The sequence below is a fragment of the Marmota monax genome, unplaced genomic scaffold (assembly GCF_021218885.2).
Source record: "Marmota monax isolate L192 unplaced genomic scaffold, Marmota_monax_Labrador192_F-V1.1 WCK01_AAM20220418_F8-fsc00031, whole genome shotgun sequence".
In the NCBI taxonomy this organism is placed as follows: Eukaryota; Metazoa; Chordata; class Mammalia; order Rodentia; family Sciuridae; genus Marmota; species Marmota monax.
In genome coordinates this window covers 3,456,326-3,600,504 of record NW_026695197.1, presented here as the reverse complement: position 1 = coordinate 3,600,504, position 144,179 = coordinate 3,456,326, and the positions used below count along the sequence as shown (strand labels likewise).

General features: G+C 35.4%; 2 protein-coding genes across 7 annotated transcripts; one reads left to right on the top strand and one right to left on the bottom strand.

Moving 5' to 3' along the window:
* Positions 1–15,997: 15,997 nt before the first annotated feature.
* On the bottom strand, positions 15,998–16,554 carry LOC124081894 (CGG triplet repeat-binding protein 1-like). The gene has a single exon (XM_046428267.2). It carries the CDS (start codon positions 16,552–16,554, stop codon positions 16,051–16,053), a length of 504 nt encoding a protein of 167 aa, XP_046284223.1. The 3' UTR covers positions 15,998–16,050.
* A 16,222-nt stretch (positions 16,555–32,776) lies between these two features.
* On the top strand, positions 32,777–127,335 carry Trappc8 (trafficking protein particle complex subunit 8). 6 transcript variants are annotated; one of them, XM_058573965.1, is made up of 31 exons: positions 32,777–33,298; positions 41,644–41,838; positions 46,487–46,570; positions 49,563–49,652; positions 51,770–51,944; positions 54,627–54,780; positions 57,223–57,316; positions 57,996–58,252; positions 58,686–58,801; positions 59,567–59,717; positions 60,900–61,000; positions 64,576–64,681; positions 71,207–71,227; positions 72,083–72,214; positions 84,219–84,443; positions 85,520–85,628; positions 88,351–88,545; positions 88,952–89,082; positions 92,166–92,240; positions 92,737–92,863; positions 95,341–95,495; positions 99,215–99,657; positions 100,901–101,048; positions 102,382–102,478; positions 103,633–103,701; positions 103,792–103,850; positions 106,395–106,568; positions 110,803–110,904; positions 119,477–119,622; positions 125,666–125,755; positions 126,203–127,335. In XM_058573965.1, exons 1-31 carry the CDS (start codon positions 33,142–33,144, stop codon positions 126,435–126,437), a joined length of 4,413 nt encoding a protein of 1,470 aa, XP_058429948.1. In that variant the 5' UTR covers positions 32,777–33,141; the 3' UTR covers positions 126,438–127,335. The 6 variants fall into 6 exon arrangements, with proteins under 6 accessions (XP_058429948.1, XP_058429947.1, XP_058429949.1 ...); XM_058573964.1 differs by having other exon boundaries at positions 57,993–58,252; XM_058573966.1 differs by lacking the exon at positions 46,487–46,570 and having other exon boundaries at positions 57,993–58,252.
* Positions 127,336–144,179: the final 16,844 nt, after the last annotated feature.

Here is a 144,179-nt window from a genome sequence, read left to right as displayed (position 1 = left end):
TAAATCTCAGCGACTCAGAATGCTGATACAGAGGATCACAAGTTCGAGGCCAGTCTCAGCAACTTATTGAGGCCCTAAGTAACTTATCAAGACCCTGTCTCAAAATAAAAAAATCCCCTTTTTGTTGGGGATCATCATATACAACCAGAAGAATGAGAAGTTATACTCCATTTAGATATTATGTGTCAAAATGCATTATACTGTCATGTATAACTAATTCAAACAAATAAAACAGTTATTTTTAAAAAGGGTCTGGGGATGTGGTTCAGTGGTTAAGTATCCCTGGGTTAAATCCCCAGTAACCCCCCCACCCCTAAAATCACTTCTAAGTTGATATATGGCTTTAAAATTGAGTTAAATAAAAATGATTATTGGTGCTAATCCAACTGATCCTCAAAATACACTGAGAAAGTGGATATTTTAAAAATTCAAGGTCTCATAAAAATTTACTTTCATATTCAAGTTTTTTTTTTAATTTAAAACAACAACAGCAAAACAAAGAAAACATGTTTGCTTTTCATTTAACAACGTTCAGAAATATTTTTGGACTTCCTGCTACATACTTGTCCTCACTGTGAAACTTAACATCTTTTTTTCCTATTTGTTAAATGGCATTATAAAAAGTGTACCACTCAGATGATGGAGATAACAGTTGCATTATATTCTTAATGGGCAGATCATATCTGGAATACCATGTTCAATTCTAAACATTGCATTTTTAGGAAAATATAGGCAGATGAAAATATTCTTAGGAAAATGAAGAGGAACTTAAAACCTAAAAAGAATTGCTAAAGATGGTACGTATTTTTACCCTCAAGAAGAGCAGATTATAAGGGCACACAATAGCTCATTAGCTCTCTTCAAATATGTCCAAAGAGTCAGCATTGTTATTCTATATTGTTTGGAAAGCAAAATTCAGGCAATGGGTAAAAGCCATGAGGAGGCTTGTTGCAGCTCAAACTGAGAACTAGATTAGGTCTTTGCTTTGGGACTTAGTTGACTTCTTGATCCTCAAAGGTAATCAAGCTTGCCAGGTGCAGTGACAGGCACCTACAGTTCTGGTAACTGGGAAGCTTGATCCCAGAGTAAGAGTCCAGCCTGGGCAACACAATAAGACTCCATTAATGGGCTGGGGATGTGGCTCAAGCGGTAGCGCGCTCGCCTGGCATGCGTGCGGCCTGGGTTTGATCCTCAGCACCACATACAAACAAAGATGTTGTGTCTGCCAAAAAGCTAAAAAATAAATATTAAAATATTCTTTCTCTCTCTCTCTCTCTCTCTCTCTCTCTTTAAAAAAAAAAAGACTCCATTAAAAAATAGTAGTGATAACAAAGCTTAAGCTAGACTTCTATTAGCTGGAATATTGTACTTTCAACTTTATTTATTTATTTATTGGCAGTGCTGAGAATTGAATCCAGGGTCCCCGTGCATGTTAGGTAAACATTCTACCACTGATTTATATGATCAACTCTTAATTCTGTTTTACATATTAGATTTTTCAGCCAGGTGTAGAGGTGCATGCTTGTAATCCCAGCTACTTGGGAAACTGAGGCAGAATGATTGCCAGTCTGAGGCTAGTGTCCGCAACTTAACAAGATCCTTAGCAACTGAAACTCTATCTCAAGATAAAAAGGGCTGGCATGTTGCTCAATGGTAGAGTGCACCTGGGTTCATTCCCCAGTACTGCAAACATAAAGAAATAATTAAATAAAGAAAACTTAGATTTTTATATCCCTTGTTGATCTTTGGTTAATGTAAAACCCGGAATCTGATATAAAATGAGGTCATGTCTTCTAATTCTATAATACGTTTGGAAAACTTTAGCTGATATAATTTGACATAGAACCTAGGTCCTTTTTTAAACCTTTTACGGCTTTAAAAATAACTGCAAAGTTGTACCCCACCTCATCCATATTTCTGACATACATTTTGAAGAACAAATAGTATAAAATATCTCATGACATCAAGGACATAGTTTGAAGACATGCATTACTTGCAGAACCAGAAATGTAGCATTTTAGTTTTTAGAAATGGAAACTTCAAGAGTATTTTCTTAAAATAGACTGAGTTCAACTTGTCCTGCAATTTTCTGGAAGAAAACCTGTTATCAATTTTCAGAGAATCCTCCTGGAAAGTGCTCTCTGACTTTCAGAAGTAGGATTAAAACCACTTTGCATTCACATCACATCCCATGGGTGGGCTAAGTGCCACCATGAAGTATTACTCGTGAATGCATCACACTGAGTGAGGGATGAGGGTGAGGGTAACAGGACAGAGCTGATACATGTGTGGGGAGTAGAAAGGGAGAATAGTAGTAGACAAAGCTCAACAGAAAGAAAGAGGGAGGACTGGCAGGTGCCACCGCAAGCAGCATTTAAGACCTTGAATAGAGCAGCTGATATTATACCTGAATGCATGCAAGGGAGGCTGTGGAAAGAGCAGAGGTCTTCTTTCCTTTGTAGAAAGGCACTTAGATGAAAAGAAAATTGCATACTCTCAGATTTTAATCCATTTGTGTCAAAAAATAGAAAAGCCTACAGATTTTGATGATGGTAATAATATACTTTATATTTCAATGCTATCTTCTATTTTTCAAAGTTCTTTCACATTTTATGGGACCAAATATAACATTGTAAAAAACTTAAAATTTTCTTGAAATCTTTGGAGCCCCTGCTTAATGACAACTGAATAAACAGTATCAAATATCTTTGTAAGGCCATTAAATGTAGTGGATGTCTTTGTACATTTTCTGATGCTATAATAACTTGTGATTGGGTAAGTTTATTAAAAAAAAAAATAAGAAGTTAGTTTAGCTCATGATTCTGCAGACTGAAGGGGCCACATTTAATGAAGACCTTGCTGTTTCTGTGGGCTTTGTAGAGTCCTAAAGCAGCACAGGGCATCACGTGGTAAGACAGATTTGTGTGCTAAAGGGACTCCCTGTTTTTATTTTGCTTCTTGAGGTGCTTGGGCTTGAGCCCAGGCCCTGGAGCATGCTAGGCAAAAGCTCTATCACTGAACTGCACCAGAGATCTCTTTTATAGCAAAGCCACTCCCTTCATAACCCTTTAATAGATCAATCCATGAACAGGTTAATCCATTCAGGCTGTCTCTGCCATTAAGACCTAATTGTCTCTCAAAGGCCTCACTTTCAAATACCAATAGTTTATAACTGTGGGGATTAAGTTCCCAGCATATGAATGCCAGGGGCACGCCCAAATGGTAACAGTTGGTACATGCAAGGCAAACACTCTACCAACTGATCTATATCCCCAGCCTCTGAGGCTGGATTTGGAAGCTCAGATCAAGGGAAAACCAATATCTGAGAAACAAGTGTTGGGCAGAAAGGCTTTTTTCAGTGGTCAAAGAATGGAGAAAAGAGAGCTCATGCTCACAAACCCATTTCTCAAATCCAAAGGTTTAGAGAGTTGCTGACATAGGATATGAATAATGAAAGAGAAGTAGGTTAATAAAGAGGAGGAATATTTATATCTTATTTTGGAAATAGGTGGAGATTTTCCGGGAACTTAGGTGCTACCTCTTTCCACCCCTTCTATGGTCTGATGTTTCTAGTCATAACAGCTGGTAGGTGTGCCTTGAAGGGGTAGGAGAAAGGCTAGGCAAGTCTAGGTCAAGTTCACCCTGTTATATACTTCCAGACAAAATATTTCTCAAATGTTCCACCTGTCTAAATGCAGAGCTGAGTAGAAATCTGACCTAAAGGTTAAGGCGGCAAAGGAGACAGACATAATATGAAGGTAGAGTTGCCAAGTGTTTTCATCTTATTCCAGTCACCCTTTGGGCATCCATGGGCCCAAGAGAAGTATCAATATTTTCAGCAAAAGCAGCCTCCAAGTTTCTGCAAAGTAACATGTGTGCTGAAGTTAATACCTGAACCCACAGGTTAGACAGGCTCCCTAAAGCTAGTGGGAGATTAATGATGCCCAGATATGACCTCCAAAATTAGTGGGGTTTTTTTGTTTGTTTTGTGGTGCTGAAGATTGAACCCAGGGCCTTAGTGCATGCAAGGCAAGCACTCTACCAACTGAGCTATAGCCCCAGCCCCAAATTAGTGGTTTTCAAGTCTACTAAGAGCAGGTGAAGCTCTTATTTAGGTTTTTCCTCAGTTAACAGAGTTCTGTGGTGCAGAATATTGTATAAAAAACGTTTGTCAAGACATTGACTAGAGAGGCTGGGGATATGGCTCAAGCGGTAGTGCACTCGCCTGGCATGCCTGCGGCCCGGGTTCGATCCTCAGCACCACATACAAACAAAGATGTTGTGTCCTTCGAAAACTAAAAAATAAATATTAAAATTCTCTCAAAAAAAAAATTTTAAAAAAAGACATTGACTCGAGTGCTTATAAGCATGAAAAGCAGGTTCAGGATGCATTATACAAATTTATTCTGGTACGTTCTAATAAAATGTATGTTCATATGTCTCCTTAGGGTTGTTGGTAAAGATGGCACCCGGAGTGCTTCTCTTCCAGGAGCTCAGGAGTGTTGGTAAAGATGGCGCCCAGAGCACTTCTCTTCTGGGAGCTCAGGTCCATGATGCACTGAATGGCACGAGAACCATCACCTCCAATCCCTGTGAATGGCAGGAACTTTGACTGGTGCACCTCCAATCCCTGAAGTGGCAGGAACTCTCAGCCAATGAAGAAGTAGCAGTCCACTCTCCTTGCTCCTCCTCATCCTGTGTTAAGCCCATAAATATCAACACCCTGTTCGGTTTGCTTTTTTACTCTCTCTCTCTCTTACTCTCTCTTGCTCTCCCTCTCTCAATTACTCTCCCCTCTCTCTCTCCCCCCCTTCTCTCTCTCCTCCCCTCCTGTCTTTCTCTTCCCCCTCTCCCCCTCTCTCTTATTCTCTCTCTCTCTCTCTCCCCCCCCCTTCTCTTCTTCGAGTAGCCGCTATGGTCCTGCTAATAAAATCTCGGACAGGTAAACGGTTGTTTTGGCTTGTTGAGTTTACGGAGCTTTTTCCACCGCCCTTTACAAGGGCTTGTGCTAATGATTCCTAAAATGAGAACAGAAATGCTGATATTAGTCAGGTGTGGTGGTGCATACCTGTAATCCCAGCAACTCAGGAGGCTGAGGCAGGAGGATCAAAAGTTCAAGGCCAGGCTCAGCAAGCTAGCAAGGTCCTAAACAACTTAGTGAGACCCTGACTCAAGATAAAAAAATAAAAAGAACTGGGGATGTGACACAGTGGTAAGTGCTCCTCGGTTCAATTCCCAGTACCAAGAACAACAAACCCCAGAAAATGCCAACTCTTATTTTTCAAATACAATTTTAAGGATTATATTCTATTCAGATGCATAGGCTCTGGGTTCAATCACCAGCAAAAAAAGAAAAAGAAAGAAAAATTCTATGCAGATTCATGTACCATTGTATCATGTATTTATCAAAGATAAGGATACAGTCAAAATATAAATTTTGGCTGGGTGGGGGTAGCTCAGTGGTAAAGCACTTGCCTCCCAGCTGTAAAGCACCAGATTCAATCCTCAACACTACAAAACAAACAAGCAAATCAAAAACACTAGGTTATGACATAATGAAGGATCATGGCCACAGCGGGGGTATAGCACATAATGGATAAGAGAGTGGAGTCAGACTATAAGATTTTTTAATTTGTTCTATAAGTTATACATGACAGCAGAATGCATTTTGACACATTGTATGCAAATTGAGCACAACTTCTCATTTCTCTGGTTGTACTTGATACAGAGCAGACTATGAGATTGCCATTAACTACATTGGATTTCTTTTCTTTCTTTTTTTTAATGATGTTTGTTTCTTTTTATTCTTCATTTCACTTTCACTCTTATAAAGCCAACATGACACATGAACTATATCCTCTTTTGAACACACACACACCACACACACACACACATTTTAGTTGTAGATAGACACAATACATTTATTTATTTATTTATCTATTTTTATGTGGTGCTGAGGATCAAACCCAGTAGCTCACCATCCTAGGCAAGTGCTCTACCAATAATTTACAACCTCAGCCCCACTACATGGTTTAAGGTCCTTGCTTAGCATCTAGATGACCATCTTAAGTGACAGCCGCCATTGTAAGGAAAAAGTTTTGCTTTCCTGCCCAAGGGCGTTTCTGATCCTTGGGCATTTCTGAGAAAGGCTCACCATTCCCTCATACCAATCCAACCTTTAACTGCCCCCATTAGGACCCTCCCAACTCTGATTCCTGAGCCTCCCCCATAAAAGTCCCAGAACTCAAGCCTGTTTTGCCTCTCTCTCCTATAGAGAGATGGCCTTTATTTGTCAGCTCTGACAAATAAACTCTTGTGTATATCTCTGCCTGGTCTCGATCTTTCATTTCTCGCTTACCCATCTCTCATTCCTCGCTTTCCATTCATATGGGATTTCTTTTTCTTTTTTAAAATATTTTTTTTAGTTGCTGATGGACATTTATTTTATTTATATTCAGTGTTGAGAATTGAACCCAGTGCCTCACACATGCTAAGCAAGTGCTCTACCACGGAGACAGAGGTTTATTTAGGAAATGTAACAGTGGTCTCCTTCATGTTTCATATAGAGCCCTTGCTGCTCTGCCACTGCTACTTTTTAAAATATGGACATATTTCTTTCCCCCTAATTTCTCCCTAATCCCTCCCTAATAGGGAAATAGGATTACCTTCCTTCCCCATTTTAGGCATGAGTTATCTGTCCCTGATAACCCACCATAAGAACAAAGAAATTCAGACTTTGGAGGTGGCACCAGAAGATCTCAGAAATGACCTTCTCCCAAATTATCAAGTGAATTACAACTGTGACAGAGAACACATGGGATGTAGCCTTTGAATCATCTCTTTAAAAGCCCCCCTGCTTCTCTTGATAGGCAAAATTACAGCCTTTGGGACAGGAGTTCCATGTGTCTCCCCTTTGCTAGCAAAGCAATAAGACTTCTTTTTCCTTTTTCTCAAAACTGTGTCCTTCTTTATTGGATTGGCATCTGGGACAAGGACAGAGCTTTTAGTAACACACATTCAAGGGAAAATGGAGGCAATTTCAAAAGGGAGATGCTTTTGAGGTAAAGCAAAGAATACACAATCAAGGGAGACCATGGACTATCATTCAAAGGAGATCATGGGCTAACTCCATGGGGAGAGACAGCTACACATTGGTGTGGGCGTTAATATTCATAAAGGGTTGCTGTTAGGGGGTTAAGGTGGAGACAGGGTGGAGCTGCACAATTTCACACCAGTTTGTTTGCACTTTGTGCATTTCCCTCATTTTACAAGGGCATGAGCCAAGGGCATTTCACTCAAGATTTTCAACTGCTTTCTGCATGTCAGAGGCTCATGGGCATTTTTTTAAGACTCAATTATCTTTCTCTTTATTATAAATCCCTATCTCATCCTCCTCCCCCAGACTTTGATCCCTTAATCTTAAGTGTTGGTGTGGGCTGAAGATCTACCTTTCATGGTGTTTCAGGCTGGCAAAAAAAGGGGCGATCCCTGGCTAGTCAGGGATTGAAAGTGTCAGTCTGACTGATCTAAAGGAGACAGACCCTGATCTCAGTTGTGGGATGGTTTAGAATTTTTGCTTTGTCATCCTCTTAACATGAAATTGTTATAATCAAAGTTGATGCCTTTGAAGATTCCCATGGGCCACCAAGAGATGTCATGGATAAAAGATGTCCCTGGAGAAGGATCCAAGGAGTTCCCAGAAAGGGTGGGTGGAGGGCTTGACTTATGACCAGTGGGGTTCTTGGCATATGTGACAGGAAAGAATTTCATCACAAGCCAGACAAAAGCATAGACAGAGGTTTTTCTAGGAAAGTAGATAGATACAAGGGACACTAGGTGCAGTCTCAAAAATGGGATGCCTTTGGGGTACAGCAAAGCATATCCATTCAAGGGAGAATGCAGGCTATAGCTGGAGGGAGAGACAGTTACTAAGTGGGACTTTCTGAATGTCAATTCTTTGTGTTTTGGTTTCCTCAGTTTTGAAATGGGGACAATATTAGGACCTAGCTATTAGAAGTGTTGTGAATTCCAAAGAATCAATACATGTAGAACACTTTGAACAGTGCTTGGATCTTGATAAATGCTCTATAAGCAGAAAGTGTCATTATTCAAGGATGTCTACTTGGAGTTCTAAGAATTAAGCAAAAGTATCCTTAATTTTACCACATATTTTGAGGAATGGGAGAAGACTTTTAGATCCATAGTCCTTATAGTCTTATTTTCATAATTTTAAATCAATGGTAAAGAGTAAGTATAATATTTACATATTTATCATCTTTTGAGATGGGTATTTTACCCAGGGCCTTCACATGCTATGCAAGTACTCTACTAATGAGCGACAGCCTCAACCATTTATTTTATTTTATGTTTTGGTGATGGAGATTGAACCCAGGGGCTGTTTACTACTGTGCTACATCTCCATCCAGTCCTTTTATTTTTTATTTTGAGAGTTTATTCAGAGGTTCTAGCAGGCGAACACAACTATACATATACCCTTGACCAAAGAACCGTCCTCCTCTGTCTGGAAAGGTTATTCTCTTTGACAGAGCGCACAGGTTCAGGAGGGAAGCACATGGAACTGTAAGGGATGAAGGGGACACCCATCTAGCCAGTTGGACCATCTATCAAGCCAGATGGGCCTAATCAACCTTGGCAATCGATGTGGTGACAGATGTTGTGGCCAGATTGCCCTCACATCCTATTTTTTTTTTTTTTTCTTTGAAACAAGGTCTCACCAAGTTGCTCTGGCTGACCTTGAATTTGCCATCCTTCGGCCTTAGCCTCCTGGTGGCAGCATGCGTTACTACACCCAAGGCTATCTTTTTGTTTGTTTTGTTTTAAATTAGTGAATTTAGAGCTAGAGATGAGGTTCACTGGCAGAGAGAGCCAGTTTAATAAGTGCCAGGTCCTCGGTTCAATCCCCAGTACTAAAAATCAAAGCAAAACAAAATACAAAACAGAGAATTTAAACATGTGTATTAAGACTCTTGTCCAAGGCATTAATGAGGAAGACTGAATCAGGGAGTGTCCTGCAATAATCTGATAATCTCTAGAACATTGCTTAAACATGTAAATCATACTCTGCAAACAAAAGTAAACAAATACCCAGAATCAACTTTGGACATAGATGTTATTAACACTTTTTAACCTTTGTTGTTTTTATAAACAAGATTTTAAATACAAGGTGAGTTAAAATCCAGCATAAGTTTATATGGGTGAGTTGTCATTTGACTTTTTTTTTTTTTTTGCCTTTTCATGACTGCAGTCCATGTCCATCCCATATCCTACTGCCCCTTTTGCTGGGGATTGAACCCAGAGGTTTAGTGTATGCAAAGCAAGTACTCTACCAACTAAGGGATATCACCAGCCCCTAATGACTGCAGGTTTAAAACAGGTTCTATATATAGGCAAGGTACAATGAAGAAACTGGGGAAAACTGTATTATTCAAGTTAAATGATCCGTTTTGGCTTAAACTATCAAAATAACTATGACTACATTGGTGTTTTGTTTTGTTTGTTTGCTTCATTTTGGAAACTGAAGAATCAGCAGGATAAGTGGATAAAGAAAGAACCAAATTGTCCAAGCAACTGTCTTAATCATCCGCCCAGGAACAGTCAGTATAGATCTTCAAAATAGAGAAGAGGAAGTGCTGTGAAGGTGTTTGGGTCCAAAATAAGAATCTTTATTTTGGGTCCAAAATACGATTCTTTAATTTCATGTTAAAGCATAACTTTTTTTCTTTTTTTGGTACTAGGGATTGAAGCCAAGGATGCTTTATGACTGAGCACATCTCCAGTTGTTATGTTTGGGTTTTGTTTGTTTGTTTTTGTGCTACTGAGCCATATCCTCAGCCCTTTTTATTTTTTATTTTTGAGACAGCATCTCTTTAAGTTGCTCATGGCCTTCCTAAGTTGCTGAAGCTGACTTTGAACTTTCCATCCTCCTACCTCAGCCTCCTGAGTCCCTGGGATTACATGCATGTACCACCACCCAGGATAAATTTTGTTTTTAAAAGTATTGCTATTGGGTGGGGTTGTGGCTCAGTGGTAGAGTGCTTGGCTAGCATGTGTGAGGCACTGGGTTTGATTCTCAGCACTGCATAAAATAAATGATTAAAATAAAGGCTTCTCAACAACAAACAAACAAACAAATAAATAAATAAAGTGTTGCTATTACACCACATCATGACACACACCTGTACTCCCAGAAACTCTGGAGGACAAGCAGGAGGATTTCATGTTTGAGGTCAGCTTTAGCAAAATAACAAGGTCCTAAGTGCAATTTTTCAGGACCCTGTCTCAAAATAAAAAAGAAAAAAGGACTGGGATATAGCTCAGTGGTAAAATGCCTCTGGATTCAATCTCCAGTACCAAAAATTCACAGTGTCAGTTGCTTATCAGCAGAAAGGAAGACTGAAAATCCAGGGATGGTAATGCACACCTGTAATCCCAGCAACTCAAGAGACTAAGGCAGGAGGACCAAGTGTTTGAGGCCAGCCTCAGTAACTTAATGAGACTCCCATGTGTCTCAGTGGTAAAGCACCCCTGGTATCAAATGCAGCACCAAAAAAAAAAAAAAAAAAAAAAGCAAGGGCTCAGACATAACATATGATAAAGGACCTGACTCTCCCATGTACAAGAAAATGTAGATATAAAAAGTTCTAAAATATAAACCCAAGAATTACTAATTAATAATTTGTAACAAATTGAGTTCTTACTTGTAGAAATGAAATAGCTAAAGCAAAATCAATTATTCCTTGCCTCTATCTAAAAATATCAAAACTCTTTTAAAACTATTTTTCACTATAGTTGATGTGAATCGAACTATCAATTAACTAAATTGATATTTACAAAACATCACAACTAACATTAGAATTGTTGTCTTTGCTAGTACCTTTTCAATTTTTCAAATTTCTTTTCATATTCATAAAGATATTGGCTCACTAAAAAAAGTAACTAAAATCATAACTATATAGAAAATGTTATCTGACTGCAACAGGATTGATTTAAAAATAAAAATAAGATATCTTGGAGTATTCATCTATTTGGGTTGCTATAACAAAATAACACTGGGGTGACTTAACACATTTATTTTCTTATAGTTCTAAAGGTTAGGAAGATCAAGATGTTGACGGGGGTTGGGGATATAGCTCTGTTGGTAGAGTGCTTGCCTCCCATGCACAAGACCCTGGGTTCAACCCCCAGCAAAAAAAAAAAAAAAAAAAAAAAAGATGTTGACAGGATTGGTTTCTGGTGAGAACCTTTCTTTTTTTCTTCTGGCTTGTAGTTGGCCAGCTTCTTGCTATGCCTTCCCATTGTCTTTCCTAGGAGTGTATACTCAGTAAGAGGGAGACCAAGAATGTCTCTGGTGTCTCCTCTTATAAGGACATTAATTCTATTGGATATGTGCCACAAACCTATGACCTATTTACTTTTCTGTTTTGTTTTGTTTCAGATAGTATCTCACCGTGTTGAATGCTGCCTCAGCCTCCCAAGTAGCTGGGATTATAGGTGTGTGCCACTACACCTGTTAGAATAGTAATTCTAACATTTGTCATCATAGCTTAATTTTTTCTGTCATTTATTTTGTATGCATGGAATGATATCACATGTCTTCAAACAAGCAGCTTTAGTTCATCATCATCATTATTTTTTAGGTTATTTTATTTTATTTAAACAGCATCTTGTTATGTTTCCCAGGCTAATCTCAAAGTCCTGAACACAGTGATCTTCCAGCCTCAACATCTCAAGTAGTTGAGACTATGGATGTGCATCACTATGCCTGACTAGTTTAGTGTTTTTTTGCATACTATAATAGTATATAAATATATGCTGTTATCATTCAAAATTTTCCCCAAAAAAGATATGTGTTGGAAACTTAATCTCTAATGTATCAATGTTAGGAAGTAGGGCCTATTGAGAGATATTTAAATTGTAAGGGTCCACTCTCATAAATGGATTAATGCCAACTATAAAAGGACTGAGGCTGGAAGTTTTATCTCATGGTTCACTCTTGCCCAGGTGATGCCTCTGCCATGGGATGATGTGGCCAGACGCAGGCCCCTCAAACTTAGACTTCGAAGCTTCCAGAACTGTAACAAATAAATCTGTTTTGTTTAATCTCCAGTGTTGTAAAAACAAACAAACAAAAATTACTCTGTTCTTTACAAATTACCCAATCCCAGGTATACTATTATAGCAGTACAAAATGGACTAATACATTCTACTGTCAATAGACATTTTGGATTCTTCCATTTTAGATCTAATAACTTCTATGAACTCCATTGTACATATCTTTGGGGGCACATATGCATGTGTGTTAAATATGTATTATTGGGCTTGGCACAGTAATCCCAGTGGCTGGGGAGGTTGAGGCAGGAGGATTGCAAGTTCAAAGCCATCCTCAGCAACTTATCAAGGCACCAGGTGACTTAGTGAGGCACTAAGCAACTTACTGAGACCCTGTCTCTAAATAAAATATAAAAAATGGCTGGGGATGTAGCTGCATGGTTAGGTTCAATTCCCAGTACCAAAAACAAACAAACAAACAAGCTGCTGAAGCCATTGGGACTGAATCAACAAAAACTTCTACTAGCATAATATGAGATTCCCATTGCTCCATATCCTTGTCAATATCAAGTATTAGCTACAGCATGTTAGCCATTATGGTGGTCTATATCTTAAATCTGAAATATGCATTCTTTGGTGACTAATGATGTGTAACACCCTTCACAGGCCCAAAATAACTGTACTTAGGTTCCCTTACCAAGGCTTCTGATGAGGCTATGTTTTTAGTATGTAGCTAAGGTCATGAACATCCTGATTCGGTGTACTCTAGGTCACTATGTAACCTATTGGCAATGTGACTTCTTTGTCCAGCCTGGATATAAAAAAGCCCTATTCGTCTTTGAAACTCCAGCTAGAGCAATTAGGTAAGACAAGGAAATTAAAGCATACTAGTAGGAAAAGAAGAGTTCAAACTATCTCTGTTTGCCAATGATATGTTTCTATATTTAAAAGACTCAAAAAAACTCCACCAGAAAACTTCTAGAACTCATAAACATATTCAGCAAAACAGCAGGATATAAAATCAACACCCATAAATCAACCATGCTTCTACACTCCGTTAGTTTTCTTATATACCAACAATGAACCTAAAAAAGAAATTAGGAAAATTATCCTATTCATTATGGCCTCAAAAAAACAAAAAAGAAAAAAAAAGTCAAACAAACAAACAAACAAAAACTCTAGGAATCAATCTAACAAAAAAGTGAAGGATCTCTATAATGAAAACTATAGAACACTAAAGAAAGAAATTGAAGAAGACCTTCGAAGATACTGTCAAAATGGCCATACTACCCAAAGCATTTCAGATTCAAAGCATTTTCCATGAAAATTCCAATGAGAAAAAGCAGTCATGATCTGGGAGCAGTGACACAATCCTGTAATCCCAATGGCTCTGGTGGCTGAAGCAGGAGGGTTGCAAGTTCAAAGCCAACAACAGCAACTTAGTGAGACCCTAAGCAACTCAGCAAGAGATCCTAAGTCTAATAAAATACAAAAAGGAGACTCAATGATTAAGCACCCTTGGGTTCAATCCCTCATACTCAAAAAAAAGAAAGAAAGAAAAAGCAGTCATAAAATTCATTTGGAAAAATAAGGGGCCCAGAATAACCAAATCAGTCCTTAGCCAGAAAAGCAAAGCAGGAGGCATCGCAGTACCAGACATTTAAATTACATCACAAAGCTACAGTAACAAAAATGGCACGGTATTGGCACCAAAACAGGTATGAAGACCAATGGAATAGAAGACACAGAGACACATCTACTTAAATACAATTATCTCATACTTGACAAAGGAGCTAGAAACCTACAATGGAGAAATGATGGCCTTAAATAGTGCTGCAAAAACTGGAAATACACATGTAGTAGAATAAAACTTAACCCCTGTCACCCACCCTGCACAAAACTCAACTCAAAGTGGATCAAAGACCTAGGAATTAGACCAGAATCTCTGAACCTGCTGGAAGAAAATGTAGACCTAACATTCCTACATATTGGCTTGATAGCTGATTTCCTTAACAAGACTCCTAGTTCAAGAAATAAAATAAAAAATTAGTAAATGGGATGACATCAAATCAAAAAGCTTCTTCACAGCAGAGGAAACAATCAAGAACATAAAGAGAGAACCTACAGAATGGGAGAAAATCTTTGACACTTGCACCTCAGGTAGGGCATTAATATCCAGGATAAATAAAGAACTCAAAAAACTTAACACCAAATAAAACAACACAGTAAAAACAAGACAAAAACCAAATAACCAAATCAATAAATGGGCAAAGTAACTAACAAATACTTCTCAAAGGAAGAAATATGAATAGTTAACAAATATATGAAAAAATGTTCAACATCTCTAGCAATTAGAGAAATTCAAATTAAAACTGCACTGAGATTCCATCTTATTCCAGTCAAAATGGGAATTATCAAGAATACAAGTAACAATAAATGTTGGTGAGGATGTGGGGAAAGGGTACACTCATACATTGTTGGTGGGACTGCAGTTTGGTGCAATTATTCTAGAAAGCAGATTCCTTAAAACACTAGGAATGGAAACATTTGACCCAGTTACCCCATTTCTGTCCAAATTTTTAACATATTTTCTTACATTCTATTAAAGAAGCTTGTTTTTTTTTTTCCTTTTACATGTAAGCCTTGAGCAACTGGCATGAATCTTTGGAATCTGATTTTGGACTTTTTATTCTATTCCATGTGCATATATATGAATCAATACCACAGTGTTTTTATACTTGTATTAAAAATAACTTTGCCATCTGCTAGAGTAAGTTTTCCAACTTTTGTCTTTCTAAAGACTTAATTTTTGCTTGGTGTGGTGGCTCATACCTGTACTCTCGGCAGTTCAGGAGGCTGAGGCAGGAGGATTGTGAGTTCTAAACCAGCCTCAGCAATTTTGCTAGGCCCTAAACAACTCAGTGAGGACCCTGTCTCTAAATAAAATACAAAAAAGGGTTGAGGATGTGGCTCAGTGGTTAAGTGTCCCCAAGTTAAAAACAAAAAACTTAATTTGCTATTTTTAGTCTTTAATTTTTTTATTATTTATTTATTTATTTTAGTTTTTTGGTACTGGAAATTAAAACTAGGGCCTCATACATACTTGGTAAGTACTCCACAAATGAGCCACATCCACAGTTGGTTTTATTTTTTATTTTGAGATAAGTGGTCCAGACTGGCATTGAACTTATGATCCTTCTGCTTTAACTTCCCAAGTAGATGGGATTACAGGTGTGTGCTACCATGCCTGGATGTTTTTATTTTATTAGTATTATTTTTGTGATGGGGTTTTGCTGTATTGTCCTGACTGCCCTCAAACTCCTGAGCTCAGGTAATGATCCTGTCTCAGCCTCTCAAGAAGCTGGGTCTACAGTTATGTGCCACTGCATCTGGTGGTCTTTGTGCCTAACCCAGATCTTAAATTCTGAGGGCAGTAATCCCAGGAATTTTAATTTTTTCTTTTTTTTTTTTTTTAATTTTTTCAAAAACAAACAAACAAACAAGGAACATGAGACGTTCTTTATCCAGAAGAAATATGTTAACTATATAACTTTAAAACAGAAATCCTCATCTATTATCCACCAAAATTTAAAGATTGCCAATAAAGACAATTAATAGCCGCAAGTAATTTAGTAAAACTCAACAGATGATGGCTGTTCAGGTACCACATTTCTAAATCTTCTGGAATTCATAAACCTTTGCATTGCTTGGTACGTAATTATTTTTCTCCACTCATCTTTGTGTGTGTGTGTGTGTGTGCGCGCGCGCGCGTGTGTGTCTAAATTGTCATATTTTTGTTTTTAGCTAAAACTATTTGAAAATAATCTTAAAATAAATTCCCTTTTTCTACCTGAATCTCTAAGTGGCTGTGCCTTTCTAATGATTTCTCTTCTTGTGTTTTCTCCATTTCTCTCTTTTTTTTAACACATAACTTTAATACTCCACATTATTATCTTGATCACAACAGTGGTAACCTTCTTGTCAACAATCTTGTGAGTTGAGGAGCTGATTCTCATTCTCATATCCATCAGGCAGATATGCTCTCCTCAGCTGGTCTGACTTAGGTATGGAGCCTCCATTCTTCACATGGCCAGAAAGGAAAGCATGGACTGTTGGGTGATCAGCCTTCTTCAGGGGGATGTTGGCTTCCAGGCACATTTTCACAAAGTCCTGGATAACACTGACTTTCTCTGTTTGCGGAGTACTTTTGCACTGAAGAGATGCAGTTAGGGGCCTCTGCTTCTTTCTCACATTCTGCTCTTCAAATTCTGCCTTCCTCTTGGTATGGGTCTTTGACTTGAGGTGGTCGCTAATAGCAGACTTGCAAACATGGTTTAGAACCACATTGCAAGAAATGCAGAAGAGTTTTTCTCCATCTTCATGAAGCTCACCTCCAAACTCAGTGACATGATCAAGGGGAGTCACATACAAAGCAGTCTTAGAACGGTTTTGGGAAGGTGGTACTGTTACTACAAATCGTTCCATTTTAATCCTGAATTAGGTTCGGATTAGTTTCTAGTTTTTTTTTCTTTTTTCTTTTTCTTTTTTTTTTTCTTGATACTTAGTAGTGAAGGGTCTCCAGCACAAAACCTCAGACACATCAAATCCTGGCACTTTCCGTTCACACCCGGAGACTCCTTCAAATCAGTTTTTCAACAAGTGGTGGTTGGGAAATAGTTTCTGGGCTTGCACCCTATTTTCCCTGAGGTGCCAGGAAGTCATGCCTTTACTTCTAGGTTTTCCGCCCTGCTCTTTCCATTTCTCTTTTATTGTCATCTTTTCCTTCCAACACTGGGGGAAGATTACACAGGAGATTTTTGTGAAGTAGGCTTGCATCTAAAGGGCAAGTATGGTTCAGAACCATGGAGAGCAGACCACACAGTTCAAGGGTCTATAACAAGATAATGGCAAATCTGAGTGGGCCTTGTTCTAAACCCTAGGATTTAGAGCAGTGCCTGACATATAAAAAGTATTCAATAAATGTTAAGTGCAAAGAATTCTTAGTGGAACCAACTCAAACGAACACTTTCAGAGTTCTTTTTTTTTAATATTTATTTTTTAGTTGTAGTTGGATACAATATCTTTATTTTATTTATTTATTTTTATGTGGTGCTGAGGATTGAACCCAGGGCCTCACACATGCTAGGTGAGTGCTCTGCCACTGAGCCACAACTCCAGCCCTTCAGAGTTCTTGATACATGCAACTAAACTATTTTTCAAAAGTGGAGTATTGGGTTTGATATGGGTGAGTGGTAAGAGTATATGCTCAGCATGTGTAGGTCCTGAGTTTGATTCCTAGCATCAAAATAACAACCACCAAAACAAACAAACAAAAAAGACCTATAAACAAAACAGGGTTGATGAGGCATTAGTATAAAGAACCACTAACTATAACTTCTATAATAAATTCTCTTCTTATCTTTCACTCATTTATTGTATGTGGGTGATGAAATAAGTGCCTACTCTGTACCTGGCCTCAAAAACCTCAAAATTCAGATGGGAGAACATACGACAAATGATCATATTATGATGAGACAGATTTTTTTTTTAATATTTATTTTTTAGTTTTCGGCGGACACAACATCTTTGTTTGTACTTGGTGGTAAGGATCCAACCAGGGCCGCACGCATGCCAGGCCAGCGCACTGCCACTTGAGCCACATCCCCAGCCCCTGATGAGACAGATTCTATTCTAGAGTACACCATGGGACACAGATGAACACATTACCTTCAGATATAACAGTCAGGAAGGGCTATCTCATGAGAAGGTGACACTTGAGTGTTGAAATAATAAGAATTTTAATCAGGTGAAGCTGGACACAGTGGTGCACGCCTCTAATCCCAGATACTCAAGAGTCTGAGGCAGGAGAATTGCAAGTTCAAACTCAGCCTCAGCAATTTAGCAAGGCCCTAAGCAACTTAGCCAGACTCAATATTATAATTAAATTAATATTATATTTAAAAATATTATAATTATAATTAATTATATATATATTATAATTAATAAATAGGGTGGAGGATGTAGCTTAGTGATTAAGCACTCTTAAGTTCAATTCCCAACAATAACGAAAAGAATCAGGTGAATAAAAAGAATGATGAAATTGGTGAGATTAAAGGGAAATTTTGTGTAGGACTCTTTGCCTTTCTCACCCATAATACTTTCAATAATATATGATGGTCATTGGCCATGCCCAATTGAAGCAAGGATGGACACCCCAAAGTAGCTAATCTTTTATCTACCTTTTTTTCGAATTGAAGAACATTGCCATTACATTTTTGGTAGGCTTTATTGAGATATAATCCAGAAACCATACAATTTGCTCATCCAAATTATACTTTTAGCACAGTTACATAGTTATGTATGCATTCATCATCATGATTGATTTTAGGGCATTTTCATAACCCCAGAAAGAAATCTGGTATTCCTAAGTAGAACCTCCCAACTTTCCCAAATCTGCCACCTCCTCCTTCTACCTACTATTCATAGGCCAACGATTTTCTATTTTCTGTCTCTGTAGATGTACTTATTCTGTATTTTTCATACAAATAGAATCATGTAATATGTGATATTTTGTACTCAATGTCTATCACTTAGCATAATGTTTTCTAGTTTCAGCCCTGTTATAGCTTGTGTTAGTACACATATATATTTGGGTACTAGGAATTGAACCCAGGGGCACTTAACCACTGAGCCACATCCCTGGCCCTTTTTATTTGGAGATAAGATTTCCCTAAGTTGCTAAGGGGCCCACTAAGTTGCTGAGACTGGTCTTGAACTTGTGATCCTCTTGCCTCAGCCTCCTAAACTACTGGGATTACAGGCATGTGCCACGATGCCTGCCTAATGGCTTATTTTTTTTTTTTATTATTGGCAAATAATATTCTATTGTGTGGATATAATACATTTTATTTATCCATTCATCAGTTGATGAACAATTGGGTTATTTCTACTTTTTGACTTTTATTAATAACATTGTTATGAGCATTTGTGCAAAAATTTTTGTGTGGACATATTTTCCTTCTGTGAGTGGACCTGCTGGATCATATAACCTAATGTTTAATAATTTGGAAAAAAGTTTTTTTTTTTTTTCAAAATAGCTGCAATATTTTACCTTCTTAACAGCAATATATAATAGCTCACATTTCTACATCTTCACCACACTTGTTATTTTCCCTTTGATTATAGTTATTTTAGTGGGTATTAAGTGATATCTTATTACGGTTCTATTTTCATTTCCCTGGTGGCTAATGATGTTGAATATCTTTTCATGTGCTTAAATTAATATTATATTTAAAAATATTATAATTATAATTAATATTTTTGTGTATCTTTCTTTGAGAACCATATCGTTATATCCTTTGGCTATTTTTAATTGAGTTGTCTTTTTTGTTGATGAATTTTATTTTTATTTATTTATTATGGTACTGGAGATTGAACCTAGTAGAACTATATCACTGAGGTATATCCCCAGTCCTTTTTATTTTTTTTCCATTTATATTTTATTTTGAGACAGGGTCTCATTAAAAGACTGAGGCTGGTTTCAAACTTTCAATCCTCCTGTCTCAGCGTCCTCTGTAGCTAGGATTATTGATGTGCACCACCATTCTTAGCTTATTAATTTTAATTGCTTGTTAAATGTTCTAGATCTTTTCCCTCTTGTATGCCCTTTTTTGAGTACTAAATCCCAGTCGTATTTATATTGATTATATTTTTATCAGATCATATCAGACACATGATTTACAATCCATTTTCTTCCATTCTGTGGGTTGTCTTCTCATTTCCTTAATAGTGTCCTTTGAAGCACACTTTTTAAAATTTGATAATGTCTAGTTTATTTTTTTCTCTTTTGTTGCTTTGGCTTGTAGTATGGTGTTGAAGCAAGATTTAAAGATAGGTAGTTAGTGTAGTTGGGTAAATCGGGTCTAATATCAAGTCTGATAAAGAAAATGGAGTCCATTAAGAAAAAGGAGCCGAATCTGAGCCTGGGAAACTAGAACTACACCTGGGAAATTCAAATGTTAATATCCACCCACCCCCCTCCTTAAGAACTGTTAATGAAGTAGCTCTGCAAAACAGGGAGATGCTAATCAAACCACTCTAGGCCATTCCTGCCCAGATCTCTCCTCCCCACCCCATTAGTCCACCTGCTTCCCACCTTTTGGCCTTCCCACCTGCATCCCCCAACAAGTGCAGGATAGAGGGAAATGAACACCGGCAATATGGAAGGACAAAAGAAGATCTTAGCTATAAAAGGGAGAAGACCTCCCCTTTCCAGGGATTCCACCTTTTCCGGTCCCCGGTCCCCTTTTTCCTGGAGGTGGGAGGGAGTCTTTTCTGCTATCCTGTAACAAAGCCTTCCACTTTCCACTCTGCACTTGCCTCAGTGTGCTTCTCTGGTGTTATACTTCAGCATTCCGGGAAGCAAGGGCTCTTCACAGTAAACAGAGGGTTAACAGTGTCACGTCTAAGAAACCACTGCCGAATCCCAGGTCATGAAGATTTCAACTTATGTTTTTTTCTAAAAGTGCTATGGTTTTATCTCTTATGTTTTTTTTTTTTTTTTTTTTTTTTTTTTTTGTTGTTGTTGTTGATGGACCATTATTTTATCCATTTATTTATATGTGGTGCTGAGAATCTAACTCAGTGCCTCACACATCTGAGGCAAGCGCTCTACCACTGAGTCACTGTAATGCCCGATTTGTGGGACCCCCAATAGACCTCCAGGAGCTGAATCCAATGCAATCACACAAGAGTCTTTATTGCAAGCTTGAGCCTGGACTCACAACTGTTCCCAATGCAGCGGTCCCAGGGAGTGAGTCCTGGTTCTTTGTTCAGTGAGATTTTATAGGTTTTGGGGGGATACTCTATGCCTCACAACAACACATAGCAAATCATTCCATACCGCGGGAAAATCAAACAGCAACTCTTAACATTGATTAGCACATTCACTGGTGGGAACATGTTGGGTAGGGGTGATTGGTTAGCACAAGAGGGGGATTCGTTTGAACTGATTGGTTTAAACCACGGAGGGGAGTACATGCTGCACTACATGGTTTCCCAACATGTTATCAACCACCATAAACTACTGGGGGGTCATCTGGCATCCCAGGTATTTTCCCTGCCTCATGCTGATTGGAGGTTGCTAGGAGGTTGCTATGGGTCCTCACCTAGCTTAACTGAGTCAGGGACACCTGGCGCTGCAGAAGTCTCCTGTTATTTACAAACAGTTCAGCAGGGTGGGTATGTGCCTAGGAGTGCTCAGTGGGTTTTTCCCAGGACAAGGGTCACGCCCCCTTCCTTAGGACAGGCCTTGAGGTAGAAGCTGCTGTTATTTATTTATTTTCTCACGACAACTCCAGCCTTATATTTAGGTTTTTGATTACTTTTGCATTAATTTCTGTTCATGGTTAGTTTTGTGACTGGTGTAAAATAAGGGTCCCACTTCATTCTTTTGCATGTGGATAATGAGGCCAGATTTAAAGATAGGTAGTTAGTGTAGTTAGGTAAATTGGGTCTAATATTGAGTCTAATAAAGAAAATGGAATGCAATCTGAGCCCAGGAAACCAGAAAAACACCTGGGAGATTGAAATGTTAAAGTTTCCAAGGCTCAGCCCATCCCAAAGAACTGTTAATGAAACAGCTTCCAGCAAGACAGGGAGATGCACCCTAGGCCCTTCCTGCCCAGATCACTCCTCCCTGGCCCCAATGGACCACCTGGAGGATAGAGGAAGATAAGCAAAATAAAGGACAGGAAGGTAGAAGAACAAAAGAAGATCTAAGGTATAAAAGGGAGAAGATCTCCCTTTCCCACAGATTCCACCTTTCAGATTCGACCTTTCAGGTCCCCTTCTTGGAGAAAGTCTTTTCTGTTATCCTTTAATAAAGCCTTTTGCTCTCTACTCCACACTGGTCTCACCGTGATTCTCTAGTGTTATTCTCTAGTGTTCAGCATTCGGGGAAGCAAGGACTCCTCACAGTAAAGAGCGGTATCAATAACATTTGCTGAAAAGATATTTTTTCTCATTTAGTTATTTTGGCACTATTCAAAAAACCAACTGCCCTGAAATTGGAGGATTTACTTTTTGGTTTCCAATTCCATTCCATTGTTCGATATATCTATCTTATGCCAGTGTCACACTTTGTTTCTTTAAAAGCTTCTTAAAACATACAATATCATATATAAAATAGAAAGAGTTGGGCCAGAGTAGGGGATGTTGCTCATTGGTTAGAGAGCTTGCCTAGCATTCATGAGGCCCTGGGTTTGATCCCCAGCACCACTAAAAACAAAGAAGGGAAAAAAACATGGGCTAATATGTAGATCATTTATACACACACACACACACACACACACCACAAGTTTTGGTGTGTGGAATTGAACCCAGAGTCTCATGTATACTAAACTGCTTTATCACAGAGCTATACCCCAAGTTTCTGAATTATATTTATCTTTTTGTGGAGCTAGGCATCAGATCCAGGGCCTTGCACATTCTAGACATATCCTCCATCACTGAGCTATATCCCCACCCCTTTTGAAATTTTTATCTTGAGAAAAAATATTGGTAAGTCCCCCAGGCTGCCAACCTCCTGAATCAGCCTCCTGAGTAGCTAGGATTATAGGCATGTGCTACCATACCCAGCTTAATAAACTTATTTATTTATTTTTGGTACAGGGGCACTTAGCCACTGAGCCACATCTTCAGTCCTTCTTATTTTTTATTTTGAGATGGTCTCATTAAGTTGTTTAGGGCCTCCCCAAATTGCTGAGGCTAGCTTGTGATCCTCCTGCCTCAGCCTCCAGAACTGCTGGGATGATAGGTATGAGCCATTCAGTAATAATTTTTTAATATAAAAATTTTTAAGTGTATTCCTTAACCTCCAATCCTCTCATATACAGTTAGATATTTTTCTATGAGACAACTATATACTAGGGAATTGTCACATAGAAAAATCAATCAAAACTTCTGTGTACTAGGAAATTAGAAGTTTTTGATTTTAAAGCCAATACTCAATAGCACCATCTGCTGTTGAAATAAGTAAAATTTAATAATAGTGGTAAGAAGGGTAGATTCAGATCATCACATTTAAACGAATACAAGAAATCTATTAGTCCCAACTTTCTAAGCTTAAAGATAAAGAATTCAAGAGCCAGGAAAGATACACGAAAAGTATATGAAAAAAAGCATATATGACAAGTATACGAAAATACAAGTCTGCTGGCATAATAATTCAAGTTTCTGGCATCTTGCTAAAATAGCATATACTATTACAAACTAAAATTTCTATAGGTGCTTTCAAAATAAGAAAACTTCCAAGGGAAAGTGATTTTTCATTATGATCACGGATCTAGGGTTAAACTGAGTTCTGCTTCTGGCTTCAGTGTGCTTAATAGTTTTGGACAAATTAATTAACTATTCCATGCTTCAGTTTCTATGACTGAAACTGGCAACATATATACTTCTTAGAGTTTGTGAGATAAGTAGTAGTAGACAAGCATTGTGCTTGATACATGGGGATCAATAATGGTGATGTTGGTTTTATTCACAACCAGTGAGTTGATTTTGAATTCAGCCTACCCTGAATTCAATGTTCAGTGCCCAAATCCTCCTGTCTTTTTTTTTTTTTTTTTTTGGTGCTAGGGATTAAATCCAGGGCCTTGAACATGCTAGGCAAGCAGTCTACCAGTGAGTTACATCTCCAGCCCAGGGTCCAAATTCGCCAGATTCCTTTTTTTTCCTTTTGGTACTGAGATTGAATCCAGAGGTGCTTTACTACTGAGCTAAATCCCCAGTGCTTTTTATTTTTTATTTTGAGGCAGGATCTCACTAAGTTGCTGAGGGTGTTGCTAAATTGTTGAGGCTGGTCTCAGACTTGTGATTCTCCTACTTTAGCCTTCCGAGTAGCTGAGATTACAGGCATGCACCACCATGTATGGATTCTTCTCCATATGCTTTAAACTTGACCACACCAGCTATGAGATGGAACTAACATTATTATATATACAAAATAAAACACTCTGTGAACATTTGATAACATGGTATATGAAAATACAAGTTGTATGAAAATAATATTTAATACAAATTGTATAGAATTCTTTGGGAGAGAAGGAAGCTAAATCTCATCTTCAGGACTGAGATGAGAGGTCCTTAGTTGTTAATGTTATTACTTTTATTTTTTGTATGGGGGATTATCTCAGGGGCACTTAACCACTAAAGCCACATCCCCAGACCTTTTTTGTATTTTATTTAGAGACAGGGTCTCACTGAGTTGCTTAGTGCCTCACTGAGTTGTTTAGCGCTTCACTAAATTGCTGAGGCTGGCTTTGAACTTTTTTTTTTTTTTAAAGAGAAAGTGAGAGAGGGAGAGAGAGAGAGAATTTTAATATTTATTTTTTAGTTATCGGCAGACACAACATCTTTGTTTTGTATGTGGTGCTGAGGACTGAACCTGGGCCGCACGCATGCCAGGGGAGTGTGCTACCGCTTGAGCCACATCCCCAGCCCCCTGACTTTGAACTTGTAATCTTCTGCTTCAGCTTCCCAAACTGCTGGGATTACAGGAGTAGGCCACCACACCTGGCTTCTAATGTTATAGCTACATCACATTCTGCCTATGAATATTTCAGTCAATGACAGACTATAAATATGATATAGTCCTACAAGATTATAACTGAGCTAAAATTTCCCACCATCTAGTTACATAGGAGCTGTCATGACATAGTGAAATTTATTTCTTACATTTTTTAGTGATGCTAATGTAAACAAATCTGCTGTGCTGTCATTCATCTAAAAGCGTAACACATACATTATATTTATTTTTAAACACATACACTTTAGAGTACAGAACAGTATATGTGATAACTATAATAAATGAAGATGTTACTGGCTTAAGTATTTACCACATATGTTTTTTGAGACAGAGTCTCTCTATATTGCCCAGGCTGGCCACAAACTCCTGGGCTCAAGCCATCCTCCTGCCTTAGTCTCCTGAAAAAATGAGCTGCAGGCAAGCATCACTGCATCCAGCTTATACTGTACTTTTTTAAAAAAAATATTTTCTTAGTTGTCAATGGACTTTATTTATTTTATTTATTTATATGCAGTGCTGAGAATCAAACCCAGTGCCTCACAAATGCTAGGTAAGTGCTCTGCCACTGAGCCACAAGCCCAGCCCCAGCTTATACTGTATTTTTTATCATTATTTTATTTATTTATTTATTTTTAAATTTTTAGTTGTAGATGGACATAATGCTTTTATTTTATTTATTTTTATGTGGTGCTGAGGATGGAACCCAGTGCCTCATACTGTAATGCCAGATTCGTGGGACCCCAATAGACCTCCAGGAGCCAAATCCAATGCAATCACACAAGAGTCTTTATTGCAAGCTCGAGCCTGGACTCAACCATTTCTGATGCAGCAGTCCCGAGGAGTGAGTCCTGGCCCTTAGTTCCGTGAGGATTTATAGGTTTTTTTTTGGTCACTTTATGCGTCACAACATCACACAGCAAATCATTTCACACCATGGGAAAATCAAACAATAACTCTTAACATTGATTAGCACATTTGTTGGCAGGAACAAGTCGGTCAGGGTGATTGGTTAGTTCAAGTGGTGGATACTTTGAACGGATTGGTTTAGGCTGAGAGGGGTTGCAAGAGTGTATATGCTAAACTGCAAGGTTGCCTAATCATGTTATCAATCACCGAAACTACTGGGAGGGTCACCTGGCATTTCAGGTATTTTCCCTGTCTCATGCTGATTGGTGATTGCTAGGGGGTGGCTATGGGTCCTCACCTAGCCAGGGACACCTGGTGTAGGCAGATCTCTCCTGTTATTTACAGACAAATAACTCAGCAGGGTGGCTATGTGCCTAGGAGTGCCCTGTGGGTTTTTCCAAGGACAAGGGTCATGTCCCCTCCCTTTGGACAGGCCTTGAAGTAGAAGCAGGTTTCTCAAAAATGGAGTCACATCAGTTTCTCAACACGTACTAAGCAAGAGGTCACCACTGAGCTATAGTCCCAGCCCTGATCATTATTTTAGAGTATACTCTTTCTACTTATAAAAAACAAAATTTAGGTGGGCCTGGTGGCACACACCTGTAATTCCAGCTACTTGGGAGTCTTAGGCAGGAGGATCACAAGTTTGAGGCCAGCTTGGCCAACTTAGTAAGATATTGTCTCAAAATAAAAATAAATAAATACATAAAATTTTAAAAGGGCTGGGGATTTGGCTTAACAGTAGAGCTACCACTGGTATCACATATATACTCACTGCCCCCCAGAGTTTTCTGCTAAACATAGTATGCTATATTATGCTTATAGCCACCTCACATATCTTGTGTTTACCCTGTCTTTCTCTGAGCCATATCCCCAGCCCTATTTTGTATTTTATTTAGAGACAGGGTCTCACTAGCCTCCTGAGCCACTGGGATTACAGGTGTGAGCCACTGCACCTGGCTACCCTGTCTCTTGATTGCATCATATTTTGGATGTGCTTCATTTGATCTTGTTATTTTGTTCATCATGTCCCTGGGAGCAGAAGGCTATTGCATGTGTCTGTGTGTGTATGTTTATTTCATGTATATGTATATAGATATATATACACACATATATATATTTCATATATCATATATCCTAGTAATCTAGCAGGCTGTAGCATTGAGGTTTGTTTAAGAACATTCCATCATGTTTACACATGATGAAGCTGCCCAATAATGCAGTTCTCAAAATGTGTCCCTATTAAGTATGACTATGTTTTGTCCATCAATCTTCCTCTCATTTAGTGACAGAACCTGTTCTCTTGACCTTGAATGCAGGCACGTGACCAAGCTTGGGCAATAGTAGCACCTCAATTTTGTGGACACAGTGAATTGTCCAGAAGATATGTGATGTAAGTAGGGTCAAAGTCCAGAGGAGACCTAGAAACAGAGAAGTAGCTGTGATAAGCTAGATCCCATGCAAATATGTCCTGCAGAGTCCTGCATTCCTAATAGAGTATGGTGGAGACCTTTAATTGTTATCTCATATTCATTCTCTTCTTTCATTTGTTCTCTTCATTTACCAATAGAATCCTAGACTTAAATTTTCTGGCCTCCTTTGGAGACATGGGTGACCATGAGACTTCCTGGGGCTATTGGGATGTGAAATTGTTGAATGGCAGTTTTATGATTTGACTTTAAAACATTGGAAATGTGCTTTTCCTAATTCCCCCACACTAGAAAGTGGATGTGGCAGTGACTTGGATTTAATACTGTAGATGAAGATGTGTGAAATGGCATATGTAATCCCAGCAATTTGGGAGGCATAGGCAGGAGGATCACAAGTTCTAGGCCAGATTAAGCAAATTAGTGAGACCCTGCCTTAAATTAAGAGGATCATGAATTCAGAGCCAGCCTCAGCAATGGCAAGGCGCTAAATAACTCAGTGAGACCCTGTCTCTAAATAAAATACAGAATAGGGCTGGAGATGTGGTCAAGTGCCCCTGAGTTCAATCCCCGGTACCAAAAAGAAAAAGGGTTGGAGGTGTAGCTCAGTGGTAATGCAACCCTGGGGTCACTCCCTAGTACAAAAAAGTGGTGGGGTGGTGAGAGAGAGAGAGAGAGAAACTATAAATGAGTTATCTCAGATGATAGTATACAATCTGGAAAGGACATGTGTGTCCCTTACTGGTTTTGTGCCCTAGAAAACCATCTGAGATAATCCCCAAATCTTAATTTTTAAAACTGAGAAGTGGGTACAGATTTCAAGGTATTATTTTTTCCCCTACTTTGCTCATTTCTCTCAGAAATGGCTGAGAGGGTATATATGGATGCTGAGAAGACAATATGTATTTTGTGGTGTATAATGGGTATTGTTTTTGTTTAGCAATAAATTTTCCCATCCCAATTTTTCTAGACATAGATCCTATCTCCCGACCTAAAAGAACAGAAATATGACCTATGCCCAGCTAGTGATACCCATCCCCCCTGAGAATTGCTAGGTTCAGGGAAAAGCATATGGTACAAGTGGAGCAGATCATAAACTTTTTCTGGGATTGATATATGGATGCTGGGAATTAAAAAAAAATCCATTTTTGCTTAATTTGTTAAGCTGAGAAGATATGATCTGGTAATGTAGGCAGACCCTTCCATGTGGAGAGATTCTTCCTGAAGAAGGAAACCAGAGAGAATTAGAGATGAGAGATAGTGTCCACAGATGCTGAGTCCTGGGTTTTGTTTCCTAAAGCCAGTATTCTTGCAGCTTTTCTCTTTTTCCTGAGAGCTTTAGTCCACTTTTACTCAAAGTTACATGAGTCATAACATTCCCCACTTTGCTTAAATTAGTATAAATTTAATTTGTTTTGATGTTGAAAGCATCTTGACAAAAGGTTTGCCACTGTGACCACTGTAAATATCTGTTTTCAGGGGTATTCACAGTTCAAACAGTACCTGCCAAAAGTTAAAAACTATAAAAGAGACCAGGATATACTAGGATTATAGATTTTAATAAATTCTTACAGTGAAGTTTTTAACCAGAAACCAAGCAAGTTGTTGTTGTTATGTCCCTTCCATCTCCCATCCCCTTCCCCTGTGCTGGGGATTGAACCCAGGGCCAGTGAAATTACTCACTGGAAACACACCAGGTGTATGGATGTGATGTTAGATTGCAAAGTCAGCCTGTTAGACAAAACTTATTTAGGCTCCACAATGAAAAGGGATGATTTCTGCTACATGAATGAACGTTGGAAACATTTTATGAAACCTAAGAAGTCAGACACAATAGGCTTCATATTGTATGCTTTCATTTATATGAAATGTCCAGAATAGGGAAATTATAGAGACAGAAAATAGATTGGTATTGCCAGAGATTGGAGGTATGGGAGGGTGGAATAACTGGTAGTGCCAGGATTCTTTTGGAAATGATGAAATGTTCTGGAATTAGTAGTACTGATTGTGCACTTCAAAGGGTAAATTTTATGGTTTGTGAAATGTATCTCAAAAATCCACATAGGCTAAATTATCATTGAAAGTCCTTTTCCTAGAGTTCAACACAACACGCACATGGGCTGCACAACATCAGCCCAGCACCCCTGCACCTGGTCCCATGTGGCCACACCTTGACCAGCGAGGACCTGCAAGACTAACACTTACACACCAGAGACTCTGGAATGGTTAACAGCCCTCCAGGCAGTTGTTGTTCCTTCCACCAAAGTGAGGGAAGGATCTACTGGAATTTTGTTGTTGGAAAAGAAATAAGAAACAAACGACTATCACTATTAAGATGACCAACTTTAGAAGCACCTCTGCCATTCTTTTTTTATTTTTTATTTTTAAAGAGAGAGTGAGAGAGGAGAGAGAGAGAGAGAGAGAGAGAGAGAGAGAGAGAGAGAGAGAGAGAGAGAGAATTTTAATATTTATTTTTTAGTTATCGGCGGAAACAACATCTTTGTTTTGTATGTGGTGCTGAGGATCGAACCCGGGCCGCACACGCATGCCAGGCGAGCGCGCTACCACTTGAGCCACATCCCCAGCCTCACCTCTGCCATTCTTTACAAAATAAAGCTATCCCCTGAATGAGAATGAAAAGCAGAAATCTCTTTTACTTCTAAAATGCATGAGAGATGATACTCTAGTTACCATTGCAATCCAAGAAGTGAGCTGTCACAAGCAGAATTCCTGAGGAGGCTAACTCTGGGCATACTGGTCTTGTGGACATTTCTGGGACACCTTCAGCTTCCTCCAGCTTGTCACTCCTGGTGGGCTCCCCCCCCCCCCCAATCATATAGACATTCCCTCCATCAACTCTTTCTCTTAGGGAAGGCTCTGGATGTCATCTTCAATGGGACAAAAGCTGGATCACAGTAACAGCCTTGTTTCATGCTGATTCTCCCCCCCCAACAAAAGCTGAAAGCCTTAAGCTAGGCGGGTGGGTGTTGGGTGTTGGCCGGGTGGGTATTGGCCAAAGGTCAGGCATTAGCCAGCAGGTAAAGGAGGAAAATATTTAGGTAGGAAAACACTCCCAGTGTCTCTGGAATTACAGAGACAGGTGTACATGTACCTGTGAGTGTGCACCTGTCCGTGAGCAATGCCCCAAGTAAGAGAACTCCTGTGGAATACAAGCCTTGTCCACCCCATAAATTTGCAGGTTTATGGCGGTGTTTAAGCCCCGTTAAACATCAGTAGTGCAAGGCCCAAAAGAATTATCTTCCTTGTTTTCTTTGAGGGAGCAAATTTTACTTAAACAATCACACAAGAAGCAAACTCTTCAACACAAAGATGCCTTTTGAAACCTTGTTTTGGAAATAACCCAATCAATAAATGGGCAAGGGAACTGAATTGTTCACGCTAGAAATACAATCGGTCAATAAATATATAAAAAAAAGTTCAAATAAAAATGTTCAACATCACAAGTAATTAGAAAAATGCAAATTAAAACTACATTGAGATATCATCTCATTCCAGTCAATATGGCAATTAACAAGAATACAAATAAATGTTGGTGAGGATGTGGGGAAGAAGGTACATTCATACATTGCTGGTGGGACTGCAAATTGGTGCAACCACTCTGGAAAGCAGTATGGAGATGCCTCAGAAAACTTGAAATGGTAACCACCACTTGACCCAGTTATCCCACTCCTCAGCATATACCCAAAGGACTTAAAATCAGTATACTACATTGATGCAGCCACATCAATGTTTATAGCAACTCAATTCACAATAGCTAAGCTATGGAACCAATCTAGGTGCCCTTCAACAAGAAAATGTGGTACATATACATAATGGAATGTTACTCAGCCATAAAGAAGAATGAAATTATAGCATTTGCCAGTGAATGGATGAAACTGGAAACTGTCATGCTAAGTGAAATAAGCCAATTCCAAAACACTAAAGGCCTAATGTTCTGATATGTGGATGTTGACTCACATTAGGTGTGGGGGGGTAGTGGAGGTTCACTGGTTTGGGGGAGAGAGGGTGTTGGGAATGGGAAAGACAACAGAATGAATCAGGCATAAGTTTCCTAGGTTCATATATGAATACACGGCCAGTGTAACTCCATATCATACACAAGAATGGGAAGTTATACTCCATGTATGTATTATAAGTCAAAATATATTCTACTGTCATGTATAACTAAAAAGAACAAATAAAAAATAAAAAGAGTCCAACACAGCTAGTTTTATCTTCTACATAAAGGGAAATTGTCTTTTTAATTAAAAAAAAACAGCTAATAAAACTGCTTTTCTTCTTTTAGTGCTATGGATGGAATCCTGAGCCTTGTGCATGCTAGGCAAGTGCTCTACCACTGAGTTATACCCTATCCTTTTAACTTTTCTTTCTTTCTTTCTTTTTATGTGGTGCTAAGGATCCCTTGCACATGCTAGGCAAGCGCTCTACTGCTGAGCCCCAACCCCAGCCCCCTTAACTTTTCTTTTTCATTGAGTATTACAGAAAGCAAGATATTTGCATGTAGGAGTTCTGTTACAAAACTGTATCATAACTTGTCTCTCTCAGTTGTAGAAGATTCTCACATTATAAAATGCAAGGGATTGAAATTAGATACATTCAAAAGGGATTATGTATATATAAGACTCTAAATTGTACAGGTACAGGTAATTATAAGGAAATGAATTTTTAGACCTTAACTTGCAAGTGGTTTTCTTACTCTAAATTGATCTCTGACCAAGTTGTCATTTAATTTTAATCTATTGTTCTTCCTTACTTCCCGATTCTCAATTTATAGAAAAAATCCTTCACCTATCATAAATTTTTGCCATAGTAAAAACCTGAGTGTCCAAAAGTAGGGCAATTTAAGATACTAATGTTCGGGAAGCCTCATTTAATGAAGGCTCCACAAACCCAGAACACAACTTTGCATTTTTCCTTGCCTTATGTTTTTGGCACGTAATTCAGAGGGATTTCAAAAAACTCAGAGAGAAAATGGTAAAATTCATTTCATTCACTTCAGTTTATAGGAACACTATAAAAATGAAAATTAAGAATGGAAACCAGTTCAGGATTCTACACAGTAAACACTGGTTTCCTGCACTTCTACCACTACGAAGTAAACACACTAATAGAGGCTAAAGGAAGAGGCAGAAGAAGAAAAACTCGGCCGCTTGCAGACACACCCTTTTCCAGAGATTCACAAAAATGCAGTAAGTAGTTCAAGAGTTTCCCCTTACACTTGTGTTAATTGCAAGCACATTTTCTGTTCAGTGGCTGGGGCCACATACATGGCAGTCCATTTCTATAAGTATGGTTGTGTTCAAAGGATACACAGTCTGTCCTAAGCAGCACCAGACAAACTCCTCAAGCACCCCGTGGGCAGCGCACCCTCTGGCAAAGTGAGAGGGCAGGATGCAGCGCGAAGGACACATCAGTTGCTCACTGCAGCAGCCCTTTGGGAAGTCAAAGAGGATAAGCCTGAGAAGGTGAGCCGGGGTCTTCATCACTGTGACTGCACCTAATTAGGAGAGAACTTGATAGCTTGCCCGCAATACCTGGCTGGGCTCTCTCAAATACTAGCGCTAGGAACACCTCCTAAAGCCGCGTACCTGCCCCGCCCGGCTCCGCCCTTTTCGCTCGTAGCCCCGCCCACTGAGACTCATTCGTCACACCACTTCCGGTTCAACTTCCCTACCGGCCTCCGTCGCTTCTCAGTTCCTTTACCTCAGCTCTTTTCCCCGCCCCTACCGCCTTCTTTGACAGTCACGTGAGGGGCGACCGCAGGGATTGCCGGGAGTAGTACTGCCGGCGGGTCAGGGTTCGGCCTCAACATGGCGGTTCCGGTCGGGCAGTGACCAAGGTTTTGCTGTCGGGAGGACTGAGTGGCGATTGTTGGAATCTCCACCTATCAGGGTGGAATGTGAGGACGCCGGGGAGAGCGCTGAGGGGCGGCGGTGACGGGGAGGGGCTCTGTGGTGTTTGCCCTGAGAGCAGAGGCGGCGTCGTCTGTTCCTTCTACTTGTCTCCAGGCTCTAGTGTGGGGCCCCGCCCGGCCGGGCAGGCCGGCGGGCGGCGGCGGTAGCTGCTGCAGCCAGAGGATCTGCTCTGAGGGTGGGCCGGAGGGCGGGCGCCACCGCTGCGTCTGCCGCGGCTATGGCCCAGTGCGTACAGTCAGTGCAGGAGCTAATCCCGGACTCCTTCGTTCCTTGTGTCGCCGCGCTGTGCAGCGACGAAGCAGAGCGGCTTACTCGTCTCAATCATCTCAGCTTCGCGGAGCTGCTTAAGCCTTTTTCTCGCCTCACTTCCGAGGGTATGTGGTGTCCTCCCTGTTTCTCTGGGAGAAGGAAGTTGGGGGCGGGTAGGGGAGAGAAGGGCGGTGTTTATGTCCCGGAGCCGGTAGAGTGGTGGCTGCGGCTGTGGTCCCGCGGTGCCCCGGGTGGCGGCCGGAGGAGGGGCCTTGCATGAGATTGTCAAGACAGAGCGCTCCTAACCTCCAGCTTTTCTAGGCATTTGCTTCCTCTAACAAGCCGCGTCGTTAAGTAATTAATATTAAACGAAAACCTGAGTTTCAAGAAGGGCACTGGGACTGTTCGCACGGGCTATAGGGAAGGAATCAGACACATTTGCAAGGCAGCAGTTTAGCAAGATGTTGCCTATTAAGTCGTCAAGGTGTAAAGAACAAGAAAGATTTGTCATCCTCCCCTGAGTGTTGAACTGGAGTTTTCAAAGTTATTTTGATTATTATCTAACGTTGAGGCTTATCTGTCTTAACTTCTGATTAGCTATTTTTTTTCTTTGAACATTTAAATATTAGGTATATAGTATAACCTCTCGAGAAAACACATGTGTTATATGAATAATAAAACTTGTAACAACTTTTTGCCTGAAAGATGACGAAGTTAAGGACAATCGTGATTCATTTAGATATTTGAAGTTATTTAGATTTGTAGCAATAGAAAAGTCCTAAGTTTTGGTTTTCCAATAGTCGTTTAATCATAGAAACATGTGTTTTCATTGAGGAGTTATCTATTTTCTCTAGCTTTAGATTCTTCATTAAGGTAAAAGATATTGGTTAAACCATTCATAGTTTTATTTGATCGGGTAATAAGTGTGGTTTAAACCAGTATCTTGCAAACAGACCATTGCAAAAAGTACAAGTTCTTTGTTAAGGTTTATATAGATGAAGGGTTCTATAATAAACCTTTTGTCAAGTGAATGACTGATGTTGATTTGGTTAGGGTGACTTCTCCACCCAAAACAGTGCTTCACCATAAATTTCATGTATTTACATGCTTCAGGTGTTCCTCAGAATGATAGCTCCAATTTTGCTCTGTATTTAAAGAGGGACCTGTCTCAAAAAAGAAAGAAAGAAACAATACAAAAGCCTCAAAGTTTGGAAACTCTTGGATTTTCTTCTGTTTCTACATTAGCCATTAGTCTCAGCTCCTCTGATGTTGAACTAGGTCAACAAGAACAACAAAATGCCCTACATTTTTACAAATTCTTAAAAAACACACGAGTGTCAGTTTGACTTTGATGTGTGTACTCTTTCCTATGTTGTTAATAAAAACAATAATGCTAATACCTGATACCTGGTTTTTGTGGCTTTTCTCTCTTAATATTCATTGAATCCTTCATTATTATTGCCATTTAAAATTTGAGGACATTGAGGCACAGTGGTCTTGTCCACAGTCTTACATTTGGGAAAAATTTAAAAAATATGCAGCATAACTCAAAACATTGTGTTTCCAATCATCACATCTCCTGTCAATGTCGAGAATTACTTATTTATATTGAAGTACAGTCCTGTCCAATAGAAATATAATCCCAGGAATTGGGGATGTAGCTCAGTGGTAGAGCACTTGCCTGGCATGCAGGAAGCACTGACTTTGATCCCTAGCACCAGCTCCCCTAAGATAATATGAGTCATGAATATAATTAAAATGTTTTAGTAACTACATTAAACAACTAAAAGAGAAATGGTGAGGGTTTTTTTTTTTTTTTTTTTGTGTGTGTGTGTGTGTGTATGTTTGTGTTGGTGATTGAATGCAAGGCTTCTTGAATACTGAACAACCTCTCTGCCACTTTAGCTACACCCCAGCCAGGTGAGATTAGTTTAAATAGTATATCTTATTTAAGCCTTACTTTACCATTTCAATAGACATTCAGTGTAAGATATTAATAGGATATTTTACATTCATTCTTATTGCTAGATCTTTGAACCTTGGCATGTTTTACACTTAAATTTCTATTTGGTGTAGAAATATTTCAAGGGCTCAGTAAGCCACAGGTGCCTTCTGTATTAACTGTGCAGTGATATTCGGTATCAGTACACTTCTGGTTTTACAGACTGAAAAGATTTAGGGAGCGAACATAATGAAGTATATGTTAATGATAGTTGGAGAGGTGGTGGATAGGAAAGGGCAATCATTCCCTATGGGGGAGAGGATTTTGGGGTCAGAATGGTAAGGGCAAAAGGTATAAATTATGATTGAGAGGTTGAGGAACAGTGGGGAAACTGTTTCTGTTGGGGATAGGATAGTAAGGCAGAATGCCAAGATAAGGAGGACCTTGGATTCTAGGAAGAGGATTTTTTTTTTTTTTAATTTTTTATTGTTGGCTGTTCAAAACATTACATAGTTCTTGATATATCATATTTCACAATTTGATTCAAGTGGGTTATGAGCTCCCATTTTTACCCCATATACAGATTGCAGAATCACATCAGTTACACATCCATTGATTTACATATTGCCATACTAGTGTCTGTTGTATTCTGCCTTTCCTATCCTCTACTATCCCCCCTCCCCTCCCCTCCCCTCCCCTCTTCTCTGTCTGTTCCCTCTACTGACATTCGTTTGTCCCCCTTATATTATTTTTCCCCTTCCCCTCACTTCCTCTTGTATGTACTTTTGTATAACTCTGAGGGTCTCCTTCCATTTCCATGCATTTTCCCTTCTCTCTCCCTTTCCCTCCCACCTCTCATCCCTGTTTAATGTTAATCTTCTTCTCATGCTCTTCGACCCTACTCTGTTCTTAGTTACTCTCCTTATATCAAAGAAGAGATTTGGCATTTGTTTTTTAGGGATTGGCTAGCTTCACTTAGCATAATCTGCTCTAATGCCATCCATTTCCCTGCAAATTCTATGATTTTGTCATTTTTTAATGCAGAGTAATACTCCATTGTGTATAAATGCCACATTTTTTTAATCCATTCATCCATTGAAGGGCATCTAGGTTGGTTCCACAGTCTAGCTATTGTGAATTGTGCTGCTCTGAACATCGATGTAGCAGTGTCCCTGTAGCATGCTCTTTTTAGGTCTTTAGGGAATAGACCGAGAAGGGGAATAGCTGGGTCAAATGGTGGCTCCATTCCCAGCTTTCCAAGAAATCTCCATACTGCTTTCCAAATTGGCTGCACCAATTTGCAGTCCCACCAGCAATGTGCAAGTGTACCCTTTTCCCCACATCCTCGCCAGCACTTGTTGTTTGACTTCATAATGGCTGCCAATCTAACAGGAGTGAGATGGTATCTTAGGGTGGTTTTGATTTGCATTTCTCTGACTGCTAGAGATGGTGAGCATTTTTTCATGTACTTGTTGATTGATTGTATGTCCTCCTCTGAGAAGTGTCTGTTCAGGTCCTTGGCCCATTTGTTGATTGGGTTGTTTGTTCTCTTATTGTCTAATTTTTTGAGTTCTTTGTATACTCTGGATATTAGGGCTCTATCTGAAGTGTGAGGAGTAAAGATTTGTTCCCAGGATGTAGGCTCTCTATTTACCTCTCTTATTGTATCTTTTGCTGAGAAAAAACTTTTTAGTTTGAGTAAGTCCCATTTGTTGATTCTAGTTATTAACTTTTGTACTATGGGTGTCCTATTGAGGAATTTGGAGCCCGACCCCACAGTATGTAGATCGTAGCCAACTTTTTCTTCTATCTGACGCAGAGTCTCTGATTTGATATCAACCTCCTTGATCCATTTTGAATTAACTTTTGTGCATGGTGAGAGAAAGGGATTCAGTTTCATTTTGTTGCATATGGATTTCCAGTTTTCCCAGCACCATTTGTTGAAGATGCTATCGGAAGAGGATTTTTAGATTTCATATCTAATGGTAAATGCGAGGCAAGGCAGTGAAATTTTGGGAGGTAAATGAGTGGTGTGGTTTACAAGGATGATAAGAGTTGATATAAATTTTAACATTTAACGTGATTAAGATATGGACTGTGGTGGTGGCATTAGAAATTTGGTGAAAAGGATTTAATTTTTCTGCGGTTTAGTTTTTTTTTTTCTGGTAAATATGTTTTGGGATTTTTTTTTGGCGGGGGTACTAGGGAGTGAACTCAGGGGTGCTCAACCACTGATCCACATCCCCAGCCCTATTTCATATTTTTTACTTAGAGACAGGGTTTCACTGAGTTGCTAGGCTGGCTTTGAACTTTTGATCCTCCAGTCTAAACCTCTGTGCCACTGGGATTACAGGCATGCACCACCACGCCCAGCATGTTTTGGGATTTTTAACAATTGGAACAGGCACCTTTTATGTTACCTGTGGTGATTCCTCAAAGATAGCTTTTGTTTAGGCAGCAAGGCATGAAAATATCACTTCAGCAATATTATTTAAGAATATATCTATAATAAGTTAATACTTTCTTACAAAGAGAAAGGAATGTTAAAAAAAAAAAAAAGATTCCGTTGCTGGCCTGCAGGTATGCTGTTACTTATGGTAAAAATTTGCTTTGAATGCCAACATCAGGTATTGTCAATCCAGTGCCAAGTATTTTTGTGAGACTTATTTTTAGGTTTCAGTGGGAAAATGTAGTTTAAAGTTATACTTGAGAGAGGGTTGTTAGAACAAATTTGAGTACCATTCATGTGTATGACCTTAATAATGTTTAGGCTTGAAGTCTTAGTCAATGGAGAGCCATTTTAGGTTTTTTATATACACTTTTAAAACCTGAAGTGTATTTCTTACATTATATTAAAAATGGTTCTTTGGGTTGGGGCTGTGGCTCAGCAGTAAAGTGCTCACCTAGCTCGTGTGAGGTGCTGGGTTCGATCCTCAACACCACGTAAAAATAAATAAAGGTATTGGTATTGTGTCTTGTGTCCAACTACAAATAAAAATATATTTAAAAAGTGGTTCTTTTTAAAAAGTTTTTTTGTTTTTGTTTTTTGGTACTGGGAATTGAACCCAGGGGCACTCAAGCACTGAGCCACATCACCAGCTCTTTTTTTGTATTTTATTTAGAGATAGGGTCTCAGAATTGTTTAGTGCCTTGCTAAGTTGCTGAGACTGGCTTTGAACTCATGATCCTCCTACTTCAGCCTACCGAGCCTCTGGGATTAGAGGTATGCACACTGTACCCAGCTATTTTTTTTATATTAAATGTTGGAGACTTACTGTTCAGTACAAATGTTGTGATCGTAATACCTTTTTTCCCCACCTGTGGTGTTAAGGATCAAGCTCAGGGCCTTGGGTATGCACTCCATCACTGAGCTGCATATCCCCTTAACATTTTTTGAAGAATCTCTACTGGCCATTTGTTTTGAAGAGTGGTAATGTTAGTATTAATTAGCCAAGCCTTGTTGTTTTTGCTTACCAATAGTTCTTTGATAATTCTAAGCAGTGGTTCAACATATCATTTAGAAAGTTTATAAGTTTTAAGAAACTTTCACTTAAACACTAGCTTTTGAAATATATGGCTTTCATTTTTTTTAATATTTATTTTTTAGTTTTAGGTGGACAAATATCTTTATTTTTATGTGGTGCTGAGGATTGAACCCAGCGCCTCATGCATGGTGGGTGAGCATGTACCACTGAGCCACAACCCCAGTCCCTGGCTTTCATTTTTGATAGGTGTTATTATTTCAAAATTGATTAGACTTATTTAAAGAATGAAAAAGATTGGAATGAATTTTTTTTCATAAATCTTGAGTAGTTTCTGTATGAACTAGGAAAACTGGCGATTAAAGTAGGAAATAATCTTTGCAAGATACTCTGTGCCTCTTGTTTTCTCAAATATTGTTAGGAACATTTCATCTTAACTATTAACTACCATGTTGTTGTAACTAGGTAATTAATCTCCAAGGTTTTCAAGTATCAAACTCGGTAAAATTCAAGTCAACTTCTTTGTGTGTGTGTGTGTGTGTTTTGATGGTATAGGGGATTGAATTTAAGAATACAACTAAATTGAACAATTCTGAACCAATGTTTATAAATCTCATAGACTGAAGCAAGGACTATAGCAGGGTGGAGGTACTGGAGTGAGAAAAGGGATTTGGGCACTGATTATTTTAAAGAAGACATTTTATTTTTTATACCAGTGGAGTGCTAGGCAAGCATTCCACTGTAGAGCTACATCCCTATCCCCCAAAGGAAGGTTTAATACATACATGGCTACTTAGGTTGTTTGATAATTATGGTCCAAATTTAAGGAAAGTACTTTTTCAGTATGTTTCTAAAGATATCAGAAGTGTATCACAGTACTCTTAGGGTTGGTTGGTTTGTTTCTGTTACATAATTAGACCAGCTGGGAAGTTTAATTAGGGAGAGAGGCATATATGTGTTTATTTAAACTAGGAAACGTAACAATTACAGAAGAATGTAGAGAATTCAAGAAGCATCCAGCTCTCCATTTAATAAATATTAACCCTCTGTCATATTTGCTTTTTATCTTTACTTTTCCTTTAAAAGGAAAGCAAATATCATTAGAGATGAGGGTGAAGTCCCCTTTCTGCATCACATTGGTCTCATTTCATCCTTCCATAACCATAGGTAACCACTCTGAATGGATTTGTGTGTATACGTGTGTGTACATATATTTACAGTATAGGTGCATATTCATGACTTATTTAGTATTTTAAAATTTTTAGTCTTGTTTTTGACTAAAAAGTTTTAGAAATCAGTGGAGAGATCACAGGATATTTATAAAGACTTGAAATACAGGTAAGTCTGACCTTTAAAAAGCTTGTTTGGTATAAAGCATTTTCTACTCAGGAAAAAGAAAATATTTTTGTGTGGGTAGGTACCCCAAACCAGTTATCCCAGTGTACTGCTGAGCTACATCTGCAACCCTTTCTACTTTTATTTTGAAGCAGGTCTTGCTAAATTGTCTCTTCGTATAGGATAATCCATGATGCAGTCAGAATAGATGATGATGGACCTCCTGCTGTTTATATGCTTTTGTCACTAGTCACTAGGCATGGTGCTCAGTGCTTTACACTTACTTTCTGAAATAAATCCTTAAAATAACCCCTTGAAGTAGATAGTAATCACTTGTAACAGATGAGGAAATTGAAACACAGAAAAGTTAAGGAAGTTTTCAGTATAATCCAGATAATAAGTGATGTGTTGGGATTTAAATTAAGGTGTGGCTCCACAAGCTAGTTCTTTAATCTTTATAATGGACTGCTCCTAATATTACTCTGGAAACTAACCATCTTGTTTGATTATGTGAAAAAGATATGCTTATATTTTTCAACTGTGTACTTTGAGTACTGTGTTGCTACAATCATTTCAGAATCTATTTCTTGTCCTGCAACTCTGAACCACTGTTTATAAATCTTAGAGACTGAAGCAAGAATGTAGCAGAGTGGAGGTATTGGAGTGAGAGAAGGAATTTCAGTGTTGATTATTTTAAAGAAGATACTTTATTTATTTTTTGCTGGGGATCGAACCAACAAAAAAAAATGTTATAAAATATGTACAAATGCATAATCTTTTATGAGTGCTTCTTAATCTGATTTAAATGGTAAACTTTTTCATAACAAGACTGATAAGTGAAATAATATATTGATTTGTATAATAAGTTAGCTGCATTTGTCATATAAGGTGAGCATTCTACCAACTGAGCTGTATCCTCAGCCACAGGAGATGTTTTATTTTTTCTACCAGTTTTAGGGTTACAGCACAATTGTGCAGAAAGTAGAGTTCCCACATATACCTGTTACTATACATGCCCAGTCTCCCTCACTATCAATCTTTTATGCCACAGTAAGAATTGATTTTTTTTGTTTTTATTTTGATACTGGAGATTGAATCCAGAGGCACTTTACCACTGAGCTACATTTGCAACCTTTTCTGTTTTTATTTTGAGGCAGGGTCTTGCTAAGTTGTCCAACTTCCCTCCCGAGTCACTGGAATTATAGGTATGAACTACCTCATCAGGCTGGGCACTGACTTTTATGATAGTAAATTAAAATGAAGACGGAAGACTAGGAAAAGAATAGCGAAGTTCATTTACAGCATTTAACTTCCTTTTATTGACTACCTGTACTGCAATTTGCAATGAGACATAGAGACCACCATAGACCTTACTCTGCCTGGACCATTCTTAGGGTGAGGTCAAATTAGAGATTTGAGTGGATGGTGGTTAGTTTCCAGCAACTCTAAATATAGAAGAAAGGAAAGTACCTACTGTAGGGAAATTATGAGCAGCAGCATAATGTGAGAGGAAGTAATCTTATGGTTAATAGACTGTCTATCTAGCTCTTTTGATATGGAATATTGTAAACCACTTGTATTTCTGAAAGTGTTCCACTTGGAATTCCTAGTTTCTGATTTGAGTAGGCTTTTTGTTTGAAAGCCATTAAACCAGTTTTGATTTATTGTGCATTATAGAATTAATTTCGCGTTTTTTTCCTCTCTTTTAAAGTTCATATGAGAGATCCTAATAATCAGCTTCACATAATTAAAAATTTGAAGATAGCAGTGAGCAACATTATTACCCAACCACCTCAGCCTGGAGCCATTCGGAAGCTTTTGAATGATGTTGTTTCTGGCAGTCAGCCTGCAGAAGGATTAGTAGCTAATGTGATTACAGCAGGAGATTATGACCTTAACATCAGCGGTATGTAATAAGGTTTATTATTATTTTTGAAATGAAAATCACTTTTGTTAGAAAAAGTAATTCTGTGAAATCATTGAAGATCATTCAATAAATATTTAAGTATATGAAGTGCTGGAGCCTGGTCCTATAGGACAATATTTAGAAACAATCCCAGGAATTTTGGCTCTTTATTTTATTCTGGTACCTAATACCCAGAACATGTATTTAATAAGTATTTAATCAATGAAAAACAGTAGATAACATTTTTTTGGTGACATAGTAATATTATAATTAAATAAAAATATTGTTATTTTAATCTTGTTTGGTGATAAGTGGAGGAAATGTTTATAAAATATGAACAAATGCATAATCTTTTGTGAATGCTTCTTATCTGATTTAAATGGTAAACTTTTTCATAACAAGACTGATAAGTGAAATAATATTGATTTGTATAATAAGTTAGCTGCATTTGATGTGACTCTTTTCCATTATTAAAGTCTTAAGTTTACTGAAAGAGGATGGGACAGGTTTTTAGAGGAAAAGGATCAGAAGTACATCACCTAGTTACAATCTTTCAACAACCTTATAAAATAATCTTTTTAGGCCAATATAATTTATCTAATACTTTAATGTCTCCTAATAACATATTAAAAATTTTTCTGCACCTGTAGAGAATTTACGTAGCATGTTTTAGGTCACAAAGTTAGTTGCGTTTGCATGGTTAGCAATATTTGTAAAATTATTTTGTTTAAATGTCCTGTAATTTCTTCTTTCTTTGCCATTAGTTTTAATTTCAGTAGCTTAGGTTAATTTGGTAATTTAATTTTCTTATATTTGGTGTGGGGGATAGACTCAGCGCCTTGTACATGGTAAGGCCACACTCTACTACTGAGAGAGATTCAGTTTGATTTAGAATATTATGATTATCTTTACTAGTCAAAAAAATCTGAATTTCAGGGTACATATTTGATAAGTGCCCAGCATTTATTTTATTTTATTTTTTGTGCTTTTGAGTATTGAACCCAGTGTTGCTCTACCACTGAGCTACACACTAGCTCTTTTTAATTTTTATTTTGAGACAGGATCTCACTAAATTGCCCAAGTGGCCTTAAATTTGTGATTCTCCTCTCCTCAGCCTCTGGAATAGCTGGGATTACAAGTGTGTAAGTGGGCCACTAGGCCCACCTGAATAATGTTTTAAACATGATGTGGAAACTTGAATATTTCCCAGAGAAAGTCGTGAAGTTTGAATTTTGTCTGCCATAGTTTGTAGTGTGAATGATAATGAATCAAATGCTAAAGTGTCTTTTAAGTTTTTATACTACAATATCCTTAGTTAGATGACTTGAATAAATCACTTAGTGTTTCTAGACTTTATTTCAATCTTTGAAAACAAAAGTTTCACTAATTGTTTCTTTAGACCTTTCTCAGACCTTTAATCTGGTGATTCCATTTTATGGGGTCTTAACATATTTGTTATTCATTCAGCAAATATTTATTGATTTCCTACTTTATGCTTTACATTGTGATATAGAGTTTTTTTTTTTTTTTTTTTTTACATTGAGAGATATGACATGTTTTATCAGTTCTTAATCTAGTAGGGAGACAATCAGTAATCATAATACATCTATTTGATAATACATTATAGTCACAATATGTTGTAAATACAGATATGGAATATCTGATATGCTAAAGTGCTAAGGGGACACAGTTATTACCTATCATATTAAAAATAAAAGTATCGATTTTATAATATAAATATTTCCCTGACCTCCAAAGCCCCTCTCCTCTTTTCTTTTAAAACGTGTTTGTCAAAATGATGTATACACATAGGTATAATGCTAAAAAGACCTATATGGAAAAAATAGCAATGCTCTGCTTTCTGCTGTCTGTCATACAATTTCCCTTAGTGTTTTCCTCTAGTATTATATGTTCTAAGTAATATTTTTATAGTGTTATCTATGTCTTAATTTTAAATTTTATTTATTAACTTCTAATTATGTTTAAGGAGTTCTTAGCTTTATCACTTCTCTTCCTTTTTTCTTCATGTTCCATATACAGTTTCCATGATTTCTGCTTAATATTCACTGTGGTCTCTCAAAATTCCTCAGGAGAATTTTAAAATTTGATTAATTTGTAAAATAATCTGTTTATTCTCCTTGCAGAAGTCTTCCTATTTCATGTGTTTTTAGTAAGGATGATATTATCTGCAAGTGAACTGAAACTTGCTTTTTGGAGGGGTCAGAAATTTTTGGATATTATAATAGTTTTGGTTCTCCAAAGGCTTATGTTCCATGTATTTTTAAAAAAATTTGGGGGCTGCGTTTGGTGGTACAACATGTAATGCCAGCTACTCAGGGGACTGAGGAAGGAGGAATGCAAGTTTGAGGCCAATCTGGGTAATTTATTGAGACCCTATCTGAAAACCTAAGAAAAAGCTCAGTGGTAGAGCGCTTGCCTGCCTGATAATTTGTAAGGCCCTAAGTCAATCTCAAGTAATGTTTTTTTTGTTTTGTTTTGTGTTTTTTTAAAAAAAAGTATATTGGCAGGTAGGGACTGGGATGTAGCTTAGTGGTAAAGCATGAGCTTAACATATTGAAGCCTGGTTTGGATCTTTAGCACTGCAAAAAAAAAAAGAAAGAAAAAAAGGAAAAAAATAGTTGGGGAGAGGGAGTGATTAGGAAAAACATTGAAAATCACTCATTGGGGAAAGATAATGAAAAAAAAGTTGATAAACACTGCTCTGCTCTCTTTGGGACTGTTTATTCTCCAAAGCTCACTCCATAGCTGTCATCCTGGGGATTTCTTTCCCTTTTTACGTCACTGTATTTCATTCATACCTTTGTGTGCATTTCATTGATTTGGTGAAGGGGATGTCTCCAATAACTGCCTGAGAAGAAAGGCAAATTTTTAAGACAGTTAAAAATTTTGAAGCCAGGCGTGGTGATGCACAATTGTAATCCCAGTGGTTTGGGAGGCTGAGACAGGAGGATTGTGAATTCAAAATTAGCCTTAGCAAAGTGAGGAACTAAGCTACTCAGTGAGACCATGTCTCTAAATAAAATACAAAATAGGGCTGGGGATGTGGCTCAGTAGTTAAGAGCCACTGAGTTCAATCCCCAGTGCTCTGCCCCCCCCTCCCCCCCCCAAAAAAATTGAGAATTGAATATCTGAGAAAATATTTTTATTTCATATAGTTTATTGATTGTTTGAATGTATACAGTATTAGTTAGCAATCTTTCCCTCAGAATTCATTCTCTTTTTTTCTAGCTTCTAGTTTTGCTCTTAAGAAGCTAGAACTATTATGGTACATATTCTCTCTATCCCTTCAACTTTTAGAAGATTTTAGAAATTTATTATCCCTGCCGTTTTGAAATTCCATGTTGGGCCTGTTATGACTCGTCCTTCACTTGTACTCCTTTTGGCAGTCTGGCTATTTACACTCTTTGGTCTAAAGAAATTGTGCTCTTAGAAATTCTTCATTGCTTGCTTCCTGGTTGTTTTGTGCTGTTCTTCCTGGAACCACTGTTAGTTGACTGTAGAACCTCTTTAAGGGTCTTATCTTTTTTTTTTTTTTTTTTAACATCTATTTTCTGAATTTTTCTTTTTTTGTGCCATCTTGTTCTTGGTATCTTAACCCTGAGGATGTTAATAAATTTTTATTATTTTTTTATTGTTAAGTTTTTTCCTATTTTTTTCCGTTCTCTTACTCTTGTTTTTCAAGTTTGTTTTCATCTCTTTCATTTTGGAGACTTTCCTCAAACATTTAGTAAAAGCCCTTAGTGTTATTTTCTATTTCAGATTGAAACATTAAAACCCTGACTGGGCATAAGAAAAGCTTTATCAGTTAGTGGACTTCCTTATTGGGTGATGAGGCTGGGAATAAGCTTGAGCCTTGCCCAGTTTTTATTATTTATAGCTCTTTTCCTTGGGGCCATTTAGTTTCTCCAGGGAAGGATTCTCAGATCTCTCGTCTGGCTATCTGTGTACAAGGGGCCTTGTTTCTTTTAGTAGTTTATAAAGTGGGTTAGTAGTTGATAGGAAGAATGTAGTCATTATTTGATTGTGAGAAATTATTTTATCTAATTATGTTATCTGCATTCTCAGGGTCCTGCCAACATCTCTACACAAAGGATGATTGAGTATTATTTGCCTTTAAAAGCAGGTGGAGGCACTATTATAGCTGAACTCTTTAAGAAGATTTTTAAAAGAATTCCAAGTGTTGAGGATAAATAGCAAAAGAAAACTATTCTTTTTGCTTTTTCCCTGATACTTTATGGCACCTTCTTTCAGCTTTATTTATGTATTTATTTTCATACTGGGGATTGAACCTAGCATCCTGAGCATGCTAAGCACATGCCCTCTACTACTGAGCCACAAATCCAGCCCACAGATTTATTTTTGTGGCTTTGAAAACGGGGAATGAAATATGATACGGTATTTAATTCATTTGAATAAAATTCCATTATACAGAATAATGCTCTTTGGAGATTATTAAAAGGAATTTAATCTATTTTAATAAGGTGTTAATTATATGTCCAGAAGTATGCTTCTGATTTTTACTTAATGTAAGTCAGCATTCTCTTCATCCATTCTGTTTAAGAAATAAATAGATGTTAGATATTTACCTCACAAGCCTAGCTTAACAGTGCCATATTTTCTTCATCAGATCGGTCAATTAAAGCTAGTGTTCCTTGGTACAGTAATTGGAAAGACACATTGATGGAATTGAAAGAATCCTCGTTATATACAGGTATTTCTTGTGGTGGTCTCAGTTTTCCAGATTGTTTTCTCTTTGCTCCTTGTCTATTGTCTCTTTTCCCACTCAGCTACTACTTCTCATGTTCATCCCACTTAAGGTCTAATTTTTCTAAAGTGAAGGAGGTCTGATGGTATCTGTTCATCTTTTGTTAAATATCCTATTACTTATTGTGTTTACTCTTGATTTACAACATATTTACTAAATCCAGGTTTTGTCCTTGAATAGTGATTTTGGACTGTGTCTTATTTTTGAAAAGGAAAAATATACTACCCTTCTTTACCAAGACAAAGTACTTTCTGCACAGAGAAACTTTAGTAGGATAACAGGGTTGCTCTTTCAGTTTCTAATAAAGAACATACAGAGATGGAAAGGGTATGCAAAATAGTGATTTTTATCTCCATATAAATACTACAGAATTTTTTTTTTTTTAAGGAGAAGAAATTGGCACTAAGTATTACAGTCTCCTGTTAACATGAACAGTTTTTAAGGTATCACCCCCTCCCCCCCCCACTTTCTGCAAAACAAACAAACAAAAAAATAAATAAAACGTCATTTGAACAATTATAAAAACAGAATGATGCCCTTGATTTATTAGCATTTAGCAAAATTAAAGGAGGACAAAAGAACCACAGTGTATACATCTTCACAGCCCTTTAGGGGAACATATGGCTGAAAGAAAAATTTGCCTTATTAACCTGACTGTGGCCTATCTTAAGGATGAAAGCTCATTTCTGCCGTATATAATTTTAAATTATTCCTTTGCTTCTCACATCCTTAGTTGAGTACCCAGTATCTTTTTGCATCAGTATATAGAAAATTATTGATTCAAGAACTTGTATCTGTGCTTGGTTTTTCTTTTTGATTTAACTTTAAATTCTATATACATTTCCATGGTTTCAAACTCAAAGCTATAAAACAGTGTATAGGAGGTCTAGTCTATGTTCTTTTCCCTTTCTCATCTTCTCCTTTCTTTTTCTTCTTCCTGTCCTGTACAGATAATTAATTGTATTAGTTTTTTTTGTTTGTTTGTTTTGTTTTGTTGGCTTTGGTGGTACTGAGGGTTGAACTCAGGGCTTCATGAATGCTAGGCAAGCACTCTACCACTGAGTTACAACCTTAGCACATATGTATTAGATTTATTCTTCTGTTATTTTTTTAATGTAAATAAATACATGTATTGCTCTTTGTTTTCTTCCTTTTCTTACACAAAAGTGCATACTTTTCTCTTATTTTTTTAATTTAAAACTTAATATATTTAAGTGAGCACTTAGTTGCAGCACAGAGAGACCTTCCACTTTTCCCACAGCTGCTTAAGTGTGCTTTTTAATGGTTGTACCATAGTTTATATAACCTCTCTCCTCCTGATGACATGAGGGTTTTCTAGTATTTTTGTTATTACAGGTAATGTTATGATGAATAGCTGTTTTGAAAGATCTATTTTGTTTATTTAGAACTCTCAATCCCCACTATAAAATGTATTCCTTCTCATGACAATGTGTCTATAATTTAAGTTTAAGCAACAATGATGCAAGAAGGTAAAGAGAATGATAATTAAAATATATACAAATCTGTAGTCACTTAACCATATTTGTGGAGAAACCTTCTTATTTAACCAGTTTTATTGTCTCTTTTTCTTGCTATTGGTACTAAATGAAAATATAATGTTAATTTTGAGGCAGAAACTATTTTTGACTTATTGACAGGATATGTTATTAGTGAGAACATTGGTTTTCTATTGTGAATAGATACTAGTCTGTCACTCATTCTCCAATTTTTTGTCATTTTTTGGGTATAGATATACTATTTGTAGGGATATTTTTCCTCTTTTATAGTAGAGAACATGAAATTGTTATAATAATATGCCTCCTAATCAGACTACAATATATGTGTTGTTCTCACATTGTATTTGTTGGAATTAAATTTTTGTATATTTGGCACCAGGTACACTGTTTGGTCAAAATGTATGGCTTTTTTCTTCAACCCTCCAGTCATTTAACTTTTTTCTTTAACCCTCCAGTCATTGGTATTATAAGCTGAAAACATATTTGCTCTGTTTCAAAAGTTAAGATGAAAACAAAGAGAATGCGAGGTTTGTTATTCAGCACATGTAGTAAAAATAGAATTTCTTTTTAGTGAAACTGTGATTTAAGTAATCTGCTTTAGCCTCATAAAGCCAAATAAGTTCAAATGAAAAAAGACTAGATGTAATATAAAGTGATTAGAATGGAACAAGAAAGAGTTGGCACTCCAAGAATCATGTTATATACAATTATACAAAAAATGAAAATACTCAGCTTTGTATTTGATAAGGTAAGTATCCTTTGAAATTCCCTTTGAAGAAGCTTTATTGTAATCTTACTCAAGAATCAAATTCTAGAGTTTATCTACCACACCAATATTGACATTTTGAGCCAGATAATTCTTTGTCGGGGGATAACCTTGTCCTGTGCATTGTAAAATGTTTTCATTTTCCTTACCTCTTTCTGTAGAGGCCAGTAGGCACCCCCCCCCCCCCCCTCCAGTTGTAACAACCAGAAATACCTGCAGACTCTGCCAGATGTTTTCTCAGGGGTTAAAATCAATTGAGAAACAGTGCTCTAAAGTATTGTTTATGAGTAGGATCTGCTTATGACAGTGTGATTAGTAACACTGAACTTTGGTTCTGAAATATTTTTATTCACATAAGTTATATTAGAGCATTAATAGGTAAGTGGGTAGTGAGAACATTGTGGAGGTTTGAGAATAACTCGATTTTATTTTTGCAAATACATATACTCTAATGTATGAATATATTAGGGTGAATGACTCAATATGTGTGTGTGTGTATATATACGTGATATGTATTTTAAGGGACAGATGAAAATGCTTGCTTAATGATAAAATTATCATTTTTAAATATCTTTTAAGAATATGGAATTGAAATTTCATTTGTTGTGAACTGATTTTACTGAGGAATTCTAACTTTATATATTGTTAATTTTAGCTACTACTCCATGGTTTGAGTCTTATAGAGAGACCTTTCTTCAGTCGATGCCAGCATCAGATCATGAATTTCTGAACCACTATTTAGCATGTATCCTTTACTTCAATTCTCTTAAAATCAAATATTATGGAAGTTATTACTCTCAGAAATAATTGAATGAAGGCAAAATTATTGAAAGGTTATATGGAGTACAGAAATTATTATTATTTTTGGCAGTACTGGGTACTGAACTCAGGGCCTGGAGCATGCTAGGCAGGCATTCTACTACTGCGGTGTATTCCCAGGCTGATAAATAGTAATTAGTATTAACATTTATAAAAATAATAATTATTATTTTTGGTACTGGGCCTCAAACCCAGGGATATTTACCACTGAGCTACATCTCTAGTTCTTTAAAATTTTTTTGTAACAGAGTCTCCTAAGTTGCTGAGGGTCTTACTAAGTTGTTCAGACTGGCCTTGAACTTGCAGTCCTTCTGCCTCAATCTTCCAAGTCGATAGGATTATAGGTGTGTATCACTGTGTCCAGTGATAAATTATTTTTTATTGATGATATATCAAGTTTTTGTTATTGTTATTTTGTTAAATGGCATACTTGATGTATAATTGCTATAATAAATTAGTTTTTGATTTATTTTGATTATAAGACTTATATTGCTTATTATTTTTCTAACTTGTGTATATTGTGCTTAATTAAATTTTTTTAAAATTTTAATTTGTTATATAAGACAATAACATGCATTACAATTCATATTACACATATAGAGCACATTTTTTGTATCTCCGGTTTTACACAAAGTAGAGTCACATCCTTCGTGTCTTCATACACGTACTTAGGGTAATAATGACCATCGCATTCCACCATCTTTCCTACCCCTATGGCTCCTCCCTTCCCCTCCCGCCCATTTTCCCCTTTGCCCTATCTAGAGTTCATTTAATCCTCCCATCCCCCTCTATCTCCCCAGTGTATTATGAATCAGCATCCTTAAATCTGTGAAATCATTCAGGACTTGTTTTTTGGGGATTGGCTAATTTCACTTAGCATTATATTCTCCAGATCCATCCATTTACCTGCAAATGCCATGATTTCATTCTTTTATTGCTCAGTAACATTCCATTGTGTATATATACTACAATTTCTTTATCTTCATATACTGAAGGGCATCTAGGTTGGTTCCACAGTTTAGCTATTGTGAATTGTGCTGCTAAAAACATTGATGTGGCTGTGTCCCTGTAGTTTGCTGTTTTTAAGTCCTTTGGATATAGACCTAGGAGTGGGATAGCTGGGTCAAATGGTGGTTCCATTCCAAGTTTTCCAAGGATTCTCCATACTGCTTTCCATATTGGCTGCACCATCAATGTATGAGTGTGCCTTTTCCCCCACATCCTCGCCAACACTTATTGTTGTTTATATTCCTAATAGCTGCCATTTTGACTGGAGTGAGATGATTGGAGTATTTTTGATTTGCATTTCTCTAATTGCTAGAGATGTTGAACATGTTTTCATATATTTATTTATTGATTGTATATCATATTCTGAGAAGTGTCTGTTCAGTTCCATGGCCCATTTATTGATTGCGTTATTTGGTTTTTTCGTGTTAAGATTTTTGATTCTTTATGTATTCTAGAGATTAGTGCTCTGATGTGCATGTGGTAAGAATTTGTTCCCAATTAGTAGGCTCTCTGTTCACCTCACTGTTTCTTTTGCTGAGAAGAAGCTTTTTAGTTTGAATCCATCTCATTTATTGATTCTTGATATTAATTCTTGTGCTATAGGATTCTTATTAAGGAAGTTGGGGCCTAATCCGACATGATGGAGATTTAGGCCTACTTTTTCTACTAATAGACGCAGTATCTCTGGTTTAATTCCTAGGTCCTTGATCCACTTTGAGTGGATGAAATTGCACTGAGGCAGAATGGAGACAAGCATGATGTACAAGAATCTGTCATTATGTTGATAGTTATATAATTTTGATATTGTCTATTTTAGGAATTTCCTATTGAACATGTAAATAACCTAAAAACTCTGAACAAAAAATCTTTAAGATTTAGAACTTTGAAGACGTGGAGAAATTATTTTGTGCTTGCAGTGAAAATCTATGAAATCATATTTTTTTCTGGTTGGGAAATATCTCCTTAAAGTTTATCTTAATAAGATGATCATATTGTGCAATAAGTGATAATTACCTTAATAATATGGTTTACAAGGTATGTTGGTAGCATCATCTAATGAAGTTGAACCTATGGAACAGTTTTCAAAATTGTCACAAGAGCAGCATCGGATTCAGCACAACAATGATTATTCCTACCCTAAGTGGTTTATACCAAATACACTCAAATATTATGTACTTTTACATGATGTAAGCGCAGGAGATGAACAGAGGTAAGTTTTATTTTTAATTTTTTTCTTATTTAATGATTTAACATTAATTTGGACATGGCTTGTTTAAGTTTTGGATTTATTTTTTACATAAAAAGTAAAAATTTGTTGTATAAATTTATTAATAATAGAATTAGTTTTATCTTTTTTCTGGAGTTACATCCAACAACTGAATCATTTAATGTAGCTTTCATATATTTACCCAAACTCTCTTCAATAGCTATCTCTTACATAGTCTTTGTATATAAAATACTTGAGGTTCTATACCAGTAGACCGTAATTGTTATTTCTTACATTATGTAAAATTATTTCTCATTTCTTTTCCCTGTCCCAGTTTTGCCTTTAACTTTTCACTGCCTGCTATTATAGGCACCTCGGTTTTCACTGTTTCCTCTCTTGTCCAGCCTTGGTTTTCTTCACATTCTCAAAAACATCCAAACAGCCAGGTTTGGTGGCGCACGCCTGTAATCTCAGTGACTTGGGAGGGTGAGATAGGAGGATCACAAGTTCGAGGCCAGCCTCAGCAATTTAGTGAGACCCTCAACATCTTGTGGAGACTGTGTCTCAAAATAAAACATTAAAAGGACTGGGAATGTAGCTCATTGATAAAGTGCCTCTGGGTTCAGTCCTCAATACCAAAAAACAAAACAACAACAAAAATTCAAGCATTTTTTTTTTAAGTTTCCTTTAATATTCATTATTAGCGATTTGCAGTAGTACTTCTACCTCTGGGATTCATGAATCAGTTGTATTAAAAAAAATAAATTCTTGAAAAATAAATATTAAAAGCAGTTTATTATTTTATTTGTAGTTTATTTTGGTCTTTTTTTCAAGGTGTGGATCAAATTAATCTGTTGTTTTATTATTCCAATGTAAGTGTTGTACCACTAAGCCATGTCCCCAGCCCCTGTTATTTTGATACTTGGGTACCATTTAGGATATCTAATTTTATAATAATTTCTTACCTATGTTCTGAGCACAAACCATTATTCATTGAGTGTTGGGTATTGAACCTAGGATCTTGGGTATGCTAAGCACATGTTTTACACTGGGCTACATCCTTTGCCTCATTTTTAAAATAAAATAAATTAAACTCAATAGAACCACAGAATTACTTTGAGGATTGTCTTTAGAATTTTTGGAAATGTCTGTAGCCTTATTGGATAAAGAATATTATTTACATAGTAATAATTTGAACTATCTATTAAAATTAGTTTCTATGAGTTCTGTAGGGTTTATATCTTATATATTAAATGGTGGTTATAAGAATATTTAAGTAGTCATTGAAGTAATTAGATCAGTGGTTTTATTTTTAGTGGTATCATTGGTACTGTGAGCTGGAGTTTGATTTATTGAACTTGAGTATGTATATACATATATTTATATAAATTTTAATTAATTTTATTAATTTAGACTTTATAGAGTATGATATGATTTAGTTGTTTGCTCGGCTTGTTTTGTGTAATATCAGCATTTGCAGTTGAATAATTCAGGTTTTTTTTTTTTTTGGTTCCACTCCCAGGATAGCTAGGAAAAATGCTATTTTAACTGGTTTAGCCTTGTGGACCCAAAAGTTCATTTCCCATAGTTTGTACTATTTGCTGCTGCTTTTTTTTTTTAGAGAGAGAGAGAGAGGGAGGAGAGAGAGAATTTTAATATTTATTTTTCAGTTTTTGGTAGACACAACATCGTTGTTTGTATGTGGTGCTGAGGATCGAACCCGGGCCGCACGCGTGCCAGGCGAGCGCGCTACCGCTTGAGCCACATCCCCAGCCCTACTATTTGCTTCTTAGGCCATTTTATAATTTGAATTGAATTATCTTACCTGCGAGAGCAACCTAGTACACTAGTATATTTAGTTTTTTTAAGGTATGTAATCAGAATTTATTTTGTCGCATCTGAGAAACAGCTCATGGATTCATCAACTATAAATTTTGTAAGAAAAATAGGTGGATTTTATGTAATAAATGCCGTGTTTTCTTCTACTTCTTCTGAACTGTGTCCTGTTTTGTAAGATTTTGGAGGTCGATCCCCCCCCCCATCGCTACTGCCCCTGCTGGATTGAACCCGGGCAGTTCACCTCTGAACTCCATCCCCAATCCTTTTAATTCTTTATTTTGAGGTAGGATCTTGCTAAATTGCTGAGGTTGGCTTCAAATTTGCGATCTTCCTGATGTAGCCTCCCTGAAGTAGTGGAGATTATAGGCATGTGCCACTGTGCCCAGCTAATTTTCTATGTTAGCACTTTGGTTTGTTGAAAAATGTTCTCAGAGAATTCCTTCAGGTTCTATTCCCTGAAGACTAGTCCCCTCATTGAGAGGAAGCACTGCTGGTTTATGAGTTTAAGCTGGGTTGGTAAATGATAGCGTGTATTGTCTCATAGAAAGCTCAGAGGTGGATTCTTGTAAGGAAATTCTTTTTTTTTTTTTTATAGTTTCCCCAAACTAGTTTGATCACCTAGATTTTCTTTTGAGTAACAGGAATATATTTCTTTTGAATAACAGACTTTTTACTCCATGGAACCTACTTTGGTAACTCCACTTTACTATTTAATCCTAATTTTGTTTTGCCTTTTTTTGAGTATTATTTTTATATTAAGATCTTTTATCTAAAGTCTGCTCCCCAGTTACTATGATGCTTTTTCTTTTTTCTTAAATTTTTTCTTTTTTTTTTTTTTAATTTCAGAGCTGAATCAATTTATGAAGAAATGAAACAGAAATATGGAACTCAGGGTTGCTATTTGCTTAAAATTAATTCTCGAACGTCAAATCGAGCATCAGATGAACAGATACCAGATCCTTGGAGTCAGTATCTCCAGAAAAGTAGTATTCAAAACCAGGTATATGTAAAACAACAACAACAACAATAATAATAATGAAGCAAACCACAAAAGTTGTATTTCAGTTTTATGACATAATAGTATAAATGTAGGATTTTTTATGTTTTTTTTTTAAACTGGTACAGTTACTAATATTTATTTCGTGGAATCTGGCTATCCGCTGTGAGCTTTTAAATCAGATTCAAAAGCTGTTTTTAACCAACTGCAACTCTTCTCAGGTGTATAATAGTGTTAATTGCTCTTTTTTCTTAAAAGATTAAAAATGAATTATACAATGAAAACTGAATTAGATTGGCTAGACATGAATATAATAGAATTTTTTACTTGTCCATTAAATTTATTGTAAATGCTCACAGTTATTATCCACATGCTCTGGGGTTGCTGTCTACATTTTCAACATGATGTTCTTTTGGATTTCGGAGCTCATGCCTTTTAGTTGGGTGGGCTTTTCCTTCTAAGCTTTCCTTTGGTTTCATTTTCTTCTGAATTTTTAGGAAGTGTTATTTTTCTTCCCTCACTCCTTTCTTAATCTATAGTCCTGGACTTAATTAATTGTCTTTTGACCAAAGTGGATAGGAGTAAGGTTTTAAGTGTTTTCAAACATCTAAGTTTACAGTTGTATGCCCTTGGTAATAGGGAAATGCAAGTTCCTTTGCTTAGGTAGATAATCAAAATTTTTTTTTTGTTGTTTAGAAGGAAAATAAGCTGTATTGTGTGCTCTTTATGTGACATTATTTTAAAGACATCAATTATAAAATGAAGTATTGATCTTCTAATTGAGTATTGATCTTCTAATTGAATATTGTTTAAAGATTTATTTAAGTTGTTTATATAATATGAAATTTTTAGTCTAGACATTGTGCTATTCCAATATTTTACTCATTTAAATATTGAAATGATTGCTAACCTTCTTTGAGATATGTTGGGGAAAATTCTTTAGGCAAAAAAGAACCAGTTGTATGTTAACAAGTTTTGAGTTTTAAAAATAGCCTTTCAGGGCCATCCTCAGAATAGAAACAATACTGAAAGTTTTGATTTAGAGTTTAGCCATGTAAAGGGAAATGTAAATCAAGTTGTCCTGTTTGAGAACTTTTAATGGAAGACAGAGGTATCAATCTCCGATCCATGTTATAATTTCCTTTAAATCTATGAAGTACTGATAGCACTTCCTATCTCCTTAAGTAACCAGTTGTATTTCAGAACAGCTTGAAGTTGAGGGTCAACATAACATTTTCACTGTTTGTTCACATTGGTCCTTTTGTGGGGGGCATATCAGTTTTTCATTGTAAGCTTTCAAAATGTAGAAGGATAGCTCTCTGTCCCCTTTTATATTTTTCTAGACTAACTATACCCAGTTTTTTGGTCTTTCTCAAGAGGTTGTTTCAGATAGTTTCCTTAAGAAATTATAGTTTACATATTTTCCTCAAAGTGTGGCACTCAGAATAATTTCATATTTACTGTTCTCATGGAGTAGCTTGTGTATTTTAATTTTTCTTTGTTGACTGAGAAAGCAGTGCCTTTGTACCAGTGTACTTTGCATTTGATATTTTTTCAAAACACTTGAATATATTCATAATCCACTCAAACATGCTAGCATTGTGAACATGACTTAGGAGATTTTATACTCCTTTGTCTTTTTGCCCCCTGACTCTAGTAGTCCATTCCTTGCCATCATTCCTTTAGATTCATAGACATTCGTATATACCTATATAATATCTGTGTATATTCAAATGGGTATATATGTATATATCACATGTAAATAAATTGAGATAGAGGTCATTTAAATTCAGAAGAATTAGACTAGTAAATTGAGTGGTGAAGAATTTAAAACTTTATCAGAAATGCCTTTATGGCTATCACATCCCAACTACCTTTCTTTCAAATTCTACTCATCACATATTCCAAGAAACCTCTCACCACTTCTGGGCTTGTTCATAATCTCCTTATAGGGGGTTAATTCTAATAGTACTGTGCATTCAAAATACTTTTTATCTCCACCATCCACCCCCACCCCATCCTGGACTGTTACTTAATTCTTAATTAAGGAGTTAAGTGGATTAGAGTGTTAGAATAAAATACATAAGGCTGGGTATGGTGGTGCATGCCTGTAATCACAGCTACTTGAGGGGATCACAAGTTCAAGGCCAGCCTGGGCAACTATTTCAAAATAAAATAAAAATAGAGTTGAGGAATGTAGCTCAGTCGTAGGATAGTTGTCCAGCTTGATTGAGGTCCTGGGATCAGTTCCCAGTCCTGCAAAAACAAACAAACAATAACAACAAAAGAACATGGAAGAAGGTAGAAATTTAGAGGACTAGAAGAAAAGACAAATAGTTCATATGAAGCCAGTGGTTAGCAGAGTAATCATACTTGTTGATGGATTTGGTGGTATCTTAAACATGATAAAATGATTGTTAATGCTGTTTTATTTTATTTTGCTAGGAATCATATGAAGATGGCCCTTGTACTATAACTTCAAATAAGAATTCTGATAGTAACTTGCTTTCATTGGATGGATTAGATAACGAAGTCAAAGGTCTTGATATACTTCTTGATATACTCTTTTGATAGAAAACATATTGTTGTCAAAGCATGCTAACCTTTATAGATAAAAGATGGGGAAATTTTTGTAAAACAAAAAGATAATGATCAGGTTAGCTTTTCTTCTGAAGTGTTTATTGAATCCTTTGAGTTTGATTTTTGACCTTTAAAGTTTGTTTTATAAGAATAATATATCAGTTTTTTAAAAAACAATATTCGTGGAAAGCAAGGGAAGATGTGATGTACGACATTAATTATTTCCCCACTTTAAATGATTTTGAGAGTTGTATTTCTGTATTTTTAATTACAGTTTTGGTAATAATAGCTCTAAATATTTTTTGTGGTAATTTTTCTTATGGCTTAGTTGTGATATTTTAAAATAATTCTTTATATTAATTTAAAACTATTTTTCTTTATTTCCCAATTTACCTGAATTCTTAAATTTCTATTACATGTAGCAAGTATAAGCTCAAACCCTTTAAATGTAGGGGTGAAAATGTTAACGATTAACAATTAAATGTTAATCTTAGACGTCTAAGGTGTATGGAGAGATTGTAGGGTTCCATTTTTCTGTTTTTTTTTTTTCTTTTTTAAATTTAGCAGAGTGGGGTAGTAGTTTTCCCATTTTCTCTTGCATTCTGAGAGTAAAAGAAAGATTTTTTTTTTTTCAGTAGATGGCTTACCAAATAACTTTAGAGCTCACCCACTTCAATTGGACCAATCCAGTGACCCTTCTAACAGCATTGATGGCCCAGATCATGTAAAATCTGCTTCATCATTACATGAAACAAAGAAAGCAAATACTGGAATAATTCATGGTGCATGTTTAACACTTACCGATCATGATAGAATTCGACAATTTATACAAGAGTTTACATTTCGGGGCCTTTTGCCACATATAGAGAAAACAATTCGGCAATTAAATGATCAGGTAACACTTAACTTTTTGGATTTTATTTTTCAAATTTAAGTAAATACTAAAGAATGTAATATAAATTATTTAAAGAATTTTAAGATTTTTGTTTTGCAGTAGGCCATTGTTAGTACTTACTGAAATTCCTATCAGTGATGAAACTCTATTCAGTCCTAGAAGAAACTTATTCATTTTCAGTTTTTTACCATCATATTAGTTTGTGTGTGTGGTCCTGAGAACTGGACCCAGGGCCTCATTTGTGCTAGGCAAATGCTCTACCACTGAGCTACATTCCTAGCTCTTTAGGTAGTTTAAAGAAAAAAATCAGTGTTATTATAATCATTATTTACCCACTACTAAAGCTTTTTAAAGGTTATTTAAAAGTTTTTTGTATGTAAACAAAAAAAATATTAAATCCTTATTTGTCAACATATTTAATCTTTTTTCTTAGCTAATATCAAGAAAAGGTTTGAGTCGATCTCTATTTTCTGCAACTAAAAAATGGTTTAGTGGCAGTAAAGTTCCAGAAAAGAGCATTAATGAGCTGAAAAATACATCTGGGTTGCTGTGAGTAAAATATTGCTGTTTTAGTCTTTCCTGTTTTTTGTTTTAACTTTGTCTAGTGTTTGATTATGTGTTGTCATGCAAACAATAACTACCTTCATAGTTTCTTAGTTTCACAGTGTCAAACATTCAGGTAGATAAGAGCAGTGACTGTAAGTTAGTTATTTAATTTTAAAAAATATGTAATTTGGACATCTAAAAATAAACTCTAAAGATAACTGGGAAAGTCACTTTGTTTTGAGACTGTTTCCTTCCCTATTTGCATGAAGATGGAATTAGATTACATATTCATTAATAACCCTTTTGTATCTTAAAGGTTGTAGTCTATGATTCTAACACATGGCACATATTTAGCAAATTTTGTTTTATAAAAAATCTTGTTTTAAGGGAGAATAAAATTAATCCATTTGGATTAAAATTATTTTTCCTGATGTAATTCCTGGAATTAACCATTTTATTCACTACATAACTTTATCATGGAGAAAATACTTGCCTGCTGTTAAGAAGTTCCCACAGTTATAAATTAAATAAAGTAACTTTTTGTTTCCAAGTAGTTCTGAAACTTGACACTCTTCTTTGGTAAAGAATTCTTGTTAAAGAGAATCAGTTTTCTTCATATTCTGGATAGTCGAATAGCTTGTTATACATTTTATATTTAATGGAGTTGAGCGTAATAAATTATACGTATATATTTAAATGATATATATATATATATATATATATATATATATATATTTTTTTTTTTTTTTTTACTTATTGTATATGCAGGTATCCACCTGAAGCACCAGAACTTCAAATCAGAAAAATGGCTGACTTATGTTTTTTGGTGCAACATTATGATTTGGCTTACAGTTGCTATCATACTGCAAAGAAGGATTTTCTTAATGATCAAGCAATGCTTTATGCAGCTGGTGCCTTGGTTGGTATTTATTTTTTTATTTTTGCTTTGTGGGGAATTTAACCCAGGGCCTCATACATTTTAGACAAGCGCTTTACCACTGAGCTACGTCCCCAGCCCTTGTTTGCATTTTAAGAAAATAAAAACTAAGTGCCTATATTTTGATGTATACAGACTTCCTCTCCAGAGAAGTACACCTCTAGCCTTGCATAGCATTGGGCTCAGTGCAGACTACACTTTTTCCCATGTTCACCCTACATAGTAGTTTTGCCTGTTAGGAGGTCCTTTTCTTTGTCTCCATCTCTGCCAGGATTTACATGTTGGTATTTTTTATATTCCCCAAGATAACCTCCAGTCATGCTAAGCTGCCTTTCTAGATTATGTAGGTCACCCTCCAACATGCCATTAAACAATTTTGCTAGTGCTTTGATTACACAGATGAATAGGCCTCAGAAGGACTGTCCTAACCATATTTTTCTGAGGTTTATTACTCTTAGGGCAGCTTGTACAACCCCAGTTATTTTCAGGTATGCATATATCATGTTATAGTAGACATGCCTTTATTTTTTACTGCTAATCTATTTCTTTCATATAGCTGCTATCTCTATTTAAATAGCTTAGAGGTAATATTTATCAGATAATAGATAAAATTGGAAAAAAGATACAGTCATACGTTGCACAACAAGGTTTAAGTGTACTATGTTGGTGTCATATAAGCATATTGCTTTAAAAAATTATACCACCTAGTAGTATTGTAAACCCATTATGCTGCCCATAGTATAAGGAAACACGTGAGTGCAATTTCTCAAAACGTATCCTTGCCATTAAATGATGCATGACTATATTGTCTTTGTATAATTCCATCATTGGTCTGTTCTGTGCTCTTGGAAAAACTGGGAGGAGGTGTACCTGAAATCTTAAGCTAAGTTCACTTGTTGTTTTATTTACACCAAAAACCAAAGTTAACTAGGTCTTCTTGGAAATCTCATTTAAATATTTAATTAAAGACTTGAATTTGACTGGAGAATTTTAAGATGAAAGCATATAAATATATTTTTTGAGTCTGCTTTAAGCTATGCAATTTATTTATATGTACAATAAGAAATTCTAATAAATTTCATTCTAATTTTTGAGCTTCCTGAATGCTAAATTATAAGACTTTTTCTCCTTTTGAAATGGTATACATTTTGTCTTCTCCCTTAGGAAATGGCAGCAGTGTCAGCTTTTCTTCAACCAGGAGCGCCCAGGCCATACCCTGCTCATTACATGGATACAGCAATTCAAACATATAGGGATATCTGCAGGTAGGTGACTATAATATTTATATTTTGCCCATTTAGAGGTAAATGTAATAGTTTTTAAAAAAATTTATATTTTGACATTTATATTTTTAATTATAAATAGTTCTTTTTGTTTTTCATGCTTTAGACTCTCAAGTTAATGTAGTGAGACAAATTGAGGTGAAAAAAATTAATATTTTATTACTACGTCTTTCCTATTTGGTTTTGATTAGGAATGTTTAGCTTATGTTATATTGAGGGTGCATTATATTGTAGGGACATTTCTGAACATACCTACTATTAAGCCAGGAATTAGCTATTTTGAATTTTCCTTATTAATTAAGAGTTAAGTAACAGTCCAGGGTAGGGTAGAGGTGGGTGGTGGAGATGAAAAGTATTTTGAACGCACAGTACTATTTAAAGTATTTTGAATACACAGTATTATTAGAAGGAGATTATGAACAAGCCCAAAAGTGGTGAGAGGAGGTTTCTTGGGATATTTGATGAGTAGAATTTGAAAGAAAGGTAGTTGGGATGTGATAGCCATAAAGGCATGTCTGGAATTGTGATTTTTAGAAATAATGTTGTGGTTGCATCATTATTAGTGAAAGGATATAGAGCTCTGTCTAGGTCAAAGCAATTATATATTTGGAAAGTGTTGACTGATAAATTTGGAAAAAGGGTTTAATATAAATTAGTGTGAGGAGGGTTTATCATTTATTATGATTATTCTTAAGCTGTAATTAAGATGTATATAGTAGTAAATGGGAGATTATTGAGTAGAGCCTTGACATTATAAAAGTTATTTTTCAGAATGATCAATCTGACATTTCTTTTCCTTGTAGTGCTGGGGATCAAACCCAGGGCCTTGCTTGCTCATTTTAGGCAAACATTCTACAACTGAGCTACACCCTAGCTCCTTTATTTTTCTATTGTAGAATGGATGCATTGGGGAAGAGAGAGATATGAAAGCCATTTTGAGTCCTATAATGTTTATCAAGTAGAAGTAGTAATTGTAATAGCAATATGTGTACAATATAGCAACATTCCTATTTTTTAAAAGTTAATGTTTAATTGAGTGTTTGGTACCTCAACTCACTATGTCCAAGTAATTTACACTTCATTTAATCATTAAAACAAACCTATGGTGTTATTTCTGCTTTATAAACAAGGAAATGGAAACTTCAAAAATTTAATTTACCCAAGGGTATAGTGGTAGAACCACTATCAAATCCTACCTTTTATACATTATAATCTATTCAATAACATATTTATAGATTTTAGCAGAAGATATTGTAGCCCTGTGAAAAAGGAACTACTAAAAGGGATTGAGAGGAGAGATTCTAAAGGCAGAACTAGTACAGTGAACTACCAGAGAAACCAGAATAGTGAAAGTTTCAAGAAGTTTGAATATTTGTTCTCTGAAAAGATCTTCCTTGTCTTTATGAAGTATAGAACTTGTGGAGATACGCATGTAGAATGCCACAAAAGAAAAGACTGTGTAGTGACCTAGATAAATGTTGGCAATCCTTTCCACAACAGTCTATATGTGTTTCTGAATCCCTATTTACTGTTATGCATTATTTACCTTATAATCCTCATTCTAAATTGTCATAATTGATAAGATTTGTCAGCAGTTTAGTAGTTGGGATAAATTAGAAACATTGTATCAATTACATGTAGCAATTTTAAGAAGCTCCCTTATCTTGGAAATATTAAAATGTAAATAAATTTTCTTCAAATACAGTCAGCACAATATTTAGCATTGCAATGTCCTCTTAGAATTCTGTGTTCCACTTTTGAATTGATGAGATTCTATTTCTCTTATAAGACTTTTCTTGAATTTTTTCTTTTGGCTACTGGGGATTAAACCCAGGGTAAAAGCATGTGCTGGTGCACACCTATAATCCCAGTGTTTCGGTATGTTGAGGCAGTAGGATTGCTAGTTCAAAGCCAGCCTCAGCAACAGCAAGGTGCTAAGCAACTAAAACCCTGTCTCTATAAATAAAATACAAAATAGGGCTGGGGACATGGGCTCAGTGGTCGAGTTCCCCTAGTTCAATCCTCAGTACCTTCCTCCCCCCAAAAAAGGCATGTGCTGTATTACTGAGGTATACCCCCTACCCTTAATTTTTTTCTTTCATGAAGCCATCCTTCTCTCTCCTCAAAACACAATAAAAATCAGTTATTGTCTGTTTATTCTCTTTTGTATCAGTTTCTACTTTTAATATAGAATTGTGTCCTAGAAATATTTGAATTCTCAGCACTTCACTCTGCTGATAAAATGTTTTGTTTTGCTTTTTTTTGTGTGTGTGCAAATTAAAAAAAATTGCTTGAATTGACAGATTATTTTAATAAAGTCCTGGACTTGTAGCCATTGGCAAAATGGGTAAGAAATAAAAAATAAATAAAAATAATAGTGTTAAGACCTGAGAGATTTTATAAAATTTATTTAAGAAAACTAAGTATTATATATGAGCAATACTGGTAAATAGAAATTAAGTCTTTTTTTTTTTTTTTTTTTTTTTAAAGAAAGAGGTGAGAGAGAGAGAATTTTTAATATTTATTTTTTAGTTTTTGGCGGACACAACATCTTTGTTTGTACATGGTGCTGAGGATCGAACCCGGGCCGCACGCATGCCAGGCGAGCGCGCTACCGCTTGAGCCACATCCCCAGCCCTAAGTCTTTTTTACTTATTAATAATCTTAGGTATTTATAAATTCTAACCCTATATATAAAAAATTATATTTTGTAGAAAGTTTGACAGATCACCACAAATAATTTGAGACTAGTAAATTTTATTCTAAAAATATTGTTCACAGTGGCATTCCATAGTGGGTTTGAGTTAATAATCTTTGGTTGTTATTTTAAAGTCAAGTAAAATTCTGATATAAGGAATAGAAGTTAAAAGAAAAATCTTTTGCTGTTATTTTCCAAAGAAGGACTCAGCCTTGTCATTTCACAGAAAAAATGTTTTCATTTAGTTTATTGTTTTTGAAAATGAATAATCTAATTCTAGATTTCTGATATAGAAGTCCACAAAGAAAAACCAACTGATGAGGTATTTTTACAAAAAAAAAAAAAAAAAGTTTGACTCGGATCACTCAGGCAACTTTGGTCCTTCGCTGTCTCCAGTTTAAACACATTATGGTGGTACTACCATAAGGAAAATGTCTAAATAGTCCTATAAGTAGCCAGAAAATGAAACAAAAGTAACTAGAGTTTGCAGTGAGAACCAAAAAAACCAAAAACAACAACAACAACAAAAAATATTGTTGACATGCTTATATTCTTTTGTGTTCAAATCAGTTTTTGTTAACTGGCTATTCATTCATAGTTACCAAGTAAATTCTAGCTTTTTTACCCACAGGAATGGTAATTTTGCATTGTATTCTTACTACAAAAATTTGTGATTAATAAAAGTTAGATGAGTTATGGGAATTTTCTATATTTTTTTAACACTTTTTTGATATGTGGGTAATAAGGATGTAGACTGTTTTTACTCAAAGTTTATAATTGTAATATTTTGCTGAATATGTTAACTTTGATGTGCTAAGGTATTGTTATTGCTGATTATATTTTTCTCATTTTTCTTTAGGAATATGGTATTGGCTGAAAGATGTGTATTGCTTAGTGCCGAAATTCTAAAAAGCCAAAGCAAATATTCAGAAGCTGCAGCTCTCCTAATACGGTTGACTAGTGAGGTACTGAAACTGTGTAACATTTGATTTAATATACATTATTTTGTAAGCATGTATCTTTTTTCATGAGAAGGTGTACAAAACATAAAATTAGGAGCAGCATCCTTTTGGGATTTATAACATAGCTTTTTAAGTTATTTGTTGAATTAATTTTAAGTATAATTTTTATAAATTGAATTTATTTTATTTAGACATTTTAACTCCACATTATATTATTATTAACCACAAATATGTATTGGGCATCTCCTATGACTTAGGTTCTATCTTATATGTAATGGTTTTTAAAACAACATGTATGTGCATCATTCCTCAACTTTAAAACAATAGCCACTGAAGAATTTTCAATCTTGTTTACAATTAGTATGAATTTTTTTTTGGTTCTGGGGATTGAACCCAGGGGCGTTTCACTACGGAACCACATTCCCAGGCCTTTTTATTTTTTATTTTGAAACAGGGTCTCACTGAGTTGCTTAGGGCCTCACTAAGTTGCCGAGGCTGGCTTGGAACTTGTGATTCTCCTACCTCAGCCTCTTGAATCGCTGGGATTATAGGCATGTGCCACCGCACCCGGCTAGTATGAACTTTTAAAGAAAATCATCTTAATCGTTTATAAAATTTTATTATGAATATTTCAAAACTGAGAAATGTAACCCATTTATAGTTGCTATTGAAGGTTATACAATAGAATTATTGAATTGCTTTCACCATAGATGTGTAAAGAACTGTAGTATTCTTTTGTAGGTATGGTTAAAGACATTTTGTAGAATACTCAAGAACAAAGGAACATAATCAAATATGTATTTTACCCCTTAAATTATTACTGTTCTGTTTTCACTCTATACAGTTTTAGGACAATCTTATTCACAGTTGTGATTTTCACGCTCAACCTATTCCAAATCCTGACTTCTTGAATTTTAGATTATTTTGGCCACTTTAAAAATGACATATCTACTTAAATGTTTTCAAGACATCTTAAGTTAAAATATCAAGAAATTCAAAAATTTTTTTTGTGTGTTTGTGTGTGTGTTTGTGTGTGTGTGTTTTGATGCAGAACTGGGAACAGAACCCAGGGCCTCTTGTAGGCTTGCAGTCTAGGTCAATACTTTACCAGTGAACTGTCATCTCAGCCCTAAATTTGAAATTTCATATCTGATGTTATCACCAGCAAACTCTGTTTGTTCTAGCAGAAACTGCTTGAAGTACTCCTGTATTCATGCTTCCTGTTAGTAACACAGTGGTGTGTGTGGGTGGGTGGGGGGTTGTTTCATTTTCTTAAATATATTTTTGATTTTATCTCAAAATGGTTTACTAATCTCCTACTCCTCCAAGTCCTAGTTCTCATCCTTAATATCTTTTATCTGGACTAGGACTTTTTTCCTTTTTGCTTTACTAAATTTACTTGTTCTTCATTAGTCCTTTATTAGTCATGTCTTTCAGATAGTCTTTCCCACTACCATAGGTCTCCTTTCTGCTCTCTCACATAGTGCTATAAAACTTGACTTGTTCTGTTGTATTATATTGGAAGTTATATCTAAGCTGTTAGCTGCTTGACGGCAGGGAATTGGGCTGCCCTCTATATTTTTATCCCTGGTAACTAACACTTGTCTTGGCACATGGTACTCTACAAATGTTTGTTCACCTGAATTAGTAAGTCCTTTCTAAGAAGAGGGGTTTGAATGTGTTGCTGTGTTTTTCACACTAGGGATATCAGTGAATATAAAAATTAATGGTCCAGGAGCTTGAATAGAATTTTTTTTTCTTGCTTAAATGTTTTTAATTGCCTTTCTACCTGCATATGTAAATAAAATTTCTTTTTTTGGTACTGGGGGTTGAACTCAGTCAGGGGTACTTGACCACTGAGCCATGCCCCCAGTCCTTTTTTGTATTTTATTTAGAGACAAGTGTCTTACTGAGTTGCTTATTAGTGCCTCTCCATTGCTGAAGCTGGCTTTGAACTCACGATTCTCCTGTCTCAGCCTCTTGAGCCTCTGGGATTATAGGCGTGCTCCACTGTGCCCTGCTAAATAAAATTTCTTTAGAGTAAATTCTTCTGCCTGCATTTTAGCCTTGTTATTTTCTGTTGTTCTCTTCAACTCTTGTTTTCAATTTTTTTTCTCAAGTCCATTTGATTTATTTTGTCATGAAAGTCTAGAAAATGTATCACTGTCATTTACTGCTGTAGGGTAGTGGGTGGGAGCAGGTACTTTGATGCATTTTGCCAGAAGTTGTGATTTACAGTGGCTTGTTCTGCTATAGTTCTCATTTTTTTTGTGTGTGACAAAAATAAAGATTACTAGGCATAATGTGTATAAAATTAATATTAAATCTTAACTAGTAATTTATGTAATGGCACACTTTGCTATCTGTGTGTATTTTATTAACTAGAAAGGCTATATTATATCTTGAAAAACATACTTGTCTCAAGAATAGAGAATATAATCATATACTGTTGATATAATTGAATTGTGTTCCCTAAATTTTTGCCAGTACCAAATGACAGCTATAAGACTGGGTGAAAAAGTTATGCTTTGAGTTGATTTTTTTAGAACTGCAAATTTATGGACAGATTATTGTTTTATGCTTTGAGATTCTCAGAATGGCAGTGCACAGCCTAGTCTAATGGGGAAAAAAAAAATCACGTTTACCACCATGTAGCATAATATATCCAAATTTGGTATTTTGAGACATCCCTACTATTTGTCACTACATTTAAATATCTTACTTTTTTGTGTGTGTGTGGCACTGGGGATTGAACCCAAGGCTTCACACGTGCCAGGGAAGTGCTTACTACTGAACTATATATTCCGAACTACACTTAAATATGATAAACCAGTTTTAGACATAGTAATGAAAGTTTTTTGGGAGGGTGCCGAGGATTGAACTCGGGGGTGCTTGGCCACTGAGTCACATTCCCAGCCCTATTTTGTATTTTATTTTCAGACTGGGTCTCACTGAGTTGCTTAGCACCTCACCATTGCTGAGGCTGGCTTTGAACTAGTGATTCTCATGTCTCAGCGTCAGGAGACATGGGATTACAGGCATGTGCCACCATGCCTGGCAGAAGTTTTTTTTAAATAAGTTTTTTTCATCTTGGAAGCAACTGTTCCTGTTGGAAATTGATCAGCTGATAGTACCTTCCCTAGTAACTTCACAATTATGTGAAGAAAAAAAAACTTAAAATATTAGATCCATTATGTGTTTGAAATTTGATTCTATGCAGTAGCTGCAACAGATGCCTTTATCAACTTTTTTTAAATATATTTTTTAGTTGTAGTTGGACACAATACCTTTATTTTTTGTTTTTATTTTTATGTGGTGCTGAGGATTAAACCCCAGTGCCCTCGCATGTGCTAGGTGAGCGCTCTACTACTGAGCCACAGCTTTAGCCCTCAACTGGTTTTATGGAAATATTTATTGAGGTCTTTTTTTTAGTCTCTTTTAAAGTTGCTATAATAATACCATAGACTAGGTAATTTATAAACAGTATGAGTTTATTTGGCTTATGGTTCTGGAAAAAGGGAAGTTTGTGGCACTGGTACCTGGTGAGGGTCTTCCTGCTGCCTCATCCCAAGGTGAAAAGCAGAAAGGCAAGGGAGTATGGGAGCAAGAGGAAAAGAGAGGGCTGAATTCACTTTTATGACGAATCTAATTTCCCAGTCACCCATACCTGTGATAATGACATTAATTCATTTATAGGGCCTCTTGTGACTGAATGACCATTTTTATTAGGTTCCACATCATATCACTGTTGTAGCAAGTATTAAATTTTCAACATGTGAACTTAAGGAGATGGGGGATACGTTCCAACTATAATAAAGTCTATGCTTCAGATTTTTTTTTTCAATACATATCCTCATATTTTAAGTTACCGTTGCCTTTTCAGATTTTGTTAAAATTATCTCTTGACTGTGGCAAAATTTTCCTACGCTGAAATTCTTGCCAAAATGATATCACAGGTTTCTTTTTCTTAGTTCCTCATATTGCACATATGCTAGTCTTACAGATATGAACTATTTTAAAACTTTATTTTTCAATTCATTCAAAGCCTCCACTTTCTAGATAAAATCATCCTTTGTAAAAATCCTTTGATTTCTCATCCATCAATATCAACGACAGACTTTTTTTTAGGCCCATTTTATCTTTTCAGAACAATGTTTTTACTATTTTGGGTGTCACTATAAGAGAAGCTAATGAAGACTAGAGCTAAAGTGAGATATGAAAGTAGGGTATTCAGCATTGCAAACTGATTCTTTCTCAGTCAATAGTCTGTTGAATGTAAGAGTCAAAATTTTGTTTCAGCTAAATTAATATCTGATGTGGACTTGCAGGTCTGTCTTGAATTGGTTAGTTTTTGAGTGTTAAATTTGAGAATTCTTGGGTTTATTATTGCTAGTTCTCAACTGGATTATATATTAGAATCATCTAAAAACCATCACGGACACCTAGGGCATATTCCTTATTTATTTATAATGAACAGGATTCTTATCTGTCCTACTTTTGCAAATGAGGCTTTATAGGAAATTAAAAATAGGTATATATATTTATGCTTTCTGTGCACATATTCATATGTTAAGAATAAACATATAGAACTTAAAGAAAAACTGTGAAACTGTTGAAACCTAAACAAAGTTCTGAAATAAAAATGTTAATTAGAGGGAATTACATCTTCTAGATATTAGAATGTATTAATGAGGCTACAGAAGTTAAAACTGTTTACATTTGATAGGAATAGACACATTATGGTATAGGATTGGAATTTCGTACCGCATATGATTTAAGATATCATTTAAAAATCAGTGGAGAAAGCTAGGTTATTTATAAATGGTGTTGTGACATCAGACAAGCTATTTTGGTTGGATTCCTATTTGTTTTTTATATGATAACATATAAAAAAGAAACCAGTATAATACAAAAGATACACAACACACACACACGTTATTTATCTTGAAGAAAATACTAAGAGAACATTTTTAAAAATCTGGTAGTGATAATATCCTTTCTTAGTTTGATGCAATATCTTGAAACTATAAAAAGCAGAAATAGTGCACTTTACTACAAAAGAGTAAACTCTTTCTTGTTAAAACTAGGAAATAATATTTGTAAAATGTATGATAAAAGACTAAAATTGATAAGTATCCAAAGGGCTGTGACAAATATGAAAATCCATTTACAAAAAGATATTAACAGGCAATGCACAGGAAAAATACCAAGGCTCCCTAAATGTATAAAATGATTAATAGCCTTACTATTATAGGAATATATGTTAAGGAGCAGAGGTGTCATTTTTCTTTTATTAGACAAAAATTTTTAGAAAGAGTTTTTGACTTAGTGAAGTGAAAATGTGAACTCTTGTTGATGAGAGTATATAATGGTACACTTTTTTTGGTAGCAGTTTGGCTGCATTGGTCCAAATTTGAAATATATGCATGGCTTTCATAAACTTAGTGGTTCTACTTCCAGAAATTGATCTAGTAAAAATGTTTGAATAATTAATCAAAATGTTTTTATAAAGATACTTATTAATTATTTTTTAGTAACAAAATGAAATAATAATTGGGGCTATATTAAGTTATGGCACATTTATATAATAGAATACAGTGTAGATTTAAAAGACATGAGAGATGTAGATGTTTTGGAAAGATGTCCATGATATTAAGTGAATGAACCCAAATATGTATTAAAAATGTGTAGTTTTAAAAATATATATATTAGGCATATACATATACATATACATATATGGAGAAAGATACACACTAAAGCTATGAATAGTTGTTATCTCTGGCAAATGAGATAAAGCATGGGATGGGAAAGAAAGACGTTCACTGTTTTCTTTAAACATTCTTTAGCCGGGCATGGTGGTGCACGCCTATAATCCCAGCTACTTGGGAGGCTGAGGCAGGAGGATCACAAGTTCCAGGCCAGCCTCAGCAACTTAGTGAGGCCTTAAGCAACTTAGCGAGGCCTTAAGCAACTTAGTGAGACCCTGTCTCAAAATAAAAATAAATAGATAGATAAATAAATAAATAAAAGGACTGGGCATATGGCTCAGTGGTTAAGTGCCACTGGGTTAAATCCCCAGTAGCACCCTCACCCCCCCCAAAAAAAAAAATCTTTGAAAAAATATATTTTAGTAATTCTTTTAAAGTAATGATTTTCCTTAAAATAAAATTTATTCCCAAGATACCCCAAGTCATTCTGATGCAAATTTTTTGTTAAGAATCATTCCTGATTAAGAATCAATTTCTGATTTTTCTACTTAATAGATTGGATATTAATTTCTTAGAGAAAACATCTGATTGTTTAGTTTTTTTGATGAGGGGTTTGAAGTAATAATAGCTGCCAGTTATTGAATACAATCTAGGTGGATTCCTTAAATGTGTTTAAACTCTAATATTTTAGGATTGCTACAGAGCTAGTTTATAATAATGGTCTGTGAACACTTTTTGATGTAACTATAATTTGTTTAAATTATTGCATTTAAAGTCAATGTTTTCTGTTTTCAACTTTCCCTGGGGAAAATAATGGCAGCAGAACACATGGAAGGGCATGGTAAGTTCAGCTTGAGACTAGCTGAAAACCTAGAGAAAGTTTCGGTGAAAACGTTGTTGATACTGAATCAGCAACCTTCAGCACTTTCTCAGTTCTTTATAAAGTGATGACTTATTTAAAAGGTTGTTTTTATATAGTGATTATATAGTGTGAAGTTTTTGTAGTCATTGTGTTTGTAAGGGTCAGTTGAAGCAGAAACTGATTTGAGTTGTACTATTTGCTAATGTATGATTGGTAGGTGAAGAGAGACTATTTGAAGATCTTCATGACTTTTTAATGAAAAGCAGTCATTTAACCCTCTCAAATTATAGCAAAAATTGAGGATTCCTTTAAATACAAGAAAACTACAGAGAATAAAATAGTAGATAAGATTATTTTGTAATCTGTGTACATTCATTTGTATCTTTTTTTATCTTGGATAGATAGAAATATGTCATGTCACAGACTAATTTCAGAGTGGTCTAAGTCCATTTTTTCTATGCTTTTGTTATTTTACTTTATATTTAACCAGTATAGCTGTATAAGATTCCCAGTTTCTGCCCCTTTTTGGGGGGCATTTGGGAAGAGATTACAGTTCTTCAGAGATTTGTTACATGGTACATATTATTATCAGGCATCTGCTTACACAAAGCGAAATAATTCATGGTGAAAGTTTTGGGTTTTGGCTTTTTAAGTGAAATTTGTGCTTTTTGGAAGAAAACAAACAAAATTGATTTGCCCCTTTATCTCAGTCCTCATATATTCTTAAGTTAAACTTTGGATATGCTATTTGCTAAGAGCGTAAATGTTTGTTTTTTAACCAGTTATCTTTTAATTTTGTGAAACTAACCATTGTTTCTTCTAAACATTCAATAGGATTCTGATCTTCGAAGTGCACTTCTTTTGGAACAGGCAGCACATTGCTTTATAAACATGAAGAGTCCCATGGTTAGAAAATATGCATTTCATATGATATTGGCAGGCCATCGGTTTAGTAAAGCAGGACAGGTGAGTGTATTTTCTTTAAAACGAAAAGGTTCTATTTATTTATTTTAAAACATGTCATTTGTCAATTTTTTATGATTTAAAATTAATCATAAAAGCTGAAATAAAACTTTGTTCTGAATTATTCTGTTGGTAAAAGTATAGCATTTGGGGCTGGAGCTACAGTTCAGTGGTAGAACACTTGCCTCGAAGGTGTGAGGCCTGGGTTCGATCCTCAGCACCACATAAAAATAAACAAATAAATAAATAAAGATATCATGTCCATCTACAACTTAAAAAAAAAAAGTATGGGTTTGGATTTAGACAAATATGGGCTTAGATCTTATTCTGTTCACAGTTTGACTTTGGCCAAGTTGCTTATCTTCTCTGAACCTGTTATTTTATTTATAAAAGTTTGCAATTTTACCCAAATTTTTAATGAGGCTAAATGAAATTGTATATGTTAAGGGCCAGATACACTGTGCATTCAAGAAGGGCTGAATGTTCCCTACTTGAACCTCTGGTCTTCTTTTGTATTTGAGAATGCTTTATAATGGTTATTGACTAAATTTCTAATGTGTAGAGTTCTGTTTCTTGTCTCTCAAAGCATTTGAGTTGGAGGGATCTTTATTTATACTGAGAGATTTCTATATCCCTAGTTGGAGAGAGCTTTGCTGGAGGGTGAGTAGCATTGAGATAATGGTTTACTGTAAGTATAAATAGAGATGCGTATTGAATAATAATCTCTATATTACAGGAACCAGTAATTGAACATATACCCATAAAATCAACATGGTGTTGCCTTTTAAGGAGTTTTCTATCTAGTAGAGGGGAATAGGATTTTTAAAAATTTAGTTAATACTGTAAATTTTTGGTGGTACTGGGGATTGCATTCAGGGACTCACATGTGTTAGGTAAATGCTCTACCACTGAGTTACATTCTCAGTCTTAATATGTTTTAATGAACATACTTAACATTTTTACAAGTCTTTGTTAACAAAACTTGCCAGTGCTGTAAATGTTATTTCAAAGGTACAAAGAGGGCTGGGATTGTGGCTCAGTGGTAGAATACTTGCCTAGCATATATGAGGCCCTGAGTTCAATCCTCAGCATCACATAAAAATAAGCAAATAAAATAAAGGTATTTTGTCAATGTACAATTAAAAAATATATATATATATATATTTAAAAAAGGTGCGAAGAAAGATATTTAAAAATTCCTCTCAATTTTATGTGAAAGTTTTCTCTCTCTTTTTTTTTTTTTACTTTGTACTAGGGATTGAACCAGGTCACTTCACCACTGACCTATATACTCAGTCCTTTTTATTTTAAGATGGTCTTACTAAGTTGCTGAGACTCTCACTATGTTGTGGAGGCTGGTCTTGAAATTGGAATCATCCCTCCTCAGCCTCCCAAGTTGCTAGAACTACAGGTGTACACAAAAAACTTGGCAAATTTTTCTAATTTTTAGTAAGCAACAGTTTTTTTTTTTTTTTTTTTTGGTACCAGGGATTGAACCAGAGATACTTAACCATTGAATCACATCCTCATCCCTGCTTTTTAAAAAATATTTATTTTTTACTTGTAATTGGATACAATACCTTTATTTTATTTATTTATTTTTATGTGGTACTGAGGATCAAACCCAGGTCCTTGCACCTGCTATGCGAGTGCTCTACCATTGAGCCATCATCCTAGCACATCAGCCCTTTTTTATATTTATTTAGAGACGGATCTCACTGAGTTGCTTAGGCCCTCGCTGAATTGCTGAGGTTGGCTTTGAACTTGCATTGCTCCTGCCTCAGCTTCCTGAGGTGCTGGGATTACAGGCATGTGCTACCACGCCCAGCAATAAACAACATTTTTATATTGGGTTCCTCCTCTATTTTTGGAGCCTGTGAAAAAGTAGGAAATATGTGGACTTATTGTATTTAAATAAAAAACCTTTAAAATGTTTGCATAAAATTAATTTTATAATAATTGATATACTTCATCAATTAGAATTTCTCAGACTCTAAAGTGGGGAAAAAACATTAAAAACAAACTTATTTTTCATGATCCTACTTCTATAGTAAGTGAAAATGCCTCTGAAATACATAGTAAGTGAAAATGCTTCTGAAACACATTCTACTGTTTGTCTTTGAAAGTTTTGTATTTTAAAAATGATGAATTAATAATATTAAGCATGTAATCTTTGTTTAGGAAAAAATATGTCTTTTTCTATGTATGTGTCCACTTTTGTGAATATTTTTATTTGTGAGAATGGTAGTATCATTGGAACAGTTGCTTGTTTTTATCTTCTCAAATTATGGGGTTTGTTGCTTGTAGGAAATGCCTAGCAAGTTAAAATGCTAGATTTGTGTAGGTTGAGATATTTTGCTATGTGACTTTATAATATCTAACTGTAGTTACCTTATCCTGTGGAGTTAATGATTCCAAGTTGTCTGGGTTTGTTGTTTTATGCCACACTGTATACTCCAAACCCAGAAAAACTCTTTCAAACACAGTCTGTGGAACCTGAGAGTATGACTAGGAATAAGGATCTGCTGGATTAGCCAATGTGTGCCCTATTGAAGTTAGTCAAGAACATTATTTTCCTTAGAAGACAGAGCACATGGATTACATAATTTTGACTAAGACCATCTTATTTCTGAGAAACACTAACTTTTCATATTTCCGCTGAAAACCCAGGGTGTGTAGGTAGGCATAAGTGAGGAGGAGAGAAGAGATTACCTAGTAATGCCATTTCTCTTAGTCCTGTCTCTGCTTGAATGTTCTTCCTGAATTCTTTGTATTGCTCAAGGACTGTTTATTCTGAGTATTAGCAAGTCCGGGTGTTTAAAAAAAAGAACTGGCATTATGAAAGTTTAGTCAGTGAAAAATGTTTAGGAAAGTGCTGAGGAAGGTGGATATGATTTTTAAGTATAACCTGGACTATTTTACTTTCTGTTTTTACTTTAAAAGATAGATTTTAAGACCGGTGCTGTGGTGCACACCTGTAATCCAGTGGCTTGCAAGGCTGAGGCAGGAGGATCCTGAGTTCAAAGCCAGCCTCAGCAAAAGTGAGGTGCTAATGAACTCAGTGAAACCCTGTCTCTAAATAAAATGCAAAATAGGGCTGGGGATATGGCTCAGTGGTTGAGTTCCCCTGAGTTCAATCCCCAGTAAACTCCCTGCCTCCTACCAAAAAATAAAGACAGATTTTAAATCTTTTTTTTTTTTTTAATATTTATTCTTAAGTTTTAGGTGGACACAGTTTCTTTATTTTACATTTATATGGTGCTAAGGATTGAGCCCAGTGCCTCCTGCATGCTAGGCGGGCACTCTACTACAGCCCCAGCTCCAGATTTTAAATCTTTATTTAAAAATTTTAAATGTTTTTAGATACTTTTCCAAGAAATTTTAAAAAATGCACTTGAACTGGACACTTACGCATTTTCAGTTGTTTTCTATATCAGTGTTTACAATTGTGTTGCTTTACCAAATGCTCATGGAGATTAGCTTGTTTTTTCTTCCAAGAAATATTATTTAAAAATTAGTTTGAGGGCTGGGGATGTGGCTCAAGCGGTAGCGCGCTCGCCTGGTATGCGTGCGGCCCGGGTTCGATCCTCAGCACCACATACAAACAAAGATGTTGTGTCCGCCAAAAACTAAAAAATAAATATTAAAAAAAAAAAAATTAGTTTGAAACAATTTCAAACTTAGAAAAAAATTGCAAGTTCAGTTCAGAAATTGTTTATCTGCACCAAATCAAGAAATTGGCAATGATACGGTGCTCCTATCTAATCCTCAGACCCCATTTATGGTTTTTTTAAAATATGTTTTTTAGTTGTAGATGAACACAATACCTTTATTTTATTTATTTTTATGTGGTGCTGAGGATCAAACCCAGTGCCCCACTCATGCTAGGCAAACACTCTACCACTGAGCTACAGCCCTGGCCCCCCCATTCATGTTTTGATCATTGTACCCCAAGTATCCTTTACTAAAAGACACAGGATCTTTTGTCCTTTTTTACTCAAAGAATTCCTTAACTTCATGAACTTGTCACTTTTGAAGATCATAGGCCAATTTTGTAGCATGTCCATCAAATTAGGTTTTCCTGGTATTTTTTTTTTTCATTAGATTCATTTCAAGTGGGTATCTTTATGGAAATGTCACAAAAGAGATACTATTTTGAATGCTATCAGGTGGCAGGTGATTTGGCTTTGATTTCATTAACAATCCAGTCAGTATTTCTTAAAAAGCCCACAAAGACATCTCTGACTATAATTAGTACAAAGTTTATAATTCCAGTTTTGAAAAGCAGTAAATACAAGAGTGTGCTGTGAGCCAGATACAGTGGCACACACCTATAATCTCAACTTGGGAGGCTGAGGCAGGAGGATGGCAAGTTTGAGGCTAACCTTGGTGATGTAGACCCTGTCTCAAAATTTTAAAAGATGAAAAGGACTGGGGATGTAGCTCAGTGGTACAGTATCACTGGGGTTCAATCCTCAGTACCACCTCCCTCCCTCTTAAAAAAAAAAAAAAAAACATACACATACACACACTCTGAAACAAAGATTTAGTGGACAGAAGCCTCTTCTTGTTACCAAATCTCATTTGATATGAAGTCTTGTTGTGTTGCCTAGGCTGGCCTCAAACTCATGATCCTTCTGTCTCAGCCTTCCAAGTAGGTGGGATCATATAGGTATGCACCACTGTGCCAGACTTCCATTGTTTTAATCGAAGGTTCTCTCAATTCAAAGGGTAGCAGTAATGGATAATTAATACCAAATATTTTCTCTTGGTTGTTATGGGGTGCAGTGATAGGCCAAAGAAAAGAATACCAAAGTGTCACTACCAAACACTAAAACAATAGTGTAAAAGTGTGTGTGTGTGTGTGTGTGTGTATACACACACACACATTTACACTGTATACTTGTAGTTGTAGCACAGACTAGGTATTTCTACTAAGCCTAATGCAGTGATATGAAGAAGGATAGTCATAGTAGAATTAGATTTCATAAGGTAATAGTTACAAGCTGGCAACCCTGACCCTAATCTATGATTCCATATGCTTCTGCTTTGGAGATTTCTGGAGTTTTCCACAAAGTTTGTATCATGCCTGACATCTTAGATTTCTTGTCTTCAGTCAGTTTACAAAGCAGGTGCTTCCTTGCTTTAGGACTTCTGTGTTTTTAGGCTACACTTGTTTCCTTCTTCTCTCTCTCCTTTCCTTTGGTTCTGACAAAGTGGGCTGCTCTGGGCCGAGCAGGCTGGCACTTCAGTGTAACTCAGGTACCTTTCTCTTTGGTTGCTTCTTTTTCTGATCACTTTTCTTCATGTGTTTCAGGAAGCTATCTTGGCTTTAAGAGTGCTTAATATGCTCTCTATATACGTTTTCTTGGCAATAATCTTGCCTTTAGTTTACTTGTTTACAACAATTTCTGCTTCATGTTGGATGTCATTGTAGATGTTTCCAGTTTTGCCTTGGTATCATTTGTGGGACATTCAGTTTTGAATAGCTTTCATTCCCTTGGTGTCTACAGTATCACCTTTCTTTTTTAAAAAAAAAAAAAAACAACAAAACTTTTATTTATTTATTTATTTTTAGAATTTTAATATTTATTATTTTTTTTAGTTTTCGGCAGACACAACATCTTTGTTTGTATGTGGTGCTGAGGATCGAACCCGGGCTGCACGCATGCCAGGCGAGCGCACTACCTACTGCTTGAGCCACATCCCCAGCCCAAAAGTTTTCTTTTTTAAAAAAATTTGTTTTAGTTACACATGACAGTACAATGATCTTGACATATCATACATTTGAATCAGATGGGGTATAATTTCTCAATTTTCTGAGTGTACAGGTTGCAGAATTACATTGGTCATGAGGTCACGTATATACCCACAGCAATAATAATGTCTATTGTATTCTGCTGTCCTTCCCTTCCCTACTTCCCCTCCCCCCCCCCCATCACTTCTCTCTACCCAACCTAATGTGACCCACTTCTTTTTTTTCCCCCTCACATCTTCATACCTGTATTCTGTGTAACAAAGGGGGTCTCCTTCCCTCTTCCATGCAATTCCCATTCTTCTTTCCTTTCCCTCCCACCTCTCTTCCCTACCTAGAGGTAATTTTCTTCTCATGCTCTTCCTCCTTACCCCATTTTGAGTCACCTCCCTTAAATCAGAGAAGACATTCGGCATTTGTTTTTTTGGGGATTGGCTAACTTCACTTAGCATAATCTGCTCTAATGCCATCCATTTCCCTGCAAATGCCATGATCTTGTTACTTTTTAATGCTGAGTAATATTCCATTGTGTATAAACCCCACATTTTTTAATCCATTCATCCATTGAAGGGTCTCTAGGTTGGCTCCACAGTCTAGCTATTGTGAATTGTGCTGCTATAAACATTGATGTGGCTGTGTCCCTGTAGAATGCCGTTTTTAGGTCCCAGAAGAGGAATAGCTGGGTCAAATGGTGGTTCTATTCCCAGTTTTCCAAGGAATCTCCATACTGCTTTTCAAATTGGCTGCACCAATTTGCAGTCACAACAGCAATGTATGAGTGTACCTTTTCCCCCCATCCTCGCCAGCACTTGTTGTTTGACTTCATAATGGCTGCCATTCTTACTGGAGTGAGATGGTATCTTAGAGTAGTTTTAATTTGCATTTCTCTGATTGCTAGAGATGGTGAGCATTTTTTTGTGTATTTGTTGATTAATTGTATATCCTCTTCTGAGAAGTGTCTGTTAAGGTCCTTGGCCCATTTGTTGATTGGGTTATTTGTTTTTTTGTTGTTTAACTTTTTGAGTTCTTTGTATATCCTAGAGATTAGAGCTCTATCTGATGTGTGAGGGGTAAAAATATGTTCCCAGGATGTAGGCTCCCTATTCACTTCACATATTATTTCTCTTGCTGAGAAAAAACTTTTTCATTTGAATTTATCCCCTTTGTTGATTCTTGGTTTTAATTCTTGTGCTGTAGGTGTTTTATTAAGGAACTTGGGGCCTAACCCCACGTGATAGAGATTGGGGCATACTTTTTCTTCTGTTAGACGCAGAGTCTCTGATTTGATTCCTAGATCCTTGATCCATTTTGAATTAACTTTTGTGCATGGTGAGAGAACGGGATTAAATTTCATTTTGTTGCATATGGATTTCCAGTTCTCCCAGCACCATTTGTTGAAGATGCTATCCTTTCTCCAATGCATGCTTTTAGCATCTTTGTCTAATATAAGGTAATTGTAATTTTGTGGATTGGTCTCTGTGTCCTCTATTCTATACCATTGGTCTACCAGCCTATTTAGGTGCCAGTACCATGCTGTTTTTGTTACTATTGCTCTGTAGTACAGTTTAAGATCTGGAATAGCGATACCATCTGTTTCACTCTTCCTGCTTAGAATTGCTTTAGCTATTCTGGGTCTCTTATTCCAGATGAATTTCATAATTGCTTTTTCTATTTCTGTGAGGAATGCTGTTGGGATTTTGATCGTAATCATGTTAAATCTGTAGAATGCTTTTGGTAATATGGCCATTTTAATAATATTCATTCTGCCTATCCATGAGCAAGGTATATCTTTCCATCTTCTAAGGTCTTCTTCTATTTCTCTCTTTAGGGTTTTATAATTTTCATTGTATAGATCTTTCACCTCTTTTGTTAAGTTGATTCCCAAGTATTTTATTATTTTTTTTGAGGATATTGTGAATGGGGTAGTTTTCCTCATTTCCATTTCAGAGGACTTGTCACTGAACAATATCACCTTTCTTGTAGATTCATATGTATGTGGCCAAAGAAATAAGTCCATGTTTTCTAAAAGGCCTAGAGAATGTATTTTGGTTCCTCTTTCTTTTTGTGTTTATCCTTTTGGTGAGTTACTGAAAGATGGTGGTTCTGGTTAAAAGGTTCTTTAGAGTTGTTCACACCCCCACCCCACCCCTTAATTTTGATTTTCATCTGAGATTCCTGATATTGAAAACCAGCCTTCAGCTTTGTAATCCTCTTTCCTTTTTCTAAAATCACAAGATTCTTTTGCTGAAGCATCTTTTTCAAAGTGGCCACTTTATTCATTCACTGGGTGGTGATGGCAGGGTGGTTGGTACCTGATGAGTCCAGAGCCAGATCTGGAGAAAAGCTCTCCATTGTCACTGATGAAACTTGGGTTTTTTTCTTTGAGATTTTATTTTTTATTTAAAGATATGGCAAGTCTTTTCTGATTTTCTGTTAAAATGACTGCTATACTCTATTAAAGTCTTTTCTTGATGCTTTACCTGCTTTTCAAGCTTGCTTGCTTTTTTTTTTTTCCCCCAGGTATTGAGGATTGAACCCAGGGGTGCTTTACTATTGAGACACATCCCCAGCTCTCATTAAGTTATTGGAGGGGGGGTCTCGATAAGTTGCTGAGGGTGTCCTTGAATTTGCTGTCATCCTACCTCAACTCCCAAGTGTCTGTGATTATAGGTGTGCACCAGTGTGTCCAGTGCTTTCTAAAAGTTCTCTGTAGTATATATGGTCAATGCAAATTTTCACCTCCTAATTTTTTATTATCTTTTCTATGAAGCATACTGTTGTACTCCTGTAAGAATATGGTGATATGTACCTCTCTTGTGTGTATGGTGACATTTATTGCCATAAATGTTGCAGTTTTACTGTAATACTTACAGATTTTGGCATTCTGCACTATTTCTGTTCTGAGCACATTTCTTGTGTAGCATATAGTCAGTTTTAATTCCTTGCTGTTCTCAGTATTGCAGTAGGTGGGCTGAACAGCAGGTTGTACACATTAATCCTTGTAGAGACCACCTTGAATAGGAACCTGTGCTGTCATCTGGTGCTGGCAGAAAACCCTGCCATGTCATGCCTAGGCAGTGTTCACTGTGCTGCTGTCCTAGGCCACTATTTGGAAGGTACAGTGCACTACTTCATGATTGTCAGGGCACTGGCCAGTGAGTTATGGTTGGCAGGCTGGTGAGGGTCAGCATGTCAGGGCTGATATGTGAATTTTAATATAAAAAAGTAAGGTTTACTTATATTTCATGTAAATCTCTATGTGACATGGCATATGTGGCCACATAAATTAAATACATATTTTTGGTTTAGCCAAGGGGGGAAAGTTTAGCATTTTTCAGTTGATAGAAAAGAAAGTTCTTTGAAAATATAGTACACTATGAGAACTGATTTTCACATAATACTAACAAAATCTACCCATCTTAGATGTTGAAAACTGTTAGTTTGTATAGGCCCTGCCTTCCAGAAAGAATTTGAAATAAATAAAGCAAAATTGAGAACTGAGCATTTTCTTCTAAAGTTTACCTTTTTGTTTGTTTGTTTTTTTGTGGTGATGGGGATTAAACCTAGGGCCTTGTGCATGCAAGGCCCAATTGAGCTATATGCCCAACCCTAAAGTTGACCTTTTAAGATGCCGCTCAGAGAAGTAGTGAGTAGAGATCAGACTGGTCTTCCTTTCTCTTTCTTCATCTCTACACCTCTGCACCATAAATATACCCACCCACACACCCTTCGGATGACTGAGGAATCTTTATATTCCATATGTGATTGTGTAATTTTGAAGAGGTTATATAAATACTAGTTTTATTTTCTTTTTTTTTTAAATTTTTTATTGTTGGTTGTTCACAACATTACAAATTTCTTGATATAGCATATTTCACACTTTGATTCAAGTGGGTTATGAACTCCCATTTTTACCCCATATACAGATTGCAGAATTACATCAGTTACACATCCATTGATTTACATATTGCCATACTAGTGTCTGTTGTGTTCTGCTGCCTTTCCTATCCTCTACTATCCCCCCTCCCCTTCCCTCCCCTCCCCTCCCCTCTTCTCTCTCTACCCCCTCTACTGTCATTCATTTCTCCCCCTTGTATTATTTTTCCCTTTCCCCTCACTTCCTCTTGTATGTACTTTTGTATAACCCTGAGGGTCTCCTTCCATTTCCATGCAATTTCCCTTCTCTCTCCCTTTCCCTCCCACCTCTCATCCCTGTTTAATGTTAATCTTCTTCTCCTGCTCTTCGACCCTACTCTGTTCTTAGTTACTCTCCTTATATCAAAGAAGACATTTGGCATTTGTTTTTTAGGGATTGGCTAGCTTCACTTAGCATAATCTGCTCTAATGCCATCCATTTCCCTGTAAATTCTATGATTTTGTCATTTTTTAATGCAGAGTAATACTCCATTGTGTATAAATGCCACATTTTTTTTATCCATTCGTCTATTGAAGGGCATCTAGGTTGGTTCCATAGTCTTTCTATTGTGAATTGTGCTGCTATGAACATCGATGTAGCAGTGTCCCTGTAGCATGCTCTTTTTAGGTCTTTAGGGAATAGACCGAGAAGGGGAATAGCTGGGTCAAATGGTGGCTCCATTCCCAGCTTTCCAAGAAATCTCCATACTGCTTTCCAAATTGGCTGCACCAATTTGCAGTCCCACCAGCAATGTACAAGTGTACCTTTTTCCCCACATCCTCGCCAGCACTTGTTGTTGTTTGACTTCCTAATGGCTGCCAATCTTACTGGAGTGAGATGGTATCTTAGGGTGGTTTTGATTTGCATTTCTCTGACTGCTAGAGATGGTGAGCATTTTTTCATGTACTTGTTGATTGACTGTATGTCCTCCTCTGAGAAGTGTCTGTTCAGGTCCTTGGCCCATTTGTTGATTGGGTTGTTTGTTCTCTTATTGTCTAATTTTTTGAGTTCTTTGTATACTCTGGATATTAGGGCTCTATCTGAAGTGTGAGGATTAAAGATTTGTTCCCAGGGTGTAGGCTCCCTATTTACCTCTCTTATTGTTTCTTTTGCTGAGAAAAAACTTTTTAGTTTGAGTAAGTCCCATTTGTTGATTCTAGTTATTAACTTTTGTGCTATGGGTGTCCTATTGAGGAATTTGGAGCCCGACCCCACTGTATGTAGATCGTAGCCAACTTTTTCTTCTATCAGACGGCGTGTCTCTGATTTGATATCAAGCTCCTTGATCCATTTTGAATTCACTTTTGTGCATGGCGAGAGAAAGGGATTCAGTTTCATTTTGTTGCATATGGATTTCCAGTTTTCCCAGCACCATTTGTTGAAGATGCTATCCTTCCTCCATTGCATGCTTTTAGCCCCTTTATCAAATATAAGATAGTTGTAGTTTTGTGGATTGGTTTCTGTGTCCTGTATTCTGTACCATTGGTCCACCCGCCTGTTTTGGTACCAGTACCATGCTGTTTTTGTTACTATTGCTCTGTAGTATAGTTTGAAGTCTGGTATCGCTGTACCGCCTGATTCACACTTCCTGCTTAGCATTGTTTTTGCTATTCTGGGTCTTTTATTTTTCCATATGAATTTCATGATTGCTTTCTCTATTTCTACAAGAAATGCCGTTGGGATTTTGATTGGCATTGCATTAAACCTATAGAGAACTTTTGGTACTATCGCCATTTTGATGATGTTCTGCCTATCCATGAACAGGGTATATTTTTCCATCTTCTAAGATCTTCTTCTATTTCTCTCTTTAGGGTTCTGAAGTTTTCATTGTATAAGTCTTTCACCTCTTTTGTTAGGTTGATTCCCAAGTATTTTATTTTTTTTGAAGATATTGTGAATGGAGTGGTTGTCCTCATTTCCATTTCAGAGGATTTGTCGCTGATATACAGGAATGCCTTTGATTTATGCGTGTTGATTTTATATCCTGCCACTTTGCTGAATTCATTTATGAGCTCTAATAGTTTCTTTGTAGACCCTTTTGGGTCTGCTAGGTATAGAATCATGTCATCTGCAAATAGTGATAATTTAAGTTCTTCTTTTCCTATTTTGATGCCTTTAATTTCTTTCGTCTGTCTAATTGCTCTGGCCAGTGTTTCGAGAACTATGTTGAACAGAAGTGGAGAGGTTATATAAATACTAGTTTTATTTTCTCTAACATCCTATTCTCTATTAGAGAAAGAACCACTTACTTAATTTTGTATACATGTCTGTGAGATTTATTTTATCCATTCCAAGACAAATATGGATTGTACTTTGTTTTCTTTGTTTTCTTACAGAAGAAGCATGCTTTACGCTGCTATTGTCAAGCCATGCAAGTTTACAAAGGAAAAGGCTGGTCTCTTGCAGAGGATCACATTAACTTCACTATTGGGCGCCAGTCATATACACTTAGGCAACTGGACAATGCTGTGTCTGCTTTCAGGCATATTTTAATCAATGAGAGTAAACAATCTGCTGCTCAACAAGGGGCCTTCCTTAGAGAATATCTTTATGTTTACAAGGTAAATACCGTTTCAGGAATAGATATTAAAATTATATTGAAGTTGTTTTCAGCAAAAAAGCACATTCAGCTGTCTTCTAGAAGTATAATACAATGGTCTTGTTAGAGTATATATAATTATCCATCTTAATAAAGTTATGGCAGGCTATGTTTCTTGTTCAGACATCAGTTCAGTGTCCCTTTCAGAGTTTTTAAGAGAGAATTTTATATTTCTGTAAATATTCGATTTGTGACTATTCTTGAAATATTTAAAAAGAAAAGATGCCACAAGCCTTCTTGACTGTTTCTTCATCCTGTTTTTATAGAACCACAATCAATTTTACAATAGTGGATTCTCTTAAAATCCTTTGAAAATACACATTTCTTTCGTTTCCTTATGAAAGATGAGGAGGTATGGATCTGTGAGAAGTAAACAAGCTATTATGGCATAACCTAGAAAAATTAATAGGAAGAAAAAATATTTCACTGAGGCAAGAGCATAGAACATATAAATATAAAGCATTGTTTTATGGAAGAATACGAAGTTGTAATTTCCCCCCCTAAATAATTATTTTATTTATCTGATATAAAATGACTACTCTGTTAGACTTTATTAATTTGAAATCATTTATATTGGAATTTTGGCAGATAGAATGCTAAAATGAGTCATAAGAAGTAAAATACATACCAAAATAACATTTGAAAGTGTAATATCAAGAGGGAACTAGCTAGCTAAGTAACCTTAGGAAGATCTTTGAAGGCAGAATAAGTGATATTTGAAGTTATTCTCAGTTATAAAATGTATGACTCGGGGCTGGGAATGTGGCTCAAGTGGTAGCGCGCTCGCCTGGCATGCGTGCGGCCCGGGTTTGATCCTCAGCACCACATACAAACAAAGATGTTGTGTCTGCCAATAACTAAAAAAAAAAATAAATATTAAAAAAAAATGTATGACTCTGACATTAAAACTAGTAATTATATGTCTTAATATTTTGCTTACATGTTTTTAATATCTAACATATTAAAAAATGAAACATGTGAAGAAAGTATAGTTTTATTAAAAACTATTCTTTTTGCCTTATTTTATATTTCTCCCAGAATGTAAGTCAACTATCACCAGATGGTCCTTTACCACAACTTCCTTTACCATATATTAACAGTTCAGCAACACGGGTTTTCTTTGGCCATGACAGACGACCAGCAGATGGTAAGTAAAATTTTATTTGGTCTAAGTTACCTAATGGATATTTTTCTAAAGTTTCCTTTCTTCTTTTAAAAAAATGTTATGTAGTTGAATATTTTAAAATAAATAACTTTATACAACTTCATTAGTTGTCCTGTCTTCTGACAATAACAACTACTTCATTGCTATTTTTTAACTTTAAAAACTAAAAACAATTAAAAAAATTATAATTACAACAATTTCTCTCACATGGAAAGTACTTATGTTATATAATCTTGGTAAGCATTTTTGGTGTGAGATATTTCATTCAGTGTATATAAAGATTTAAAGTACTTTAACATTGTCTAGTTATATAGATTATTTCCATCTTTTTGCTTGTATAAAATTGTGTTGTGATGAGCATCTTTGTATAAAACTTGTTTAACTGTTCATTGTGAAAAATTTCAAATGTACACAGAAGTATGTAACAGTTCTTGTCTTAAGACTTTAAAAAATATATAGGATTATATTATTTCCTAGGATTGAGCCTTGGAGTGGCACTCCTAGACCAAAAGTGTAAAACGTTACTGTTAAGGTTCTTGATGTACATTGACATAAACTTTGTAATCCTAAATATTTTTATATTGAGCTTAATGTTTCTCCTTGAAATCTAATTTAGTGTTCTTAAAAAATATTTATTGTGTTTATAGCCACTTTTTAAAATTTATTTATTTATTTATTTTTGGTACTAGGGATTGATCTTAGTAGTGCTTTACTATTGAGCTACATCCCCAGGCCTTTTTATTTTTAATTTTGAGACAAGGTCTTCCTAAATTGCTTAGAACCTCACTAAGTTGCTGAGACTGGCATTGAACTTGAAAGCCTCCTGCCTCAGCCTCCCAAGTCACTGGGATTATAGGTTTGTGCTACTGTGCCTGGCTTTATTGTTTTTATGTTTTAATTTTAATTGGTTATATATGACAGCAGAATGCATTACAATTCATATTACACATATAGAGCACAATTTTTCATATCTCTGGTTGTATACAGACTATATTCACACCATTCATGTCTTCATACGTGTACTTAAGGTAATGATATCCATCTCATTCCACCGTCTTTTCTACCCCTCCCCTTTGCTCTATCTAGAGTTCATCTAATCCTCCCATGCTCCCCCTCCCAACCCCACTATGAATCAGCCTCCTTGTATCAGAGAAAACATTCAGCATTTGGTTTTTGGGATTGGCTAACTTCGCTCAGCATTATATTCTCCAACTGCAAATGCCATGATTTTATTCTCTTTTATTGCTGAGTAATATTCCATTGTGTATGTATACCACTTTTTTTTTTTTATCCATTCATCTACTAAAGAGTATCTAGGTTAGTTCCACAGTATAGCTATTGTGAATTTTATTGCAATAAACATTCATGTGGCTGTGTCCCTATAGTGTGCTGTTTTTAAGTCCTTTGGGTATAGATCAAAGAGTGGGATAGCTGGTTCAAATGATGATTCCATTCCAAGTTTTCCAAGGAATCTCCATACTGCTTTCCAGATTGTCTGCACCATTTTGCAGTCCCACCATCAATATATGTGTGTGTCTTTTCCCCCACATCCTTGCTAACACTTATTGTTGTTTGTCTTTATAATAGCTACTATTCTGACTGGAATGAGCTGAAATCTTGGTTTTGATTTGCATTTCTCTAATTGCTAGAGATGTTGAACGTGTTTTCATATATTTATTGATTGATTGTATATCATATTCTGAGAAGTGTCTGTTCAGTTCCTTGGCCCATTTATTGATTGGGTTTTTTTTTTTTTTTTTGGTGTTTAGCTTTTTGAGTTCTTTATATACCCTAGAAGCTAGTTCTCTGTTGTGCAAGTGGTAAAATTTGGTCCCATTCTGTAGGCTCTCTATTCACCTCACAGATTGTTTTTTTTTTTTTTTTTTTTTTTGCTTAGAAGAAGCTTGGCTTTATTGTTTTTAATAGCAAAAAAGTGAAACTAAAATTCCTAATAGCAGAGAACAAATCAATATATTTTGGTATTTTTACATAATGGATTTATGCTTCAGGACAAGAGTGAACTAATTGTATATGTTTCAATGTGGATATGAAAAGTTTATTTATAAATGTCAATATGTGTATGAAAAAATTTATAAATTTGGGTATGAAAAAATTCATTTACTATAAATTTTAAATATGCAAACCAATTCTATTCATTGTTTATATTTAGCCTCATGTGAGAATAATAGATTTTAACTTCAGAATAGCTCCGGGAAGAAGTTATGCCAGTGGGAGTGAGGAAGAATAATTGGATTTGGGGGGATTGCAGAGAGGACATCAGCTATATCTTCAATGTTCATTTTATAAAAAAAAATATTAGGATAATGTGACAAAAGTTGACATTTGTTACATTTCAGAATGTAAGTATTTGCCACATTATTTTTCATTCCTTTTCTATATTGTTTGAAATATTTCATAAAGAAATTGTTCATGGTAGACAAGGAAAATACTTTCAGAGTCAAGAGAAAAATAATGTTGTCAACAAAGTTCCAGTTAAGTTATAGTTAATAAGAGAATATTTTATTTGCTTAGAAAAATAGAAATAGGCAAGAGTGAATGCATACATATTTATTTGGATACCCTTGATTTTTATTTGAAGTGTTTTTTTGTTTGAGGACATTCACAAACATATACTTCATTAATTTGCATTTCATGAACATATTTAATGGTGACTTTTTTCTTTCTTTCTTTTTTTTTTTTTTAGGTGAAAAGCAAGCAGCTACTCATGTAAGTCTTGATCAAGAATATGACTCTGAATCCTCTCAGCAGTGGCGAGAACTTGAAGAGCAAGTTGTGGCTATGGTTAACAAAGGAATAATTCCCTCCAGTTTCTATCCCACACAATATTGTTTGAACAGTTATTCGGATAACTCCAGATTTCCACTTGCAGTTGTGGAAGGTGATATGCTTCAATTTCATTTTTTGTTTTTTTGTTTGTTTGTTTTACTTAAAGCGGATTCAAGATAATTTGCTGTATGCCATACATTTCCAGAGGCTGAGGGTGCAAAGATAAATTAAAAACCAGTAATTTACTGAGTTGCATTTATAAAACCAGTGAGGGCTCTAATATAGGTATATGCAATGTGATGCTAGGATATAGAAGAGGAAATGACATCCTTTAGTAGAGAGAAATTGGAAAACTCTTTTAGAAGAGGTAATTTAAAAACTGAATCCTGAATAAATGGAGCTTTATAAACTAGAGGACAGTCTAGGCAGAAATGAAAGCAAGGTCTGTTTAGAACTTTAAAGCTTAGGGTGAGGGGCGAGATTTATCAAAGTTATTAATGTAGGTCTTTCTTTCATAGAACCAATTACAGTGGAAGTGGCTTTTAGAAACCCTTTGAAGGTTCCACTTTTGTTGACTGATTTGTCATTACTTTGGAAGTTTCAGCCTAAAGATTTCAGTGGAAAGGATAATGAAGAAGTTAAAGAACTAGTAAGTTATTAAAAGGTATTTGTAATAAGTACATTTCAGTTATAGTCTGACAGATGCCATAATAATATTTCTGCTTCTTCTGTTCTGTGAGCTATGCACAATCTTTTTTTGCTTATTTTTCCTTTGTTTTAAAAATTTGTATGTGCTAGTGTTGAAAACTGAGAATACAGAACTACATAAAATATAAAAGTAAAACTGTATATTCTTAATATTTAGAAATAACCAACTTTTAACATTTTGCTGTCATTTCAGTCATTTCCATTTGTATCTTTTTGGCTTGGATTTGGAATTTCCTTATGTGTTGCTTTTTTCATTCTATGTTGTTTAATATGCATTTTCTGATATTCAAACATCTGAATATTTTATTTTTACGTAATTATTCAATATGTGTATGAAAAAATTTATACTATAAATTTAAATATGGGTATGAAAAAATTCATTTACTGTAAATTTCAAATATACAAACCAATTCTATTCATTGTTTATATTTAGTCTCATGTGAGAATGATAGATTTTAACTTCAGAATAGCTCTGGGAAGAGCTGTACCTATGAATCATCCATCGTGTATGGATGATTCATAGTATCCTCCTGTTATCTGTAGTTGTTTTGGAGGTTTCTGTTTGTATATTATCACAATAGTTCAGTGGTTATTTTTTATTTTTTTAATGGGGTGCTGGGATTAAACCCAGGACCTCTTGTATGCTAGGCAAGCTATCACTGAACTACACCCCTACCCCCTGTGATGAATATTTTTGTGCATAACTTCTTAGCCTTCAGAATATTTCTGTAAAAAAGATTACTAGGTGCAAAGTTATAAGAGTTTTAGGAAATAAATATTTTAATTCTCGATTTTGCAAAAGGTCATATCAACAAGCTTCTCATTTGCAGCATGTGGCGATGGGTGTCTCATTTTTGCAGCACTGATTATTATTATTTACAAAAAAAACTTGGTTGATCTGATAAAAATATCTTCTTACTAATTTATTATCCATTTCATTGCTTTCCAGTGAAGTCAGTTATTGTATTTGTATTTCCTATTTTGTGCATTGTCCATTTAATAAGCTTCATATATATATTTATCTTTTTATTTTTATATTCATGTCTATGATAAACCTTTTGTATATATTGTACTAATTATTAGACTCAGGGACGCTCGGCTACTGAGTCACATCCCTAGCCCTATTTTGTATTTCATTTAGAGACAGGGTCTTACTGAGAGTTTTAATTTCTGAGGCTGGCTTTGAATTCAGAATCCTCCTGTTTCGGCCTTCCGAGCCTTTTTAATGCAGGAATGATTTGAACAAATGATTTTTGTTACCAGCTGATTGTAACAAATAACTTAGACAAGTGTGTGTGTGTGTATTTTTCTTTTGAGACAGAGTCTCACTAAGTCATCTGAGGCTGACTTTGGATCCTCTGCCTTAGCCTCTCTAGTTTAAGCTGTGTTTATAGGCATGCACCCCCTGGGCCTGTTTCCAAATATATTTTTTTAGCTAATAATTTATTAGGTTATTCACTAATATCTTTTATACAAATTTTCACTGTTTTGTACTCCCCCCAACTCCCATATATGTATGTGTGTGTATATATTTTTTCAACATATAGACATTTATTTTTTATCCTCACAAAGTACCTTACAGGTGTAGGAACTTCAGAAGAGCTGGCCTCCATGCAGGGACTCGGCATTACTGATGGTTTTGATCTCGTGGCTCCTCTAACTATATATGTGGTTTCATGATTGAGGCAGGAAAGGAACACTAGAACACTAGAATCTTGCACCAGAAAATAAATGCTTTAACCCAGACTATATTTTGAGTCTGGGAAATATCCCAGCATTTTGGTTCTGATCTGTGAAGGGAGAACTAGAAAGATATCTATTTGAATTTTTAATTTGAATTTTAATTATTTAGACTGTTTTTGTTCTTGAACTATTTTGATTTTTTTTCCTAAAGATTACATTATTTAAAATGGTTAAATAGTTAAATTCATTGATGCTATTTTGTGATTATGAGAGTATGAACTATTGAAATTTGGAAAGGTTTTAAAAAAGATCTATTAGTTTTATAAATATATTAATCTGTTTAGCATTTCTTATTTTAAAGGAAGTTTATTAAGTTATATTAAAATATACAGTACTCTTAAACGGTTGCACTTTTTCCTGTAAATTTCAAATAAGATTTCTTTTTGGGGGGTGGGGGTGGTGGGTAGTTTGCTAGTGATTGAACTCAGGACTTTCCATATGCTAAGTATGTGTTTTGCCATAGAGCTAAGGTCCACAAATCCCAAAATCTAGATTTATTTAATGGGCTTCTTCTGGTGATGGATGCAGATGCTGAACTGGAATTTAGGGAGATGTAATTTTTATATTTTGTGTCAAATAATTAGTTTGATGGTAAAAGTAAAATAAGGTTTATGAGAATCAAATTTACCTTCAGTGTGAGCTAATTAGCTCTGCTTTGCCATCTGACCATAGATATTTTCTCTTACTAATGTCAGTGGTTTGGAGGAAGCAGGTCTGCCTTTCTCCCACTGCTTTTGTTGTCCACCTATCTTTTCTGCATCATGCGTATTCTAAGTATAATCTTCCTTTTCTAAATATAATTGGCCAATTTGGAAAAAGATGTGGTTGGACAAAAAATGGAGAGATTTGTTCTTATGACAATATTAAATACCATTGCGGCCATTATTGACTATGAGCAGTTCAACTTTTTCTCTTAGTGTTTTATCCTCTTGGTGGTTATATCTTCTTCAGTTGAGTTGGTAGAACAAAATGAAATGTACATATCAAGTACCCACTACAGCATGACCCCACTTTAGGGGTGGAAATAAACACTTTTCATGGAGCTTAGGAAATAGTAAGTACCTGGAAATGGTGGCACAGTGTAAAGCACTTGCCTAGAAGGTGTGAGGACCTGGGTTTGATCCCCAGCACTACACGCACTTACAAAGAGTCTAGTAATTATAACTTTAATTAGTTATTATTTCTTAGTATTGGTATATAAGAATGTTAATAATTCATTAATGTTAAGTATTAATAATATTTTATTAGAATGTATATTTAAAAAAATAACTTATTTTTTAGATTACAGGTGAACCTGAAATGATTGGAACTGAAGTTATTTCAGAATTCTTAATTAATAGTGAAGAATCTAAAGTGGTAATTGTTTTTATCATTTTTCTGTTTTTTGCTTTGCTAAATAAGTAAACTGAAAACATTTTAAAATAAATTTAATGTATCTCAATGAAATTGTTTTATATCCTAGTATTTTTAAGAACTAAAATTTAGATGATCAGGAAACTGAAATTACTCAGGAAGAAATTGGTGGGAAAGTAGGTTTCTAGTGGTTTTTGATTAATTTCCTAGGAAACCTGGTGAAAAGTTTTCACTTCCTTATTAGTTTCAGTGTGGTAATTTCACATGATATTTATTTGAACAGCATATTTAGATTTTTATTAAAAGTATTATTGACGCTCTTGTATAATTGTTGAACTTAGAGATTTTCTTTTGAAAAAGTTGCTTTTCAATAAGAAATAATTGATATTTGAAAAGTTTAGGTCATGAGTTTTTATTTCTGCAACATTACAGAATTTAGGTATTGCACTATTTAAGATATTATGAAAACATAATAAGAGTGACTTAAATATCTCCACAGGCAAGACTAAAGCTCTTTCCCCATCACATAGGGGAGCTGCATATTTTGGGAGTTGTTTATAATCTTGGCACTATTCAGGGCTCCATGACAGTAGATGGCATTGGTGCTCTTCCTGGATGTCATACAGGTAAAGTTATAGCATTGCTAAACAATTAGAAATTAATACCTAAATCATTCCATAGAATAAAATGGACGAAAATGAGGTATTTTCTAAATAGGGCAAATGTACCTTTAGATAAAGCATTTAGGCAGATGTAAGAATGACTAATTTATTTTAACCTCTACCATAGCTTTAAAAAATAAACAATTTTTTTCCCTTCTATTTTCTTTTGATAATTCTTTTGTTATTATCCAAATGTAGTAAATTCTTAGCAAATAAATTCTAACCATTTATTTAAGATGTCTGCTGCCAATACAAAAACCACTTTATTGTATTCCATTTTTGAATATATCCTTTTTAAAAAGCATTGAACAAATTAAAAACCTTTTTTTTTTCACTTCATTGAATATTAAACCCTTGAAATTCTGTTTTCTGTCCTGATAAAGACTGGGGTTTTAGTGTTAAATTGATATTTTTGATGCCCTATAATAGAATGTTTTACAATTTTTTGAATATTATAATATATACAAACTTCATTATCTTTTTTTTTAAATTCAGGAGTCTTTCAGGATCTAATATTACCTGATAATTCAGATATGTGATTACATGAGTTTAGGTTGAAAAGATGCTAGGAAGGGAGTTCACTATAAAACTCTCTATCCCAGCCCTTTATTTGAGTGGATCTATCTTATAACAAATTAAAGTGACTAGTTATTGATAGATGTGAATTTAGCACTTATAAAAGTTTTTATTTCTGCAACATTACAGAATTTAAGTATTGCCATATTTAAGATATTATGAAAACATAATAAGAGTCACTTAAATATAAATATTGGGAAGTTCTTCTGGAACATTTGGAAAACTTGATCCTTTTAACCTCCTGTTGAATATTTCTGTTGCCTTAATATGTATGATAAATTCAATACAAAATTAGAAAATAAGTGGAATGAACTCATGACTAAAAAGCTATAAACAAAAAAAAATACACTAAAATTGAGCATTTTTATACTATATTTATATTTCTTGTTTGACAAGTACCAGACAAATTGTTGTAAATAATTTTGCTGTTTTATTACATTCTTAAAGCAAGATAAGTGGGTGTTAAAACTTTTTTGGCGGCGGGGGTGGGCAACTTCCCAGGGATTGAATTCGGGGGCACTCAACCACTGAGCCACATCTCCAGCCCTTTTTTATGTTTTGTTTAGAGAGAGGATCTCACTGAGTTACTTAGCACCTCACCATTGCTAAGGCTGGCTCTGAACTCTCGATTCTCCTGCCTCACCCTCCCAAGCTGCTGGAATTATAGGCATGCACCACTCTGCCCAGCAAGAACTTTTTGAAGCTCTTTTCCCACTTGTGCAATCTGACATCTTGACCCAGTACCACAGAGTTATGGTTGTCAGTAAAATATAGCTAATTGTTTCATTTAAAGGCCAAACATAGGCATTAATATAATTTATATGTAATTGTATGGCATTAGTAGGAGGAAATTATGAATTAACTATTAAAATAAATCCTATCTTAAAAACTGAGTTTTCATGATGTGGTTTTTTTTTTTTTTTTTTGGTACTGGGGATTAAACTCAGGGGTACTGGACCACTGAGCCACATCCCCAGACCTATTTTATATTTTATTTAGAGACAGGGTCTCACTGATTTGCTTAGCGCTTTGGAGTTGCCGAGGCTCACGATTCTTCTGTCTCATCCTCTCAAGCTGCTGGGATTTCAGACATATGCCACTGCGCCCAGCTTCATGATGTTTTAGTGTAGTTTAGTATTATGTAAAATGCTAGTAGGGAACCAAGTCAAATGTAGTGTGGGAAATGCTACATTATACATCTGGCCTTGAACCCTTTAGAGTAACTTTCAGTACATTAAAGGCTTTGAGTAGTCCTGCAGGAAAGAGAGTTGTGTACCCTTTTTCTTTTCTTGTTTTTTTGTTAAATACATACATGTACTGTATGGAAGTCTTTGGGGAAAATCTCACATGAATTATTAAGAAAGTTAAAGCTGTCTATGCTTATGCTATATTTAATTTTCTTTGTTCAGTCTCTTGGGAAGATATGTTTATTTATAGTCCTGAAATTATTCAGGTTACTATATATTCAAATATGAGGAAGTGAAAAATTGACCTGTTATGTGTTTTCAATTTTTTTTCATTTGAATATCTATCTTGTGATAGCCCAATTAACTATTGGACCCAAGGTATTCTCAGAATTTTTTTGATTAATAAGCATTATGCTTTAGAAAATACAGGTTTTAAAGGACTTCTCTTCAGTGATTTGTAGTCTTTATGCAACATAAGTAAATCCAAAAGAAATGAGAAATTAAGCAGCATAATATAGGTGGTATAAAACATGGAATTAAAATATACTTAATTCTTTGATTAATCATGTTAATCAGTAATTGAATTATCTGAAATTTAAGTATTCATATATTCAAGTTAAATTCTTGTCAGTTAACATATCAGATTATTTTAGGGCATTTGGTTGTTTTTTATTTCAGGAAAACATTCCTTGAGTATGTCAGTCCGAGGGAGACAGGATTTAGAAATTCAAGGTCCTCGACTTAACAACACAAAAGAAGAAAAAACATCTATTAAATATGGTCCTGATCGACGTTTAGACCCTATAATCACTGAAGAAATGCCACTATTGGAGGTATTTCACTTCTTAAAATGTAATGGACTCAGTAATTGACATAGCTGGAAGATACTTTAAATAAATTAATTTTAGACTTTGAAGTTGTTAATATTACATTGAACTATACTTTTAAAGTCTTGTTAGGCAAATTTTAAAGAAATTTAATTTACAAAATAAGGTAATTATATAAATTCATATTAAGTCACAGCCAGGTTATCAATTTATAAACTTTAAAATAATAGAAATTGGGAATACATTTCTAGCAAACATTTTGGTTATTAAACTCATTGGCTTTTTTGTAATTTGTCAAAATATTATGTGAATTAATGCTTGTAAATTATTTAAGCAAAATAGAAGTATTTTGGGAAAAAAAGCAGTATTTCCTTCACCTTCTTATCTCACCCTGTCTTATTTTCATATAGTATCAAAGGAATTTTAGTTACAAAATATGTCAGAGTAACAAGAGAAGGAAAAACATATTATTTAGTTGAAAGACATTTTAATATCAGGGAAATTAAAGTATTATGGGACAGGAAGTCTCAAAAGAAGGGGGATTCAACTGCTCCAGAGAATTTAGGAGCAAACATTTTAAGCATCTAGAAGGATTTGCTTTTGGAGGTGGAGTGTAATGGGGATTGAACCCAGGGGCACTTAATCAATTGGACATTCCCTAGCCCCTTTTAAGTTTTTATTTTGAGACAAGCCTTGCTAAGTTGCTTAGGGCCTCACAAGTGCTGAGGCTGACCTTGAACTTGAGATCCTTCTGCCTCAGCCTCCCAAGTCACTGGGATTACAGGTGTGTGCTACCACACCTGGCAGAGAATTGCTTTTGATATGACTGTAGTTCATCAACTTCTAGTCTTTATGCCATTTTAATATTTCAAGTTTCTGGAAGAGAAAAACAGCCCACCTTGGATCAAATTTCTTACCTGAGTGCAGATCAAAAGTAGGGTTGTGTCATAGAAGTGTATAAATGTGAACACTGGAAGGAGACCCTTCTTCCTGCATCTTCAGGTTTCCCTAGTGGAGGTGTTTTTTATCTTTTTATGCCTTTCTTGTGCACTTAATTATAGTTTTAATAATTATAAGTAGAGTCATACTACACATGAAAATGGTGATGAGTGATGTGTGTGTTTGTGTGTGTACATGTGTGCATATATGCAGTGTATGTATTCTACCCAGATTTGACACTTACTCAATTATGTTGCATTTAAATGTAAATAAAAGGCATATGGAGTAGAGCATCATTTTCTGGTTGAAAAATATTTTGTACATGTTTAATCTTTGATCTGCTGTCTTTGACCATGTTGAGGTTTTTAACTTACATGAAATCATATTGGATAGTTTTTTACTTTGTTGGATATAAGCTTTATATTTAACAATAGGCTTCCTTAGTCAAACTACAGATTAATTTATTTTTTTTCACCCTGCTGGGGGGTCAAACCCAGGGCCTCTTTTATGATAGGCAAGTGCTCTATCATTGAGTTATATCCCCATCCCCAGTTTTATTTATTTATTTTTAATATCTGCGAGTTTTAAATCTGGAGAGTGTATTTCTTTTCTTCTTCTTCTTTTTTTTTGTACCAGAGTTGAACTCAGAGTACAGTGCCACATCCCCAGCCCTACTTTGTATTTTATTTAGAGACAAGGTCTCACTGAGTTGCTTAGTGCCTTGTTTTTGCTGAGGCTGGCTTTGAATTCACGATTCTCCTGTCTCAGCCTCCTGAGCCACTGAGATTACGGGTATGGACCACCATACCTGGCAAGAATGTATTCTGGATAGCAAGGGGACAGAGATCAAACTTTGTTTCTAGTCCCAATACCATTAATAGGGTATGGGCAACCCATTGTGTTATCTTTTTATTTACCAATATCCCTAAAGTACCCTTTCCTGTTGGATTGTTTTTGTATGCCTCCTATTCTGTTTAGTAATTATTACCTCATTTCTTTCTGTGTCAGTACTATACTGTTTAATCATTTTTTTTAATCTGACAAGACAAATTTATTTCATAATCTTTAATTTTTTTTCATGCATTTTGTCCAAGCTTGTTAAGTTTCCACAGTAATAATTTTGATTAGTATTGCATGGCTATAACTAGAAGTTAAGAGACTGAAGAATAATTTAAATGACTTAGAATTTAAATGCTGCTTTAGGGCTATTCACCATTATAGTTGTAAACATTTGTTTGGGATTGTATAGGTAAGAATTTTTGAGATCTTTACTTTCGGAAGAGAATATTCTGATCAGTGTAGTTGAAGTTGTCAAAATAAATTATTCCTTTTTAAGTGAGTCTTCTAGTTTGTAATTTTCATTAAGCTAGATCACTTAAATGTTCTTCAGTTATTAAGACTGTTAATGTACAAGTAGTTTTTAAAAGCAGTGCTTCTCTGATAACATTGGCATGGATAGAGCTTTACTTTTTTTAATATGTGGCCTTACTGTGTCGCCCAGGCTGGTTTCAAATTCTTGGGTTTAAGCAATCCTTTCACCATAAGCTCTTGAGTAGCTGAGACTACAGGTGCACACCACCATGCCTGGGTTTACTTTTAGACTTAGTTTTGTCCCTAATTATCTGTCCTTTGAAAGTTTCTTTAATTATAAAATGATGAAAGTTGAACCAGATGAAATGATTTTAACCTCTGTTGAGCCTGGCACTGTGGCATATGCCTGTAATCCCCACATGACTCCAGAGGCTGAGGAAGGAGGCCATCCTCATCAATTTCAAGGCCAGAATCAATTTAGTGAGACCTTCAGCAACTTTGTAAGACCCTGTCTTACTAAACAAGTAGAGGGCTGAGGTATAGCTCAGTGATAGGTACCTCTGGGTTTAGTCCTCAGTACACAACTTTCTTAATTTACATTCATCTTGTTTTTGACAACACTTGTTCTTTATTTAATCTTGCATATGATAGTTTAAAAAAATTGTTACAAAAATGGTGTTAAAAATGCAGATCTTTCAGTAGATCCACTTTCTACACATTGTTCCTTAAATTTAAAACATACATTTATATACCATTTTTGGAGGTGTGGAATTAGGATGAGTGACCTTTTCTGGGAGTACTGGGATGGATTTTCCAATCTAAGTTTGATTCGGTCTTTCATGTATTAAACTGCATTCAGAAGTTGTTACCTTAAGTTTTCAGTTTTGGTTTCTTCCAAGTGAGAACCTAATGATAATTGTCATGTAATCTAAGAACAGTATATATCTAGTTTTTAGCAGCAGATAAAAAAAACGTTATTAATGATGCCATGTTTTGGCCCCATGTCAGTTATTAATTAAAAGCCTGAGGTTGTTTGGAGTACTGTGGGTTTTATAATTATGTATATGTTATCAGATGCTCTTCATTAAGATCCATGGTATATGGTTTTATTTTAAGGATGTATATTTAAGCTTTTTAATCTGACAGTGATAAGGATTATAAGAATGATTGTTATTTTATAGTCATGTTAAATTATTTATAGTTTTTCTTGTTCATAAGCTACAAAGTTGTAGAATTTTTATAGCTTTGTTTTGTATTTTACCTTTAATAGCTCAAAATCGTGGCTGAGTAATATTGGTCTCTTTGTCTTCCTGTGTTTTCTAAAATGGAGCTGTTTATTTTTAAACAGCTATCAGAGAATTAATGAAATAGTTGTAAACCTTTAGTAAAGACATACAGTATCTTAAAAACATTACTCATTAGAAGTTCAAAATTTTTAACAGACAATATAATAATGTTTTTTCCCTCCAATGCAGGTGTTCTTTATACATTTTCCTACAGGACTTCTCTGTGGAGAAATTCGAAAAGCATATGTAGAATTTGTCAATGTCAGCAAATGTCCTCTTACTGCATTGAAGGTTGTTTCTAAACGTCCAGAGTTCTTTACTTTTGGTGGTAATACTGCTGTTTTAACACCACTGAGCCCTTCAGCTTCTGAAAATTGTAGTGCTTACAAGACTGTTGTGACAGACTCTACCTCTGTGTGTACAGCACTCATATCATCAGCTTCTTCTGTAGACTTTGGAATTAGCATAGGGAGTCAGCCAGAAGTGATTCCTGTTCCCCTTCCTGACACTGTTCTTCTGCCTGGAGCTTCGGTCCAGCTACCAATGTGGTTACGTGGGCCAGATGAAGAAGGTGTCCATGAAATTAACTTTTTGTTTTACTATGAAAGTGTTGAAAAGCAGCCTAAAATACGGTAAGTATGATAAAATTTTAAAAATTTTACCACTATGTTTAATATAGGTATACATATTTGAATCAGTGTTTGATATTTGTTTAATATGTATTTTTTATTGAGAAATATTCTCTTCAAAAATGCATATTTTTATATGAAGTCATCCCAAATATATCTTAATTCTAGATAACCAAAAGTAGAAACTATTTAATTACATTGATCTTTTGTCCATAAACTGCATGATTCTTCTAAGTGTGACTAAGTTGTCACAATAATGAAACTAACAAATAACAATGTATTAAAATATCATGTCATTTGTATATGAAGCAACCTAACTACAGTCATTTGTTTTTAAGAAAATTACTTTGTTTTCCTTAGTGCCTCCCTCCAATGTATGAACAAAATGTCATTATGGTGTATTCAGAACAGATGATTAGAGTGGAATTAAAGTGGGTAATCACTGAAGAAATCATACCTGACTTACCAGAACCTGTCGCCTGTATATTGCACAGCAGAACATTTTATATGTGATAATTCCCTTCTCATTTTTACAAAATTAACTAGGAATAATTATGCTACATTTATTTTATTCAATGGAATGTCTAAATATCTTGTAAAACTTTGAGGGTAAAAATGAGGTATTTATAAGTATGGGTACATTTTAAGTCCTCAGTAAATGGTAATTTTCCACAAGATAATAGAAGGGGAGTATTCTGGGCAAGGCAATCAAGGAAGGCTTTCTGGAATGTGGTAGTGGTGAAAAGAGCTTCCAAGGACAGTAAAGATGTCAGGATTTGCATATCAAGGGGGTAGGCAAGAGAGTAGTGGGATGTTCCAGGGAGTGACCATATCTATGAAAAAAAGATTTGTAACTTAGAAAATATAAATTGAATATAGTTTGTTCAGCCACAGTCTGAACTTAGTGTGAAAGAAGTAAAGGGAACAGTCTTTGAAATGTACAACTGTATGGTGAAGAGCTCAGTAGTTGTACAGTAACATTGGAAACACTATCAGAGAAGAGGCATAATTGAGATATTACTATATGAAGCAAGTTAATAAGCCTAGAGTCAGGGAGGTTAATAGTTTCCTTCCAAATTGAGTAGAATTAAACTAAAGATGGGCTAACTAGTAATTTTAATTTATTGTATCGTCTTTGTTTTTCTCAAATATGAATGGTCCTGAATTATCAAGTTTTAAAATCTTTATTTGTAATTAGAGAATGATTTTTAATTTTTAATTAATTTGCATGTATTTACTTCTTCAGACACAGAATCTTAAGGCACACTGCAGTTATTTGTACCAGCCGATCTTTGAATGTGCGAGCTACTGTCTGCAGAAGTAATTCTCTAGAAGATGAAGAAGGCAGAGGAGGGAATATGCTAGTTTTTGTGGATGTGGAAAATACCAATACTGTAAGTTAGTTTAGAGCTGAATTTTGTTTGTAACAAAACATTTGAATTGTTTGCCCTTTTTAAAGTATAAGTTCTTTTTTTACTTCACAGGACAATATAAGCTAGGAATTTGGGAATGTTCATATAGAATATTGGGAAAACATCTTAATTATCTATTAACTCTATAATCTTATCCCTTAGAGTCTCTTCAAATGAAAGGGTCTGCTGATATTAATATAATACATATTTACATGATATATAGACCCTTATGCTAGTGATGTAATCTAAAAGAAATCTCTTAAAGTGCTTTCTAGTCTTATCATTGAGGTATATTCCATTGACATAATTAAATTAATGAAATTCTATAAGATTTCATACACAGTATTAACTTAGTAATCCTTTAGTTATATATTTCTAATAGTACTGTTCCTTTAATATAAGGCATTTCCAAAGTTTCACCATTTTTATGCACTCTAAATAACTGAATGAATGTTCTTGAAGAAGGAAATGTGATCTCATACAACTTTAGACTCAGATTAATTCGGTAGTACAGATACTACTTGAATTGTTAGTATTCTCTTGCTTTTAGCATTCATAAATTTGCAAGATCGCTTTTTTTTAGAATATTTAATGTTAATATGCTAGTACTTTGATCTTCAAAAATATTAGTATGTTTATTAGTTGAACAAGAAAGTTTTTAGGGGCTGGGGCTCTAGCTCAGTGACAGAGTGCTTGCCTCGCATGTGAAGGGCACTGGGTTCGATCCTTAGCAGCACATGAAAAAAATGAAAACAAATAAAATAAAGGCATGCTGTCTATATTCAACTACAAAAAAAAATTAAAAAGTTTTAATCATTTCAAATATTAAAATAGCTCTTATTTAGGAGAATAAAAAAATTATGTACTGTTTAAATTGCTTCATGTACACATAGGCTACGTATTAAGGCTGTATTTTGTTTTTGTTGCTTATTTTTTTCCTTGCCTTAATTGAATGAGATCTCAGAAATATTAAAAGAAATAAAAAGTCCATGTTTTAATTAAAAATTGACAACAAATAATTTTTGACCTATTAAATATTGTCAGAACACTTATTGTGCTAGATTTTAATAATGCAGTGCCTTTCAGTATTTTTAAATTTACCACTGGATGTGCATTCTAGTTAAAAATACTCAGATAAAATGTTTATTTTTCTGTTTAAGAAAAGAATTTAAATAACTTCAACTTTCTGAAATGTGCACAATTACTTTAAGATTAAAAAAATCTCATCTGGTGTTAATTGGTATGGACTTGGGTAACGTCTGAATTTTGTTCTTATTGGAATAGTTTAATTTAGTGCTCCTTTTCTTTTTCATAGAGTGAAGCAGGTGTTAAGGAATTCCACATAGTACAAGTATCAAGCAGTAGCAAGCTCTGGAAGTTACAGAACTCTGTAAATCTCGCTGAAAATAAAGGTTTGTGCCTTTATCCCTCTTCAAAATAAATTCTGACAACATTGCTTGATTTTTCAAAGTAGTACCATAATATCATAAGGTTATTGGTGCCATCTTTTTTAAGCATTAAATTGTGCTTTCCTTCATTGATGTGATTGTAAACCAAATTACCCGTTTTGATCCAGTCTTTTCCATCTTTTTATTTCTTTCCACATTTTTCTACTTTTATTTTTCTTTCTGTTCCATTTTTCCCCCATTTGTAAAATCAGTACCTGAGTATGTAATCACTATGAAAAATTTAAGAGTTTAGTAATGTATGTACTAGAATATGGATATTTCTGTTTTCTTCATTGCTGATAGACTGGTGAATAGCTATACCTATATTTCTACTACTTTTTGTGTATTTTCATATCTGTAACATTCAAACAAAAGAATATGCATACTGTGTCATATGCATTGACAGTTGCCCAGAATATTCCTATCAACTTGTCATCTTATGAATAATATAAGAGTATCTTATGGTTGTAAGATTGATATGAAGCTGAAAATGATATTGACTTTTACTGGAAAAGAACTGAATGATGTATTTCAAAAGATATAAAAATGTTCATATCCTTAGCCTCACATTAATTCTCATATAATCCTTATAATCTTTATATAAAAGAATTAATTTAAAATCTGGAAAAATTCATGTGTTCAGAGTAGTTTATTATGTTATTATGTTTAATGGGGAAAATTTTTTTGTGGCTTCAATGCAAATTATGCTACATTTCTAACTTTGGTCATTAAAATGTACTCATTGGCATTTTAAAAGTGTCTGCAATAGTGGGAAAACACACCCACATAGCAAAGTATGTGCATTAGATTAGTGTCATATATATGAGAAAATACTGAAAGGAAATGAAGAAATAATAGAGTGGTGGGATTGCCACCTCCCAGTTATGATCTTTTAAACTTGTTTATTTGGAACATCTCTCACATACATGTATTTTGAGAAAACTTAATTTTATCCTAAGAAGTTAATGAAGAGTGACTTCATTGAAACGAAAACAAAAATGTTTCTAAAGTATTAATTATAATTACAAATTGTTTGACTAAAAAAGTCTGAATAATTAATTAGATTTTACCTTGTCATAATCTGAGGAATATAGTAAACTTTTCCCTTTTCTTCCTAGAGGCCAAACTTGCCAGTAGGGAGAAGGGAAAGTTTTGCTTCAAGGCAGTAAGATGTAAGGAAAAAGAAGGTAAATGCATTTTACTTTTATACTTTCTTAAATGTTCATTTTATATTTTGTGGCAATGATATGATTAGTTTGTTTCCCCCTCTTTTTTAGCTGCTATGCAGGCCTCAGAAAGGTATACCTTTGCAGATATCATCTTTGGAAATGAACAGGTATGCATATGAACACAATGGTATTTGATTTAAAAATTTAAAAAATTCTGGGATATTTGACTATTTTAGCAAAACTGTTGCTTTAGTAGTCCCCACACTCTGTGGAAGGTGAACATTTCAACTGTTGAGTTTTACAACCTGTGCTCAGTCCCTAAACAAACCAAAACTATAATATAAACCATACCATTTTAGTTATTTAGAATTATTTCTCTTTTGAAAATTTTATATGAGGTAAACATAATTCTTGGAATTTAAAAAAAGCAGAATTATATAAGGGAACTTCTTTGTTAGGAGAAATGGTTCCAGTACAATATATAGATATTAACCCCAGGATATTGGCATATCATTTTATGGTTCTGATATTCAAATAATAAGCTAGACAAATTAAGGCTATCTTGTAATTTTAAAGGTATTACTGTTGAGGGCAATAATACTCCATTATAATTGTGTATAAGAATCATCTTCAGGGTCTGGAGTTGTAGCTCAGTGGTAGAGTGCTTGCCCCTCAAGTGTGAGGCCTTGGGTTTGATCCTCAGTACCACATAAAAAAAGAAATAAACAGAAATATTAAAAAATATTTAAAAAGTATTGAATATTATTATATATATATATATAAAAGAATCATCTTGAGCTGTAGTTTTTAAGCTTTCAAAAAATGTTCACTGTAGATCTTGTTAGATGCAGATTCTGATTCAGTAGAATGGGGGTAAGAACCTAAGGTTCTAAATAGTTATACTAGGTAATGTTGAGGTTATTAGTTTATAGACCCTAGTTTTGAATGTCAAGATTCTAGATGATTTTGTTAAAGTATACGCTTTGCCTCCTCACCTCTAAAGCTATGGTTCATTGCATCTTGAGTAGTGGTTGGGAATTTTCATTTTTAACCAACCCTGCAGATAATGTGAACAGATTATTTGGGGACCTACTTTGAAAAACACTGGACACACATTATACAATTTTGTGTAATTGTATATTATTAATGGGATGATTTTTTTTCTTTGTGTTCTCTTTGATAATTCCAAATAACTTTATAATTTTGTACTTCTTATCCTTGGCTTTCATTTGATACACCTCTGTGACAATCTTTGACAATTTAAGGAAGCAGCTGGAAATATTTCATGGCTATAAAAGCCCAATGAAGATAATATGCTTTGAATGGTTGAGTTTAGTTTTGGGGTCTTCAGTTGTTTGTTTTGTTCATTTCTTTAAAAAATCTAAAAATTCCAGGGCTGGGGCTGGGGCTGAGCGGTAGAGTGCACACCTGGTGTGTGCCGGATGCCTGGTTCGATCCTCAGTACTACATAAAAATGAATAAATAAAGTAAAGGTATTGTGTCCAACTACAACTAAAAAAAATATTTAAAGAAAAATCTCTAGAAACATCAGTATGGCTCTTAAATTATATTAAGGTTGTAATTGTTTATTGTATTTATAGTTAAATAACTTTGTATAAGACTACTGTAGAAGGCGGAAACAAAGACATCTCCCTTTTTTTCTTTTTAAAAAATTTGTTTGTTTAGGGGCTGGGATTGTGGCTCAGTGGTAGAGTGCCACCTAGCATGCTCAGGGCCCTGAGTTCGATCCTTAGCACCGCATAAAAATAAATGAATGAAATAAAGGTATTGGGTCCAACTACAACTAAAAAAAAAAAAAATTGTTTGTTTAGATATATATGACAGTAGAATGTATTTTGACATACATACAGGGAGTATAACTTCCCATTTCTGTGGTCGTACACGATGTGGAGTTACACTGGTTGTGTATTCATATATGAACATAGGAAAGTTTTATGTGATAACATTTCCCCTTTTGACACATCTGGTTGAATAAGTAAAACTTACCAAGTACTATAGATTCAGGAGAAAACTGTGGGACAGTGTTTTATCAGAAAGTTTCACTCATAAGGGAAAAATATATTTATTTATTAATATTTATTTATTTATTCTAATCAGTCAAATATTTATTTTGTATCTTATAGCTTAAGTCTACATGATATATACATAGCCTGTAATTCATGAAACCATAAGTGCAGAGATTTTACTGTGAAGCATAGTATTCTATTAAGGGAAGTCCTATAGTTCTGAGTTCATTTAAAATTCTTTTCTCATGTTCTTTCATGTCAAGTGTAAAAGCCAAGTTAATGCCAACAACTGTTTGTATTCTGTTTCACTGGATATTGTCTTATGTTCTATGTATTCGAATGAGAAACACTTTGCTATTTTAACAGTAAAATATTTATTTTCAACATTTTATTGTTTTATTCATCCTCCCTAGATATTTGGAAGTCCCTGAGAGTATAGATTGATTATTTTGGAGTGACATCTTTTAAGATGTTGAGTAATTTGTACCATATCTTTTAAGTGATCCAGTAACCATCCTGTATGAACCAAATTGATAGGAAGTTACTGAATAAGCCTTTTGGGTATATGTAAATTATAAAATTGTAAATTTTGGCAGGGTATCTTTAAATGAATGATATAGAATAAGTTCTGACAAGACATTTAATTAAAAGAATTTACATACAGATATGATTTTCTTTTAACAGATAATAAGTTCAGCAAGTCCATGTGCAGATTTCTTTTATCGAAGTTTATCTTCTGAGTTGAAAAAACCCCAAGCTCAGTTGTCTCTGCATACAGAAAAACATTCAATAGAGGATGCTGTGAGATTGATTCAGAAATGCAGTGAGGTGGATTTGAATATTATCATATTATGGAAGGTATGTGCTACTAAATTATTTCAGCAAGCCTCAGTTTTTTCCCCAATGTGAAGTACAGTTTTATTTAAGACATTGCATTTCCCATTTATAATACAGAGCTTACAAAGTGTCATGTTATTTCCTTTCCCTATGTGCATGTTCCATATTCAAGTATTGAGAATGTCCAGTAATTTAATACAGCAACTCTACTTAAAAACTGCCACAGAAAGATGGTGTATGATGGCCTCACAGATATTTGGTTCTCAAGCTGAAGAATAAATGTATACTACTGTTCATATATTTTCTGCTTAAATTTTTCAGATTCAATATTCCAGTTGTTTTATAACTTACTTTTTTTTAACAGTTCTATAAAACTTTTAAAACTTTTTGCCTAAAGAATTAATTCAAATTAGATGACTTTTTTCCTGTGTCATTCTTATCTCTGTGACTGAGAATATTGTGGATATGGTAAGCATGTTAAGAGCAGGGGTTATTAAACTTTTGATATTCTTTATTCTGGAAATTTCCATATACTTTTATAACAAAGGAAACATAACATCATGAGCCCTTGGGTACCATTATTACGGTTTCAAGAGCCATTAATTTCTTGTTATTCGTGTCATCCATTTCCTTTGCCCCCACCCTCCTTTTTTCATATTTACCTTTATTTTTTTGTTTTTTATTTTTGTTACTAGGGATCGAACCCAAGGCCTCACACCACTTGTTCTACCACTAAGCTATACTCCTAGCCGTGTTGTATTTTTTGGTTTGATTTGGTTTTTTCAGTGCTGAGGATGGAACCCAGAGCCTTTCACATGCTAGGCATGTATTTTTTATGTATTTTTTAAAATGACATATTTCATCTATAAATATTTCTGTATGTACTTCTAGTAGATTTAAGACGTTTTTAGCAGATGAAGACTTTTCATTGCTAGGGATTGAACCTTGGGTCTTGTACTTGTTAGGTAAACACTTTACCTCTGAGCTGTACCTCAAGTCCAACATTTTTGTTTTAATATAATTTTTGTTTAATATGATATATTTTTGTTTAATCCCATAATATTGTTATCTCTCCCAACCAAATCATTTATAATTCCTTAATAATTTTCTAATTGTTCCTCTGTTTAGTTTCCCCAGGTTATTTGAAAATACTATTGAATTTTAAAATACCAGTGTTTTAAAAATTCAGATTCAAGTAGAGTCCACATGTGGTCAACCAGAATTATTAGTATTTAGGCAGTAGTTTCCCTTAAAATGAACAGCAGTAATATAAAATCATTTTTTTTAATAGCACACCCTTTTGTATCATGCATATATTATTTTATTTAAAAAAAATAATACTATTGTGAAATTAAGGATGTTCTTGGACAACATCCTTACCTCAATTCTGTGACAAAGCTGTGATTTTGTGTCACCTACTACAAGAACTAGCGTAGATAGTCCCATTGTAGGTCATTAAATTGATTAAAATTTTGTAGAGTGTTATTTTTATTAAACCAGGTGTTTTTAAATGGACCATTTTTGTTGTTGTTGGGAGTATAGCTTTGTGGTAGAGTATTTGCCTAGCATGTTCCAGTCCCTGGGTTTGATGCCTAGCACTGCACAAATTCTTTAGGTATTTATTCTAAAGAATAAAAATCAGAGCATTCTAAAGAAATTTTTGCATATCAATGTAGCACAGTTCACAATAGCCAAACTATGGAACTAGCCTAAATGTCCATCAGTGGATGAATGAATAAAGAACATGTGATATATATATACACCATTGAGTTTTATTCAGCCATAAAGAATGAAACTATGTCATTTATAGTTGATTATGTTGAGCAAAGTAAGCCAGTCTAAGGGAGTCAAGGATCATATTTTTTCTCTCATATAGAAGCCAGAGAGGATAATGGAAAATAAAGGTATGGGGGGATGGTGAAGGGAGACCAGTAAAGAGATTGGGAGGTGGAGGGGAGGAAGACAGGGAAAGGGATTCAAGAGCAGGGAAAGGGAAAACACTGCAAAATGATCTTGACCAAATTATATTGTTAATGTGTGCATGTACAAATATGCAAAAACAAATTCCATTGTTATGTATAATTATATGCATCAATAAAAATTTGAAAACAGCAAAGAGAAGGTTTATAATGGGGGAGATTTTTTATTAATAAAAATAAACTGTTTCTGAAACCAAGCTTCATAAGAGTGAACAACAACAGGTGAACTGTTGCTTAAGTAATCTGATAACTGTCATTGATTATAAAAAGTGTTTTATGTTAAAAAGATTAGTTACATCCTATTAGCTTGAAATTAAATGCTTTTAAAGCTGAAAATCAAGATGATCCTGTTTTTAGGTTCAACAGTATTGCCCCTTAAAGTAAACCACCATTCATTAAGTAAATGTATAACAGACCCTTGGCATTCATGGCTGTCACTCCATAGGCTCATGCCATGTAACAATCTGTAATATTTTTGAGACAGGATTTTGAGTAATGTATGCTATATTCTGTTCTCATTTTGAAATCCACAATAACTTTGGCTGGGAGGAAAGTTTGATTTTTTTGAAAAATGGCCCTGAACAAAAGCCCACTACTAGTGTCACTGACAACATGAGGAAGAAAGCTACCTAAAAGTGTGATTATCCTCTATTGGAAAGTGGAAGTTTGAATGGGATATGAAGTTTGATAGTAGCTGGTACTTATAAATGTATTGCTACTCAGTTGACAAGTGGCTGGTAGATTGTTTTTTGAGTGAGAACTCTAGAGAATGCAGAAATGACACATTAAATTAGTCTTGAAAAGTCATTTTAAATGTGGAATAAGATACACAGAAAGAATAGGACTCTTGAAAAAAATATGATTCAAGAGAAAACTAAGAACTTAAAAAGTTTTATGAAAAAGGAAGTTGGAAAAAGAAGATAAAACTCTTAACCAGTCTTTGCCAGAAATAAGTTTGTTTAAAAAATTTAAGCTTTTATGCAGAGAGGAGAATGCATGATGGGTGACTGTTGTTCAATTTCATGGGACTGTTAGAAAACATGTCTGACATTGTTTCAAAACCTTATTCATCAACCATTCACTCTTGAATTAAAGGTCACCTCCCTATATAACTCCTGGGTTTCTGGGTTCTGCACATAAGGATGCTGAAAAGGTTCTGGGATATTCTATGCCTTAATGCAATACAATTCAAAAAGTATATACCGTTGGGAGATTGGGTTTTAACTCAGTGGTAGAGTGCTAGCCTAGCATGTGTGAAGCCCTGGGTTTTATCCCTAGTAAGATAAGTTCAGAAATTGGAAGTAAACACACATTTAGAAACTTTTTTTTGATGTTGGGGGGGTACTAGGGATTGAACTCAGGGGCACTTGACCACTGAGCCACACCCCTAGCCCTATTTTGTATTTTATTTAGAGACAGCGTCTCGCTGAGTTGCTTCGCAGTTGCTGAGTTGCGTAACAGTTGCTGAGGCTGGCTTTGAACTCAGGATCCTCCTGCCTCAACTTCCCGAGCCACTGGAATTCAGGCGTGCACCACTGTGCCTGGCTGGAAACTTTTTATAGCATTTTGACTGAGTAAATTTTTGTTTATTGAATCTAATAGGCTTAATTTTTTAAAGCCAGTTTTTTTTAACTATGTTTACATGATGTGACAATAACAGTATATCAGAGCCATTTAAAGATATGTTCTTTGAAGCAAGCAGTTAAAGAGGGAGATTTATAAACTGGAACAATTACTTAATATAGATGAAATCGGCTTACTGTCTTTAGAAGGAAAAAAAAGCCTATTAAAGCATATGTATTTATATTTAAGGTGTTCCAAGGACATCACATTTCCACTGATAGGATTTATGATTACACTCACTAATTTTTCTCTGCTATGAGATGAACCCTGGGGCATTTTTATAAGCAAGAATGTAAAAGGAAACCTTTTCCCTATATATTGGCAGTTCAGTAAGGATAGAGGGGCAAAACCATGTGTTATGACATAATTCTTTTGAAGAAGTTTCTTAAGTAGAAAATTAGGAAAGATTTCAAGATTTATCTCTTTAAAACACCCAGGCCAGATAAATTATATTGAGTCAAAAGAGGTTTTGGGGGCACAGTCTTTATTGATTGAATTAATAAATAAAAGTTGAAATGCTGACACAGCCATCCAAGGTTATTGATAATTTATACATATTAGCCAAAGTATTTCTGCCTTCCATCAAATGTTTAGTTACTTACTTTTGCAGTTATTGCCAAAGAGGGTAACATTTTTTGCTTTGTGTTTTTAAGGCATATGTTGTGGAAGACAGTAAGCAGCTTATTTTGGAAGGTCAGCATCATGTTATTCTTCACACTATAGGAAAAGAAGCCTTTTCTTATCCTCAGAAACAGGTAATGTAGTTTGCTCTGGGGTTTTCCTGTGAACTTGTGGGAGTTTTTAGTTTGATTGGTTTTTGTATTTTGAAGAGATCTGATTTGTTCAGGATTTTATATTGGGATTTGGGTTGGTTTGGTAGCAGACAACTTACTAAAATTAGAATTGATGGCTGGTGATGTGGATCAGTGGTAGAGCACTTCCCTAGAGTGCTGAGGCCTTGGGTTCATTCCTCAGTACCTCAAGAAAATAAAATTTAAAATGAACAGATATTAATTTTAAAGTTGATAAGCACCTATAAGAGTATTAAAATGCATTTATAAACTTGAGTTTTCCTAAGATATATTCTATATTAAATCTAGAATTCCTAACTATGTAAAGAAGTGATTTGCTTGAGAGGAAGGGAAGCGTATTCTCTATATTTTATTTGTTATAACAGCATCACACCATTGTAGAACTCTAGAGGACATTATAACATGTAAAGGGTGGCCTCTGGAGTTGTGCAGCAATAGTGTTTAATATGATTTCTTTCTTTTTCTAAAATACCATTTAATCATGCTAAAAATTTCTTTTAGAAAATTTAGTCACTTGGGGCTGGGGATGTGGCTCAAGTGGTAGCGCGCTCGCATGGTATGCGTGTGGCCCGGGTTCGATCCTCAGCACCACATACAAACAAAACAAGACAAAGATGTTGTGTCCGCTGATAACTAAAAATAATTAAAAAAAAAAAAAAAAAAAAGAAAATTTAGTCACTAATAAATAATTTTGTCCAGTTATTTAAGTGGTGGTTCTAATGTTGTGTTCATAAATAATTTGCATGGTGTGCCCCTATTATTTTTTATTATTTTTATTTTAAAATAGTTCCCAAATTTACAGAAAAAGTTGCAAGAATAATATATAGATCTCTCTCACACTTTTCACTCAGAATCACCAGTGGTTAACATATGTCTTACTTGCTTTATCCTTTTTTAAAATTTACATGTATATTAATTGTTTTCTTAATCCTTCTCAAGTAGTTATTGTAAACTGCAGACCTATAGCTCTCTGTCCCTAAATGCTACATTGTATATTCCTAAGAATAAAGACAGTAACATAATCAGAAATGACTGTCAAGATAGTCAGGAAGTTCAAAATTGATGCATAACTTGTCCGTGTTCAGGTATCACCAGAGATTTTGGTTATTATATCCTTGTAACTATTTGGTTTTTCCTATCCAGGATCACACATTGCATTTAGTTGTCCTGTCTCTTTAGTTGTCCTGTCTGTTTTAATCTGGAATAGTTTCTTACCCTTTTGTTGTTGTTGTTGTTGATTTTTACTTTGACATTTTTGAAGAGCCTGGGCAGGTAATTTTGTAGCATAGTATCTTGTTTGGGTTCTTCTCATGTTTCCTTATGATTTCCTTATGGTAGTGTCTACCATATTTCTCCACAAGTTGTTTTTTTACTTTTCCTAATAGTAAATAATGTATGTGGAGTTCATTTGAAAATGTAAATGTCTGGTTTCTCTACTAATTTTAGCATCTGTTGGTAAGTCTATAACTTGAATCAGTTTTTACTCTGTTGATATTATATAATGGTAATTTTCCATTAGTTTTCTTTTAAGATTTTTTTTTTAAAGAGAGAGAGAATTTTAATATTTATTTTTTAGTTTTTGGCAGACACAACATCTTTGTTTGTATGTGGTGCTGAGGATCGAACCTGGGCCGCTCGCATGCCAGGCGAGCGCGCTACCGCTTGAGCCACATCCCCAGCCCTCCATTTGTTTTAATGGAGATACTAAATTTAATCTCAAATCTGTTGCTTATTTTAAGGAAATTGGTTTTCTTACTTCAATTAATATAAAAATTCCAAGTTTTAGTTCTAAATGTCATAAACTTTTGATATTTTGGAGTGTCTAAGACAACATCAAGACAGCATTTAGAAAATGAAGTTGTATGTTTCTATAAACTTTAGTTTTATTCTCATTTTACATAGTATATATTGGCATAGCCCTTTTATTTCTCTGTATATCACCATTTCACATATTATTAAAATAGTTTATAGTCCCCCTCCTCTCTTTCTCTCATATATATGTAAAAAAAAAACTTGGTAATGATAGTAAATGTTATATATATTTTATACATATATATATACATTATATGTATATATATAAAGAAAATTTAAACTTGGAAGACAAGGCAATTTCTTTTTTTCATAGCTTTATTGAGGTAAAAATTGAAGTACAATAAAATGCACATATTTAAAGTATGCAGTTTGATCCGTTTTGACATGTATGAAAACAATCAATATAAAAAGCACTTCCATTACTTTTTTTAAAAATTGAAATCATGCAGACTATGGTTAATGCTGAGTAATGTTCCATTGTGTGTATGTATACCAAAGTTTCCCTATCCATTCATCTACTGAAGGGCATCTGGGTTGGTTCCACAATTTAGCTATTGTGAATTGTGCTGCTATAAACATTGGTATGGCTGTGTCCCGGTAATATTCTGTTTTTAAGTCTTTTGGTTATAAACTGAGGAGTGGGATAGCTGGGTCAAATGGTGATTCCATTCCAAGTTTTCCAAGGAATCTCCATACTGCTTTCCAGATTGTCTGCACCATTTTGCAGTCCCACCATCAATGTATGCGTCTGCCTTTTTCCCCACATCCTTGGCAATACTTATTATTGTTTGTATTCTTGATAGCTGCCATCCTGACTGGAATGAGATGAAATCTTAGAGTAGTTTTGATTTGCATTTCTTGAATTGCTAGATAGAGATGTTGAACATTTTTTCATGTTTGTTGATTGATTGTATATCCTCTTCTGAGAAGTGTCTGTTCAGTTCCTTGGCCCATTTATTGATTGGGTAATTTGGTGTTTTGGTATTAAGGTTTTTGAGTGCTTTATATATTCTAGAGATATTGCTCTGTCTCATGTACTTGAGGTAAACATTTGCTCCCATCTGTAGGCTCTCTATTCACCTTACAGATTGTTTCTTTTGCTGAGAAGAAGCTTTTGAGTTTGAATCCATCCCATTTATTGATTGTTGGTTTTAATTCTTGCGCTATAGGAGTCTTATTAAGAAAGTTGAGGCCTGATCCGACATGATGGAGATTTGGGCCGACGTTTTCTTCTGTTAGGTGCAAGTAAATGGATGGAGTTGGAGAATATAATGCTAAGTGAAGTAAGCCAATCCCATAAAAACAAAGACCAACTGTTTTCTTTGATATGAGAATGCTAACTCATAATGGTGATGGGAGCAATCAAGGAACTTTAGATAGGGCAAAGGGGAGTAGGGGCAATGGGGTAGAAGTGATGGTGGAATGAGTTAGACATCATTACCCTAAATACATGTATGAAGACATGAATGGTGTGAAAATACTTTCTATACAATCAGTAACTTGAAAAATTGTGCTCTATATGTGTAAAATGAAATGAATTGCATTCAGCCATTATATATAACAAATTAGAATAAATAAATAATTTAAAAAATCAAAGAAGCCTAATCAAGAAAAAAGCAAGAACACAAAAAATTAATATCAATGGAAAGGGAGCTATCAAAATAGCCTTTCAGATGCTAAAAATATATTATGGTAATATTGCAATTGTATGTCAACATATTTGGTCTATATTAGAGAAGGATCCGTGTGCTACTGAGTAGAAAGTGTATTCAGTCATTGATGGATGAAATATTCTATATATGTCTGTTAAGTCTAAATTTTTGATTATATTATGTAGTTGTAGAGTTTCTTTGTTTAGTTTTTATTTGGAAGATCTATCCTGTAGTGAGAGAGGTGTGTTAAAGTCACCCAGTACTATTGTGTTGTGGTCTGTTTGAGTATTGAAGTTGAGAAGGGTTGGTTTAATATACACAAATACTCCATTGTTCGGGACATAAATATTTATGATTGTTATATTCCACTTCTCTTAAGCAGTATGAAATGTCCTTCTTTGTCCCTTCTGATTAACTTTGGCTTGAAGTCCACTTTATCTGATACAAGGATAGAAACCCATTTGTTTATCTGATCCATATGAGTGATGCTTTTTTTCCCCATCCTTTCACCTTCAGTCTGTGGATGTCTTTGCCTATGAGGTGAGTCTGTTGGAGACAGCATAGTATTGTGTCTTGTTTTTTAATCCAGTCTGCCAGACTATGTCTTTTGATTGATGTGTTTAGGCCATTAATGTTCAATATTGAGATGAGATTTGTGTTTCTGGTCATTTTCGTTTATCTCTAGTTTTTAATTTGAATTAGTTTCTACTTTGATTGACTGTTCCTTTAGTGTAGTTCCTCCCTTCAATTTTTTTTTTTTAAATTTCATCTTCATGGAATATTTTGTTGAATATTCTGAAGTACAGGCTTTCTGGTTGTAAGTTCTTTTTAAATTTTTGTTCAACATGAAAGGTTTTTATTTCATCTTCAAATCTGAAGCTTAATTTTGCTGGATATAGGATTCTTGGTTGGCATCCATTTTATTTCAGAGCTTGGTATATGTTATTCTAGGACCTCCTAGCTTTGAGGGTCTGGGTTGAGAAATCAGCTCAGATCCTTAATGGTTTCCTCCTATTCGTAATCTGGTATTTTTCTCTCTCAGCCTTTAAAATTCTATCCTTATTCTGTATGCTAGGCATTTTCATCATGATGTGCCTTGATGTGGGTCTGTTGTAATTTTGCACATTTGGGATCCTGTAAGCCTCTTATATTTGATTTTCCCATTAATTCTTTAGATTTGGGAAATTATCTGATATTTCAGTGAAAAGATTGTGCATACCTTTGGTTTGTATCTCTGTACCTTCATCTATCCTGATAAATCTTTAATTTGGTCTTTTCATGTTATTCCCATAATTCTGGGAAATTCTGTTCATGGTTTCTTAGCATCTTCTCTCTGGGGGCCATTTTATTTTCAAGATTACATATTTTGTCTTCATTGCCTAAGGTTCTGTCTTCCAAGTGGTCTAATCTGTTGGCACTGCTTTCTATTGAATTTTTAATTTGGCTTATTTTTTCCTTTATAAGGATTTCTGTTTGTTTGTTTTCAGAATCTCTCTTTATTGAAATGATCTTTTGCTACTTGTGTTTGCTCTCTTTTATCATCCTTTACTCTGCAGATCAGTTTAATTGTGTACATTCTAAACTCTTTCTCTGACATTCTTCCACTGTGGTGCTGATGGATTCTATTATTGGAATATCTTGGTTTGCTTGGGGTGATTTGTTCCCTTGCTTTTTCATGTTGATTGTGTGTCTTCCCATCTGACAGTATGGATCTAAGGCAGTAGATTTTCTACCCTGTGGACTTATTAGTGTTCCCGAAGGTATCCAGTACCTTTCTTGCTGAGAAGCTGCCTTTCAGTTTTCTTGGTATCACTCCATGGAGCAGCCAGCAACATGACCTTCTTTATTCTACCATCTTGCTAATCTCCAACAAGGCAGTTTCATCACATTGTGATTAAAGACTAATATTGATGACCTACTGAGAATTGCTTAACTTGATGAAGCTTAGCTTATTACTCACTTATAAAACAATGATTAACAGTACTTTATATATTTTCCTTCTTGTGGTGTTCACAAAATAGAATCAAATCTTACTGGGAAATTATTTTACAAATTGTCTAGCATTGATTGTGAAGATACTTGTTGCTTTTAAGCCAGAAGAGAGAAACATTTTTAAATATTTTCTCAGGAAATGAGCTTCTGGCTGTAGGTATCCTTTATTGGCTGTTGTTCATATGTTTTTCTCCTGGCAAATGACATATAGAATTTACTCAGTATAATTTATTTATTCAGTGCTGTGAATTGAACTCTCAGGGCCTAATGCATGCTAAGCTTATACTATCACTTAGGTCATCTACCTTAATTCAGTATAATTTAGAAGTTTCAATTTTTTGGATGACTGGAATATATCCCATCTATGTGAACTCAGTTATAGTGATTTAGCATCTCTCTGTAGTGCAACTTCCAAGAAGATGATAATATAAAGGACTTGAGTCTGTAAGCCTGAATGACAGACTCTGGAAAAAGGTGAAATCACCAAGGTTAATATCAGTTTTCAAGTCTTCTGAAAGGTAGGCAACTAACCTATCCAAAGTAGGCATATGTTAACATAGTGCATCGCTCCTGTGTTTTGAGTCTTTCATTGTAAATTTAAATTTGTTTAAAGTCTGAAATAGTGTATTTTATACAAGTGCTTTTTAAAAAATATTATATTTAGCTACAGGAAATTCTCTTATTTGGTACCAGGGAATAATGCAATCACATAGGTAAATAATATATATCATTTATTGTGTGTTTGTCATTTATCAAGCATTGATTCAAATCGGTACTTCTCTTAACAATCCTGGAGGTGTAGGGGGATGTCCTCATAATCTGGATCCTCTTGTTTAAGCAACAAAAGATACACAAAATTTTAATTTTAAATCATATGGTTAGAAGAAAGAAGATAACACAGTTATTAAATGCATGGGCTTTAGGGGTCAAATAGAACTGTGTTACTTAAGATCTTGTGCAACCTTTAATCTTTCTGAAGAATTCTCCTCCTGTTTATTTAATTATTTTTAAATTTTCTTAGTTGTTGAGAGATCTTTATTTTATTCATTTATTTATGCCTTGCTGAGAATCGAACTCAGTGTCTCACACATGCGAGGCAAGTGTTCTACCACTGAGCCACAATCCCATTCCCTTCTCCTGTTTGTTTTATCTTATTTTTTCCATGTTTTTTTTTTTTTTAAATTGGTGCATTATACTTACTTACACATCATGTTGGGAAGTCATTGTTAAATATTTGTACATGAACACAATATAACGATGTAATTTGGCCAATATCACTCCCCAGTATTTTCTCCCCTCCCTCCTTTCCCCTAGTCCCTTTCCTTTACTCTACTGTTCTCCTTTTGATTTTCATAAGATTTTATTTGATCATTAGATGGTATTTTTTTTAGTCAATTTCCATGTATTTGTGTATTACACGAGTTTCAAGTGTTTTGCTTTTTACATTTTTTTTATGGAATAAATTTCTAGACATTAAATTGTTGGCCCATATGGTTATATACTTATCTGTTAACACTTACTAGAATATATACTCTTTGGTTTTTTTATTTATTAATTTAAAATTTTTTAAAAAATATTTATTTTTTAGTTGTAGTTGGACACAATACCTCTATTTCGTTTATTTATTTTTGTGTGGTGCTGAGGATCGAACCCAGGGCCCTGCACCGATAGCATCAGCATGTTATTGGGGGAAAATAAATAAATAAATATATATATAAAAGCACTATATATGTGTGTGTGTGTGAATGACATATTTATTTATATAATTTATTTTTATTATAAATTTTTATTATATATATAAAAGCACTATATATATATGTGTGTGTGAATGATTATTTATATAATTTATTTTTATTATAAATTTTTATAACACACACATACACACACTGGTGATTTTTTAGTTTCCGTAGTCAGTGGGTTGACTCTGGACCTCATTATTAGAATCAGTACTGCAGTGTTCATTTTTTAACAAATTGAATGCTGGCTTTTTATAACCACATAGATTTAGAGATCAGCAAACTTTTTCTGAAAAAGGCCAGAAAATAGATATTCAGGTCTTTGCTGGATAGGCAGTCTCTATAAGTGGAATCCAAAAGCAGCTGTAAAGACTTGTGAATAAATGGATGTGGCTCTATTTTGATAAACCTTTCTTTATAAAAACTGGAAGCAAACTGGATTTGGACCATTGGCTGTAATTTGCCAGTCTTTGGGTATAGGTCAGAATCATACTAGGCTAGCAGGAAACTAAAAATCAAAATTCTTGTGTGTGGGAGGGTAAATACAATGAAAATAATTAAAAAAGAAATAATATAGGATACTTCTTTTTTCATTTAGATAATAATAATATTCAAAAAATATTTATAATATGTCTAATGCTGGCTGTATTGATTTTTTACATGCTGTTAATCTTCAACCAATATAGCTAAAGCACTATAATCTATAGCAATATTCTTTCAAAATTGAATTTTAAGTCAACCTTAGATTTTCAACTATTTTTTTAAAAAATATTTTATTAGTTGTTGATGGACCTTTACTTATTTATATGTGGTGCTGAGAATTGAACCCAGTGCCTCATACATGCTAGGCAAGCACTCTACTACTGAGCCATGACCCCAGCCCCAGATTTTCAACTATTAAAACAGGTGCTATGCAATTGAATGTTTACACCCAAAGTTCTAAGCAGTTTTACTGAGTGAGAATCACATCAAACTTTGATAAAAATCTAACACTGTTTGAACCCACTTTTTTATGAAATCAGTCATAAAATATTAAGTAACTTATTCAAGATCACAGAGCTAATTTGTGAAATTGTTGGAATTGAACCTTAACTCCAACACTAAATGAATAAGTGAATTTATAATTTCAGATCCTGATAACTTTATTCTGGATTACAGTGCAGATGATAACAACTGTTAGTTAATAGCAGAAAACTGTTTATCCTTTATATTCTCTTTACTGGTTTTAACTTCTTTTGTTTGTTTACACTGTACTCCCCCCCCCCCATCTTTTTAACAAAGCAGTGTTTTTATTGTCATAAATCTTTTCTTGTCTTTTCCCAGGAATTACCAGAAATGGAACTGTTAAAATTTTTCAGGCCAGAAAACACTGCAGTTTCCTCAAGACCATCAGTAGACCAGCTTTCTAATCTCATTAAAACGAGTCTTCACTACCCAGAATCATTTAATCATCCATTTCATCAAAAAAGGTTTGAGGTTCATTTTATTAGAATGTTCCTATAATATATGCACACACACAAAGTTACACACTTTGTGTATTATTATTTTCTTATTTACTCAGGCAATGGCATTAACCCAAATACCTAAGAAATTTAGAATAATATCAAGTCCATAGAAATTACTTTTTAGTAATTTACACTTTACCACAATTACTATATGATGCAGTTGTGCATGGACATTGCCTGGCCATTTCTGAGTTGCTAGAAGTTTCCTTTCTAGGAACAAGGAGAAGAAATAACATTCTTAAATTGTTTCAGTCACAACATGACTCTAGTATGAACTCCTAACAATTCAAATTTAGATGGTGTCTTTTCTGAAGATTTATTAAGTGCTAAATTTCATTGGGCAAGATGTATTTGTAATTTTGGTAAATAGACTGAACATATGAAGTTCTAAAATAAAATGTCTTAAATATGGTGACACTTCAAAAGGCTTCCAATTTGCAAATATAAGATAGAGGCTTATTAGAATAAGCCTGTATGTGATAATTAAAGTTATGAGTTTTGGTGGAGTCACAGGGGATAGAGCTGGGGATGGGATAAGACAAAAAGAAAATGAACAATGATACCTGGGAGATGAGCTTAGGAAAAAGGAGCCCACAAAGAAGACTGACTGAAATGGAGCAATTACAGAAAGAAAGGACCTACTAGAAGAAAGTGGAATTTCAAAGGTCAAGTAGCAACTGTTGAAGATAGAGAAGTAGTGAACAGTTAAACATAGTCTGGAAATATCAAATAATATATGGACCAAACTGTTTGTTCACTGGGCCTGACAATAAAGTTGTCATTTATGACTTTTGAGAAGATTGTCAGTATTTAGTGGGGTAGAAACGTGGTAATAGTAGGTTGAGGAGAGAATGGGTGGTAAGGAATTGAATTTACTGTATTGACTACTCTTTCATGTGGTCAGGGATGTCCTTGAATGGGGATCAGGGAATATCTGCTAATATCTGTTTGTGTACTAGATAAGATATGTGTATGTTTATAGTATTGGAAAAAATGATGTGATACAAGGAGAGTATTGAAATTCTTAATACCTAGAAAAATATACACACTGATAAATGACAGGATTAGCTTTGGACTAAATTTATGTTGAAATGGAAAGAAGAAAGCAGGAAGAAATTTTAGCAAGTCTATGCATTATAGAGCACTTCCATCTTAGGGAGTGTTTATAGGAGCAAGGTGAACTACTTAGAGTAATCTGAGATAAGAGAGTCAAAGGTAGAGAATTTGGAAAAGGAGAAGTTATCTATTGAGAGGATTGACAAGCTGCCTGAGGACACACTGGAGTTCTGGGCAAAAAGAAGACCTTGACAAATGTTTAAGATAAAAAATATTTATAAATTAACTTAAATGGTTCAACCCCCACCCTTTTTTGCATGATTTTTTGAACTTTGTTATATAAGCTGTATTACACAGAGTATATTTATTTTATATCCATTTTTTAAATTTAATATGTCAGTAAGAGTCAACCACTGCCGAAACTGTGGAATTATAAGTTTGAATGTAGGAGAATTCATTTATTTACCTTACTTTTGATGGGCTTTTGGATTATTTTCAAATTTGAAGTGCTTTGATTTCTGCCACTGAATATTTTTGTGTACCTGTCCTGGTTCATGTGCTTGTTCCCCCACCCTCGCCCCCTTTTCAGATTTGCCCAGGGACTTTCCCAAAGTGATTTTACCAATTTGCAAGTCCTACTAGGAGTATATAGTGGGAGCTCCTTCTGTTCCATACCTTTATCCATACTTACTCTTGTCAGATTTTTAAAATTAGCCATTTAAGTTAATTTAAAAATAATTTTGATCTTCAATCTTTATTGAGGTATTACTATGCAAAACTCCATTTTGTATGCCTTTGTCTGAAATAGATGCACCACTGGGATCGCCTAGGGAAATTTAAGAAATACAGATACTTAATGCTTCAGTTCTACTGCAGAGATTTCAGTTTGATGGGCCCAGGTTAGATGCTGGGCATCTGGATTTTTTAAAGTGCTCTAGGTGATTCTAATGTATGGCCAAAGCTGAGGGGGTGGGAGGGCTTTCATATTTATTCTTATTGAACCTGTCTTGGCTTCACATAGCTCCATGCACAGTTTTGTTTCCTTAATTTTTGTTTTTGAGGGTGGGTTATTGTTGTTTTTAGTACTAGGGATCGAACCCAGGGGCACTCTTATCATTAAGCTACATACACAGAGTCTCACTAAGTTGCTTAGGGCCTTGCGAAGTTGCTGAGGCTGGCCTTGAATTTGCGATCCTCCTGTCTCATCTTCCCTTGTTGCTGGGATTAATGCATGTGCCACCACACCTGGCATGATACTCCATTTAATCCTGTTCTACTTTATCCATATTTATGAATCCTGTCTTACTTCATGTATTTTCTAAAAAAATCTTAGATTCCATGATGATTTTTCTCAACCTTAGTGGGCTTTACCTTAGAGGTTAGGATATTTAGGAATTTGCCACAACGTCTAGTCTATTGGAATTAGAAGACACCATACGATCTAGGCATTGTAGGGAAGTATGTAAAGCAGGATAGATCAAACCAGAAGAGTGGTTACATGAAGCATCACAGAATCAAAACTGTGCTTAGAAGTATGTGAGAAAAGCGCAGGCCAGCTCAAGGATAAAATAAATATAAAATGTGACAGTTTTTTCCAACCTTGGCTGCATATTAGAATCACTGAGAATTTTAGAAACTCCCAAAACTCATGGTAATTAAATCAGATTCTCTGAGAGTAGGAATCAGGCATCTGTATTTTTTGTTTTGTTTTGAGTGCTACTGGGGATTGAACCCAAGTTTCAGGCCTCTGTGCCACATACATTTGGGGCTTAATCCAGAGGAGCAGCAGCCACCCTCTTGACATTGCATATTTCTAGGGTACAAAAAGTGAATCAAATTACAGGTATACATTTAACGCTTCTGATTGCATAGAAGACTATTTTCCATAGGGAAAATAGTCTCACCTCCATAGTCAACATGGATGATTCACAATCCCACAGGGAAGGTAAAGGGAATAAATAACTGCTGAACAATTATCACAGTAACGAAGATTGGGAACAATTTTGAAATAGAGACCTGAGTGATTACTCATCCTTGTGAAACTAGAGAGGGTAATTGAGAGAGCAAGAGAAATAGCTGGGAAATAGTGGTCAGAGAATGGGTGACTGAAAATTATTTCAGAGATAGCTTTTTTGGGTGATTAAAAAAAGTTTGTGATATGGTCATGAAAATTGGGTGGCTGAGTTTTGAATAGTACTACAGATTATGGAGATGGCAAGTCAGGAATTTGAGAAGTTGTTGAATGTGAGTCATGTATCTAGACAGTGAAGTTATCCAAATTAACGACAAGACTTGAGATTGAAAGGGAGAAAGCAAACACATGGCAAAGCTTTTAAAATGAAGCCAGTAGATTATGTGGGAGGGGAGAACTACGGCAGTGTCCTAACTTAGGTGCTATGTATCTGCTTGATGGCTAGAACAGGTGCATTTGTATGTTTCACCCTACACATGCCTCACCTGTACCTAAAATATTTCAAAATACCCATTGCTTTCTCTCCTCCCAAAGAATCCCTGCTACTATGTTACTATCACTGCTGTGAGTTTGTCAGCATAAGGACAGAAGAAAATATAAAAGCTCTGGCATAGCATATGACAAAAGAATGAAGGTTTCCTTACAGGAGAGGTAGGAGGAGAAAATCGTCAAGGATTGGTGTTGAGAACTACATCAATAACCCCAAGATGTGGAAGATGTTGGGAAAATATAGCATATATCAAGGTGTGATGGCATACCAAATACCAAATACCTATAAGACCAGCTATTGGGAAAACTGAGGCAGATTTCCATTCAAACTGCAGGTTAAAGGTCAGTCTGGGATACTTAGCCAAGACCTTGTCTCAAAATACAAAATAAAAAGAGCTGGGGATGTAGCTCAATGGTAGAGCAAACCTGGGCTCAATCTCTATACCACAAAAGAAAAGAAATGCAGTACGTATTACTATATAAGGAAGGGCTATCCAGCAAGTTGTATACCTAGCCAACTTTTAGATGAAGTTAGATGTAGAAACATAGAAGAGATTGAGGATATAGGGTTTTGGTATTCCAGAAAAAAGAAGAAATGTGGGAAGGAATGAGGCAGTAGGAGGTTTGGTCATGGCAGTAGAACATTGAAGCAGTAGAGAAATGAGAATATAAGAAAGAATAAGTGAGATAACAAAGAAATGAATTATGCTAGGTTAGGTGCCATAAGCTTTTCAAAAGTCAAAACATATATTGGATGGTGTGTATGAAGGTTTAGAAAGTGTATTTACTGGTCATTCTCAGTACTTAATGTGTTTTATTTTACCCAGTCACCACAAAAAACCCAGAAGAGTTAGGCATTATTATTATTATTCCCAGTTTACAGTTGAGCAAAGTAAGATACAGGGTTGCTGTTGAGCTAATATTCGAACTCTAATAAACTGACTCTAAAGCCAAGGCCTTTAATAGTAATCAAATAATTAAATACAGAGTTTATGGAATCATTGTCAGCAGTTTGGTTTCTGGGCAGTATTTGTGACTTGTCAGTTTAGTAGTTCAGAAAGACTACTTTATAAAGCAGTGGTTTTCAAAATGTTGTTCCAGACCAGCAGCAGTAGCATCTGGGAATTTGACATACTGAATCAGATAATTCTAGGAGTGGAACTTTTTTTAATGTGCCCCACCAGATGGTATTTGTGCATGCTCAAGTGTAAAAAACACTCATTCGGAAAGATTGAATTGCATCAGCATGGAATCCCAGCTACTTGGGAGGCTGAGGCAAGAAGATCACAAGTTTGAGACCAACCTGGGCAATGTAGTGAGACCCTGTCTCAACATAAAATAAATAGGGGTAGAGATGTAGCTCAGTGGTAGAGCACTTTTCTATCATTTGCAAGGTGCTGGGTTTGATTCCCAGAACTGCAAACAAAAGGCTCCTGCATACGTCAAGACACATGGTAACTTGAACTTGTAAGGAAAATGAGGTAGAGTGAATTAATTAATTTTCCAGAAATGCCTGAGAGACAGACTTGATAGGAATTTGTGAAGAAGATTGGAAAGGGGGACTATTGAGGCAGTAGGAGGAGTCAGTCTGATGCCTAAATTTTGCTAGGATAAACGTGGGTGCTCTTTACAGAGGTAGTTAATGGAGGAAGAGAATAAGGAATGGAGAGACCAGGAAATATCTATTTGGATATTTGTTCACATTTGTTCACATTTCTTCTTCTAGTAGCATTTAAATAAGGCATAAAGAATTTGACATTTGAGGATCAAATGGGAACAGAATAGCATAAATTCCTGGGTTTTTGCTTTGGTCTACATTATGCAGTTGAGGTTTAACTTAATGAGATGCTATAGACTGGAAACCTACACATCAGTCTTTGTTACCCTCCCCACCATGTGAGAAATTTGTGGGGGAGCTTAGGGCACAGCACCAACACAACCTAGGGTAGTTTTTTGTTTAGGGATACTGATACTTAGTATTGAGGCATTGTATTAATATATTATTATTTACAAAGTAAATTATCTTAAATCATTTTGGAACTTGATTTTTCCCTTACTTGAACATGTATATATTTGGTCCCAGGGATTGAACTCAGGAACACTCAACTCCTAAGCCACATCCCCAGCCCGATTTTTTATTTTATTTAGAGACATTGTCTCCCTGAGTTGCTTAGCACCTCACCGTTGCTGAGGCTGACTTTGAACTCGAGATCCTCCTGTCTCAGCCTCCTGAACCACTGGGATTATAGGCGTGTGCCTCCGCACCCAGCTCTTGAATAAATTTTTAAAGTGCATGTGTTCTGTTAAGATATTCAAATGTGTGTGTTGGTTTTGTTTTGTGGTGCTAGGAATGGAACCCAAGTCTAGGCCAGTTCTGTAGTCTGAGCTACATCCCCAGCCCTGTTAGATATTCATAAGTGTTATATTTAAGAAAGCTGCTTTTAAGAAAAAATACACAGCTAACTTTTTGTGTTTATTTTTCTTCTATAGCCTTTGTTTAGTACCAGTCACCCTTTTACTTTCTAACTGCTCTAAGGCTGATGTAGACGTGATTGTTGATCTCCGGCATAAAACAACAAGGTAAAGATTTATTTAGTGAAAGTTTATTTTGTAGCTTAAGATTTAATGTAATTTTAGAAGATTTTACTTTTTTTAAAAATTATTCAGATAATTGCCTTAACATTGATAGAGAAAGTTACTCAATCATGCCCTAATTTGTGGTGTGGTATTACAGAAGAGTTTCAGAGGCATTAAAGTTTTCCCTCGCTAATTTTCAAATCAAATTCCATCATTTACTAGCTGCTTTTGTGGGCATTAAATGAGATAATCTTCTCAGAGTATTGTGCTTAGAAAGTAGTAACTGTTAAAACATGGTAAGCATTATAGTAATGTGTTGTTATTATTAATAAACACTTGTCTTCATGAAATAATTTCTAGAAATAAAAGTATTAGATGAAAGACATCATGGTAATGGGACTGTGGGGGGGAGAAAAACCCCTGCAACTTACCATTTTCCTTCTCCTTTAGTCCAGAAGCATTGGAAATCCATGGATCATTCACATGGCTTGGACAGACACAATATAAACTTCAGCTTAAAAGCCAGGAAATTCACAGTTTGCAGCTGAAAGCTTGCTTTGTTCATACAGGTGTTTATAACCTTGGAACTCCTAGGGTGTTTGCCAAGTTATCGGACCAAGTTACGGTGTTTGAAACCAGTCAGCAGAACTCCATGCCTGCCCTGATCATCATCAATAATATGTGACAACTTGCAAATTTATACTGAAATCCACAAGAATCAGTTTAATTTTGCTGAATGGTTTTTACAGCAGTATTTGAAATACCTAACTTTTTGGAGGTTGGTGTCTGATTGCTGCAAAATACTTCAACCTGTCACCTTGTTGATGATGAAAGCACGTTGGACTGAGAATACTTAAATTCTTTTTTTTTTTTTTCTTTAAACCTGGTAATAATTTACATGCTCATAATACAGATTTCAACATATCCATGCACCTTATTATGCCCCGTCTTAAAAAACAATGTCTAAGTCTGCTGTTACAACTTGTCAGTGGTAATATTAAGAGATGATTTTGAGGAAGGAAAGGCCTTATTGGCAATACTCCTGTTAAGCCATTAGTCTATAAATTCCAGCTTTACTGTGAAGTTCTATAGAGTGTTAAGTACAGTTTTTCCTTGTCTTGCTTCACACAACTCTCCAAAATCAGTTTTGAACTTTGGTTATAGAGTCTTCATATTTCAGTATCTGGTGGTCCCTATGGCTTATATATAACTTTGTAAAGAAAAAACATTTTTTTTCCTGATGATTTGAAAAATAGTTTTGAAGGGAGTTTGACTTTTTTTCCTCATTCATCTCAGTATAGAGTGCACTATTTCGCAATATGAGATTTTTGTCATTAAAATCATTTTATTATATTACTTTAAAATTGAGTTGATCTGTTTAAATATAAATCTACTCAAGTTAATTAAAATAAGCTTTTCAAAAATGTATTATATTTATAACAAATGTACTGTAAATAGAATAAAGACATGCTATTCACTGTATAGATTTATTAGATGCCTTTTTTAAAATCTGGTTTTCTGAAGACCTAATATATTCTTTATTTAAAATAAATGCCAACCATATACAGCAGGTACCAGCACAATTTCCTGTGAAAGCTTTATCGTCATTGTTTCTGAAAGTGAAATATGGTCTTTGTTCTTAAATTTCTTAAAGTCCTTGATGGCCTTATTATATATGAACAAATGAATGTTGTCTGTAAATGTTTTGTGTTTGATGCCTATTTACAAATTTGAATAATCCACTTTTTCTAGTGGAAAGGAAGATCAAAGTTTATTGAACCTATTGTAAATAACTACCTTGCTGACTCTGATGCTGGTTGTGACAGACTAGATAGTTTTATCTTCCTGCTGAGGAGAAGTAAAAAGTTAACAAAAGAAAACCTCTTCCTGAAGTGTTGCCATTATAATCAGTCATTGGTGGATCAAAATCCAGAGGAGGAAATGCCAGAGAGGTGAGGCCAACATATTTAGGACTGTTTGCTTTGGGAGTTTTTATCATTCAGGAAGCAGTGGCCTAGAGACGCAGTCATATATTTCACATATTTTGAAGGTAAGAACTGTATATATCAGGAGAAATAATATAAATTGAAGTAAGGAGAGAAAAAAAATGGAAAATAGGGAAAAAGTTAAGAGAATACTGGACTCAGTAAAAATGTCTTGTAATGTTTGAGTACCTAGGAAGAAAGGAGGGAGAGGGATAGGGTAGCAGCAGCGTTGAGAGAATCTCTGATAATTGTCCAAAAATTTGCACGTTCAAGATGTTCAGTAAATCCCAAAAAACATAAATTTGAAAGAAACCTATATTCAGATGCATCCAAGTGAAACTTCTGGAAATGAAAGACAAAGATAGAGATAATCTTAAATCCAGAAGATAAAGTCTACTACTTTTTCCTCTCCTGCCCACAAACTGGAGATTGAACCCAGGGCCTTGCACATGCCCGGTAAACACTCTACCACTGAGCTACATTTCTAAATTTTATTTTGCAACAGGGTCTTGCTAAATTATATAGGCTGGCCTCAAGTTTGTAATCCTGCTTCAGCCTTCCACGTAGTTGGGACAGGTTTGTGTTGCCACTGTGCCTGGTTTGTTTGTTTTGAGGGGGTGATAGATATGACCCCCTGACTCACATTTGACAAGTATCCTACCACTGGGCTACAGCCCCAGCCCCAGCCCCAAAACTTCCTTTAACAGTAGCAATAATTAAATTGATAGATGACTTAACAAAAATGATGGAAGCCAAAAGACAGTGGAAAATCTTCAAAGGGTTGAAAGGAAATAATTACTAAGGCACAGTTCTACACAGATTATCCTTCAAGAATAGGCGTGAAAAATAAAAAAGAATGGGAGTGTAACATTTTCAGACAAAGAATAAAAAAACAGCATTCACTTCCAGGTGGCCCTAGGATAGTTGTCCAAATCTAAATCTTTTTATTCATTCTCCAAATGATTATACAAATAATAAGTGCAAATGAAACCAGACATAATTCATCCTTTCAGCATAACTGGAGAAAGAATACTACAAACTTCAAATTTTCCATAAGTGAAAATTTTATTGCTAAATTGCAAGAAGCTATCTCAAGTTTCTACTGCAAGCCTTTGTAGAGAATGGAGGCCAGAAAGGCAGGAATCCAGAAAGATGGTGCAGAAAAGAGAGACAAGAGCAAAGGGAAGAGGGTAAGCTAAAATCACTCTAGAGAAAGCCTACTGTTGTATTTTTGGGGTTTGGACAATGTGAGAATAAGGGAGGAGAGAGTACAGTGACAGAGCATTCCTTTCTGAATTTTGGAAGGTTACTCTGAAACCTAACAAGTGATTCCTGAAACCAACTATGTCCACTAGAGGGCACTTGGAATGCAATTTGGCATCCATGCTGTAATTACCATTTGCCTTCAAAATTAGCAGTACGTGACACTTTGTAGTTAGTAATTCAAGAAAAATGTGACTAGTTTTTGTTTTTGAATGACATTTTGGGGGGTCAGTTCCCCCTAATAACAAGTAATTGGAATATTCTCACAGAGAATCTTGTAGTTATTTTACATCATTCCTATTGGACTCCTGGACCAAGCATTTCCCATTCCTTGTTTTACTCTGTTAAGTACCAGTGATCCACTCTGTATTTAACAAAATCTTTAAGATCTGTGGTGATGGAAGTTTGCTGCCTCAAAGCACCGCACAAAGCTTCTGAAACTAATACCAGACATCCAGGTTTTCCAAAAGTCCTTGGGTGACCTTTATCATTAGTCATCATTTCCTGACCTACTTTCTCACAGTCTCTGTCTCATCATCTGATTCCTACACCTCACTCTCTCTCTTAATCTGCTTTGTGAAACAGAAAATTCATATCTTAATGTAATGTAACACAGGTCTCCACAGAATACATACAGCAGGAAAAAAAATTCTATTATTTTGTGTCTTCCCTCCCCAGTATACTCATCCAAATTCTCCAGGCCCTTTCATGAAATATTGAGTACCATAACTCTTTTGGCCAGTGTCTTCCACTCAATTTAAGAAAAGCTTTAGTTTTAATGATTAATCTTTTCAAGCAGTTAAATAGCATTCTGAATTTTGTAAAGTTTTTATCTCTATTGAGAAGCTTCAACTGGGGAGGAAGGTGGCCAGCTTCTCCCTTTTTCTATTGTGCTTCTCCTTCCTGTCTCAATACATCTGGCTACTTCTGAATTTTCCAGAACTAAGGGGAAAAGAGTAAGTAGGAGAAGCAAAGGTGAAGGAGGGTCTTACCTCACTGGTACTATGATGATCCATCATAGATGGCCTCTGAGCACTCTTCCCCCCCTCCGCATTTTTTATTGGTGTATTATAATTGTATATAATGATGGGGTTTTTTTGTTATATATTACAAAATATAACTATAATGGCCAGTATCATTCCCCAGCACTTCCTCCCTTCCCTTTTCCCACTTCCTGGTCCCTTTCCTCTACTGGTGTCCCTTTGATTTTTTTATTTTATTTTATATTTATTTTTAGTTGTAGTTGGACACAATACTTTTATTTACTTATTTTTATGTGGTGCTGAGGATCAAGTCCAGCACTTGCAAGGCAAGTGCTCTACTGCTGAGCCACAACCCCAGCCTGGTATCCCTTTGATTTTATTTTAGTTTTTTAAAAATATTTTGTAGTGTTGATGGACCTTTATTTTACTCATTTATTTATATGCGGTGCTGAGAATTGAACCCAGTGCCTCACACATGTGAAGCAAGCACTCTACCACTGAGCCACAACCTCAGCCCCTCCCTTTGATTTTAATGAGCTCCCCTGCTCCCCCACCTTTCTTTTCCTTTTTCCTCTTTAGTACCCATACATGAGAGAAACTTTAGTTACCACACATGAGAGAAAACATACAACACTTGATCTTCTCAGTTTGGCTTATATTGCTTAACATAATGCTCTTAAGTTCCATCCATTTTCCTGCAAACGTTATAATTTCATTTTTCTTTATTACTGAAGAAAACTTCATTGTGTATATATACCACATTTTATTTATTCATTCATCTGTTGATGAACACTTAAGCTGGTTCCATAGTTTGGCTGTTGTGTGAATTGTGCTGCTATAAACATGGGTATACATGTATCACTGTAATAAGACTTTTAATTCTGAGAAATACCGAGGATCAGTATAACTGGGTCCTATGCTGGTTCCATGCCTGGTCTTTTTTTGGGGAGGGGGGGTTTCCAGGAATTGAACTCACTGAGTCACATCCCCAGCTCTATTTTGTATTTTATTTAGAGACAGGGTCTCACTAAATTGTTTAGTGCCTCGCTAAATTGTTAAGGCTGGCTTTGAATTTGCGATCCTCCTACTTCCGCCTCCTAAGCTGCTGGGATTACAGGTGTGCACTACCACGCCTGGCCCCATGCTCAGTCTTTTGAGGAATATCCATACTGATTTCCATAGTGGTTGTACTAATTTACCCACCAACCTTGAGCGCTCTGGTCTTGACAATTGTTTAATGCTGACTATCAGGGGATGTTTTCTGTGTTCTTGGGAGACCCCTGTCACTGGACATCTCTCATCTGAAGTTCACCAAGTGTGGGTAATACCTCCTTGCTTGAATGGCTGTTTATGGCTGTCTCTGTCTCTTAGAGTTCCAGTTTCCTTTTAAATCCAACTGCAGGGTGGCTTTCTCTTGTAGCCCACCCTCATCAGTACAAAGTCCCAGCAACTACAAATGCAGACTATTCCAAATGTACCCACTTCTCTTTGTTCAGAGGAACGAGCTGGTTTCTTGAGGCTTTCCAACCGAATGCCTGGTGTTAACACTGTTCTCTATAGTCTCCATGGGCTCCAGGTCAAACTGTTGGTGAAGTCCCTTTGGAGCCCTCTAAGCCTTCATCCTTTTTATACCCTTGAGATGAATGTTGAGTCACCTGGATGCTGGATGCTAACTCTTTGCAATTCCTTCATCAGCTGTATAGTACATCATTTTTGGAATGTGGGAGTATTCTCTGTCTTTTCTTGGACTTTAGGACATTAGTGAAAATTAAGATGGAGTCCAATTATTTTTTAGTCCAATTTTAACTATCCATTTATTTTATAAAACAGGTAAGGTTTATTCGTGTCATTATTACTGCATTTTGGCCATTTCTAAAAAGTAATAAAACCAATTGACCCATCGAGGTCTTTGTTGGGTTGCTTGCAATATAGATTTCGTTAATACACTAGTTATATTTTTATTTTCCACTTTTTTTTTCAGGTCCATCTCATCATCTGCCCCTGTGATGTCTATCTTGTGCTCTTGTTACATAGATGGGATTGCTTCTCTAAGTTTTTTGAAGTTTTTATGAATGTATCTTTTGTTATATTCTCTCTGCTCTGTGACCACACCATTCATATAATTTCCCTACAGAATATCAGAGAAAAGTGGAATGGAAATGGATACTTTGAAAAAGAAAACAACATGGCCAAGGGTTTTATACAAGAACCCTCGAGTAATTTTAACTTTTGCTGTTTTTAAACCAAGGTTAACAGCTGTAGAGGTTGCTGCTGAATATTTGCCTTCGCCCAAACTCACTGAGATTTTTTTTCTTAGAAAAATGGCTGGTCAGTACAATTTCTTGTCCCACCTACCTTCTCTGTTTTTCTTCTGATTCAAACTCCAATAAGGGACACTTTCATCTTGATTTTCATGATAGAAATGAAAAGGTAGGAAAGTGGCTTTTTTATTTCTCTCCAAAACTTCTTTTTAAAACGTATTCATTTACTACAGTGCTGGGCATTGAACCCAGGGCCTTTATGTTTGCCAGGCAAGCACTTTGTCACTGAGCTCCCTTCAACATCTTTGGTGCTCTCGGTTTCCTTTTTAAACTCAGTTTTATTTAATGACCCATGAATAGGTCTGATTATTTGGGCACAACATGAGGTTCCCCATGGGGGGGAAAAAGGAAGACTAGTTGTTGTTGTTGTTTTTAATCATACTACCTTGATACTGAGGATTGAACTCAGGGCCTTGTTCATGCTAGGCTAAAGCTCTAACACTAAGATACATCCACAGCCCTTTTTGTTTTATCTTGAGACAGGGTTTTGCTATAGTAGCCAAGGCTGGCCTTACATTTGTAATCCTCCTGCTTCAGCCTTCCACGTAGCTGGGATACAGTTGTACACCAAAAGCCTGCTCCTATTCTTTTATTCCTTTTTTATTTCTATCCTTTCATGGACTCTTGGGTTAATGATCATAGAAAATCATAGGGAAAGTGCCTTTTCTCCTGAATTTTTAGGATATATAATTAAACATTTAAGAATCAAAACAACAACAACAACAAAAGAATGGAGCTTTAAGACTAGTTGAAAAACAACAAAGAAATGGCAATATAATAGAAGGTTCCAGAGTAACAAGATAAAGTGAATTTTTAAAATAATCGTGTAATAAATGAAAGCTAACCCTAATGTTATTCTTTAGAAAGCTATTCTTATTATGAAAAACAGAATCATAGGAGGTTAATTAACATCTAGGAAATCTCTCTTAGTCTAAACTGAATTGCAGTTTGGGAAGATTTAAAACTCTTAAGTTTAATGTTTGAAAAATTGAGATTGCCTAGCAGCTAAATTTTTATGCTGCGTATGTCACATGAATATATCAAGTCAAATGAAATGGACAACTAAAACTCTGATTTGCAAAATAATTATTGCCAATGTAATAATGTAATATAAGTAATATACATAGGAATTTGGAAGTAGATGCTTTATACATTCATTTACCTATTATAATTATTTTAAAATGTAAGTTTAGATCTACAATATAGGTAGTTAGAATTGGACAACATGCGTACCACACATTTGCCAGTTATAATTATTTTTAATATATAAGCTTAGATCTACCATTTTGAACAAGATTATCAATCACAGATACCCAACCAAGATTGATCGATTCATATCTCTCTCTCTCTCCCTCCCCCCCCCCTCCCTCCCTCTCTCTCTCTCTCTCTCTCTCTCTCTCTCTCTCCCTCCCTCCCTCCCTCCCTCCCTCCCCCCTCCCTCCTCTCTTCTTTAGCCCTAGGCATCACCACTTAAAGGTCCTATAGACAGTTGTATTTTTAATGTTCTGAGCTACCCTTTCCTCCCCAAGCCCTATTACTCCTACAGGCTTCTCTATCTCAGTACCTAGTGCTACCATTCAGCCTTTCACCAAAGCCAGGATACTGAGAGTGGTCTTAACTTCTTCCTCTCCCTCATTTTCTACATCTAATCTAATTAACCACCATGTCCGGTTGATACTACCTCCTGTCACATGAATTCATCAACTTTTCTTCTTTTCCATTGCCACTATAAGAGTGCAAGTTTCTTTGAATCACCAATCAGGCTTACTATGAATATTACTTAATGGGGACACACTTTCAGGATACTTCATCTCCAATCTAGTTTCCAAATTATCCTTCCAAAGGAAGGAAGTTAATTCCCTTGTTTGAACCCTCCTTTTCTTAAAGCAGAGTCCCAAACTCTTGCCAGATGGATTTAGTTTAGATTCATCTTTTATCACAACTCAACCTGGTGTTCAGTGCTTGGGCTTTTAAAAATGTCAGCTTCTTCAAAGCATCATGCTTTCTCTTACTTTTGGGTCATTGTATAAACTCTCCCCCTCCCTGGAATGTACCTTTCCTACACAGCTCAAGCCAATCCTAGTTGCCTTTCAGGATTCCAGCTCTGCCTCTTCCTGAAGCCTCCCCAAATCCTCAGAAGTAGCTTCTCTAGCCCAGGATGTTGCCTGAAACCTCATGCCTGGCTGAGACTTGCTGGCCCTCTTACAATTCCCATTTGCTTCTTTACCTTGGGAGAAGAACCCCATATATTTAGTTGGCACGTGGTTTGTTACAGTAAAGTACTCTATTGATATGAAGCCATGTGTCTAGATTCCAGCCTCTGGCATATAATTGGAAGTGACTTCTGAAAAGTGTCTTAAAAGGGAAAGAGTATGCTTTCTTTTTTTACTTTTGCTATTGGCCAGAAAGCACAGTCTGGGATGGCTGAGAGCCATCTCTAGGCACAAAGAAGTAGTAGTGTTGAGAATGGAGCAACAAGGTAGCGAAACCCATAGTCTTGATGATTATAAAGTCTACATAGTAGCCTGGAGCTATCTACCTGTTCTCTTGTGTAAAAGAAAGAAACTTTAATCTTATTAGACTTTAATCTTATTAAAGCCACGGAGTACTTTTGATGAACATAACCTGACTAATGAAACTCTGTTGCCATTATCAGTTGTGTATGTTCTTCCCTGTGTTAAGATCCTTGAAGGCAGGTGTCTTATTCAAGGATAAGACATTCTGGCCAAAGATTTTATGTTCAAAAATATTTGTTCAATGAATAGATCAATAGACTGATTTGGTGTGCCATATTTTATTCTTTAGAAGCCCCCCACTCCCTCCATTTTGCAGAGTTGGAGCTGGAACCCAGGCCTTACACATAGGTGAATGTGGTATCACCGAGTTAAATCCCCAGTTTAACCCCCATTTTTTTCTCTCTTAAAATTTTTATTGTATATATTTATTGGGTATAATAAATACCCAATAAATATTCCAATATATGAATACAATGTGGAATGATCAAATTAGGCTAATCAACATTTCTACATTTTCATCACCTCAAAAGTTTGTCATTCCTTTTTAAAATGCTTTTATTAGTGCATTATAGTTATACATAATAATAAGGTTCATTTTGACAAAGTCCTACATGCATGAAATATAATTTGCTCCCTTTCATTCTCCAGTGTTTCCTTTTTCTTTTCCCTTCATTCATATCTACCTCCACCCCAATTCTTCTTCCTCTACTTGTCTTCCTTCTATTTACTCATTGTTTAATTGGTGCTTTATAGATATACAAAAAGTGGAATTCACTTTGGTATCATATCTGTACATAGTGTAATTTTGTCAAATTCATTCTGCATGTTCTCCTTTTCCCTGTCCCTCTTTCCTCCCTCTCAATATTCCACTACTCCACTGATCTTCCCTCTATTTTTCTGGGATCAACCCTGCACCCCTCCTATCCCCAGCCTATGTCCTCCTGCTCTCCCTGCCCACCCACTTTGCTCGGGCTTCCACATATGAGAGAAAACATCCCACCCTTGTCTTTCTGAGTTTGGCTTATTTCAGTTAGAATGATGTTCTCTATTTCCATCTATTTAACAGCAAATAACATCATTTTATTCTTCATAACTGGGTAGAACCCCACTGTGTATATATACAACAATTTATCCATTCATTCATTGATGGTCATCTAGGCTGGTTGCATAACTTAGCTATTGTGAATTGTGCTGCTAAAACATTGGTATACATGTATCACTCATTTTAGATCAATACCAAGGATAAATACCAAGGAGTAAGATAGCTGGATCATTTGGTGATTAAGAAATCTCCTCACTGCTTTCCAAAATGGTTATACTAATTTGCAGTCCCACTGACAATGTATGTTATACCTTTTCCCCAACATTCTAGCCAGCATTTATTATTACTTGTATTCTTGATGATTGTCATTCTAACTGGAGTGAGATGGAATTTCAGTGTAGTTTTGATTTGTATTTCCCTGATTGTCAGAGATGTTGAATATTTTTCATATATATATATCCACTTCAATTTTTAATATAGCAGTTAATTTGGTTGAGGGGAGAGCGCTGTTATTGTAGACAGTTAACCTCTGAATTCTCCATCTCCCAGAGTCAGCTTTTTAAAATCTTATCTTTGATGGGGTTCCCCTCACCACGTCCAAGAATACCCCACCATAAGCCCACCCTGGCTGTGCTTGTCTGGACAGCTGCTGCTCTGGCCTTCAAGGCCACCTCTAGCCACTGGGCAGGTAAGTTTTCTGCTGCAGTTTTTCCCATGATGCTTTTCCCATGATGGACCAACCCAGCCCCTTTCATAAGGCCTAAAGCACAGTCAGTACTATTAGCTTTAGCAATAAACAAGAACTAAGTAAAGTCTTGCTGATGTTGACAAAACCCCAAACCAGTCTGTTTTTAATAATAAAATGAAATCACTCAGAATGATGAAATTTTCAAATTTAAACAAAAGTTTAAAGTCTAATTTTTATCCATTTGTCTCAATAGTCTTATGGGTTGATTGTGGGGCAACATAGAGTCCAACTGCAGTTTATAATATATTTATAAAATAGTTTCTATAGTGGGCCACAAGCAAATCTGCCTAAATTTCACTGCAGAGGGAGATGTGAGTTTTGTTACTCTGGATAGGAAGCAACCAGCTCTTAGGTCCAGAAGACAGATATCTTATTTTCCAAGGCTGTTCACTCACTATATGAACATCCAGGAAAAGGTAGTCTGAAACAAAAAGATGAGTAAGCTTCCTGCTTGCATGGCCTGCAGAATTGCAAGAGACTGTGGAGAACTGTTTCCCTATGGAAGGCCCAAGGCCACAGCTATCGTGTCCCTTAAGAACACCCTTGAACATTTAAGAAGCTGTCTTGAGCCCAGTGTGGTGTCAGTGTTGCATTCCTGTAAAACCTGCCACTCCAGAGGCTGAGATAGATCAAGGCCACTTGGGCAACTCAGACCTCTATCAAAACAAAAAATAGAAAGGATTTGGGATGGAGATCAGTGGTAGAATGCCTGTGAGTTCAGTACTAAGAGAGAGGGAGGGAGGGAGAAAAAAAAAAGAAGAAGAAAGAGAAAAAGAAGCAGCTGTCTTGACTAATGAATGTTAGGCGTAGCAAATAGTGGGGTTTGGTGGTGTGCACTATTCCTTTAGACCTAGCAGCACTTGGGAAGCTAAGGCAGAAGAATCCGTTGAATCCAGGAATTCAAGATCAACCTGGGCAATGTAGTGAAAGCCTGTTTCAAATAGAAACAGAGTAGCAAGAACACTTTTAGAATGTACTCCTGGAAAACTACCACAAAAGTATAATCTTCAAGGAAGAAGGAAGTGTTTCATCAGGAAATTGTTAGATTGCTAACCAAGGACCAAGGACTATGAGTAGCTTTGGGAACCACATTTATGCCCTGTAGTGTAATATCATAAACTGAAAGTCTGCATTGGGCATTTATTTGTTGGTACCACAACCACAATTGATGATAACCAGAAATTCTTTGCAGATAAAGAAAATCATTCTGTAATCTGTGTCCTCAAATGACCGAGAAAGCAATTCTGGGGTTCCAAATATTCACAGAAACTTTTCTATTTGGAGAAGCTGACACCTGTTTCACAGCTTGTTATTTCCTTTTTCTTACTTACCATTTTGGCTTTGCATGCATTCAAAATGTTCTATATTTAGTGTAAATTTCCCCATTTGAGACTGGATTATATTATTGAGGATTTTTAACTCTTGCCAAGTAAAGTAGCTTTACCTTCAGTACCTTATTTAGGACAGGAATATCAAAACACTCATATTTTGTAGTTGTTTATTGGCTTTTTTTTTTTTTTTTTTTTTTTGGTGGTGGTGGTTTTTCTGTTGTTTTTAAATGTGTGCTGAGGATTGAACCCAGTGTCTTGTACATGCCAAGCACACACTCTGCCACTGAGCTACACCCCTAGACCATTTTACAGTATTTTTCATTTTTTTCTGGGATGGAATGATATAACATAGGACACATATTTTAAAAGAAAGAGAAAAGCTGACCTGAATTGAAAAAATTAAGTTCTGAATTGTAGACAATTTTTAGGTGATGGGAATTAAAATTATATGTTCTTCCATTTGCCAATTAGAAAATGTCATATACAGGTATGTATATGTGTGTGATATGCATTTACTATTTTGTAATGTTAAAATATATGACCTACAGTAGCTATTTTGAAAATGAAAATTCATTTCAGTGATCAAAACAAGGTCCCTATTTAGTTGCAACTGATTATGCAGTTTTATACAAATGAAGTTCTCTAATTTATTGACTTAAATTTAAGTTTTCATGTGTTAAATTTTCTTAGAACGTGGAATCTTCTTCTATGGCCATTTTGAATGTGAAGCCAGGTGTTGCAGGGATTGCTGTCTGGTGCCAGAGCAAGACTGGCTGCCACTGCCAAGAGCGTTCATAAAGTAGTGTTTCCCTTGGTCACGTTCACTGTCTTGTTTCTTTTTTTTTTTCTACATTTTTAATTGGTGCATTATAGTTGTACGTTATGATAGGAATTGTTGTTACATATCTGTACATGCATACTATAACAATATAATTTGGCCAATATCACTCCCCAGCACTCCCCCCTCCCTCCCCTCCACCCACTCCTTGGTCCCTCTCCTTTGCTCTGCTGACATCCCTTTAATTTTCATGAGATTCCCCACCACCACCTTTCTTTTAAGTTCACTGTTTTAATTCCTTGAATTCTCAGAAAGCTCTTTCACCAAACACTGAGCTCTATCACCCGTATAGACTGAGGTGTGTATGCACATGCATATGCATTTCGATGAATGTGTAATGTTTACCTCTTTATTAATTTACAGAAAGCAATGCCCCTGTGTAGATCAGAATGCTGGGGTCAGCAGATCAGTCCTTTGCCTTCTTGCAGGCAAACTACAAAGGAAGCCAAATGCTAATCCAAATGTTTAAAAAATGTAAAGGAGGATTTCTGACTTGAATCTTTAATGGTACTGACCTATCTCAGTTCATGGAAGAAGACACAGAGAGAATAAACAATTTGTGGGTAAACTAATGATTGAAAATGTGTCTGAAAAGTTTACAGATATCTAATCCTACAATCTAGAGTTGTCTGAACAAGAAACCGGAAAGTGATCTTAATTTAGAAAGGAAAAATCAAAATATGTGAAGCCTGGTTTTTGAGAGAGCCTGATTAAACCCAAGGAGACTTGATTTTAAACCTGTACAACTTGTTTCCAAGGAACTGGAGCTTGGTAGCACTGTTTAAGAAGAGGAGTTCCTAAATCCAGACTGAGGCCAAATGGGCACGTGGAGTCTGCACCCTTGTGTCCTGATACCATCCCACTGATATCAACCTTGATATGAAATTCAGACCTCTCTGAAGCTTCCTCACTAAAAAAAATAAAAAATAACCATACCTAGCATTTTTGACAATTTCATGATTTGAGATTCTGGTGCCAGATGTTAAAATCATAAATATTTCTCTAAGTTACCCACCCCCCTCAACAAAAAATCCCTTTTATATTAAAGAGTATTCTTTCCTAAAAAGGGATCTCTTGGTACAGATCTTGAGGACAGCTTTATTCCTCTAATTTACAATGATTTAAATAAACATGACTGAAATATATCTTGAAAGTCAATAAGGTTCAGCTCAGGAATTTCTGTATAAAATATTTTGATCAATACTCTAGACAACTAAAACCAAGTCATTTTTCTGGCTGGATAGAAAATAACAATCCCTAAGTTTTCCTTAATCAGAAACATGTATACAAATTAATATAAATCACATTTTTAGGAAAAAAGCAAAATTGATTGGGCCAGGTGTGAGCCTATAATCCTAGCTACTTGGGTAGCTGAGCCAGGAGAATCTTGAGTTCAAGGTCAGCATGGGCAATTTAGCAAGATCCTGTCTCAAACTAAAAAGGCCTGGGTATGCAACTCAGTGCAGAGCACTTGCCTAGCATGCACAAGGTCCTGGGTTCAAAAATAAATGAATGAATGAAGAAAAAAAGAAAGGAAGAGAGAGAAAGAAAATTAAATAAGAAATTTAACTGCACCATTAAACTGGTTATGATCCAGACTGCATTATCATATCTAAATACATTTACAAAAAGATACTATACATTTTGAACTTTCTTTTGAAAAAGGGTAAAAAGTTTATTATATAAAAAACATAAAGGACATTCAACTTCCCAGGATGTTAGAAGAGGATGGTGACCGAAATCATGCCACAGAAGCCTAAGCTTTGGTCCTTGAAAAGATATGTTTCTCTTTTGTCCTTTTATCTTTTCTGTCTTTAAAGAAATGAAACGAGGGATTGAATCAAGCGTTTCAGGGCATCTCAGGTGATGAGGGTTTATCCCAGGAAACTCAAGAATGTCAAGAAGCAGACAACACCATGCCACTTACTAACCCCTGTAGACCCATGGACCTAGAATGTCCTTGCATTTGGGGTCCAAGGAAGAAGCTCATCCCTTAGTAGCCCCACCCATCCCTCCTGTTCTCAGGTATATACTCAGTTTCTGCTTCCAGCACCTGCGGCAACTCCAGCTGCTTCTACCCTTGCCTAAACTTCTCTCTATCCTTCCGTGGCTTCTGCTTATGGATTTACAGGCATCTCCCTGAGAAGTTTTCAGATCTTGCTGTTGACAACTGCCTTTTCTCTGCGTGGATCTATTTCTTCACAGCGCTGCTGGAAAGGAGTCTTAGTCCAGGACACCTCATAAATGAATCCCCTCTGCTTCTATATGAGGGAAACTCATTTGGCTACTGTTTCAAGAAGAGGGGGGTGTAACTGGCAGACCTAGCTTTGTCTTAGTGCCATGTCAGAAATAGATGGGCCATCAGAGGCACCCTGCAGGAGTGGAATTTTAGTTGAACATGACATTTTGCTTTTCTTGTGCTTTTTGTGCTTCTTATGAGATGAATTGTTCTCTTTTCTATTACAGTTAAACCTGTAGTCTCGAGTTTCCCAATATGTAACAAAAACCTGTTTACTGTAAACTAAAACTTAAATTTCACAATATGTGATCAGATGTAGCCACTTTTTTCCTTGCTATCATTTTTTTTAAAAAAATTATTTGTTCTAATTAGTTATACATGACAGCAGAATGAATTTCAACTCATTGTATACAAATGGAGCACAACTTTTCACTTCTCTGGTTGTACACGATGCAGAGTTGCACCATTTGTGCAATCATACATGTACCTAGAGTAATGATGTCTGTCTCATTTCACCATCTTACCTACCCCCATACCCCCTCCCCATTATGGATCAGCATCCACTTATCAGAGAGAACATTTTTGGGGATTCACTTACTTCGCTTAGCATGATATTCCCCAACTCCATCCATTTACCTGCAAATACCATAATTTTACTCTCTTTTAATGCTGAGTAATATTCCATTGTGTATATATACTACAGTGTCTTTATCCATTCGTCTATTGAAGAGCATCTAGTTTCGCTATAGTGAATTGAGCTTCTATGAACATTGATGTAGCTGCATCACTATAGTATTTTGATTTTAAGTCCTTTGGGCATAAACAGAGGAGTGGGATAACTGGGTGGTTCCATTCCAAGTTTTCTAAGGAATCTCCATACTGCTTTCCAGAGTGGTTGTACCAGTTTGCAGTCCCACCAGCAAAGAATGAGTGTGCCTTTTCCCCCACATTCTCACCAACACTTATTGTTGCTTGTATTCTTGATAATTGCCATCATGACTGGAGTGAAATGAAATTGCCATTTTCAGTTACAAAATCATATGACTAAAATATAGCCATTTTGAGCTCCTCTACACGTATAACATATGTCCATATTGGGAGCAGGAATGCAGACTTTGATATCTATGCCACAACCCCCATTTAGACACTCCCTTTGTCCTACATCTTCCAGTCACAATGTGGATAGTGTCCTCAACAAGCCAATCATAACTATAGCCCTTCCCTTTCCCTTCCCCAATTTTAAAATAGTCAGTCACCTAGATTGTAAGCCTTTTGTGAGAAGATGCCTCAAATGGGACCAAAAGAAGAAAATGCAGATCATTCCACAACACTGGTATCAGGATCTGGGCTGGAAGAGAAACAGATAGAAAGGGTCTGGAAGTTTCTGTTCATCATAATCTATCTGTTCCCTGTGTAGGAACAACAGTCCTAAGCTCATGCGTGGAGATGAGAAGACAACTGGTATGCTTTGAAGTTCTATCGTAAAACAACTAGGAATCTGTGACCAAAGAAATGGAAACAGCAAGTTAAAATACTGAAAGAGGTTGATAGAAATTGGGTATATTTTCAGACTTTAGTTGGCATGAGTGTAGGTGATAGGGAGAGGAGGGTATTCAGATGAGCAGGGGTTAGAATATGATTTTGACACACATTTCTGAGTTCTGATTCCATTTTTTTTAAAAAAAATCTTCAGTTCAATTTTCCAAGTAGATTTTCCACTAAAAGAAATTTTGGGATGGTGGGGGGCAGGGGTGCTGGGAAGTGAATGTAGGACCTATACATATGAAGCATGTGCTCTACTACTGAGCTGTACACCTTTACTCTCAAACAGATATTTCTAATTGTAAAAGTTAAAATCAGCTTTCTGTATCAAATTAGTCTTGTTTGAGCCAGAATATTGTGACATGCTATTCTCTTCTGGGTCTAACCACCTCTGGCTGAACAGAAAATTGGGGTTTCAGAAGTGTACAGTGGAGGTCCAAAGCCTGGAGTAGTTCTGAGAAACTCTGAGGCCTTTCTTGACCTCCCCACTTCCCCACAATTTCAAGAACTTGAAAATACTGAACAAAAATCTTTTCAAAATGGACATAACGAATAGAGTAAGATTTGGTGTTATAGTCTTTTTTGCTGCTTACAATAAATGGGTAGTTCCATTTAAATTAAAGTTTTGTTAATTTATTGGGCAAACATTTCAAAGATGATTAGGATTTTATTTGGGAGTGATTGGCAGCTTTCCACATTTTTCTGTCTCAGTCTTTGTTTTCAAGCAGTAGTTAGCCATAACACATACCCATTTGGGGATGGGATTTCATATAGAGGATTATAAAACCATACAAAACTATTTAATGCTGAGTAATATGCCATTATGTATAAATGCCACATTTTTTAAATCCATTCATCTATTGAAGGGCATCTAAGTTGGTTCCACAGTCTAGCTATTGTGAATTGTGCTGCTATGAACATCGATGTGGCAGTATCCCTATAGTACGCTCTTTTAAGGTCTTCAGGGAATAGTCCAAGAAGGGCAATAGCTGGGTCAAATGGTGGAGTATTACTCAGCACTAAAAAATGACAAAATCATGGAATTTGCAGGGAAATTGATGGCATTAGAGCAGATTATGCTAAGTGAAGCCAGCCAATCCCTAAAAACAAATGCTAAATGTCTTCTTTGATATAAGGAGAGCAACTAAAAACAGAGCAGGGAAGAAGAGCATGAGAAAAAGATGAACATTAAACAGGGATGAGAGGTGGGAGGGAAAGGGAGAGAGAAGGGAAATTGCATGGAAATGGAAGGAGACCCTCATTATACAAAATTACATATAAGAGGATGTGAGGGGAAAGGGAAAAAAATCAAGGGAGAGAAATGAATTACAGTAGATGGGGTAGAGAGAGAAGATGGGAGGGGAGGGGAGGGGGGATAGTAGAGGATAGGAAAGATAGTAGAATACAACAGTCACTAGTATGGCAATATGTAAAAACGTGGATGTGTAACCAATGTGATTCTGCAATCTGTATTTGGGGTAAAAATGGGAGTTCATAACCCACTTGAATCAAATGTATGAAATATGATATGTCAAGAGCTTTGTAATGTTTTGAACAACCAATAAAAAAAACAAAAGTATTTAAACAAGAGGACTTTAAAAAAATAGACCAAACTATAA

Bases quoted from the DNA above. Each gene is read 5' to 3' on its own strand.
- LOC124081894 (XM_046428267.2), bottom strand. From the start codon at position 16,554: ATGGAACGATTTGTAGTAACAGTACCACCTTCCCAAAACCGTTCTAAG.
- Trappc8 (XM_058573964.1), top strand. From the start codon at position 33,142: ATGGCCCAGTGCGTACAGTCAGTGCAGGAGCTAATCCCGGACTCCTTC. The intron at 59,718-60,899 runs GTTGGTATTTAT...CTTCTCCCTTAG, and splicing joins TTTATGCAGCTGGTGCCTTG to GAAATGGCAGCAGTGTCAGC. The intron at 64,682-71,206 runs GTACTGAAACTG...AAATAATGGCAG, and splicing joins TAATACGGTTGACTAGTGAG to CAGAACACATGGAAGGGCAT.